Source organism: Adiantum capillus-veneris, chromosome 30, assembly GCF_014529385.1.
Source record: "Adiantum capillus-veneris isolate H3 chromosome 30, ASM1452938v2, whole genome shotgun sequence".
NCBI classification, from domain to species: Eukaryota; Viridiplantae; Streptophyta; class Polypodiopsida; order Polypodiales; family Pteridaceae; genus Adiantum; species Adiantum capillus-veneris.
The window spans coordinates 68,103,260-68,247,438 of record NC_140960.1 but is presented as its reverse complement, the minus strand read 5'-3'; the positions used below and the strand labels follow the sequence as shown (position 1 = coordinate 68,247,438).

Sequence of the window (144,179 nt, the reverse complement as noted above, 5' to 3'; positions counted from 1 at the left end):
CACAAACCGAGCTTTGAAGGAGTCCCACTAGATATTGTGCATCTCATGTGCAAAAATATGTTGCCTTTTATTAGTGTTGATAGGGAACAAGTGGCCTCGCAAAAGACACAAGAAGAGTTGACCAGATGCATGGCACTTGAGAAAACTATAGCAAGATATTTGTAGGTTGTCTTAGGTGTGACTAAGCAACCTATTCTACGAGCTATAATGTTAATGCCTACCAAGTTGTCGACTGTAGGGTTAAGTGCATTAATGATTGATGTATGCAATGCTTGTGGGGCACATGATGATGTCAATCATGTTGCATTGATGCTCTACACACATAGCTATCATGCTTTCTATTATGCCCGCTTATTTGCCAAAATGCAGGTGTCTTGTAGTAGACTGCACTACCATTATCTCTACCAAAGACCAAAAGCTGGTACAAAAGAAACCCTTTCCACAAGCATGTAGGGACTTTTGTGTTTCCACAACCAACTAATTTAAAGTGAGGGTGGGCATGATAGGGTCAAAGGAGCCCTTGCTGTAGAAGAGTCTTATCATACTCTAAGTGAGATTGTCCAAGCAAAGGAAAAATCATGAAAATAACAAGAAAACAATGATTAGATTTATGCTTCTATGGATAAGAATTGTGTGCATAGAGAAGAATCCCTATGGGTACCTTTCTCCCTTTTGGATCTTTGATTAACACAAGCCAAGTGTTGTTAGGCTGCAACGATAGGCCATGGTCACATGGTGGTCACAGAGGTGAGAGTATGATGGGTGGAGGAGAAAAAATTTAGACTGGACATCCACAAAGAGGCCATTAATACCACAATGCATGTACCAGTCAAGAGAGAAAATCCGTGCCTCATACCTCACGTGCATTCATTGTCACTCACATATGAGACATAGATTTGAGCTTCATGCATTGGTTTGAGGTCAAACACTTTTATTTGTGTGTTATGCATGCATTTAAAAATGGCAAAAAGTTGTTTTTGCATATATGTGAAGTTATGGTTTATGGTCGAGGTAAGTGTCAGAGCTGTTTTGCATCATGTTTATGTTAATACACTTATATCATATGATGTATGGAACCTCACAAATAGTTGTGAATGTCTCATGTGAATGTGTATGATTGCTTTCCACTTTTCTAGGTTAAAACTAGCTCTATGTGCTAAAAGAGTGAAGTGCAAATATGGTGCATCACTTATGCATGATTGGATATTGTCAAAATTGGATTTTGATATCATGTTTAGTTGCTGGTTGGACTTATTTTATGCATAAAAGGTTCATGTCCTAAGGGCCATGTATGTGTGATTAGTTTGATTGCAATAGATATGTCAAACTCCAAATGGGAGTTGGTTCAATATGGAATATGGTTTATGGTCAAGGGCTAAGATCCCTCATGGATTATGGTTGTAATTTTGATAATAGAAGCTTGAGTGGCTCTTGGATGTTTTTTTTAAGATATGGCTATGCTGCCAAAAATTTTGCAGCCATGTTATGTTCTAAAGTGGTTTTGCAGGATTGCTTGTGCATCACCTTGATTGGGTGGAGTGCGCACCATGCGATGTGATTGGATTATGATTTATGGTTTTGGATTGGATCATAAAGTGATTTTTATGGTTTATGGTTGGCGTGTAAGGGTAGAGACCCTCTACAATCTGACTGCTTGGAAAAGATTGTTTGTGCATATGGAAGATGCTCTCGTGATAGGACTCATGTGTTATGTTTCTCATGGTAGTGTCGCTACAAGACTAAGATCACCTACATCGCTTAGCCTTAGACAAAAGGGTGCAATGACCTGGGGCTTTGTTGGATCGGGGGTGTTACCTAGGTCTTCTTTTTTTAGGCTCATCAACACGGTTAGTGCGTCGGGGATTGAATGACCTACATGGCTAACGTGTTGGGGATCTTGCCTTGGCTTTGCCTAAACACCCAATGCTGGGCATCGAAGAGGCATGGTGCCTAAACTGGTATGGTTGGTGCTAATACTTACCACCTACTGGTATTTGGGATCCTTTCAGAGCTCGAGTTTATGGAGTGAGGCGAAGCGGCCTCAGCCTATGTCTAGCTTAGGTGGGCTGGAGGTGTTCTGGCTCCTACAAACGGAAGCGCGGAGTGCCCTACAAAACACTAAAACAACATACTACAACCATAAAATTGACAAATCTACATATCTGACGAATCCTGTGAGCATATAACCAAATCGTACATGAACAGAGAGAGATAGAGAGCGAGAGAGAGTAAGCAAGAATGTGCATGCGCACCTCCTAGAGCGGAGTGCTACGTCGGTATGGCAAGATAGGAGGGAGGAGAGGAGAGATGAATAATGCAAACACTGGGTGTAATCTCCCCCCGTGTGCAAGAGTGACCATTTCCCTCTTGCACGTATTTACTTTATAGATTTCTTAATGGTCAAATTGAGTACAAACTGGCCGACCGGTCATAAACGGCCAAAGCTCATAAGAAGCACTTGAATAATCAAATAGACATAAATTGTAATATTCTTTTGCATAATCCATTAGCTGCTAACTCTTTTTTCACATGTCAACTGCAATGTATAGATGATTATCAATTCTGCCTAAACACACTGATTTAAACCTTACAATGGAATTAGCTACGGGTAGGAAGCTTAAATCTTCTACTTTAGTGGATAACTTGAACTTTGTTTTGGATGGTCACAATGCTGATGCTCAATTCAGAGTCTTACTCATAGGTGTCTACGATAAAATCCTAGGAATGGATTGGCTTAAGGTCAATGATGCTCACATACATTGTAAAGATGCTCCATTGACTTTTGTAAATAACCAAAACTTTAGAGCTACAATCATTGGGAAATGGGGGAAACCTAAACTTAAACTAGTGAACTTTACCAAACTTATGAAGAGTTACAGCAAGAAGCTTTCATTCATATCACCCATTTAAAGGTAGCACTAGTCGCTAGGTGCCTCTGGATGCACTGCGGCTCATTGCCTAAACTCCATGCTAGGTCGAGTGCTGAGAACTCCTCCCCTATGCAAATGCTTCTGCAACTCTAATGTATATGAAAATTGTATAAAAGTGTAAAGTGTGTATTTTGTTCATAGACGGTGGGGAAGGGGTATCTCTCAACTTCTCCCCATAGACATGTTCTAATCTCTAACAACTTAGAGAGAGAGTTATAATTATATATGAGTTGGCATTAGTTCATGTAAACTCTTAGTGTCCATCATTTTTTGGAGTTGAATTTCATTGTGAAGTCACTACCATAACTTCCAGTTTTCAATGTTGCAGATTTAATATTCCCAAATGCTTATGCTCCTACATCATCATAAAGAGATTGTATGTCTCCTAGGTAAAAATTGAGATCCAAGTTGATCTCAATGATAGGTGCACACTTAAAAGTTGCACTACCATCCTTCTTATTCCTTATCGTTTCTCATAGGGCTTGTGGCCATGGCTCATTCACTTCAGTATTTGACATCATCATTTGTGATTTTGAATCATCTTCCCAGGGGATTCACGGCCTTTTTAGAATTTTAAAGTGTATTATGTCCTTGAAGTGAGGAGTAGGACTAAGGATAGTGGGAATGGGGAATCATGATGGGCTTAATCAGGTTCATGTAAAGTTTAAGGACTTTACTGTTGTTATTAGGCGTTAACTTATGTTGAAATCTAAATAAACATTATCTTTGGCTGGCAAGGCTCCCACATCTTTGTGTCATCCCGCTTCTTTATAGTTTGCCTTGTGAGCCAATGACGTGTGAGCATTGTCTAAGAGTCCCCTCTCACTCTCGCTTCCTCTCTATCAACATTTGTGGAACACGTGACACGAGCTCTATCAGATTTTCTCATCCCACATCTTCAAAGATTTCCTTTGTGAGTCTATGAGTGCTGAGCAGTGAGAACCTTAGAGCACATCACATCGTCTCTCTTGGATGACTCTAACCAAGAAGTATGAGAAACACAACAAGAGGTAACTTTGAGCTCAAGTGGTAGTGCTCACTACCACTGCATATTCGAAGTCCGAAGAATCCTCAGAACATTGAGATGAGCTCGTCATTTAAGTGCTCCAAAACCATGATCAATACATCTAAGGCCTCTCTCTCTCTCTCTCTCTCTCTCTCTCTCTCTCTCTCTCTTTGTGTGTGTGTGTGTGTGTGTGTGTTCCAAAGCCTAAAGATGAAGTTTAAACAAATGCACCCTTGAGGCTTGACCTTAGGCTTTTTTTTTTTAAAATTAACAAAGGTAGCATAATGCATTTCAATTTTTAGGTAGTAAGCCTTTGAAGTTCAAAGTTCTGAACTGTGAGCATTGCCGTAGGCGTGCACACACACACACACACACACACACACACACACACACACACACACACACACACACACACACACACACACACACACACACACAAAAGACTCACTAAATGTTGAAAATTAGCTGGTGAAGGGCTGAATCATTTGCTTAAAGTGCTAGGCAGGGCAAAGCGTTGGGTAAATGGAACCCTGGTTGCTCAGGAGATAGACACATAGACACACACACACACACACACACACACACACACACACACACACACACACACACACACACACACACACACACACACACACACACACACACACACACACACACACACACACACACACACACAGATCAAGTGCCCGTCAACATTGGCTGTACTAGTGAATCTGGTTCATGAGCACCGTGAGGCCCCATGCAATCCCTCCTTTGCTGCCACCGCGAGCCAGCTTAGTTCCTGAGTCTTTTATAGCAAAGCAAAGGAGCAAGTGCCAGTTTGTAAGGGTGCTGCTAGAGAACTAGGAAGGTGACAAAAAACCTGGTCTTTGCGCTATGCCTAGATCTTTGTTCCCCCAATTAGGTGTGCAACATCCAAGCTCATCAATAGGAGAGCGGAGATCCTGACTCACATAAGCCTATTAGGCACACATCCTAGAGAGAGACTCTGGAGTCCAGTGCCTTCAGATTGAATTTGAAAGCAATGAGTCTGTTGTGTCATGTTTTGTATAGTTACTTTTTCATTTATCTTGTTGAATTTTCATGCGATAGTCAGTTATCATTGTGTTATTGCCTAGGAGGAGTTCGACCTATTTTGGAGATACTTTGTGATCGTCTTTGTATAATTCTTTGTTGATTAATATTTATTCATAGTTGGATTGTATGCACTGATTGCCTTTGGCTGACATTTGACCGACTCAAATTGAGCTTCCCAATTGCTTCCTAAAAACCAAGAAGGATTCTTTGACTCATAAAAACTTTGAGTCAAATCTAATTGGGTCTCCCCGCTATGGGAAAATCCTTTTCCCCTACGGTCCCTGTGGTGGGAAAATCCTTTGCCCCTCATGCGGTTGGCATTGGCACTCTTTGCATCCCTCTGTTAGGATGTGCATCCTTTGTCTTGCCTTTGTTGCTAGCAATGGTCCAAGGCTTCCCATCTAACACCTTCTTGCCCACTGTGGACACCAAATGTTGGCCTTCCATGCCGCCATTGTGCCCATAGCCTGTTTCCATGCATGATGACTTGCCACAATGCTAGATTATGTCAGCATATTTCCCTTGCTCTTGAGCCACCCATGCTACTCTCATTCCATGCAACCAATTTTTATCACATGCGCACTTCACTTGCACTATGTGTACATGCTTCTGCTATATTCTAGCATGAGTCTTAGCTTAGGACTAAGCGTGGCACCTTTGTGAGCCTCTAGCAGGACGTGCAGGCTGGTCATAGCTGCATACCATCTCTTGCACAGGACATCATTTCATCATGTAGGTGTTTTTCCGCATGTGAACCACCTCTTAGTTTGGCTTAGTTAATAAGTCACTTTTCAGCCTATTATTTAAATGGTCGTGGGGCTGAATTAGACCCTGCTCAACCTAGCCTAAGTCTTCTATAAATGCAGCCCTATGGGCACTTAGAGAATCCAAAGAACCAAGGGATTGGCAGCACACCAAGCCGTGCCGCAATAGACAACAGAGCAACCTAGAGTTTTCTCAATAGGATAAGCCAGAATACCAGCGTTTTTGCATGACATGACCTCGTCATCGTCATCGAAAAGATTCATCAGTATCCCAGCGTCATCTTCATCGTTGACATAGATCCTATAGTACTCCTTCATCGTTGATGGCATTGAACCTCAATACCCAGTAGTACCCAACCTTAGAACCTCGGTATCCATCAGTACCCAGCATCCATATGACATGGACAACAAAACGACTTGAGTCAACATGGATAACACTCATGTGGGGTTGTAAAAGTACAACAATGGAGAATCAAATGCTCTACTATAAGTGTGATGAACTCTACAATGGAGAATCATGAAAGCAAAAAGGCTTGTATGTTTTTATATACATAGAAGGTAGAAATATACATGTAGAAACATGGATTGAAGCGAGGGAGATGTGATCAGATGAGAGAGCTACATAAAGAAATCCAACCAGAGTTCTAAGTGGGGGTTACAAAGTGAGAGATGTCATTTTAGGAGAACCTAGAGTTGTGAGAATGGTTGTTGAAATGCGTCGAATGCAACTATCTCAAGTGGCAAGTGTGTTGCCAAAAAGTATAATGGGTTGGGGGCTCCATACATGCACAAGTCTTGAGAGCTAAACAAGTTGTAGATTTCCATACTCAGTATGAGGGATTTGGGCTAACTTTGGAAGGAATAACACTGACATGGTGACAACCATTAAATAGCAGAGATTTTCTAAACATAGAGAAACTTTTGCAAGTGTTCGCTGAGGAATTCTCTAAAAGGGGAATCAAGCATAACACAGTGCCCCAAATCTTTTAAGAAAAAAAGAGAACAAAACGATGGAGGAAGCTTCACTTTGCTTCAATCAATACATCAAGAGATGTCTTGTTAGAGAGTTACCGAAAGACGATAGATTATCAGTTCTCTTTATTGAGGGCTTGAGCAAGGAAACTCTCAAAAAGGACTTAAACCTGAAAGAGTGCACCACATTTGAGAAAGTCACTAGAGAAGCCTTGTATCTAGTTGACAACTACAAGGTCTATTGAGAGGTATCAGAAGATGCAGACAATACTACCTTGCCTCTTCAACCAAGTCACAAGTGTATCCACAATGAAGCAGACTGTTCCGACTTTAAATGTACCAAATTTTGATCAAATGGTCGAGGAAGTGATCAAGAGAATGAACCAGGGCTTTTGACAAAATCCCAACCTATGACAACCACTACCAAAAGCAAATGTGTCATGAGTCTTGAAGTGGTGTGCTATCGAGCAAAAGTATACCAATCATGAGACAAACAAGTGTTTTTACAACAAAAATTACGTGAGGAAAAGGCCATATGGACCGTCGAGGGTGAAACCTTTTCCACCATCACTAAGGTACCAAATAGGCCAAAATAATGTAGCACAAGAGGAGATAAGCCTCAAATGGTGTTGGTCCAACAACCTTCTTTACCTCAAGACAATAGGGAAATTGTTAAATATAGGCAGCTTGTGGAAGCACTCACAAGTCAGAAGCAGATATTTCCACCAACTTTGTATTATGAAGAGACAGTAGAGACCTATGGTAAGGAACCTGAGGGTATTGTGAATGTTGAACAGGGTTAGCATTCCTACGTAGCTCAGCCCATAAAGAATCATTATACGGTAGACAAGAATATGCTCATGTTCATAATGAATCAAAATTACAAACATAGAGTATAACCTCCTAGAACAAGATAGCCAATGGGGCCATAACAAGCTACTCAACAAGAAGGTCCTTGCTATGAATGTGGAGGTAATCATTGGGTAAGAGTTTTTCTACACAAGGGTGAGTCCACAAAGATTTTTGGGTTCTGTGATGGTTGTGAGATAGATCATTTACTTCCAAACTAAAAGTCCTGAAAACAAAGGAAAAGCAACGATGAATTTCATTTGGTTTTGCCTTGGTCAAGTGGATCAAAGATTGAGCCAACAATTTTGATCAATGTGGTGACAAGAGCTCATGCTTAGGTAGTTGCAAGAAACATGGCGATCGAGGACAAGCAAAAACTACCAAATCAAATTGAGTTTGATAGTTTGATGTTAGGACTCAGAGAAAATCTTGGAAAGAAATAAGAGACAAAAAGAAATCTAACAGGCTAAAAGAAAAGACTTCCTTGGAGACAGAGCTACGACAAACAAGGGAGTAGCTTAAACATGAAAGAGAAAACAAAGAACGAGTCTAAGGAGTGGTATCTTTCAAAATACCTTTAATTGGTTTAGTCATAGTGGACAGAGTGCTAGAACCTTAAGAGGCTCAATTGCAAGCCTATGAGGTTAGACTAATAAGATTTTGGAACAAAGATGGTAGACATATTTGCATCCTACATTCGAAACACAGATATTGAAAATGTGAAAATGGCTTATAGAGACTTCTCAAGCTCTAATGCAACCAAAAGAACATCCACAGACAAGAAGTGTTGATACAAAAAAAGAATGAGAAAATTGAGCACAAGGGAAAAAAGTGATTGATCAAATAAAACATGGAGTTGGAACACCAAGGGTAATGGCAAATGCCACTAATCAGGCCAAGTCACAATGGATGATGACCATTCCGGAATCAGAATGGATGATGACCATTCTGGAATCAGAATAGCCATGACCACAAGCCTTTTGGGAGACAATTAGGAATCGCAAAGATGATAGTGCAACTTTTAAGTCCAGCTATCATAGCGATTAATATGGATCATGAGTTTTATCCTATAGATATACAATCTTTGTATGATTATGCAAGGACAAAAGTATTTGCAAAGAGCTTCCTTGAAACGTTGAAGACTTTACCGTCTTTTATAGGAGACCATGAAAAAAAATTAGAGGTCAAAATTGTGTCCTCTCAATGGAAGCCAATTCCAAAGATGATGGACAACAAGAGCCTTCACGAACTAATGTTGTCTCCTATACTATGTACAATAACTCTTTCAGGGCTTTTGCAAATTAGATCGCATTTATGGGGTGAAGTGGGCAAAAACTTGGAAAAGATGGGGCTAAACATCCCTCATCAAGAAATTCCTGTAGATGAACACATGGGTAAAACTCTAGAAAAAAAAACAAAGACAAAACCTATGCCTATAAACCAAGGTGGGTGATACTTTGAAGGAAGGGAAGGGAATAACATCTTGTCACTAGAGAACAAGGGAGTCAAAACCATTGCTATACTTGATAGCGGGGCTGGAATGGCCATTGCTACCAAAGAAATATGGAAAATTTGGGGGAGACCATGTCTCAAAGAAACACAAATGAAACTGCAACTCATAGATGGGTACGCATAAAGACTTATGGGTATGCTAGAACAAATCATAGTGTTCCCATGAGGAATTGAGTATGAGCATACCTTTGCCATAGTAGATTTTGGAAAGAGCAATGACTTTGACGTAATTTTGGGACGACCATTCACGTGTCAACTTAAGATGGTACAAGATTGGTGCTATGACCATATCTACTTGGGACACAAGGATGTTACAGCAAGGATCGGTGGTCAAGAACCATAATTATAGAGATGTCAGTTGAACTTTTGTAGAGGAATTTGACTCAACTATGGTCCACAAAAAGAAAACACCTACTTGGTTGCACAACAAAACATATATTTGGATGTGTGGAGCATTCGAATGTGAGAGCTTGATCAAAGAAGATTGCATTCTAGAGAGAGTAGTGAAGGATAAGGACTACTTTTGAGAGCCATTTCCAAAAGATTCATTTGAGCCTTTTGAATGGGACCAAATATTGAAAAATCTAGATGTATGCGTGAACAAAACAACCCCATACAAAGATGGTTTTGACATAGCACCCTTCCAAATGGTAAGTGTTATCTTGAATCAGGGTCGAAAACCAAGGACCTTGGGACTCAAAAAACGGTTGAGTGCAAATGCATAGTGGATGAGGTTTCCATCCAAGAGCTGAGCAACAAAAGCAACAAAGAATTCCAAGATTCACAAGATGATGCACTTGAAATTGATGTCAAGGACAAGCTATCGATTAGCCCTGAGGATGAAATGAAATGAAATCAAAAAGAGGTGATCTTCTATGATTTCCCCAACCAGAAGTCTAGAAGACAAGAGAGGTATCGAGAAAAATGAGTAAGGAAACAAAAAAAAGATACAAGGAAAACATGTCTCTTTTGAAGAGAAAAACAAAGTATTGATGCTCATAGCAGCAAATGACTGTGTCAGGGAAAAAATTAGCCAAACATTGCAAAACCAGCTTTAACAAAGACTAATCCAAAGAAAAAAGACAAGGAAAAATCCAAAGACACAACTGAAACATCATCAAGAATAACAAAAAATGAGGAAAATGTGAATACAAAAAACTGAAGAAAACCTTGGAAGAGGTTTGGATGACCAAAATGGAGAGTGAAGAGGAATCGGACGCCGATAAATTTGACACACGTCCACACTACAAAAAGTATGCAATATTGGATTGAAAGATCATAGTTTAGCGGCCAATGAGGGTATGTAAGGAAATGGGGACGTCCTATGATGGACCTAAAAATGCCAAGTGCATTGGTCTAGCTGAATCGAGAGAAGAACCAAAGCCGGCATATATTGCCATAGACCTCACCAAGGAGAAAGAGCAGCTATTGATAGCTAATCTCAATAGTATAGAGATGTGTTTGCATGGTCATACAAGGACCTTGAGAAAATGGATCCAAGCATTTGCCAACATAGAATACCCCTTAAGAGTAATGTAAAACCCCACAGACAATGTGCCTATACATACAATGAAACTTTTGCCAAAAAGATAAAAGAGGAGATAGACAAACTTAAGGAGGCGGAGTTTATCTATGAGATTGAACACATAGATTGGGTATCATTGATCGTGGTAGTACCCAAGAAGAATGGAAAATTGCAAGTTTGTGTAAATATTAAACAGGTAAACCCTACCACCATCTTAAACAGGTAAATCTGCCATCATCAGGGATAATTATCCCCTCTCGATTACTGATGGTAGATTTTTGGGATACAACTAGCTTTCCATAAATCCAGAGGATCAACATAAGATGGTGTTGCAATAGAATGGGGCATATTTTCTTATAGACTAATGCTATTTGTCTTTACCAATGCACCTACCACATTCCAAAGGAAAAAAAGTCATGCATTTAAAGAATATCTAAGATACTAGAAATCTACATGGATGACTTATGCATGCATTCTCTCCTCAGAAACAAACATATAGAACATCTAAAGAAGATCTTTGAGAATTAAAAACCTATCGCATTTGCTTAAACTCGGAAAAAGGTGTCTTCATGGTAAGATAGGGGATCATTTTAGGGCACATTCTGCCTAAGAATGGCATTTCCATTGATCTTCAAAAGATACAATTGATTGTATCTCTTCCAATACAACCAAAAGTTAGAGAGGTACAAGCCTCTATGGTCCATTATGATTCTACAAAAGATTCATCCATATGTATGTAATCATTACCAAACCTCTCTATGCTCTCATCACAAAATTTTAGTACACTGACAAATGTGAAGAAGCATTCCAGCAATTGAAGCAGAGATTGATTTTTGCTCGGATCCAAAAGCTCATGATTGGACTAGGATGTTTCATGTCCACGCCGATCCATCAGCATATGCTATCAGATGCATCCTAGAATAGCCTAGAGAGAACAACATGGATTCTTCCATATGTTACTCAAGCAGACAACTTAATAGTGCAAAGAAGAATTACATGACCACGAAAGAGAAGGGCTAATAATGGTCTATGTAGTGAAACCGATAGACACTACCTTATCGCAAACAATCTTGTGTTTTTTGTGGATCATGAAGCACTATATACTTGGTGAAAAAAACCTACAATACAACCATATTGTTTGATGGTTTATCATATTGCTTGAGTTTGAATTCATTGTAGTATTCAAAAAAGAGACTACACACTAGAGGGCTGACCATTTGTCTATATTGACTTGTGGAGCACTGACGGGAGTTTATGATGACCTACCAAACTCTTCTCTATTCAATATTGAGATGGTACCGAGATGGAGAAAACATGGCATACCTTTTCTCACCATTGGTTCACTACAGAATTGAGAGACAACCATTAGTCATTGAACATACATGAATACTTGTGCTAATAGTTGGAAGGCTACACAAGCAAGAAAATGACTGACTATTGAGGCTATGTCAAGAGCCCTTAGAAAAGAACTTGTACTTGAGCCAAGCTCACGTGAAAACTGTGTTCATGACTACATAAGCTCATGTGACATTTGTGCAAATCGGACACCTTTAGAACATACAACATTGTTTCGAGTAGCAGTTGCACCTAAATGGAGTTTGTACATTGTGGATTACTTGACCAAAGGTGGCTTACCAGTGGGGTTGAGTAAATCAAGGATGAAATATATTGAGGTCAAAGCAAAAAGGTATGTGCTGATTGAGAACTACCTCTACAAAGTGAGGAAAGGATAGCCAATTGCAAATGTGCACCACAAAAAATGAAAATATACCAATTCTTGAGCAAGCTCATGTTGGACAAGAAGGTGAACATTTTTTTGCATATAAAACTACAAATGCAATCCTTGTTGCAGGAATTTGGTGGCCAAACTTGTTCACGGATTCCAAATCATATGTGAAGGGTTGTGATGGATTTCAATACACCAAAGCACCTATGCACTGAGATGAAATGCCATTATGATCCATGATGGAAACAAGGGCTTTTGCCAATGTAGGGAATTGACTTTGTCGGCCCTATCGCACCTCCCACATATAGAATGCATGCTCAATATATCATTGTGGCCACCAACTATCTAACCATATGGGTTGAAGCCAAAGCTACACAAAAAAACAATGCAAAAACAACAGCACAATTCTTGTATGAGAATGTTTTGGGCTACCAATCAAAATAGTGAGCGGCAGAGGGACTCACTTCATAAACAAAATCATTGAATTCTTGTTGGAAAATTTCGTGGTAATGCATTGTAAATCCGCACCATATCACCCTCAAGCTAATGAATAAGCAAAGAGCACAAACAAGATTTTATGCATGGTGCTCACCAAAATAGTAAGTGAGTCAAGAGCGGACTGGAAACAAAAGTTACATTCATCTCTTTGGGCATATCGAGTTTCTTACAAGACACCAATTGGAACAAGGGAAATGGAATTCTTAATGCTATATTGCAAATGGAATTCTTGATTCCTACACTTTAGTAACCGAAAACTTAGAGTAGACAAGCCATGAACTGTTAGAAAGGATAAACGAGCTAGAAAAGTTAGATAAAATATGATTACAAGCTATCGTTTTCATTTATGCATAAAAATGGCTCATGAAGGAATTCCATGATCAATATGTAATCAGTAACGAGTTTAAAAAGGGTGACTACATATTAGTCTACACCTTAAAACAACACTCCAAAAAGTTAAAAAGGTGAGGTAATGACCTATTTGTGATTAATGATATATCATCCAATGGTGCCATAAAATTTGTGACATTAGAGGGAGAAGATATGACCAATTGGATTAATTAGTGACTGTAGATTAAAGAAATATCATCTACCACTAAACCTAAAAATGCTGGAAAAGATTCATAATGCAGCATAATGGAAGCAAATCGCTCAAGCTAATCAAACACAAGCTCAAGAGGAAGCGAAGTTGCAGATTTTAAATCACAAGGAATGAAAAAACAACATCCATTTTTAGTAACTTGCAACACCACCTCCTCCTAATGATGTGATTCAGGCATAGCCAAATTGGCTTGGAGGTATGGATGTGTGACATACCTGTGAAGATGTCATATATACAATTGATGACAAATCAAATAGAGCTCATAGCTACAAACAAAAAACGATGATTAGTTTAGAGTAAGAGAACGTGACAATCAACATTGACGGTCATCATTGCCCACAACAATTTCATGTAATGGTAGATATTGATCTTAATGAAACAATCATCCTACATGTCTCATAGATAGACATGTAGAAAGAAGTTCCAAATTGGCAAGAGGAAACCTTAAAATTTAACGTTAAGGACACCTCTTATGTCACTCCTTTGGCACAAACTAATCATATTTGGGATGTACATCTTATTATTACAAAACCGCAAAGCCAAACTTTAAACCTAAACCTGTTTGGCAATACAATGGACAACCAATTAGGCACATATGGGTGAAGAAATCCATCATGGCAGACAAACCAAAGCAGTTATGGTTACCCAAAGAAAACACTCCAAAAAAGTGCTATGTACCTCAAAGAAATAACCACCAGCAAAATCTCAAAACCCTCGAAGAAGTTATACTTGGAAGTGGCAGCCCAAACAACCAGCAAAACCGAACCAAAGCCAACCCAAGTATAAATGGATTCCAAATTTCAAATCACAAAACGAACCCCGAACTTCAAAAACAACTTGACAATGGAGATCAAAGCAACCGACGCGACAACCTGCTAATCTGTATCCACAACTAAAGTACAAGTGGGTACCCAAGAAAACACCAACCACAGACATCAAGACAAAGGTACTCACCAATACAACAGTCAAGAATAGAGCACGCCATCTTCAAAAGTTTTTATTTGAACCATGTAGTCTAGATGGAACCTCTCCTGCCAAAGACACTAAACAATTCGTTCAGTACTTGCATCTTGCATAGCATATTGTTATCCCTTGCATCTCCTTCATTAGCATAATAGGACCACATCCCATAGCCTTGAATTGGCACGTTGTTCGCGCCCGTGCATATTGCACAAAGCTTCATCCGTGGACGACTCAAAATGGGAAAGGAGGAGTAACAACAGCTGTAGCAACATATTGCAGGATCTTAAGCTGTAAGATGTTGAGAATTCATATGTATAGAGTATAAAGAGTGTTTTTAAGCTTAAATTGTTTCCTTTTAGTTGCTTTTTCTCAGGATTACCTCTCATCATGCATAATAATGAGCCATATTGACAATTTTTGACAAACATGATGCCAATGTATATATGAGTGTGTGGAACAATTTTGGCTAAATTTTGGCCAAATAATAATAATTTTCTCTAATTTTCTTTAGTTTTTAGGTAATAAGGATAAAAATTTAATAATGTGAGGAAGAAAAGTCGAAATCAAATTTTGAAAGCGAATGTTGGACCAACAAAGCAAGAGCTTCAAGCATGTCAAATTTGGAAGGAATTGGCACAAGTCAAATTTTTGGCCAACTTACAAAATCAAGGGAATTCAGCGATTGAGCATCCAAATGATGAGTCGTCTCAGCCGTAGGTGATATACCATGGGAAATCACAACGAGAAAGGTGTGTATGCACTTGGGACATTGGGTAGGTCCGGCACATATAGACAAATTAGGGCTCATTTCCATTTTCCAGAGAGAGAGAGAGAGAGAGAGAGAGAGAGAGAGAGAGAGAGAGAGAGAGAGAGAGAGAGAGAGATCTTTTGTGACTTGGAGCAAACATGTCGCATTTTTGCATGCCACAGTTATTCAAAGCCGCCACATACCACCAAATTTGACAAGTATGCTCTTGTACCACCCATGAACAATTGTATGTAGCTCACACTTCACAAAAAAACACCAAAATGCATGCACAATTCAAATCCAAATCTGATTGTTAGCAAACTCGTAGAGGCTGTTAGGGGGTCAAAAAAGGTCCAAACTCAAAAAGATTTTACCAAAGAGCTCCCCAAGTAGTACAGAATCTAACCATACCAGCCTAGATTGGAGGTGGAACATGAATCACGATCAATGTTTCTTCACCTCAAAATGCAAAAATATTTCACCCCTCAACAACATCTACACACTTTTGGAATTAGAGTTGCAAAATCCTTTCAAACATGGATCATGATCCATGTACCCTACTATGCTAGATTCATGCAAAAAATGACCAGCAGTTAGATCACAACATGGGGTAGTCACCCTGTAATTTTTGGCAAAAATAGAGTTCATTAGACCCAAAAATCCCAAAATTTTGGGATTTCAATCTACAGATGGTCATTTTAACCCATGCAAAGAAATACTAATCCAAACTCCAAAAGAGTGTGAACAATAGCGTATGGGACTTGTCAAGAATCTTCCCCTCAAGTTTGGTGCAAATTGGGTCCAAAACATGGATCACGATCCATGTACCTTAGGGGCAAAATTAGTAGAGTCAAAGTCCATAGTGTCTGTAGAATTGAAAATCATCAAGTGGTCAAGAAACCGGTGCAAGATTTGTTTCAATTCCAGGAGTTGTGCATTTTCAAAGTGTTAAGTGCAAAGTTAGGGTTTTCCCATAAGCAAGGGCTTAGAGCTGAACTTATGGTATGCTCAATGGTTCAAAAGAAGTCTATAAATGCTTGCCAATTGGGCAAATTTTGTAAGATATGGCAGAAGGGTCAAATAGCTCAGACCGAAGTGGAACCTCACAGGCACGGAGTCATCCAACCTCAAAGCATAAGATCAATCAGAATCAACACACACTAGCCACAAAGATCGATCAAACTTGACTCCAAGAAATTAATATGGCAAAAGTCAAAAAAATTGGGCCAGAGGATGAGAAATTGGGTAAACTTAGGAAAAATATATCCAATTGTGAAAAGATTCCACCAGTGTGCTATGATAGGCTATACGAACATGTATCCAAAGTTTCACCTCTAGATGTGATCAAACATGGATTGCGATCCTTGTACCTTTTTCACATTTCCAGGCCAGCAGAACCGAGCCATCAACTCCCAAATGCTCAACAAAGCCCTATCTTGAACTTTCAAGTCATTTGGACATCAAAACCCTTGTAAAAATGCCCAAATTATCTAAGTCTATGGAAAACTTCCAAATTTTGTCTTAGATCCCAAACTAGTGATCTAAATCCCAAAAGTTTTCAACCATAGCATCCCAACGAGATGCTAAATCAAATGGTGGAAAGAGACTTTCAAAATGTGTTCCAACAGGGATCACGATCCATGTACCTCTCGCCTTGATCTGATGTGAAACACTCTGACCTAGTGCCTATAGTTGTCCTAGACACACTTGTGAAATGGTAAAATTTGGAACTGTTTTGATCAAGTGACGCTCATTTTTTGTTTTATGGTCAACTTTGCATTATTTTGACTTTTCAACACTTTTTGAATCAGTTTCAGGGCCTAAACAATTGACTTTTTGATAGCAAAATGCCTCGCAAAAAACCTTAGAAAGAATGGAAAGTTGCACTCTATGAAGTCATGGACATTTCTTTTAAAGAGAAAGCCCATGTGACATATGAGGAGCTAGCTCAGATTCCGGCAAACATTTTCATTGGCAAATTTCAAGCAGCAGATGGAACAAAACTGAAGACAGGAATTATGGACATCATATTAGAAGAGAAGGGGCTAGATGCTTGCAACTAGATAGTTTTTTTTGTATTACCTCCATGGGGCACAAACTTCCAAAGGGCCCACAAGCTAATGAGCTCCATCAAATACAATGGAGAAGCTACCCTTACAAATAAGACAATAGTTAAAGTAAAATCATTGATGATCTAATCAACCAAGCCCTCCACTTACCAGCTGAAAGCCACGACCTCCTCCACAAGACAAAGGTGGTGGACAATGGAAAAGCTTTGTAAAGCAGCAGGTGCACAAGCTAACATACAAATATCTTATCTACTCCAAAACAAAGTTTCCCCTCAGGCTCATCTCTTAGCATCTAAAGGTCAAAAGCTACCAAGATACACAAAGACTAACCTCCATGTATTGGTGGTTATGGATATCAGCTGGGCAAAAAGGAGGATTATAAAATGTGACCTTGATAACTACATACTAGAGAGACTAGTCAAAGCAAACATGAAGGGAAGTGTACATGAACATAGGACCAGTGCTCACAAGGATTGCATACCAAGCCTTGGGTAGGATCGACAAGATTCTAGAAGCAAAGTCACAATTGAATCTCTTGCATAAAGCAAAGCATGCAACGAGGTTGGTGGGAAGCTCATCCACCACACCTACAAAGCGACAGACAAGGGGACAAATCTCAAATGTAAAGACACCAAACAGCGAGGGCACCGAATCTAATTTTGAGTTGGGTGGAGAGATTAGAACCAAGGATGATATCCCATCAAAGTACCAATCCACACAGAAGAAGAGGAAGACATCACAACCCCTCTACTTAGAAAAAGAACACAATCTGCTCATCAAACCCCAAAATCTGAAGTTCAGAGATCAATGGAAGAAGCCAAGATTCCAGGAGGAACGGTTGCCAAATCTAGTAGCCAAGAAGAAAGATGGACGAATCTAAACAAAGTCAATTACCCTTCGAAGATGATGAATATGACATTGATTGCAAGCTCAAGAAAATCAAGGAAGAAAGATGCCAGAAAGAGACCGTTGAAGTCAAATTGGTAGGGTCTTTTACACAAAAGATACATGATGTGTTGAAGACAAAGGCCGACCACGGAGAGGAGAAGGATTAAAAGAGAAATAAAATGACTGATCTAGAATCTCCATTGGACTCACCAAGAAGCTAGCAATCCATGCAAAAGGATTCTACAAAAGAAATGGCTACCACAATCGAGCAAGAGGAGAAAAAATTGAAGATGGAGCAGCATCTCTCACCCAAACAACCATCTCCTCCTTTTGTCGATAAAGTTCAGGACAAGGTAGGAGATCAAGAGTAAAAGAAAGACTCTGAAGTAGAGAACATATACTCCAAAACAATAATGCAGTGAGATGACGTCAAGCAAACCGATGAACAAAAGAGAAATGATCCACCAAACTAAGGTCAAGGCACTACAAAGAATCAAAGAAAACGCATGAAGCTACTGGTACTTCTCAGCAATGGATGACACCGGTGACACAAGAGATACCACCTCTCTCACAAACTGATGCAGAGATAACAAACAAGCTCCTCATGGAGTTTGACCTTAAGATCACCTCAAAACGATAAGGATGCAATATAGATGCCAGAGAACACTCTCTGAACCGTGAGAGCTGGATGTTAGGGATGCCAAGGTTGAAACCAATGCAAAAATCAAGAAGATTGAGCCGCTTTGATAGCAAGTTAACTACCTATAGGAGGATAAAGAGCACCTGCAAGCTACTCTAGCAAGAGAAAATCAAGATGTTGCCATCATATTTCAAGATCTAGAAAAACAAATAGAAGCTAACAACAAAATGCAAGTAGAGTACCAAGTTCTTAACGAAGCTATGGAAACAAAAAAGAAGAAATACTCAACCCTGTGTGACTCATATGGTGCAGTCGGGTGCACCCTCACCACCCTTTTAGCAAACCAAGATGTACATGCACCTGCATCTACTTCTTAAACACCCATCATTAATGCTTAGGACATTAAAGCATTAGAGAAGGAGTTGGAATAGGCTAACAATTGGTTTGATGGCAACCAGCACCCAATGAGAGGAAGAAATTAAAGAGATAAAGGAACAACTAGCCAAGGCACAAGCAGATATGACCATCCAGGAAAAGGTGCATACGAGAAAGCTGCAAGCCGAAGCTTTAGAAATGAGTGCTTTGCAGTCAAAGGCTATTGTGTCTGTCACACAGACACAATAGATGATAGAGTTTGAGAGTACATATCTACCACAGTGGACATCCCAAGCACATTATCTATCATAAAATCTAATATCTAGATTTACCCAAATGATTTTCTTATGTTAAACGGAACATTTAATATGGGAAAATAAAAGGGAAACAAGAGCTAGAACATAGATATGAGTTTTTAGGCCAAGCTCAAGACGGGGCCAAAAGGAGATGGTTTTATCTTAGCAAGGGCTCACAAGGAGTTGGTCTACTAAAGAACAATGTTTGCATAATGGAGCTTAAAAGACCTTAGGGTTAGCTTCATTAAAGACCTCCAATCGTTAGTGTAAAATTCCTTAGACCTTAGGTTAAGCTAGGTTCATATTTTAAGTATTAATAATTAAGGTGCTTGATAGCTAAGGTCCTTGGCCAAACTAGCACTGTGCTTGAGGTGTCCAAGTCCAAGTCAAAGCTGATCCCTACAAAGGAGAAGGCGAGGCTACAAGCTAGGGACATGAGAGAGAGAGAGAGAGAGAGAGAGAGAGAGAGAGAGAGAGAGAGAGAGAGAGAGAGAGAGAGAGAGAGAGAGAACCCATGCTAATGCTAAGCATGTACCTACTGACTAAGGTGCTTGAGAAGCTTCCCATGCTTGGAGGGTATGGTGCTTGAGGGGCTTGAGTCAAAGAAGTGCCTACAAAGGAGGGGTCGAGCCCCAAATCTAGGAGTATGTTTGACTTAACCTTTCACTCACCCAAAGGGCACCCCTTCCTCAAGAGGCACAAGGACACATGTCAAATTCTCCCTATGCTTAGCCATATGGGGTGCTTGAATCCTATTGGCTAAGCTAAAGAGGGATCCAATTAGCATTTAGTTATTTAACTAATTGTCTAAAGCATTTTCCAAGCCCTATCTCTCAAAGGGGAAAGGAGGACACTTGTCCAAATGCTATCATGGTTGCTTGATATGCACTATGCATGTGATTGGCTAGGATTGCAGGGGTCCAACCAAATGCAAGCATGAGCTACAAGGAGGGGTCAACCAAAGCAAGTTGGGGGTATACTCTCTCTCACACACACTCAAATGTTAATTCTCACTTGGCGAAAGTGCAAGAATTCCACCTCCTTCTCCAAGCTTGTTGAGAAGTTAAGAGCCTACACCAACACTCTTGGCTATGGAATGCAAATCCAACCAAGCATTGGAAAAAATATGAACCCTCTAGGGGCCCTTTGGGATTAAGGTTAATTAGAGGCCAGCCAATAGGAAGAGGGTGGTGGACACACTCTATACCCTCAAAAAAGTAGGGGGACAAGGTAGCCTTACACCTCTTAATGGCCTCTTACCTAGTGAGAAGGTAAGGGAGGTGGCTAGGGGAAAGGGAGGGGGGGGGGGGGAGACCACTTTGACCTTTTTTCCCCCACTTTTTGGCCCGGATTTAAAAATACACTAAAAATTTTAAATTTTCAAAAAATTTCAAATTTCAAGTTTTTCCTCCTTAAAAGGTCCCCTAACCTATTTCATGGTCAAAAAAGTATTTTTGACATCCAAAAGTAAAAAACGTGCACTAAAAAATTCCAAAAAATTACTTTTTTCTAAAAAAAATCAAAACATCATTTTCCACCCTCTAAAGTCTTTCCAAATCTATTCTATAGCTAAAAAGTGATTTTCTCTCTCTACAAACACTTTTCCAATCTCTCCATGGCTGCAACAACCACATACACCCCCTATAGTCCAGCATTATCTCTCTACTAGCTTTCTCCCATCTCCATTGTAGCACCAAGCAAGCTTCTCCCCCATCTCTTCCCCTTGCCGACCACATAGTTCCACACCAAGCTAGCTCCTCTCCCTTCTCTCACCTCTATGGCTGCAACAACCACATACACCCCCTATAGTCCAGCATTATCTCTCTACTAGCTTTCTCCCATCTCCATTGTAGCACCAAGCAAGCTTCTCCTCCATCTCTTCCCCTTGCCCACCACATAGTTCCACACCAAGCTAGCTCCTCTCCCTTCTCTCACCTCCATTACAACATGAAACAAGATACACCCCCTATAGTCCAGCATTATCTCTCTACTAGCTTTCTCCCATCTCCATTGTAGCACCAAGCAAGCTTCTCCCCCATCTCTTCCCCTTGCCTACCACATAGTTCCACACCAAGCTAGCTCCTCTCCCTTCTCTCACCTCCGTTACAGCATGAAACAAGATTCTACTCCTTCTACTTTCATTCACTCGCACTACATGGAAACCTCTACTCCCGAAGGTGGAAAAAGCATCAATTCACATGACTTGCATACCACAAGAAGAGGAGGTGTGAATAGTGCATGGGCATTGCAAGGATTCATCTCCAACATAAAGATAGAATGGTGAGAAAACTACCCTTGTAGCTTACATTCAGAGCTTAAGATCATCTCCATCTTTAAGTTTATCATGCTGGAGGGATTTAACCTCTTTATGTCTTTCAATGTTTAGGCTTCACACCCCATAACATTGGGTGGTGCTATTTTGTTGATGGCTTTGGTGCGCTATCTATAGTTTTGTAGCATGTGATTGAGTCTCACAATGTAAGTAAGTTGTGTTATCTATGGAGAGTCATCAAAGATTTTTCTTATAATTTATTCTTTGTATAGTTGTCATTAGATTATGAGAATGATATCATTTTGTACTTTATAACTTTGTGCTCACATAATCTGTTGTTTACTTACAGAGTCAACTTGTTTTGAGAGGACATGAGCAAGCAACCATGTACAGAGATGAAAATCACCCTATTTTTGTTCCGTGAGGAACCTTTCACTACCGTGTTAAAAGATTTTGATAAGAATAGTAGGATTTTTGTAGAATCTTGAACCAATAGGTACTATCTAGGAGCTCTTAGAAAAGCCATCCCTATAGTACTACTATCTTCCCTAGTGTCATAGACACACAAATACTCGTGTATATGAATCTCTAGCTGAGAAAGACAAATAATTGTAAGAGAAGCCTAACAGCAACAACATTGTCTCCGTTTGTAATTATTTTTATGAGGCTGGATTCCTCTATAAATGCAATATAAATATTTCTTTTTGTTAAATGGCATCGCACTGAGTGAGAGTATTTAATTTAGATTACTCGAGTTTCATACAGACTTGAGAAATATTGTTGATTTTTATGGATATTCTGATTTGCCTGTAAGATGTTTGAAGTTTCAAGTCTTAATCATTCCACCATGAAGAAATTTATGCAATATTTTGATTTCAATTTAATCACTATTGGTTATTCTTATTAAGTGGATCATACCCTTTGTCAAGATGTCCTCATTTGGGGATGTTGAATATATATCAATAGCAACATTTCAAAAGTTGAGAAAGCTAAATTCTTGCTTTCCAAAATGTTATTGTTTCCATACTATGCCTATGCCAAGCTTGACTTAGAGAAATGACAACTTGAGATGGAGGTGTAGATATATAGGGGTGACTTATTATTGATTTTTGTTTCATCATATATATTATAAAGCCTTTGAGTTTCCACCTTTTTGAGTAGTGTTGACAAGTTTTTGGTATCAAACCTTCTTAAATATCCCTATTCATTCGCTATTGGTAGCTATTTATTTGGTATTGCTAAAGATCATACCAATAGCTATCACCTTGTGAACTTAATTGTTGAATTGCGGATTTGATTTTTACTATGTAGCTCATTTGGATAGAGAAAGTGTAAACATAAATTATAGATACATGCATTGTTAATATAGAAGATATGTATCACTCGAACCTATGTAACTGCTAATCAAGAAACCTTTGGTTGGATACTATAACAATAGGGGTCACATGTGGTTTCAAACACCAAAGAAATGGCTTAACCAAAACATTCCCAAGAACACAAGGAAGTAAAAATTGACTCCTTGTTTGGTTGATGTCTACTGCTAAATGTTCTGAGTGCACAAAATTTGTGAGGCCTTTGACCTTGGGAGTTCACTAAAGTATATGTAACATAGCACATGTGTTCAACAGAAGGGAATTTATATTCTTGTAAAGTTACAGAAACATGTGTAGGTAAGGCCTATAAGGGCTACTTTCAATCCATTGTGGTGAACGCACATGATATAGGAAAATTTTACATAGTGAATACTCTAAACATCAAACACTACAACTCTATCTCATGGCCATACATGAAAACAAAGCCCTTATTTGTCATTTTGAAGCCCCAGAGACCCTTAACAAGAGGGACCACAACGGCGCGTAGAATGGCCATCCAGGGACAAATAGGGACCAAGATATTTCCAAGAACAGGGGATGGACACAACGTTGTAAAAAATGGTTGATAAGCATGATACAAGGTTTAGGTATCTGCCATTTGGGGGGGGGGGGGGTGCTATGAACACATTAAACTTCCCAGCTCTATCTCATGGCCATGCATTAAAAAAATATTTTACTTGTCATTTTAGGGCCCTAGGGACCCTCAACAAGAGGGGCCACAAGGGCGCGCAAATTTTGGATGGCCAGTTTGCGCGCCCTTGTGGCCCCTCTTGTTGAAGGTCCCTGGGGCCCTAAAATGACAAGTACAAGCTTTTTGTTAATGCATGGCATGATATAAGAATTGGCTATTTGCCATTGGGGGGGGGGGGGAGTTTGCTATGAATACATTAAATTGCCCAATTCTATCTCATGGCTATGCATTAAAAAAAACCTATACTTGTCATTTTAGGGCCCCAGGGACCCTCAACCTGAGGGGCCACAAGGGCGCGCAAATTGGCCATCCAAAAATTTTGGATGGCCAATTTGCGTGCCCTTTAGGCTGTTTTCAAAAGCTTCTAGTGTTCAATTGGCTCCGAATCTGTTTGGGCTTGTCTCACATAAATTTGTTTGTCTCGTTGCGCTCTTCAACCATCATGTGATGCAAAAAAATCATATCCTGCTCGGATTCTTCAAAAATCAATGTGCAAGTTGATAATTTTTTTTAAAATGATGTAAAACAGACATTTCTTACTTTTTCCTTAATCTACGGGCTCAAACGAGCATTAAAACCATGGAATCTGAAAATACGTAAAGAACCAATGTTTTTTATTGTGTTAAGGATTGTATTTCCTACATACAAAACTTTCTCAAAATCTCACCCTAACACCTTCAAAAGTGGCTTCCAAGGAGTGCCCTCGATCAAAAATTGAAATTGAAGGAAAACAATCAGAATGAACTCTTAGACTGTGTACAAACTTTAAAATAACCAAAATTTTCTTTTAAAAAAAGTTATTGCTAAAAATTTGAAAATAGACCACCCTTGGACTTCCCACAATGATAGAAATCAAAGGGTTCAAGGAGAGGTCTGGTGTCACAAGTGCATGGTAGGAATCTAATCGAGGTTTATTCCGTCAAGATCTCTTATACTTTATTATGTCTTCTCATGTACAATCTTACCAAACGAAAACAAACTTACACTTTAAATGACTATAAATTTTATTTAACTTATCAAACAATCTAAAATATGGTACACCTAGAGTGCTCTTACACATCAACAAACAAAAAAGTCCAAATTTCTTCTCATTAACTTTGATAAACATACATCTGTGAACAACTTCCAAGGAGTAGTGCGGTCATAGTTCTTACATCCATTCCATGACATGGTATGCTCATGGGGTGACCTATCACATAAAAATATCTTTGGTAGGAGTGCCCTCATGTTAGGAAAGGGTGTGTTGCTGCTGATGAAACGTTTTTGCATTGTCCTACTAGGGATCTCTCCATGTTAGCATAATGATTTTTGGTGTAGTGGGAGCCACATTGCCGCTGAGGAGAGCTTTGTGCCACCGTAAAAGCTTCATGTTATGCCAGTTCCTTGAGCCATTCTTGCAAACAACACCACTCAACTAACATAGCAAGAGGTCACTTTGTAACAAAAACATGTATGAATTCAACATTTGCAAGCTATATGATAAAGACACTTGTTAAGTATATGTTGTACAAATTTGCAAGTATTTCTATCTAATTGGGAATAAACAATCCTAAATATACATTAGGATGAGATTACCACCCCTAATAAGCATGGATTTGAAGCACCTACCTGCAAGATGTAACAAAGAAGACTGTTTTAGAGGAAAAGTGGTGACACTTGGCCTCTCTAACCTACAGCCTTTCACTATTTGTGCATAAAAGCAACCTTGGTGCCAAGCACTACAAAACAAGTAGAGGCAACACCTTAGACTTCAAAGTTTATGATAAGAAGAACACAATCAAAGTAAGAAGTATATTGTTACCTTGCATAAAAGGGGGTTTTATTCAAATATGTGATGGTATTGGCAAGATATTGAAGAACCATCAACATTCATCTCACCGATGGTACGACATTCCTGGGATGACCTCTGCTCACCCTCACGTGCGGCCTTTGGTGCAAACGTTGCGAACAAGCAAATATGTATGCATACGATTGATGTCCTTGAGCACCATGGTAGCTGTTGCGTGAGGAAGCAAAGGATGAAAAGAGAGAGGGGGGAGGGAGAGAGAGGAACATCGGAGGAGACACGGGGGTAGTGAGAGAGAGAGAGAGAGAGAGAGAGAGAGAGAGAGAGAGAGAGTGGAGAAGGAGGAGAGAAGGGGGCAGGGAGGGAGAGGGAGGAACATGGGAGGAGAGAAGGGGACAGTGGGGAGAGGGAGAGAGAGGGGAGGAGGAGGAGAGAAGGGGGCAGGGAGGGAGAGGAGAGGGAGAAAGGAGGGAGGAGGAAGAGAGAAGAAAGGTTTTTTTTTTTTGGAGTTTTTTTTTTTGAAAAATTGGACTTTTATTGCTTGTAAGTTTTAAAAAAAGTCAAAAAATACTTTTTTGATATGGATATATGTTGGGGGGGAGTTTTAAATCAAAAATAAGTAAAAATAACTTTTTTTTAAAAAAAGTCAAATTTTGGCTCTTAGTGATCCATGTTTTTGATGATGTGGCCACACCTCTTTACTCCCTTCACTTTCAAAAAGCTAGAGAGAGAAGGTGACCTCCTAGGTCCACATCCTACATGTGTCTAAAAAAAAGGCTAGAAAAGCCTACTCAAAACTAGCTTCTTGAATACCCTTGTCCCCTTAACCCTACACACCATTAGCCTTAATCCCTAAAAATTAGGATTCCTTACAAGGCCCATGCAAGGTTCATATTTCTCCTAATGAAGAGCCATGCTTCAAAGCTTAAGCTTTCCATCTTCTTCATCATCATTATTATGCTATTATGCTATGCTATACAACAAGAGTGATGATAAGTGAGGATCTATCTCTTTCTCGTATGTTACTTCTTCTTCCTCTTCCCTACCCTCATTCCCCGCTAGCTCTCTCCACCTTCGAAGGTGTTTGAGGCCTTGGGACTAAGGCTGGGGATGGTTAATGCTTTTACAAAAGTTATGTTATGCTTGTGATTCATGAAGATTTCCATCTTCATTTCATCACCTAGGTCTCAAGGAACCCAAAGATTGTATTGTATCAAGTCTCTTTTTATGGGAGAATCTATAATACAAAAGCCTATTGGAGGGGGGACTGGCTCCACATAAATCCGGTCCTCAACTGTTGTCAATTTCTCTAATTCTCTCTCTTGCAAAAGTATTGTTCATGCCAAATTAATCAAGTATAATGGTTATGTTGCTACCGCTAATTAAGTTCACCCTCTATGTTCTCAAAGTAGTCTAATAAAAATGCTCACTATAGTTCTCTTAATTCCGCTATTCTCAATGTTCATATGCCATTTTCATTACATTATCCCCGGGGAGATCTGCACGAGTTTGAAGAAGACATAGAGCGTAAAGATGCAAGAGATGAGCTCAAGAAATGGATTGAAGCCATGTCAGAAGGCTCACATAAGGAATACATGAAGTATGAGCTTAAAGTGCTAGAATCTGTCGCACTTCTCATGATCAAGCTAGATGAACTCCTCAAAAATTTCAATCATGAAGGCCCTCTCTGTCATGAATTAGGAAGCTTTGTCATGGAGAAAAAAAACACTAGAGACAAGAAGATTCTACTACTAAAGAGCAGTTGCAAAGGCTTGCACAAGGACGTGCACTAGCTAGGAAGGGGGGAGTGTTTGGTCAATGTAGCTGACAGGCACCCTCCTAGCCATCCACACCTTGCCCAAGCCACAAGTTTTGATGTAATTTATCCTATTTTTACAGAAAAAAGCCTTGGAGAAGAGTTTCTATGACTTTTGAGCCTAACGTTGTATATTCCTGGATGAATTCTTTTGTCACATGAGCCTAAAGCCTGGTAAGCGAGCCATTGATCATATGAAAAATCCCTAGATAAAAAGCTCAAAAACCTTTAGTCTGAAAAGACATTGTAACCTTATCTCAAGTTTTTGAGAGATTTTGTATATACGACTCTGAGCGGCTACTCACCAGCAACTTCTAATTGATTTTTCTCATGATCTAGTATTCAAAATTGATTTCGTAAGTTGCATTGTGTTCCTTGTCTCATGTTCTTTCATTTAAATATAATCATTCTTAGTTTTGTTTTGGTTTGCGACTATGTGTCTGTGAGCTATATTTGCACATTTGAGTGCCAAAATGATTGTTTTTTTACAATTTGACCATATAGGAGTGTTGCTAGACCCTAGAGCGACCTATCTAGACGTTTCTATTGCAGATTTCAAAAGTTAAACCATGATGGATTGGAATTTTGGTACCTTGCCGAATGACCTCCATACTTTGTAGATTAGTGCCCTTGGGCCTAATATAGCTTCCCCTATAGTTTGTTGCAATCCGAGTTCGTTTGGTCGACGAAATGGCTGATGACTTAGAGCATCGAGATAGGACATATGCAGGTTTCCAATTAGAGTGTGATGGTTTGTTTGTTGTGCTGATTGGTTAGCTTGCTAGGTTCACTTCTTGAGGTTAACACCCTCAAAGAGTCTCTGTTCCCCAGCCAAGTCACATCTCTCAGGATTGACATTATGTTAGTGCCACGTAGCTATGCTACATACATTTGATTACGGCGATCCACTAACAAGAGCTCTATTGTATGTATTGTCAAGCGGCTACAAAGCTCAGATTTGTAATCAACTTTTCTCATGATTGAGTAATCCTATTTCAATTCCAAAAATTGCATTGTGTTCCTTATCTCTTGCTCTTTCATTCAAGTGTAAGCATTTCAATTTCTATCGTGGTTTGTGACTTCACTTCTGTGAGCCTTATCTTCCGTTTTGAGCGTTTAAATCATAGTTTTCTAATTTCGATATTAGGACAATTTTATAAACTGTTTGAGTAGTTTTATTGTAGTTTTCAAATGATGGATCGTGATTTTGGTACCTTGTCTTCATGTTGTCACACTTTGTAGACATGTCCCCTTGGACCTAATATAGCTTCCCTTAAAGTTTTGTGGCTATCCGTATCCGTTTAGTCATAGAAATGCCGTGATGACCTAGAGCGATGAGATAGGACATAGACAAATTCTTCAGTTTGAGAGTTAGTGATTTGTTTGTCGCGTTTGATGTGTTTGCTTGTTAGGTTCACTTCTTGAGGATTGACACCCTCAAAGAGTCTCCGTGCTCCATTCGAGTCACTTCCCTGAGACATGAGTATGTTAATGCTAGATAGCTATGTTAGACGTCTCCCACGACGACACGCTAACAAATTCTTGCACACCCAAGATGCTTGTTTTCAAATCGTAGCCTCATTCGACAAAGATTTCTACGGGATCTTTGACTTGTAAATTATTGAATTTCTATGTTCAATTTCAACAAAAGTTCTTTTCAAAATTTTGTAGCAAGTTCATGTCTAGAATATCCAGAGTTCATGTTGCATTCATCTTGAAGAAAATTCTTGTTCAAAGAGGTTCCAAAGTTTCATAGTTATGTCTTTTGGAATACATCTTGCTTAGAAGAGTTATGGTTAAAGCTATTGGTTCTTGACTACATCAAATTCTTGAATGGAAAATTTCTTTGGAAAATGAGTTTTTATGAACCGTATTTGATATAAAAAAAGATCACCTCGAGTTGAAAAATATTTGCTAGTTGGAAATGCTTGCCTCCTCTTATTGGACCCAAGTAGTTTTATGCAATCTTGCTTGAGCTCTTACAATTGAATAAAAAATTTAATGTTCGCCTCGATGTAAGCCTTGGCCAATAACTTCAATACTCTAATCTTTTGGCAGTCTTTGCATCCTTGTTACAATCTGATTCTCTTCTTGTCAAAAAAGTGCTACTGTTGTGGAGTTACCATTGAAACCCATAACAATTCTTGAATGCCCTAGTTGCATACAAGATGTGAATCTCTCACATCATTAACTTCTTGTTGCCTAGAGAGAGAAACAATTAAGCTTGGCATGGAACCTTGTATGCAAAGATTCCGTTCTCTTTAGGAGTCTTTATGAGGATGAATATCTCGTAGGCTACGACGATTGGATCACTTGACTAGATAATCGAAATGCTTCATTTGTTCTACATACTTGGCTATGGAAGTAACATAGAAGTTCAAAGCTTGGTATCAAAGCCCTCTATAAGTCCCAAATGCAATCAACTTGAGTCCATATCTATTTTGTGCCTGTTTGTAAACTTGGTCACCCTGAGATAGCATAGGAGACTCCTTTGCAAACTACAAACAGTGTACGGGAAAAGTGTGCCTCAGCTTAGCCTTGAGCCGGTTGCAAAATCAAAGAAGCCGGTTGAGGGAAGGGCAAGAAGGAGAAAATTCCGCTTAAAATACATGGAAAACGGTGTAATTTTGCAAAAATACTGGCTAGTGTTGTAAAATTTCCGGTTTAGATTTGCCTTGGAGGGATTTTTGTATGTTTGTGAAAATGATTTTTCCCAAACATTGACTACAAACAAATGATTGTTACTGATAGTCCCCTCCAATTTTCAACAAATTGTGATGTTGCAATTTGGTAAGCATATTATTATTTGAATGGATGTCAATTCTTTACTTACTTTTAGTATCATTATTTTGTAGAGTTGGCAAGTTTTTCTTTATTTTTTGAGAAATCTATCTAGTAAAGTAATTTATGAATGATAGACTTGTCATGAGGTCAATTCATTATTTATTTAAAAAAAAGTGTTCTCTTGGTCTCTTTAAATTGATAATGAATGATATGATGATCATGATCTTTTGTTTTAAAAAACTCAAAGGTCAAAATTTGTTCTTAGAATCTTTGTCACTTTGAGCATGTCTTGATGTTCTCTTTTTTCTCAAACATCTAATTTTATATTCAGTTACTTTTTAGCTATTCTTCCCTCCTCAAAACTCTAATCACTTTAAATTCAGGTCTTGCTTCTTTTCGAGTTGACAACAAACTTTTGAGTTCTCTCTCTCTCTCCTTCTTCTTCTTTGTCATCTCTCTCTCTCTCTCTCTCTCACACACACACACACACAACACATCTTGAGTTCAAGACTCGTCGCATGGATCTTTGAGGACCCTTGGGATCATTTGTATTTTGTTAAGACATCTCTCTCTCTCTCTCTCTCTCTCTCTCTCTCTCTCTCTCTCTCTCTCTCGCATAACGGGTCTTGAGTTCAATTCTCCTCGTCGGCTAGATCTTTAAGGTCTCTTGGGATAGTTTCCTACAACGTTAGAACTCTCTTCTTCTTCACACACACACACACACACACACACATAGTTTCACGTGTGCATGCCTACACAATCCTCAAACTTTACCCTCTTTCATGTGAAAAAGGTATATTGAGCTAAATACTCAACCACCCTTGTGAATTTTCTCTCTTTTCATATATTTGATGCGACAAATCGTTAAACAACATTATCATCGGTCTCGCATGAGGCATTTTGTGCAAAGAAACACCGTGGCAAGCTGCATGTTATCAAAAAGAAGGTAGAAAAGCCAATATAGAGACACCTAATTAAAGAATGGTGATTTTTCGATCATGGGCTTGGGATCAATGGTCCCCAAGCACGGGTAGCCCCGTTATTAGATCTCGTGCATTGATCTAAAGATTGATAGTGGGATAAAAACTAATCTTAGGATCCCAAAAAAAAAAAAAAAAACTCGTAATTAGCATTTTTGGATTCATAATTCTGTCGCATTACATCCAAAAAAATTAAAGGCACGAGGGTATACTAGTTAGGGTGTCAGCCTTTCACCTTGGCATCGAGGGTTCAAATTTGGGGTGCAAGGGTGTGGGGCATTCCAAGATTAGTTTTCCAAACGATACCTTTCACTTGGGATCGTTCAACACCCCACGGCACATAAAGCTGAGAAGGGGAGAGGAATTTGCATGTTTAGTCATTCAGATTCATCATGAAAAAATGACTAGATAATACCAAGAATGCTTCCTACGAGAGGATGTAACTTCGAGGCTTTTTGAGAGATTAGAGACACTCAAGCCCCATTAGGTCTCTCCAATTTTATTTTATTTTTTTGACAAAACTCACAATTGTGAGTGATTGTATTAGAAAGAGAACAAAAAATTAGATCAATCTCAAGCCCAAGCCGAGCCTTGAGAGGCAGATATTACATCAGACTTTACAACCATAAAAACTTTGATCGAATGGCTTGTGCTGTCAAATCCAATCATCCGAGTCATGACTTTTTACTTATCTTAGAAAAATAAAAATTCTTTCAAAACATTTCAAATGCATAAGTGAACGGTAAATATAGAAAATGAGAAGTCATGGGAAATGAAAAGCCAAAAGACATTTCATGTGGATATAAAAGACATGGTCGAGTTCAGATCATATACATTTGTGTTTTCCTTTTCTTATTTTTTCCTTGGGTATTTTCTTAGTATCATTGCACTACATAAGCTTTTCTTAGTGTCCTTTTACTATTTATGTAGTGAATATTTTTGTTTCGAAGCCATTAAGAATACCTTTTAATTAGGAATACCAGCAATAGAACACTCGTTAGCAAATCACAAAAGGACACATAAGGAAGATTGCAAGCATTTTGCTTCTTAAATGGGAATGTATGTGTTTCCTCGTTGGGGCATGTCTCGCGATTGGACACCAAGACGATAATATCAAGAGCATGGCCAATAAACCATGCAAGCCACATTCCTTCAAGTAGGTGGGTCTAAAGAGCCAAACAAATTTTATCATTGGAAAATGTGGTGAGCTTGAGGAAAATGAACAAGGCATAGATGTCAAAATTGCAGGTTTTATTTAAGGTGAACACTATTCCATTAAATAATTGTGGTGAGAGTGAACATCACCTTTGGTTAACTGTAAGCTATCTTTTAGACTTTTCCATTAAAGTTTGATTGAATAATTTCAATGTCTCATGACCAAATTTAAAAGTGATGATGTAACACTATGGAAGTTTTGTATTGAGAAGCAACTCTCACTTGGTTGTCATGTGTGGGCCAAGATCTCTAACCAGGCATCCAAGGAAGTCTCAGAGTTGACCTCTTGCCCCCGAGAGTCACTAGTAAGAATAAGGAGACATCACCTGTGTGCACCAAATTCTCTTTATTTACCCCCATGTAGGGGACCATGAGTTGTAAAATGCATCTCACCTACACACTCACTGGGTATCAAGTGGCATCGTCATTGAGTACCGTAGGACCTACTGGGGGTTATACTTTTACACTGAGTTTAATAGGTTTTTATTGAATTAAAATGGTTCCTTTGTCAAAGATATCAAAATTTTTAAGCATATTGGATTGCTTGTGTGATGCTTGTGAATAGGCTTTTGAACTTTCAAAGGAAGCTTATTGCACATATGTGTTGTTACTATAACAACATGGAGTGGAAAGGTGTTAGAATCATCTAGTTTGTGCAAAATTTGTCAACAAAAGATGGAAGATATGATGGCAACGACTTCACATTTACATGCTTCTTAGAATGTCATTTTTGGCAAGACTTGCACGCCACCAAGACAATGAAAGAGCTACACATCAATAGATAAGGAACTAGGTTCACTAGGGTAAAGGAGCCAACCTAAAGACGGCTTAAATGCAAGAACCAATAACGAGAAATTCAAATTGAGCCCGACTCAGTTTCTCGCTCGAGTTCGCAAATGATGTCAAAAGAAAGCTCTGATCATAGTAGCAAAGGCCATCTCCATCATGAATTTCTAAGATTTGCATGATAAATTAAATCCCACCTAATGTTTGCCTTTGTTTTTTTAGCTTATTCCATTATTGACAGTTTTAGCCTAATGCAAGCCACTACTTGGGAGAGAGTAAGAGTAGCCAATGTTATAAAACACCTTCTGTAAAAGGGGAAGAGGAGATGGTGGTCATGATAATCAAGCAAGGCCACAGGCCGAAGATGGACCATTCGGCATTCACAGAGACACTTGATCACTTGCACTTTCTCTTTACCAAGGCCTCCTTCTTGGTTCTAATAGAGTAAGCCATAATGGTAAGCATGGGCATTGGTGCCCTCATCGACGAACATGATTTCTCTTCAAAATCCCCACGAGAGACATACAGATTAGAGGCTAAATACACTGCATTCTTTAGCTTAGTCCTCCTCTAGATTTTGAATTTATAGCTAAAATATCCAAATTTCGACCTTGAAAATTAAGATTCAAATAAATCCTAACCAAGAAATTTCATTTCCATCAACAGAGAAATTACACTACAAACCGGCCATGCTTTGTAGTGTAATACTCCGGTTGAAATGAAAAATCCTTGTCATAATTTCATTGAAGCTTAGTTTCCGAGGTTAAATATTTTTTTGGGCATTTTAGTTATAAATCTCCAACATGGATCCCGGTTGTCTCATTTGGTCAAGAAAATGGTTTTTTTCAACCATTGTTGACAAAATCGTAACAATCATTGGCTGAGAAAATCATGGAATAGTCACATTTAATATAATCCACTTCAAAAGGTACTTTTTTCTTTTCCCATGCCCTTAAAAGATTTTGTGATCATGTTTATTTGTGAAGGGTAGCCACCCTACTTTGAAACATTCCTCAGCTTCGTCTTCTTTTTCCACACTTCATGAAACTAAGAACAATAATAAGAATGTTTAGCGCTAGGCTCCAAGCGCTTGGATGATGAATATCTGAGGACAAAAGTTCGTATAGGTATAAGTGTAATCTTGAAAGCCATATGGGTTTTTAGGAATGAACAACTATTCCAAAAAAAAGAACAGAGTGCTACATGCAGAACTAGTGCTAAAAACTTACGGATGGCTAGTGTCAAGCAAGAGGAAGCGGCTTGCCGAGAAGAAGAAGATATGTCCTTGATGAAAGTATAGCGCAGCAACAACAAGAATTTTTGTAACATAGATTATGGGTACGTTTGGGGTCAATGGTCTCAAATCCCTCTTGGGGTTTTGCGTCCATTGAACTGACCTTCTTGTATATGTTGGATGACCCTATGCACCAGGGTTTGCATGTATTATTTGAGTTAATGCAAATCAAACTCAAATGAGCATTTCAACTCAAAAAACACGATAATAAGAATGTGGACGTGTATCAAGATCTTGCCACCCTCAAGGCACAAGTAGTACTTGAGTTTAATTGTAGTACTAGAGTTTAATTGTACATTCTTTTTTGAGTTAATATAATTGTTAGATTGAAAAAGAAAGAGGAAAATTTACCAAAACAACCCTAAAATTTAGATAAATTTGACAAGAGTAAGGAGGCTTTTAGGGTAGCCAACTTCAAAGGGATCGCCTTACACGTTGCCACAAATGCAACCATCTAATGGTTGTGTCCCGGATGATGAAGCCATTGCATTAACCACCAAGATGTTCTTTGAGGAGAGCCTAGAGAGGGGCCACTCTCGAGCTCCTAAAAATTTGGGTGGAGGACAACAGAAAGGGGATCACCCAAGGCCAAGGGATGCCAAGACCTTCCAACGGAGGCCTTCGTATTCTTGTGTATTCTAGGTTTAAGCTAGAATGAGAGTATTTTTCTCCACCAACTAGTTATTGGCAAAGTTTAAGTCCTCAATGCACTCAATAGGGAGCGCACTTATCGCGTATCATAGACATGTAACGGATTTTAATTCACTTTCCTCAACAATGAAACATGTTTTGGAATGTGTATTCTAGCGTTGACCATCTCCTTTCTTAGTATTTGCAATTTTGGAAGTGATGAAAGATGGTCAATAATTTCAATTTTTCAATATGATTTCTAAATGTATCTTCTTTGTCTGGTTGGCATTATAGTTTAATGTTTTGTAATTTTTTTTTACATTGTATCGTAGGATATGAGTTTTTGACATGTCACCTGAGCCATCTATTCACGTTAATATTATGTCTCAAGAGCTACAAATGGCATTGTCTTCACATTGTTTTGAGATTTGCACCTTATAGCTGGAGTAGAGGAGTACTCTCTCCCTGCAATGCCTGACAACCTTGAAACATCCATCAAGTCTGCTTGGGATACCCTTGAGGCCAACACCAATGACAAAGCAACATATGGAACCCAAGATAGGTGTTCTTCATTGGTCCCAAAAGAAGCTCATGCACATTGATATATGGTACCCTATTTATGACCAGAATCTCCTTACCCATCTTGGATTGGACCCATTCAATACTCTCGATAAGTCTTGCCTTGTGTTTCGGCGGTGTGAACTCAAGGTTACCTGCGGCATAATGGTACCACGACCTAAAAGTGTTGGACAATGTGTAGACAATAATCTCTTTTTCTCAACTGCATCCCACCTACTCGTGATGAGACACTCGAACTTGTACTCCCATTCGGATGATCAACCCTGAAAGAATATTCACCTAAATCCCACAATGAGGTAGGTCAATCATCTATACACAACCATTACTCAAGTTAGTCATGAAATAATAAGACTTTAAGTCAAAGGTTAGTGGTTAAAACCCGATAGAATATGCATGTGGCAGGTGGATCTCACTTGGGTGACAACTCCATGTGGATCCTTCTTCTGTCTCCATGCAATATTTACATTTATGTATTTGAGTGCGGCTTAATGCAAAGTTGTACTGTAAATTTTATGCATATGGTATATGAGTGGTTGGTATGATGGTTGAAGCTCGGGACACCTTTATGTGATGTAATTTGCCATCCTTATGCTCTGTTGATGCCCTCGCTCAGCTTGAGCAAGGCTCTGTCTGTAATTCTCTTTTGAGTTCTTATGTATTCTCACTCACTTTATGTGAGTATTGCCAAAAAAAAACATTTTATCCTTGTTTTTTTCTTTTATTTCGTTTTCTAACGTTGGGAAGAAGAAAAGAAGTTTGGGTGAAGCTCAAAAAATTCATAATTGATAATGAGCTTAATGCCTTTTTTTTTTTTTTTGCATTTGAAGCACAAATGAAATAGTGCTCCTATTTGGTATTGATCCTAGCCTTCACTTGCCTACTGCCATTGTTTACCATTGTTGTGAGCACCACTCAGCTCCTCTCATCAACTTCGTTTAAGGTTTTTCCACGCTAAGCTTCTTCTCTAGATGCACCTTGACATGCCACCCAAGAAATATAAATGGGCAATGACCCCATTGTTTCAATTGCTATGTCTTCGCGCTCCCAACTACCCGAGGAAGCTCTGCTACCATGCCTACCTCGTCAAGCCACACCCCACCAGCCATCACCTCTCTTGTTCCTTGCATTTAGAGTGTAGCTCTACCTCTATTTGGGGGGGGGGGGGGGGGGGGGGGGGGTCACTGTCTCTAAATCCTCTTGTCACGTCATCCATAGCATCAAGACCATGGAGCACAGATGGCATGTGCAAGTAGGGTGCCTAGTGCACATTGGTCGTGCAGAGCTAGGGGGTGGAGTTCAGGTTGGGGGTAGATGGCCCCACGGGAATTTAGGAGGTCTAGGACCACTATAAGGTGTGTAGCCCGCCACACCAAAGCCTTGGGTCTTGTCTGACCAAGCATGAATGGTCAAGGTCTAAGTGGTTGGATGGTCATTCATGAGTAGTGCTCTTATGCATCAAGCTCCTCATGGGAGAGCTTGTAAGAGAGGCGTACGACGCCTAAGTCTTTTGCACACATATCACCTCTGTATCACAAGTGTTCAAGGGGTGTTTAAACAACCCACTATCTATAGGTTTTTTTGCTTTTGAGAAACCTCTTAAGCAAAACAACTTTTTAAAATAAAAGTATCCCTTATGTATTGAATTTTTTACTTCAAAAAAAAAATCCCTTATGTATATTTTGTGTAAGTCTACAAATAAAAAAATAAAAGAATTTAACCCTTCTGTTAAACTCACATGCTATCTTAGATATTTTTCACCAGCCTACCCAGATTCACATTAGCAAACACTCATCCCAAATTGCTAATCTTGCACTTCATGCTAAAGCAATGGCTAGCAACCAATCACAAAACTTCTTGAGTGTTGCAAAAGCCTCTGAGATGAAGATATGGATGATATTCCAAGGGGTGATATATATACTGCATGGGAGGCGGTATTTGTGTACCGCAACACCGCAAATAGAACAATACAATGAAATAGAATAAACTTTGGACCATAGACATTCCAGATGTTATAATTTTTTATTTTCCAATATTTTTCTTTTTTGCAATCTGATGCTTCACATTACCTAGTTTTAGAGGGTTGCGTCCACACATGCACACCTGCATGTCGCAAGGGTTGAACCATAATGGGCATGCTTACAGCCTCTTGCTTCTACCGCTATGCCAACTCCCCTTAACTTCTTTTCCAATTCCTACTTTTGAGACCCTTCCAACTCCTAAGATGAATTCCATGTTCCATATGTTTGGAAATAATCTTTAATTTTTCCTTAATTGTTGGGACTGTGCGCTCCTTGCCACATTGTCGAAGCAAGGGACTTGCCTAACACTGTGTGCGAGCCACAGACGGCTCCAAGCACACAACTAGCTTAACTAGTAAGCTCAAAAGAGGGCAATGGTGTGTCACTCACCGCTCTATGCTCCTGCCGTGGAGGATTTCTCGCCGCGAAGAAGAAGGAGATGCCGCTACGTCGCGCTCAACCGCTTCACCGCCGTCGTGCCGCCGCAATGCTCGATCGCACTCTCTCTCTCTCTCTCTCTCTCTCTCTCACACATACACACACACACACACACACAAGGAGGTGAAGAAGAAGAAGATGGAGATGGAGATGGAGCAAGAGCACTCTTCTATTGCACAAATGAGAGAATGAGTGAATTTTAGGTTTAGTTGGCTTTTATATGAGCTCACCCCATTCACACTTGGGCGCCCATGCTTAGCCAACTAATCCCTTGAATGTCATAGTTAGAGTGCGCCTCTCATCGGCGATCACTCTTACCCTTTTCCTATTGGACCGACAAGCCCGGTACTTGACTCTACCAAATAAATAATACAATGTCCATCGTAGGTTACAACGTCCGTCTCGTAGGTGATAGGGTGTCCGTGAGCCGTGAGGGTTAACATGCCCCCCTTCCTGATATAGATTACGTCCTCGGAAGCTATTGAGTTGAAGCTCGTTGGTCGAGGTGGAAGAGCATTTGAGATGAATGTCCTTAGCCTTCATTAGTCACTGCAAAATCAAACAACATTGCACAGTAATTGCATTTTCATAAGCGATTAAAAAGCATATGCAATTTTAGGCAGACTATTGATTGGTAACAGAATTTTAAACAATTTGTCAGCAATAAGCATTAAATAGCAATGTAATCAAATGCATAAACAGATGTAAAGGTAAAAAATTAAACAAGTCTGGGGTCGCTAATTTAACGGTCGAAAGGCACTAGAGATCGACTATTAATACCATGAGTAAGGTTCTTAATTTTCTCTGGTTAATTAAGTTGTTTAATCGCGAGAGCCAAGTATTTCATGTTCGAGGGCTGACTAGAGGCTATACCTAGAGGACCTTGTAGTTAAGCTACGATAAAAGGAATTTCTCATGAAATCATCGCCTGACTGATTACCTTTTCTTTGACCCCCCAAAGTCTTTTCACAGTGATTCAATTTGATGTGTGTGCTTATTTTGTATGCCTTGGGTTTTTTGCTTTTCAAGGAAAAGCGCCCACACTGGGAACCTCTAGGGCTTTAGTACCATAGGCAATACATGTGAGTGAAGTACCAAATCAAGCTGAGATTTCTCTTCCAGCTTAAGATTTTACAGTGTGGCACTTTGATTTTTTGTTTGTTCATTTTCAGCATTTTAATTTTGTAACTTTGGGGGGTCATATAACACTGATACACCTCCCCAGGCTCATCACACTAGTAAACTCCCTTTATAATACTTAAGCTAAAGGTCAATAGGGTCAAGCCCACTAGAAAGCCCTAGTACATTTCACACAATGCTGCCTAAATCGGATTAAGAACCTAAGTAACCATTGATTATTAGGAAGGCATTCCCCATGGTATTAAGAGAAGATCTCTAACACCTAACTTGGTCAAACTAGCTTAGTCGGACTGCTTGATTTTTAAACCTAGACAAGTGATTATGACAAAAAATTACATTGAATTAAATGTTTGATACTAAGCAAATGCGGTGAATATTAGGCTACCAATCACAATTAAAGCAGACAATCATAGATGCAAAAAAGATAAGGGGCAATGCTAATGGACAAGAAACACCTGTTTGTGTCGATGGTCGCGCTTAATTTGAAGAGTGAGTCGAGATAAAGATTCCATGAAGGTCCAAATCCTATCAATAGCAACACGCTCCTGTATACACTAGGAAACAAAAGGAATACCTCCAGGAGGCACATTAGTGGGAAAAGATACCAACACTTATTGAACACAACAAAAAACATAAGGAACCCTAACCTAATTATTTGCACTCCCCCTAGAGAGTCAAGGGAATAGGATATTGTAGAGGTTGGGGGGAAACCCTAAGGCTAAACCCCTATCCTCGTCGTCGAGATAAACAAAGTCATCATCCATGAGACCATATGTGCCATCCGTGTAGTCCTGTAAATTTTCTTCTTCATCATAGGTGCCCATGTTTACTAAGAAGGTCACTAGACGCCTATAGTCATCTTGGTCAAAAGGGTAGGCTTGTGCAATGGGAGAAACGCTCTCTACTAAGTATGGATCAGACGTGGTCAAGAGACGTATCAGCCATTCTAACTCCTCAAAATTCCTCTCACATGCTAGCGTACCTATCAAATCCCATTCACATGCAAGCACTGGAAAGACCATGTGAAATATTTGTGAAAAGTAACGAGGGTACCTCTCACCCAAGGCAGGAGTGGATGATTCTAGCGTACTAGCCATATTTGTACACGCAAATAGATGATGGTTAGAGTGCAAATATTACAAGGGTCGTGTTCTTGTGCATAATTTGTTTTTATGATTTGTGTTATGGCTCTTGCTCTTTTACTTTTTTATCTTGTTTTTGTGAGTATAAGGTTTTATATATACATTCCCTAAGATTGGAGATTAAGAGGTCAGGGAGAAAGGTTGAGAGGGAAGCAAGTGAATAATGGATGTCCACAAACACTCCCCCCTTCCTTGGGTAGATCATATCATTTGAAATGATATCGTCACCCTTTGAAACTAGTTGTTCCAAGTTGTTATAGGTGAAGGATTTTGCCAGTAGTTTTCTATTACCTTAGGTGCCTCGTCGAGTTGCAAGGGTGGTAAGGTACTCTCCCAGGATCGAACTTGAAGTGGTTCATTAGGTGATTCTTGAACACTGGAAGGTGTGGATTCCTTTGTAGCTTCATGGAGGTCCACTATTGTAGGTGGAGGCTGTGTAGAAGCTTTTACCTCTATGGATGTATTACATGAGGAGCTAGAAGCTTCATGGAACTCCCCCCTTCCTGAGCTAGGTGGAATAAATTGGTTTTGCCTTGGAGCCCAAACTAGCTCTGGACTAGGTGTGTAGCATTCTGTGATCTTTCCCTTCCCACGGTCTGCCATTGGCTTTAGCGTTACACTGTTTGACTCATATGGTTTTGTTGTCGATAGGGAAGGACACATTTTACGTTTAGGTACCCAATTTGCTCATTTCCATCATAGTAGCCTTGGGCTTCTAATAGTCGTTTTGGAATCCATCGTGATTTGGTCTTGACCCTCCTAGAGCGCGCTCTTGGTTTTCCAGGGAAATTTTTTCTTGGAATGGATGGGAGGGTTGAGGTAGTTGGAAGTAAGGCCTTGGGGACCCATTGATATGTACTCTTAGGTCGTGCAGGTTGAGTACTTGCAATATTACTGCTTGTTGCAACTACAAGTGTTGAAGTGCTAGGTTCATGGGTAGCCGGCAAGGACGAGTTAACCACCTTGGCTTGTGAATGTTGGCTATCCTTCAACTTTGTTAGAGTTTGCAACGTAGGTGACTTTGCTTGAATGATAGGGATAAGAGTCGATGGTCGCGTCGTGACACTACCAGTATCCCAATCAATAGTGCATTTGGTTGCCAACATCCACGTGCGTCCCAGGTTTACGTTGCCTTCCATAGCTCCCGCGGGCATGACTAGAAACCTCTGCACTATGCTTCCATTGTCATAGACAACAGGGGTCTGAAGGACTCTAAGAATAGCAGTTTTCTTTTTATTAATGCCCTTGACTTGCATCGTACTCGGGGATAGGGTCGGTTTCCCTAATTGACACCAAACTCCATAGGATAACAAATTGTGTTTAGCTCCCGTATCTAATAAGGCATTGTATAGTACTTTCCCATAGGGGCTATTTAGCTCTATTGGGTATTGTAGGGGTGGCTCAGATTCTAATGAGTCGTCATCTGTGTCCTCGAAAAATCCTTGCGTGATTCCCAGATTAGCCTCTCGTTGGCGTCTAAGACGTTGTTGTCGTTCTCGAGCCTCAACTCTTGCTTGGATTTTTCTAAGCTCTGCTTGTTCCTTGGCACCCTTCTTTTGATGGATGGCTTGCAACTCTTCCTGGCTTGGAGGATCATAATATCTTTTGAATTTACTCCCATTGAGGAATCCAATGGTTTCAACTCCATCTAGAGTCTCCACACGAATGGTACCTTGCGGGGTAATTTCACACACTCGATATGGTCCCTTACCAGCGTATTTCAATTTCTTCTTTTCATTACGTACCTCGTACATAAGAACTTTATCACCAACCTTGATGTCTTTATCCTTTAAATGGCTATCAAACCACTTCTTTCTCCTATCCTTCTCCATTAGAGCATTTCGCACAACTAATTGCCTCTCTTCATCTAGCCTTTCCAGGATATATAATCGCTCCACTAAGGGGTTACCATCCCAACCTTCTTGAGAAGCTACTCGAAGACTAGGAATGACAAACTCCCATGGCATAACTGCTTCTTGGCCATACACCATCTTAAACGGTGTGCAATTAATAGCAACTTTATACGCAGTACGATAAGCCCATAAAGCTGATGTAAGCTTTAGGTCCCAATCAGTGCGATGAGCCTCAACTGTCTTTGTCAAAATGGAGATGAGAGTTTTGTTGGTACTCTCAGCTTGGCCATTTGCTTGGGGATAATAGGGTGTAGACTTGTGGTGAGATATCATGAAGTTTGATGTGAGTTCTTTTATTACTTCATTTATAAAATGAGTTCCATTGTCACTCACAAGTTCAAAGGGGCATCCAAAACGTGTGATAATGTTCTCAAAGAGGAACTTAGCTGTTGTTTTTGCATCCGCCTTTCATGTTGCTTTTGCTTCAGCCCATTTGGTTACATAGTCGGTAGCCACAATGATATATCGTGATTGCGTGTTACGTGCAGTTGGACTAATCGGTCCTACAAAGTCTAAGCCCCACTTTTCAAATGGTTGGGTTACCTTGATGAGATGTAGAGGCATCCTATCCCTTCTTTGTGGCTTCTTGAAGCGTTTGCATTCATCACATCCCTTTGCAAAAAGTGATGCATCCTTAAACAGAGTGGGCCACCAATAGCCTGACCGTAAGATCTTTCGGGCAGTCAACTTTCCTGAAAAGTGACCACCAGCTACGCCCATGTGTGCCTCTTGTAGAATATATAAATACTCATCCTCGCGGGCACAGCGTCTAAGAACATCATCTTTTCCTCTCTTATAGAGAGTTCCAACCAGTAAGCAATAGGGTTCGCATTCCTTGATTAATTTTCGAGCTATATCTTTTCGCAGCTCTTTGGGTGGAAAACCATTAACTAAGAAGTTAACAATCTTTTCACTCCATTCAGGCATTGTCTCAACAATGAACAAAGGAGTATCAGGCAATTCATCATCAACCCCCGTAGGAGCTTCGCCATTAGGGATACGAGATAAATGATCCGCCATGACATGTTTCCTCGCAGGCCTCACAACAACGGTGAAGTCAAACTCAAGAAGAATTAACAACCATCGTGTAATTCGACCCGTGGAACACGGCTTGTTTACCAAATATAGCAATGCTTGATGATCAACATAAAACAAAAACTTGGTAGCAAGAAGGTAATAGTGAAATTTCTTTACTGCGTAAATCATAGCTAGACCTTCGCGCTCTGTAGTAGTGTAGTTCATCTCGGCATCATTTAATTGGCGACTTGCAAAGCTAATAGGGTAGTCCAATTTATGTTCTCCTGGTTGAGTTAGAACACACCCAATAGCAAAATTTGATGCATCAATATGCACATGAAAAGGTACATTCCAATCAGGTGTTCGCAGGATAGGAGCACTTGTTAGGGCCTTCTTTAATAACTCATAAGATTGATGACATTCTTCCGTCCAGTGAAACTCGATAAGAAGCTTGTACAATGGACGCGCTATCTCGGCAAAGTTTAAAATAAACCTTCGATAATAACCAACATGGCCCATAAATCTTTGAACTCCTTTATAGTTCGTAGGTGGTGGCAAATCGGCAATGGCTTTAATCTTACTCTCATCTGTGGATATCCCGTTCTTGGACACTATATGCCCTAGAATGACTCCATGCTTAACCCAAAATTGGCATTTGAAAGGGTTCAATGAGATGCGATAAAATCTGCACCTTTCAAATATTTTTCGTAGATATAACAAATGCTTCTCCCAAGAAGAATAAACACAAAGGTCGTCTAGGAAAGCTTCACAAAACTCCCTTAGAAATTCTTTAAACGCAGTGTTTATTAATCGTTGGAATGTAGCAGGGGCATTTGTTAAGCCAAAAGCCATAACACGAAATGCAAACACTCCAAACTCTGTGATAAAAGCAGTTTTAGCTTGGTCCTCTAATGCAATTGTGATTTGATTGTAACCATAGTACCCATCTAAAAAGCTATAAGCTTCCTGGCCCGTAACTCTCTCAAGCACATGTTCTGAATATGGCAAGGGATAATGATCTCTCCTAGTAGCTGCATTAACTTTCTTGAGGTCCACGCACACTCTTAGTTTCCCATTCTTTTTGGGCACAATGACTATTGGAGAAACCCATTCTGAGTGCTCAATAGGGTATATGAATCCACATTGGATAAGTTTTTCAATCTCCTCTTGTACAATTTTGGCGTACTTAGGATTCATTGGATAGGGTCGTTGCTGGACGGGTTTAGCAATGTTGATCATGGGAATTGTATGTTGCACCACAGAAGGTGGAACGCCTTTCATGTCATGATATGTCCAAGCAAAGATATCCTTGTATTCCTTGAGGAGCTCCTTAAGTATAGCCTCTTCAGTTTCGGTAAGGTCTTGAGAAATAAAGACTGGTTTAGACTCCTCACCTGGTTCTGCTAATTCTATCTCTTTAACTACCGCTGGACCATCATAGACTCCACTACTTCCATTGGTAGGTATTCGTTGGGCTTTGGCATACACAACCTTTCGCTCCCCCGTGGTATAAGATTTAAAATGTTCAGGAGGCGTATGTAAGTCAGCAGGCTCTTGTCCTGACGGAGACCTTTCTTTTAGTTCTGCCTCCTTTTGTTGTTGTGCTAACTCTCGGTTTTGACGTCTTCTTATAGTTCAACTCAATTTCGGCTCTGTAACCTCCAATTGAGCGAGGTCAATGGGTCGTGGGCTGCACCACATGACACTCTGGAGATGTTCACCCCAATTGTCTACTAGCTTTCGATGAGCATCACATGCCCCTAGATAGCTAAGCCATTCTGCATTAGATCTTTCCTTGTTTATCCTAGCTCTCACATTTGCTCGATATCGTCGTCTCTTATATGACCTTTGTTTCTTGTTAAGGTTTTGATTTTGGTAAATGTTTGAACTCGACTCGCCTGATAGGTCTTCGCTTGTATCTTCTTCACTCTCATATAAATTACCATAGATGGTCGTACTAGGCCTTGAGTGTTCAGTTTCTATACTTGGTTCACTCGATGTTTCCTCAGGTTATGAATCCATTTCTCCCTGAGATTCCGTTTCTAATGTGTATTGGCCTGAAGCCTTTGAGGAATCATCGGTTTCACTCTCAGGTAGGTGTGCCTCTTTCTTATCATCGGATGTTACATGCGCTACACCTAACATGTTTACTGGTGCAATGTGTGGTATCTCTTCCCCATCTGGTGTTACCCAGGTTGTTCCTCTAGCTCCCCATGTATCTATAGTTGCCGCTAGGTGTACCCAATCGACATTGTCTGACTCAGCCATTCCAGGTAGGATATCCATATAAGGAGAGTTCTCCCCAATATCCGTGTCTTCGTTAACATGTAACAATACTGTAATGGAGCTGAGTGAATTGATGTGTCTGATCGATTATCAATGATGAATTTATTTCCTAGAGGATGCGTTCGACCACTTAAAAGATCAACTCGAATGATAGAGTCTTGGAACTGTAAGTAGACGTGGTTTTTGGACCAGTCATGCACCATTTTTGCTTTCCTCATGAATGGACGCCCTAAGAACATCTCAAATGACATAGGATGCTTGGAAAAATCCATAACAATGAAAGTCTGCCTTACCTTGTGTCCCAAGACCTTGATCCTGAGATCCTTTAGCATTCCAATAGGCGTAACAATAGATCCATTAGCCATTTTTACCACTACGCTTGTGGCTTTAAGGTGAGGTCTCCCCATAGACTCCCAACAACTCTTTGTCACCATGCTAACTCCCGCACCACCGTCAAGGACCCCCTTTACAATTAATCCTTTAGTAGTGATTGGTAGAGTAGCATTAGATTCATCACCTTCAAAGTATTGCCCCAACTTGTTAACGGGTATTTCAATTACAGATTCATGTCCCGCTAGGTCAGATGGTGGTGCTAAATGTTCCTCATCATTCATTACCGAGTCAGGTTTATTCATATGTGTAAATTGTGGTAATCCAGCCTGTAATTCTCCATTGAGGAAGGCTCGAAGAGCTGAGACTAGCTCAGGGTCTTTATATACTTTGGACATGATGGTGGTTCTAACTTCTGAAGACATGAAATCCATCAATTTGGCAACATTTAATGGCATCTTGTGGGATGTAGGACCCTGACAAGAGAATGGTGAAGATGGAATCTCCACTTCCTCAAGGGGGTCGGGCATTCCCTCACCAAACATTCTCTCTAGTAGGAAAGGTGTGTGTCCACTTTCAGATGTCCTACCCTCACTCTCTTCCCGAATGATACTGGGTATAGCTAACGGCCTGTAGTTCTTGTGAGGTTGAACTTGTGTGGGAAACACTGTGTCCGACATCTAGATATGTTTGGGTTCAGGTTCCAATGTTCGTTGAGTTTCTTCCACCAAACCCCTCAGTTGTTGGACTCGTTCAATTTCCACTGTTGGGTTTGGATAGGTTCCAATCTTTCTCTTGCAATCCTCATTTTTTGTCTCTCGTGGCTTATCTTGGGGGTTCACAAATGGGTGGTTTAACTTTGAATACTCTTTTGGTGTTCGTCGTAATTCCCTCTCGTGATCCTCCTCACTGGCTTTTTCCTTTGTAGTAACAGTTTTGGTCTCCGTGGTCTCTATCGAATCTGAGTCATCCTCAAGGTCATTCATATACACGGGATCCTCTCCTGTCCCTATGTTAGTCTTTGAACTAGGTTTTGAGCTAGAAGCATTAAGGGATTTCTTTCTTCGTGTTTTCTTCTTTCTCGCTCGGCCAATGGATGCAGCATCTCTCTCTTCGAGGATGTAATTTTGCTTTTGGAGTTGGTGGTGTCCCATCAACAATCTCTATTAAGTTCAATGGTTTGATTATCGATGCGTTTGGATTGTTAGGACACTGTGCGATCAAATGATCTATGCCACAACGATTACAAGTGAGTATTGGCATTGCCAATGCACTCCCTTGACTTGTTTGCATTAGTGCAGCATTCTTTTGCATTCTAATGGGGCACTCAGCTACTCGATGTGGTCCACCACATTCGTAGCACTGAAGAGGTGGTCTCCTGGCAAAACTATTAATGTTTTGGCCTCTTGCTACTAGCGCAGTAGCTTGATATACCGGTTTGATTTGTCCCCAATGGTCTTCCATATAGTACATGGGACACTCCTCAAGCATGTCGACTCCATAGGTGATACTAGAGTCTATGTTCTCTTCGCAATCTACGTAAGTACTAGATGACTCGCAACCTATTTGGTTCATACGTGTAACTCTTCGATGAGGGAGTTGCGGTCCTAGCACTGGAGGTGACAACGGTGTGGTTTGGACCACATTTTGGGTTCTAGGGACCATGTGCTGTAATGGCAACTGTTGCTCCATGGGTGGGGTAGGCATCAATGCAAGAACTCGAGGTGAGTCTGTCCAAGCTATAGGTGGTCTATTTTCCATGATGCGTTTAAGCATTAGGAAATCCTTCGCTTGATGGCCATACCTACCACACGCGTTACAAGTCCCGTTAAACTTTACTCTGAAAGTAGGGCATTCACTCGTAGTATGTGGGCCCAAGCAGATTGAGCACCATTGCTGCTCCCTTCTTGGATACATATGAGTGTTTTGTGGAGCACGATTACCCCTAAGGCTTTCTTGGATGGCCTTGGTGAGATATGCCAAAGTCATCTCAGATATCGTTTGCTCTTTCACGATTGGCTTTATCTTCATTGGCTCATGCCCTGACGCTTGCGAGCTACTAGACTTCGGCTTGGCAGACACTCTTTCTCTTGCAATCATTAAATTATCCTCCAATTGGATTGCATTCATGGTGACTGCTTCCCAAGTAATGATACCTCTAATGACTAGGCCATTATAGATACTTTCATGTCGTAGTCCCCTACTGAATCTATCGAGCAATTGGTTGTTGTTGAATCGCTCGTTTGGATTGCATCGAGAATTCAAATTCTTTAGGCGACTAATGAAGTCTCTCACGGATTCACCTTCTTCTCGTTGGGCTTTCTGGAGCTGAGAGGCTACACCCCAAAGTACTCCCTCTCGTATGTATTCTTTTAAGAACAGTCTCCTAAGAGTAGAGTAGATCGTTTTCTTATCTACTCTTAAGGTTCTATACCAATCTCCAGCCTTTCCGCTTAGGGTCAAACTCAAAGCCTTACACTTATGTAGCTCATTGTGCTCTTCCAAGGAATCGCACACATGTTGAAAGACTTCCGTATGCTTTCTAGCATCTCTGTCTCCACTGAATTTCTGTGTGAGCTTAGCTACTTGAATTGCCTTGCTCCTAGGCTCTCTATCAGGTGCACTACGCATGTTTTCCGCAATAGAGCGACCGATAGTTTGAGCAAATGCTGCCAAATCTCCTATTTGAGCAGGTATAATGGGTGTATGTGCTCCTGGAACCACATGTGAGATGGGAGCCGGCCTTGGCCTTGGCATACGCGTGGCTCTTGGGTCCCATATTTCGTATGGTGGTGTACCAGACGGTGGTCCAAAGTTTACAGCGTGGCCCTAGGCATAGGGGGTGCCTGATATGGCATGTTATTATTAAATGGCATGGCTCCACTTGTATAAGAGCTTGGATAATGCCATTGTGGATTGTAAGCTCTTGGAATAATCGGAGGTGTAGGAGCTACATGAGGCTGAGGTACGACAGGTGCACATGATTGATACATACATGTAGGTATAGTTGGGGGCATTGTGCTACTAGGCATCGGCGCAGTGTTAACAAATGAACTCCATGGTGTACTTCTTGTCATGCTCACCACTGGGATATGCATGGTAGCCGTAGTGTCATTAAGAGAAAGATGAGCTAGATCTGGGAAGGTAAAGCTGCCACTTGTGGGCTCAGATTGTACTGAGGCTCCTGGCGAAACAACATATGGAGGATCAATGGGGCTCACTGAGGGAGTCTCCATTTGTGATAGGGTTGGTTGGTTGGCCTTTCCCGTATCCAAGAATCTCATTAGGCCTGTTGAAGGCATGTTGATCCCTGTGTTCTGTCTTTCTAACTCGACAATCCTATGGAGGACATCACAGACTTTCTGTTGTTGCTCATCTATGCTAGTAGCACCCGATGTGGATTGTAGAACATCTAACCAACCCACATGATAGGTGTGTCCTGTGTACCGATCAATTAAAGTTTCTGCTTGTAGGTCATACTTCCAATTTTCGTTTAGGAATACCCCATCTAGGCCTGGCGTGCTGGAGGTTTCCCTCGAAGTGGAAGCATTATTGCTCCCCATCGCTTGCCCCTCCGTGACTGCTACCTTGGGAGCACTCGGTTGCTCGGCTGGCATGATTGTTGTCATAGGAGCCTTTGCTTTCAGGGCTCGACTTTATTCCAGCCTTCGTAGGTTCTCAATTTCCCTCTCCCTTGTTGCTTGCATATAGCGTTCGATCTCTTGTACTTCGACAAGACTCCTACCATCGGGTAGTAGAACCTCAGAGGGAGATAGTCCTAAAGGATTAGGAGGTGCAGTGGATGGAACATTCACATGCACACTCTCAAGAAGCATAGGGTCTATTTTAGGCATGAATGACGAATTTACTTCCCCACTCCCTTCATTTATTTCATTAACCGCATGTTCGGAGCGAGTAGCTCTACTAAGGGTCTCTTTTAAGCCGCTAAACACGCTGGACCCGGGCCATGGGCCCATGGCATGCATGTCTTGACTTGAACTATCAGGGTTTGGTGTAGGATACCCCTCCATGACTTCGTAGTCAGAGGAAGAATCACTAGACGTGATATGAGGATCTTGGGTCGCACTACCTTGAGTCCCGGCCGAAGGTCCAGAACCTAGGGTTGAGGAATAATGTGTGCTCGCGTAAATGGAGGCACTACCAATATGCTCGTGCTCTAACACTCGTCCAGAGCGTAGGTTCATATGACTTGGATCCCCTAGAAGTGTCAGTGAGTGCCCGTGAAGGCTGTTCACCTAGTAATTTTGGGTGTTTTGCAATCCAAGTCTTTTCTTATTTATTTATTTTTTGATTTTTTGGTCCTTTTTTCTGACCCAGCTATAGAATAGAACGTATGATAGCTCAAAACGAGCGTCTCGGTTAAAGGGACGTGTCGTGCTTTACAGCCCTCCATTTGGTCACTTTATGCCCTCGGAATCCCTAAAACCATCAATTTTTAGTAGGGAACTAGGCCCAAATTAGAAAGTCTAAAGGTGCAAGTGGGAAGAGAAGGGAGGAGAGTGGAAGACTTGCCCCACATGCTCTCATTCCCTCTTGAGGGGGTAGGGTATATATATAAGACTGAGTCTAGTATATATCAGAGGATTGAGGCCTGGGCCTGGGCCTGGGCTTGGGCTTGGGCTTAGGGAAATGATCCCGATCCCGATCAAAATTTTAGTGTAGCCCCCCAGTCACTCACGCTTAAATATTTTCGGTTTTTTTTTTTTTTTTTGAGGCGACGACTGCGCGCAGTTTAGGTGACCCTTTCTTGGCCACACACACTGTCAACACCTACCTAACCTCTCTGTCAACAGCTCACAACTCACAGACAGCTCACTACCTTATCTACTTACTAACGGTGCTGCTAGCCACTAACTAATCTACTAACTAATCTGTTAACCACTCTGCTAACTGCTTATTGACAGTGGGCTAATTGTCCACCTACTTCCTCTCTCACTACTTTACAGTGCAAAGACTGTGTGCAGGCAAACCTTGACAGAAAACTGTGTACAGACTGTGTGCAAACAAAAATTGCTAACTGTCTACCTACTTATTCATTCACTGAGAACAAGCTAACGACTACTAATTGTGCAAAGACTGTGTGCAAACAGAAAACACAACATTATGCAGAAATCACAGAACTTGCAGACAATACAGAAATTAACAACTTGCAGAAAAATAACTCATTCCTCTTCCTCTTCCTCTTCTTTCCTACTACAAACAACTCATAGGAGAAGCACAAGGTGCCTCTTGGGCTTAGTGCAGGGTGATTCCCCAGCAGCGGCGCCAAAAATGTGCGCTCCTTGCCACACTGTCGAAGCAAGGGACTTGCCTAACACTGTGTGCGAGCCACAGACGGCTCCAAGCACACAACTAGCTTAACTAGTAAGCTCAAAAGAGGGCAATGGTGTGTCACTCACCGCTCTATGCTCCTGCTGTGGAGGATTCCTCGCCGCGAAGAAGAAGGAGACGCCGCTACATCGCGCTCAACCACTTCACCGCCGTCATGCCGCCGCAATGCTCGATCTCTCTCTCTCTCTCTCTCTCTCTCTCTCTCTCTCACATACACACACACACACAAGGAGGTGAAGAAGAAGAAGATGGAGATGGAGATGGAGCAAGAGCACTCTTCTATTGCACAAATGAGAGAATGAGTGAATTTTAGGTTTAGTTGGCTTTTATATGAGCTCACCCCATTCACACTTGGGCGCCCATGCCTAACCAACTAATCCCTTGAATGTCCCAGATAGAGTGCGCCTCTCATCGGCGATCACTCTTACCCTTTTCCTATTGGACCGACAAGCCCGGTACTTGACTCTACCAAATAAATAATACAATGTTCACCGTAGGTTACAACGTCCGTCTCGTAGGTGATAGGGTGTCCGTGAGCCGTGAGGGTTAACAGGGACCTACTTGTGTGTTTTGATGATAAATTGTGTTACAAATTAGGCATGTGCATGCAACTCATTCACCGATGCCTCATCATATTTTTATGCATGTACATGCAATATGCACACATTGTGCCTCACTATGTTTATGCTCCAACCACATTAAAAATATTTTTCTAAAGAGAATTCACCATGAACCTTTATACTAAAAAAATTCAGTTAATAATGGGCATCATGCAATAGAAAATATGCTCCAAAACTTTTGCATATTATTTGAGGTTTATTTTTTGTTCAAAATTCACATAGCTTAGAGATTCATGTTATTTTCTATTCAAAGTTATAAATCATTTTCCCAAATCCGACTTTCTTAGAGATATTTATATTATTATGCTTTAATTGTTTTTGTTGGGTATAATTTTGTACAAGTTCTTCAAAAAAATTCTTCTTTTTTGAAATCCACATTCCATAAAGAATCACTTTATAGTTTCTTCCATTAACAAAAAACTTAAAAGAGATATCCAAAATTATTATGTTTTTTAACACTAGGTTGGTAATGGGACACTTATATGTCGTGGGACACTTTTGTGTCCTGTTAAGTTATCATTTTACTTGTATTATTTGAAGAGTTTCACTTTTAGTGTTATACATCCATAGAGTTGGCTTATAAAAAAAATTTTAAACTTGACTTTTTTTTTAAAAACCTAATTCCACCTTTAACCTTATTCCCTAAACTTTGTAAAACATGTTTGTTGTCTTTGGCCTTTTCTCAAAAAATTGTACCTACACTACATGAAAACTCATATTTCTTAATAGTTCTCACCGTGTTTTTATGCTTTTAAGAAGAATCAAATGGTTATTGTGAAAGTTATGACCTAAAAGCAAAAATTTCCTAATCCTGATATTTTTTTGTCAAATTTTACACTTTCATGATTTTTTTGGTGACTTTAATGAAGTCCAAAGCCAATTTGGATTATGCATGTGGATTTCATAACATGAAACTATTCTTCTTTGAGTTTGGGGGCACTCAATACCCCATATAGTGAACTATACAAGCATGGTTGAGTTTTTTAATTCAACAAGAATTAAAGTCATTCTACATTAACAATTTTGATCTTCATAGTATTGCTAATTTTAGGGGCCACATATTCAAATTTCATAGCTTATATCCATACCTAATCATGATCTCTAAATATACCTATATATTGAGCGTTCTCAGAGATTGAAAAATCAAAATGTGGAGCCTAGATTTTCATGTTTGTTGTTTTAGGAATTTTCAAAGTTTTGTATTTTATCCATAAGTAGTGGTATCTTAACTTCAAGCACAAGAAAGGATTTTTTTAAAAAGAATGGATCTTGTACGAGTTTGGAGGTTTGTTTCAAAACCCTGAAAGGACACTTTTGTGTCCTATTAACCTAGTGTTAAAATTTTTCGCTTGGAAGACTAGTACATCCACTTCAAATTTTTTTCCTATTTTAAAAAAAATCCACATTTCTTGGAGATTCACTTGATAGTTTCTTCCATTAAGAAAACTCACAGTGGAAGAGTTGACATTTTGTTGCTCAATTCAAAAAAGCTATTGCGTCTTGTTAGACTACAACGATGTAATTTAGTATGACACTCTTCTGTCTCATTAGAGTAGGTCCCAATGATTTGGGAAAAATAACAAATCATCTACAAACATATGGAAGGAGGAATCAACCTATTGAAGGGTCCTCAAATGTAGGAATTCGAAAAGATAGAATTGTAACGTTCGGAAAGTTGACTATGCAGAGTTTATTCTATTTCATTATTTTGTTCTATGTGTGGTTTTCTTCATACAGTAACAAGGTATGTTGTGCAGTACATACATCATCCATATCTTCATCCTAGAAACTCTGGCAACACTCCAAAATTTCCATGATTGGTTGATTTGTGTTAGCCACTACTTTTAGCATTCCACCAGGGTTTTTTTTTTACCATAAGTGCACGAGAATGTATCAAGAGAGAACAAAAAATTTACAAGTGTTATCCAGCAGAGTAGGTTTGGTTAGTTATGTTATCATTGTTTATACAAGCCCATGCCAAGGCTTCATCTACGAAAACGTAATTTAGTGTTTCACACATCAAAGTGCTCCCATGAAGTCCAGCAAGGCTTGAACCTTGGCCATTAGGAGAGTTGAATTTGTAATAAAAAAATACAATTATTCTTGAGGTACAAAAGTCTTGGGGAAAAAAAGGAAATTTTCATAGTGATTTCATGATTGTAGTTGCTCAAATATGCATATTGCTTGGTGGACTCTTGTGAACTTTGCCAAGGGTGGCCCAACTTATAGTCTCCAAAATCCACTTTAGGAAAGAAAAAAAGGTAGGTAGAGTCTTAGAAAGCCCAAGAGTCCCCCTACAAAAACATCACATGCTATCAAAAGCCCATGTGCTATAAAGCCTTAGAGTGAAAGCATCAACCACTTCTTGTGTCATAAAGCCTTACAATGAAAGCATCAACCACTTCTTCTTGTGCCATAGTGGCATCCTTTCAACATAGCTTTTTATGGCAAAATCTTACGAGCCCTTACCATCTTTTTCATGGACAGTGATAAACTTAAATATCTAGCACTTGGTATTTTGCATAATTATTTATTTGCGACTCACTTGCTTTAAATTTTTTGGCTTCTTACCCAATGCTCACAGGGTCAAAACACTAAATATTCTAAATAAAAATCTCATTGAATAACTTCAATTTGTGTGTGTCAATAATACCGTTTTGTTAAGCTTTATCTCGACTTTATCAATCAATCGATGTGTGTCCATGTTTCTCTCAAGCATAGGAGTCTTTAGTCCTTGTGTAGGTGCTAATCTTACCATCATACATACACCTACACTTTGGCTATTACCTTTTCCATACTACACAATGTTGAAACTCCTTAACCACTTGTTGATGATTCAGGGCACTTAGTTTCTATGCTTTAGTGGCTCCAAACCCTGATCTCTCCAAACATAACAATAATCTACTCCTAAGACTCTACTGTTGCTTCCTCATTTGCCAGAGTCGTGTTTTGACTATTTTTTATAGATGGTTAATGACAACTATTTTTTATAGTTGTGGTGGATAGCAGATGGTTCTCTAGTGTGAGGTTCTTGACATCCGCAGTTCGAGTCTTTCATTAGGGAAATTTTTAGTCTGTCTTGCAAAAGGCGTCCGTGAAGACTCTAATAGAAGGCATCTGCGAAGATTCCAGCAATTTCAATTAGAAACCTACCAATATGGGAGTAAATAGGAGGGCCATAGTCTTCGGATCAGTTAAAAGAGCTGAGGATACTTTGCGAAAGACAAAGGAACGTCAACGCTTGTGGCGACAAAACCACGCAAGCAAAATTGACATAATGGATACGCTGCTCTCATTGAGAGTCGAACTCAAGACCTCCCGCTTACTAAACGGGTGCTCTAACCAACTGAGCTATGAGAGCTGTGCTTGCAAGAGCTCACAAATAAATTTATATTATGTAACTTCTATTTTACGCTCAACAACTTTTAACTCTTTATTTTATCTGACTGCCTTTCGACATTGTTGCCATCAGAAGTTTTGAATTTAACTAGTTACAATGCGTGCACAGCTTATACTTATGGCTTCGCGCACAAATTACTCAATGGTACAAAAACAGCAGTCGTTCCAACTAACTTGGTGAATCGTCATTCCAGTCCAATAATGGTATTACCCCTTTGCATCGGATGCATTTTAGCCAACCAGGGGGCAGACTCTCACAGAAGTCATACACAATTTTCTGAGAGAACTGACTAAACACACACAAATCAGTGAAATCGAGAGGAGAAGCTAAAAAGAAGTAGAACTAATCTGCTCTATACCCATAACAAACTATGAACCGTGCAGTTGTTCCAAGCGGCAGTCAGGTTTAGCTGAGTCCACAGAAAGTTGCTTCCCTTTATTTATCTTAATTACCAGAATAATTCTGCTGAACCACCCTGGTTGCGTCAGAAAAAACAAATTTTCTTTTAGTCAGTAGTGGCCACTCGTGATTGTAGCTGCATGTGTTTAACTGCATAGCATTTAGGCTACATCTTGGCCGGGCGACCAACAGCCCATTTTATGATTAATGCCCAATTGATAGCATGAAGCCTGAAGTTGGAGCCTTTCTAGCCGAGTAGTTACCAATCACTAGCAGCTATACTTCAAGCTTGACATGTCGCAAGTATACGGACAACAAGCCCAAACCCTCTTCTCTATATACTTGGCACACTATTCCTCATATTAAGAAGAAGCTATCTACCAAAGGGATCCATTGGATATAGCTATCACAATCAGCTACACCTACATCTTCACACTCCAACATGAGATAATGAATGAGGCTTATAGGTTAAATCACCATGATTCCTCTTACCAAATTGTAGTCCATACTTGGTTAATCACTCTCTCTTTGTATACCTCCATGAGATAATGTATAGATTGAGACTATCTGTTTTGCATAATTAGTGCCTATATTCTTACAAAGGTCGCTTACATAGTGAGTCAATTCCTTCCCCACTAGCAATTAGTAAGCTGACTAATCAACATTAATGTACTGTTGTCAAATTAACTATGCCTTCTAAACGGGTATAAATGGAAAGCGCAAACACTTCATCCTAAAATCAAAAAAGGCCACATCACACAACTTTAGAAAGCGGTTTCGGCCATCAACTGCAATTGCAAAAGTATCACAAAATTACACTCATTCAAATAAAGAATGCAGCAAAAACAAGGCAAGAGCTCCAAAATTAAAGAAGGCGGGCCCCAAATATTGTTATATGCTTGATATTACAAAAGCTCTTTCATATAATCAACTCTACAATCACGAGTAAGAAGTGAGGTCTTTTGAGGGAGGGGGCTTTACGTGCCTGCCACCATGTATATTCTGTACCACCTATATGAAAATTCACCACCAGCCATCTCCTCATGGCCCTTCTTTGTACAAATTTCACCACCATTTGCTACCTTTGTATATCAAGAAAGTGATGTACCATTCGTAAACGCTGCCACCATCTTCGCCACAGTACTCCCCATGGCTTTGGTCCGTGATTGGACTACACTTGCTTCACTTAGTGTACTTTCTCTTTTGCTTTTGTCCCGAATCATTGTGGAATGTGCTCGCGCCCTTGTTAAAGACTGTGACTGCTGCGATATGCTGACGCTCGCACTCTTCACTAACTTCTTCACATATGATGTCTCCTTTTCAGCAGTTTCCTCGTCATCACCACAATCAAGTCTTTTTTTTGGCTTTAATGAATCCCCTGAATTGCCATAAATCACCTGAATTAATAGAGGGAAGGCAAAAATCCCAACAGGTGATAGGCCTTTAAATGAATGCAAATTAAGGTACATACAGCTTTCTAGTCCACATAATACTTCTGAAATTCAATTAAGGGAAAATTACCAAAATACCCCCCACAATTCAAAATTTTCCCAACACGCCCTCAAATTTGCCCAAAATGCCCCTTGCCAGTTTCGCAATCATCTCTAAGATCACTATTTTTGCCAACTCCTCAAAATAATTTGTAAAAGAGGATGATAGAACTAATGCCACTATTTTTCTTTACACACACTTCAAAAAGATCTCTATTATCAACAAGAATAAATTACATCAAAAAATGGAGCACTCAGCAATCCATCCATGTTATTTTGAGAATTTTTAAAATTTGGGGGGGAATTTTGGAATTTCCACAATATTTCAGTGTGTTTTAATAATTTCCCCTTCAAATAAATAGTGATTGCTCTGATTACCTTGCAGAGATTTGTCTGCTCCGGAAGGGGGCCGTCTTTCCGAGGTTCTATTAGGTGAGGACTGTTCCTCTTTAGGACTGCTCTTAACATGCTCCATGTGCGGTGCAGATATGCGCTCTCTGTTAAGCAGTTCAGCTGTGTCAATAGCAGTTTAAATTACGGTTACAAGATCTCTACCCATGGAAAGAGAGGGGCCTGTCAGAGAAGAACTTTACAGAAACCTAGGTAAGGATGCGGGCTTCCTCTCAATCGGAGACTTCACAAGTTCCTTGGACTGTTTCTGAAGATAATCGAATTGCCTTCTCAACTGATTGACACCACTGCCACCAAACCAAAGCATGAATATATAATAATAACCTTTTAATCAACTAAAGATGATGCAGACATATCCAAAGACCTCTTCACAGACCTCGGATATGTGTATCGAGACTGATCTTTTTCATTTAGGTGTTGCTTGAGCATCTCAGGGTGATACTCCAGGATCTGTAAAGGGTGAGGTGAGCCTGTTAAGAGAGCTGTTTTTATGAAAACCCTTTTTCTCATCAATAACCAACATTTGCATCTTTTACGAACAATGCATACCTCCCTGTAGATCAGCCCTCGCACATCATCCTTACTTAACTTCTTCCTTTCAAAGTCAAAATCCGTTTTGGACGCAGGAGGAGACGAAGGTTCCCTTTCCACCTTTGCCAAACCTTCAAAGTACGGGTCTGACAAAGCCTGTAAGACAGCCCGAAACTTCAACACAATTCCAGATTGGGCCATTCTAATTCTTTCAGCACTCAAATGTCTTTCTTCCCGGAGCTCAAGTCAAACATACAAGGCAAATGCTTCAAAAAACAAATAGAAGTGAACAATATGGGAAAAAAATATTACTGACAATAAGTATAATCTGAGAGATCGTGACAGAAGGTTACTGCACCCTAAAACGTCTTAAGATTACCTCTTCTGCTGTAGGACGATCCTTGGCATCAAAAGCAAGGAGTCTCTGCAAAATTCGTAGAGCTGATGGATCTACACTTGGAAACTTCTCCCGGAACCGAGCTGGCTGCTTTCTCCGCATGTTGCTCAGGTATCGCTTGGCTTTGTCATTGCGAATCTGAAGCACATTCCTACGATTAGTGCCATATACACACTTCCCAAAAAAAAAAACGCTTGGATAAAAAGATTACCAGTCTTTAAAGACAACCACTTCTTGACAAACAATAACAAAACAATAATGGTGATTTTGTCCTGTGACATTTTAAATTTTTAAGTTTTGTCCACATGTAGATGTTTCATCATTGGCCAAGTCACACACTTTGAGGCCAATGAGTTTTGAGATAAAAGATGCAACCAGCTAGTACCTTAATCCAGAAAAGTGCAGGGATTACCAAATAAAGATTGGACCATAAATCTTGCCTTCTGTACCACTTTCTCAATCGCAGTACCAGGTTAATCAATGTTAATTGCAGCATGACGTTTAGCCCTCGGGTGTGACAAGCTACAAGCAGCACAGAAAATTTGGGCACTTTCCAACTGTATTTCTCATCAGATGGCTACCACTACTGTCGTAACATGCAAATGAGAGGTGCCATGTGGAATTACAACATGCAAATAACACCCTAAATGCAAGCTTGCACCAGAAAAGTTAGAAGAGGAAAGATCACGAGAGGAGATCGCAGATAAAAAGCAGATCTGCCCTGCTTTCAGATCTTCTTTTTGGCCACGTTAGTCAAAGAGAGCAAGAGATGATGGGGTTGCTTTCTCGGGCACCAGATTACCCCACATGATTAGCGATACTTTTGTGAGAGCCTGTATAGGTTCCCATTGTAACAAAGCATTGCAAACCTTACAGTCTCAGTAAGACCTTGTAACACACCTCAAAAAAAGAAATACTGCAAAAGGGGTGATGCTCCAGATACCAGGGCCAAACAATGTTGCTTTATTCTCCTTGTAAGTCGTGGGCTTGCACATCCTTGCATGTGGTCACCCCTCACAAAAATGATTTGACAGTTTTGAATCCCCACTTTCGGAATACTACTATCATTGCGTACTCCTCCATGTCAAAAATGAATTGACAGATTTGAATCCCCACTTTCAGAATACTACTATCATTGCGTGCTCCTCAAAGTCACAATTGCAACCATGTTATCATTACTATTGTTATTAGTAGTCAAGTCACCAGGTGGAGGACACTATGCTTGAATTAGACGTGTCTCTTCACGTCTTTACGCAATTCCTCATCAAATCGTTGCAGCTCTACACTGAGAAGATCACACTATTCATCTATCGAGACGTCTGATAGCTTAAAGACATGTCTTTTCCTGATGGCATGTGTACAAAGCAAGGATGTGGCAGAATCTGGGCCCGGCAGAATAATGACATGGTTGTCTGATCATACGGACACAGATGTGGCAGGACTGTACGCTGTACGGACAAATTACTACTTCAGTTGTTTTTGGCTGTTGCTTTGTGGTTGCTTTTGGGCGCCAAAGTCAACTGCTTTCAGAAAACAGTCATCCCAAAAGCTCTGAAAGTCAATGCTTTCAATAACTCGCACCACCAGAATCTGTACACAGCCACATCATCACTGTCCTAGTCCCATGAAACGCGCCGGGGTCACGCGGCAGTTTGCATGACTTCACCCAATTCCTCAATGGTCATTTCATAGGTATGACTCACCTATGAGATGAAGGGGGGACTTGTTAGCATAGATTTCCCTAAAGCCATTTCTAATTGAATGGTTCTACTAGATAAGATAGACCTAAACCTTATCTAACCCTATTGGTCAGATATCTATGGGATTGCAAGTAAGAACTCAATATCCTCTTCACGAACAAAAGGGATGTCACAAACTGCTAAAGCGTCAAGCCCCTGAAAAACGGAGCCAACTTGCAGATCCCGGCCGAGGGGCCTAAACCTTAGAAGCAACAGAAGAAGTAGAAGCAACGATTAAAAGTTTTGCCAACTTGCAAAGTCTCGCCGAGTGGCCTATTTTTTAAAGAAGAGTTCCCACCAACTTATGGGACCCCGTTCGATGGGGCCCAGGGGACCTAAAGGCATTAAAATAAAGCGGGGTCACACACACACACACACACACACACACACACACACACACATTCAATCTCTTGCAATTAGCTGATAACATGGCGTTGATGTACGGACAGCCCAAAATTACCCTAGCCTGTTGACGTGTCACGACTGTACGGATTTCCGCGCTTTACATTGATGACATGGCAACTGTACGGATTTCCATGATCGTGCTGGCAGCTTTTGGCTATTGCTTTTGAGACCAGATGCTTTTTAAAGCTGATGCTTTTCATGTAAACTACTTTTGGGCCTAGGGCCTTTAAATAAGACCCATGGGCTCTCACTCTGGCAGTCCACTCGCACGAGATGCAAAGCAAAGCCATGGAGTCGTACCATGCTGAAGCAATATAAAGAAATACCGAAAGGGGCGCCAGCATTTGGGGCCAGTGCTCTCTTGGGGGTGGAACTCTGCCACTTCCTGTCTCGTGTGTTGTGCATCTCTTTCAGTTCAGTTGTTATTTGAAGTGCTTAAAGTTGTTCAGTTTGTTCTTTTCCGTTGGCACGTGGTGCCCGTCCCGTTAGAGGGAAAGCATTCCAAGAATCTAGAGGTGCTATTTAAGGTTTAGGAGCAATACATGTTGCCCAATTAGAACCCCTTAGCAAAGGGAAGGCTATATATTTACGAGAGATCCCTAATGGCCAAAGGGACAATTTCTCCATGGATCCTAGTCATTAGTTTGATTACATTAGTCAATTGCAAAGCCTATGCTATCAAGCGGGTCCGGCTTCCCACCTACTCCAATCTCGGTTGGCTCTTCCTCTCTTCCAATTCAATTGCACTCGTGCCACGTCACGAAGTGGTGACATACAACTTAAAAGTGTTGAAGTCGTCAACAAGACCTGACAAGGCAATAACGCAGAACAGCAACTCGACGAACAAATGAAAACAACAAACTTGAAATGAAAGAGGCACAAGAGACAAGACACAGTGGGGTTCTCCACTCACATGCACTGACCCCTAATGTAGGCGCCCCTTGGAGTACTTTTTATTAGCTTAGAGTTGTGTGTACAACTACCAGTGTGACCGCTCATAAACTGAGTCCAAAGATAACAAATTTAAAGGAGGGCCCCTTACTTTACAAGTTCCTAAACGCATTGAAATCAACTCTTTTTAAAACCTTGCGCCCCAAATGCTTTAAAAAGTCGGTGCCTAGAAAGTATCTTCCTCTCCTCTTTCCGTATTTGTGAGGATTAGTGGTGCTAATCCTATAATTAAGACTAAAACTTCATACTTAAGATCAAACTAAGACTCAAGAGACTGAATGTGGGTTTGATTGATTGAATGAATGCTTTAAAACTGAGTACAATAGGCTCCTTATATAGGAGACGAAGAGACACAAATGAAAAGACACGTGTCATGGTGAATAGACACGACTTTAGACATAAAGACACATCCTTTTCGCCGAAGAGCTGCAACCATTGGGCGAAGAGTCGGAACCGTAGGGCGAAGAAGTGCGACCAGTCGTCGAAGGAGTGTGGCTTTTGACGAAGAGGCATGTCTCTTGAGCGAAAGGTCGTGACCATCCAAGCATAGGGGTTCTCCTTGGCATGGCACTTCGCGTATCTGCAACTAGGAGTAGATGTAATACTACAACATAGTCACAATCATGACATTCCCTCCCATTTAAAATGAGAGCCCGTGTCAAAGAAATGACTTCTGATGTTGATAGAACTCTGGAAAAGCATTGAATCTTCGAAAATCTTCAATCTTTGAGTTATCTGAAACCTTTGTCTTGAACCTTTGCTTCTTGCGAAACCTTTTTGCTTTGACTGCTAAATCCCATGTCATTGCATTGTTCGAAGAATTTTTAGAGAAATCTGGCATAATCAGGTTGACTACAATGAAAGATTGATCTTCAAAATCCTTCATGCGATGTAAGATTGTAGTTCAAGATCTTCCAATAACTATGAAATATTTGGGGAAGAGGAAATATTTTCAAGGCTCGCTTCAGATGGGGTAACTTCAACTTTAGTAATCACTGGACAGGATTTGGCTTGAGATTGTAATCAATAATGAATCCCAAAATTTGTCACAACTCGATGACGTGGCTACCCAATACACACACAATCTCTGGCAAGGATGCAGAAATGCTGACGTGGCTGGCTGCGGAAAAGCTGGCTAGAAAGACACGTGGCAGACACTGTACGGACAGGCCCACTTTTTGTGGTGCATATCACGGACGTCCGTACAGCTGGCAGGAGCTTTTTGCGGCAGAATTTACGACAGCTAGGAAAAGCTACTGGCTACGCAATTTGTGAGAGAGAGAGAGAGAGAGACCTTCTTCGCTTTATTTTTAAAAGCTTTTGGGAACAGCTTTTGGGGCTTTGCTTTTAGCATTCCTTGAAAACCTTTATATTGGTAGTTTGAGCTCTCACTTCTCAGAGCATCTGGACGCAGAGTCTGAGAGTGAGTCCCCGCTACTCGCTTGTACTTTGAGTTGCAGATTAATACAAAAAGAAATACTGAAAGGGGCGCCAGTCTTTGGGGCCAATATCTCTAGGCACGGAACTCCGTCGGGCCAGCGTCGAATCAATCAATTGTGAACTGTGAACTGTTTTGAAGTGATTATTTGTGGTGTCGCAGTAGATTCTCGACTTGGAGTGTCCAAGTCTGTTACAATAGTATCAGAGTGCGGCCGATTTCTCTCCTACGGGAAATCCGATATTTTTTACGTGGCACTTATGGCTTCAGACAGAGATCAATCGACTTCCTCTGCATCCAGAGATGCGAGAAGAGATTACAACGAAGATTCACGCGAGGAGTATGGCCCGCCTCGGCCTACTCAGGCGGAGCTCGAAGAGATGGAAAGTCGACGATTGATCGGCGATGCAACAAAGATGATGCTTAATTTTGCGAAGGATCCAAAATTTGCAAAATATACGAGCAAGACTTCTTTCGATGAGGTGCACACACAGTGGCCGCAAACCACAGAGCCACCCCTCAAACCGGCTCTCAAAAAACCTCCTACTCCCATGATGTACGCAGAGCAAGAATTGGAAGAGGTGGTTGATGCACGAATTGCTCAGCTTTTTGACGCGCAGAACAAAGCTAAAAAGCACGACAAAAAGCAAAAGAAAGGCGCTGACTTCCCGGGTTATTCGGGTCGTCAGTCTACTTTTGAATCGGCAAGAAAGCAGAAGAAGCGTGTTCGATTTGAAGGAGTACCCAACACTCCTCCTCCTCCTCCTCCTCCTTCTCCTTCTCCTTCTCCTTCTCCTTCTTCTTCTTCTTCTTCTAGCTCTTCTGACTGACTCGAGTGAAGAAGACAGAAAAAGCAAAAAGCGAAGCAAAAAGAAAGGGCAAGAAAAAGACAAAGAAGCCTAAATCTCGCCCCATGGTTGACAATTCTATAGAGGACTCGTCTTCAGATAGTTCGGACTCTGATGAGAGAAGCTTTTATGCGAAGAAGAAGAATTTTTATAAAGCCAACCAGTATGACTTCCTGGAAGACAAAAGCAAGAAAGTCCGAAAGTTGAAGGAAGGTGGACAGTCAATTAAATTTGACACATTTTCTGGTTATAGAGATGCTTCGAAGGCTTAGTCTTTTATACAGCAGTTTGACATAGCTTTCTAAGGAGGGCGTTACTCAGAGCACTCTAAGATTCGAAGGGCTGCCTCCTACATTAAGGGGAATGCTAGAACTTGGTGGTCCACGATTCTCTTGAACAAGACAGCGCCAGTCAAATGGCTGAAATTCAAAAGGCTTTTTATTTCTTCTTGGCTGACTCGAGAATATGAACGCGACATACGAACTGCTTGGAACCATCTTCGGATGACCAAGAAGGATACAATGGACGCTTATTGCGAGAGATTCTAGAGCTCTTTTCTACCCGCCTCTTCATTTAGGAAGATCTCGTTCAAGGAACAGATTGAGCAGTTTACTTTGGGTCTTCCTACGGAGATCCGAGATCGCTGCTTAGAACAAAAGTCGGCTTCCATTTAGGAGTTGATGAGTCATGCGAAACGGGGTTTTGCCATTCACTCGGGCAGTTTGACCTACCCCACATATGAAATCATGATGCAAAGAGCCGAACAGACTTCGACAAATGAAAGTAGAAAGAGGAAGAGCAATCCGGAAAGGAAAGAAAAGGATGCACGACCCAAGCTCACTCCTCAAGAGAGGGCTCGCTACATCAAAGAGCAGAAGTGCTTTGGATGCAAGAAAACTGGGCATATCTCCACGAAGTGCCCTAAGAAGGCACAGAAAGAACAAAACGACAAGCATGACGAAAGGCCTGAGAGTTCGAGAGAAACTGAGGACCGTGGAAGAAAAGGCAAGATCAAAACAGGACTGGTTCCAGATTGCGTGGGTACTGATCCCAGCACGATGGACGAGAGTACAAGACTTTGCCGAACTTGGGGCAAAGTGAAAGACCAAGAAGCCCTGATCTTCTTTGATGGAGGAGCCAAGGCAAACTTCATTTAACTGAAATTGGCGGCGCGGCTCGAGATCACTCCCAATCCGATGGGACCACTAGCGGAGGCAATTCTAGAGGCACCTGGCAGGGACGTAGCCATTACACCTGTCATTGGCAAACTTTGGTTGCATTGTCAGGGGTATTTGGGGCATGAGGACTTCTACATAATGCCTTTGGAAGGTTGTGATGTTCGCTTGGGAATTCCCTGGTACCACAAGAACAACGCCATGGTCGACTATCGAACGAGGAAAGTAACTTTGAGCACAGAGAAGGGTAGAACCATTGTACTCGATGTAAAACTTAAGGGAGAGTCTGTCCCTATTGTATCAGCTTCGGCCATTTCCAAATTAATGAAATCCAGTCTGTTTGTTTACTCGATCTTTTTGAAAGAGTTGAGTGATGAGGATAGGACAAATATGTCTGAACTGGATGAAGAACGCCAAGATTTTCTACACGCTCATGCCAATTGCTTCTCACAGGGCCTACCAGGCGAGTTACCACCCGCTCGTCCTGCAGATCATACCATTGATCTAATACCTGGAAGCACACCACCGAACCGGTCACCTTACCATGTGAGCCGAGCCCAAAACGAAGAAATTATGAACCAAGTGAAAGACCTCTTGGAAAAGGGTCTTGTCCAACCTAGAACTTCACCGTATTGCTCTCCAATGTAGCTGGTTTTGAAGAAAGACGGATCTTGGAGAATGTGCATCGATTATAGAGCTCTCAACAAAATCACCATCAAGAACAGATTTCCGATTCCTCGAATCGATGATATACTTGACCGACTTCAAGGATCCTCGTGCTTTAGCAGGATCGACTTGAAAAGTGGATATCATCATATCCGAATCGCGTCGGGAGACGTCTGCAAGGCAGCCTTTCGGACGACTTTTGGGTTATTTGAGTTTTTGGTGATGCCTTTTGGCTTAACCAATGCTCCTGCGACATTTAACCGGATGATGGACAAGATTTTTCGAGAGTATAGACTATTTGTTGGCACTTTCTTTGACGACATCATTGTTTTCTCTAAGGATGAGGCAGAACACAAAGAACATCGGCTTCAAGTCTTTTAGGCATTACGAGATCACAAGTTGGTGATTAATGCGAAGAAAAGTGAATTTTTCCTATCAGAGATACACTTTTGGGGACACATTGTATCAGCAGCAGCAGGAGCGCAGATGGATCCGGCCAAGATAGAGACTATCCGAGACTGGCCCGATTTGAAGAATGTCCATGAAGTTAGAAGCTTCTTGGGATTGTGTTCGTACTACAGGTGGTTCATTAGAAAGTCTGTAGAGGTTGCTTCCCCTTTGCATATCTTGACACAAAAAGGAGTCCCTTTCTCGTGGGGACCCACAGAGGTGACTGCCTTTCAGACTTTGAAAGAGAAATTGACTATGGAACCAGTTTTGACTTTGCTAGACTTGCAGAAGTTATTTGAAGTATATTGTGATGCTTGTGGTCGTAGTCTGGGTGCGGTCTTAATGCAAGAAGGCCATGTCATTGCTTACAAGAGCCGATTGTTCTCAAGACCAAAATTGACAGCACAGATTTATGAGAAAGAGCTTTTGGCGGTTATTCATGCTCTTACTCAGTGGCGGCATTACCTAATCGGAGCGGATTTTACTGTCTTTACAAACCATCAGAGTTTACGCTACTTCTTGTCACAGAAGCAGCTATCGAAAAAGCAGATGTAGTGGGCGAACATCTTGTCACAGTTTCACTTCCAAATTGTCCATGTGAAGGGACAAAAGAATTTGGTGGCAGATGCTTTATCTCGGAAGCCGTTGGTTCTGGCTATTTCCGCGATCCATCATAGGAGCTTCGAGGATATGGTCGATCAGTATGCCACAGATACAGATTTTGCTGACATTTTCACACGGATACGGGATGGGAAGACAGTAACGGGATATTCCATTCGGGATGGCTACTTGATGAGGAAAACCATGTTGTGCGTTAAACAACCATTGAGGGAAAAGGTTATGACCGAATGCCACTGTCCACCTTTTACGGGTCACCGCGGCATTGCTACCACCTTGAAAGGGGTAGAGACATACTTCTTTTGGCCGAGACTCAAGAAGGATGTGGACGAGTTTGTGCGCAGTTGCTTGGTATGCCAGAAGGTCAAGTTTGACAGGCATAAAGCACAGGGATTGTTACAGCCTTTATACCCACCCGCCCCTGGGAAAGTATTGCAATGGATTTCATTTTTTATCTCCCGAGAACACAGAGTGGTCACGATGGTATCTGGATTGTTATTGACAGATTTAGCAAGCAGGCTCATTTCAGTCCAGTGAAGAAAACAGTCAAGCCGGATCACTTAGCGAGACTGTTTGTGGCCCAGATTTTCAAATTACATGGTATGCTTGAGACGATTGTCTTCGACAGAAACCCCAGATTCACGAGTTTGTTTTGGAAGGCAATTTCGGAGAACATTGGCACGCGGTTGCAGTTCCCGTCATCTTTCGACCCGCAGACTAACCGACAATCTGAGATTGCTAATTCAGCGGTTTTAGATTTATTGAAGTCTTATATCTCGGATCAGAAGACTCAATGGGAAAGTATCTACCTTTGGTGGAATTTGCCTACAATAACACGATACACTCTTCGACGGGGAAGGCGCCCTTTGAGATTATTGAAGGTGCTGCTAAGGTTTCACCCTTCCTAAGCATGAAAGATAAGATTTTTGAAGCCGATGAGTACACGTGCGACTTGGATACGGCTTTTACTAACGTCCGCGAGGCTTTGCAGAAATCTCAGGAAAGACAGAAAAAGGCAGCAGATCGCCATCGTCGCGATTTGAAATTGGAGGATGATGATTGGGTGCTCTTACGTTTTGAGAAGGCACGCCTCACAAAGAAAAAGGGAAAAGAAAGGCTTTTTCCAAAGTTTAGGATCAATAATGTCTCCTTCCGACTGATACTGCCTGACACTTGGAGGATTCACAATGCATTTCATGTGAGTCTCTTGAAACCTTTTAAAGGTGATGTGCCCGAAGATGGGGAGCCTGATGAGCAACCCAAAGTGGAAGAAAACGAGCAAATCCTTGTTCCTGAACAGATTTTGGCACATAAGGATGGAAAGAATAAGGGTAAAGTAAGAAGGCGGTTCTTGGTACTATCCTACATTGGATGCAAAGTGGATGGAGGAGGACCACCTAGCAAATACTCCTCAGATTGTGAAACTTTACCTAGAAAATTTTGGTTTAGCATAGTCTACTCCAAATGGAACCCCGAATTCAGCTTGGCTGGAGATATGGTGCAGTGGGTTTGCACAAGAGGGGAGTTACTGCGCTCCTTTGTCAACAGATGCCTCGATTTTTTAATACTAGAGTCACTGATGTCTCTTTGAGCTTCAGGGATATTGAGAGCTGGCAGTATTCTGTTGTATTACTTTATGAAACGGAATTCCAAATTATATGAGACTGATTTGTTCTTGACTTGTTTAAGTGCAGGAACTGATAGACGAAATGACTGCAGCATTTTGATATGAATGATCTCGATAGACATGGTTGCAATAGGGATTAGTCAATCGGACATCTATGAGGTCTTGAGTGGATCTAGATGCGGTTGCTAATTGCATTGCCGATACATCATGGTCTAAGATTCGAATGAATGTTGAATGTGATTGTCATGTGATGTCCTGTGATGTCAAGAGATGTCCTGTGATGTCAGGTGATGTGATTGTCGATTGGTACATGTGCTAGATGTGTGTTCCTAGTGCGTTGATACTAACAATCAATGTCTGGTAAGACAGTTTATGGCTTTTGTCTGTTTTGCAGGCATAATCGAGGGCGATTACAATGCTTTCAAGAGGGGGATATGTCACAACTCGGTGACGTGGCTGCCCAGTACACACACACTCTCTGGCAAGGATGCAGAAATGCTGACGTAGCTAGCTACCGGGAAAGCTAGCTAGAAAGACACGTGGCAGGCACTGTACGGACAGGCCCGCTTTTTGCGGCGCATATCACGGACGTCCGTACGGCTGGCACGCGCTTTCTGTGGCAAAATTTACGACAGCTGGGAAAAGCTACTGGCTACGCAATTTGTGAGAGAGAGAGACCTCTTTTGCTTTATTCCACGCAAGAGGATCGGAGAGAGAGAGAGAGAGAGAGAGAGAGAGAGAGAGAGACCTCCTTTGCTTTATTTTTAAAAGCTTTTGGGAACAGCTTTTGGGGCTTTGCTTTTAGCATCCCTTGTAAACCTTTATATTGGTAGTTTGGGCTCTCACTTATCAGAGCATCTGGACGCAGAGTCTGAGAGTGAGTCCCGGCTACTCGCTTGTACTTTAAGTTGCAGATACAAAAAGAAATACCGAAAGGGGCACCAGTCTTTGGAGCCAATATCTCTAGGCACGAAACTCTGTCGGGCCAGCATCGAATCAATTGTGAACTGTGAACTATTTTGAAGTGATTATTTGTGGTGTCGCGGTAGATTCTCGACTTGGAGTGTCCAAGTCTGTTACAAAATTCTTCAGAGTCATCTTCAAAAACTGCCACTGCATAACTTGCAATTGGCATATCATCATCCATCTAAGAATCAAAGAAAGCATGGTCGTCTTCAGACTCGAAATTTGCAACTATGTCCTTATCTTGTCTGGTAAAGAAGTATCACTTGGAAAAACTTCTTCATCGATAATAATTTATGCATCTGCATCGGAGATCATATTCATTTCATAATCCATAGTATCATGTTGTTTGACTTGTACGCGTGAGGCTTGAATTACTCGTTCCGCATGATAAAGCCCGTGTAAAATCGGTTCTCGTCCATCTTTGAACAAATTGATAGTATGTCCTTGAAAGCTAATGGCTGGATCATATTGAAATAACCAATGCTGACCAAGAATCATGTCGTAGTATGATAAAGACATGACTTCGAAATCCAGTTGATCTGCATAATTTTGAATAACGAACTGCAACAGTCGAACTGTCTCATCACAAGTTAAAATTGATCCATCTGCTGATTCCACATCATATAAGTGAGATATTTTCTGAGTTGGCAAGCCAAGCTGTTGAACTACTTGAGTGCTGACGAAATTATTAGAGCACCTGCCGTCCACCAAAATGTTGATGGAGCGACCATTGATAGTTCCAAGAAGGCTCAAAACTTGCTTTGAAAGAGGTTCCAAAACTAATGAACCACATTGAGCATGCTTCATAAGAATAGTTGTATCCTTTGAGACATGAATTGTATTGACCACTGGTTTTTCTTTATCTTGAGCAGAAGTTGGTTTTTCAGCATTCGATGATGTTTCCGGGTTGGAATTTCTTTTCAAATTAGATGGATTTAATCTCTTTGGACATTGATACCATGTATGGTCACCACCGCAAATTGTACATAATTATTCCTTCTTTGAAGTCGAAGAAGCATTTGATGAAGAGCCTTGCTGAGTATTGGAACGCCGATCTTGAGAAAAACCACGTCCTTTACTACGATCAAGTGGAACTATGAAGAAGATCTGCTTTGAGATTGCCGATCTTGAGAATAGAACCTTGAAGTTGAATACGGCTCCATTGCTTGTTGAATGAACTGAGACTGATGTTGCTGACTTTGGCTAGAGCTGTCTCTCCAATCGCAATGTGAAAAGCGAGCGCTGTTTGAAGATCTGGCACTGGGGAGAAAATTCCGTGTAGGGCGCTGATTATCGCCAAGACGCTCCACATAGGCAATTGTAGCATCTGTCACAAGACGGGCACCACATGCCAATAGAAGAGAACAGATTGAATAGATTTTTAGCACTTCAATAAAAACTAAGCTGAGAGAGAGAGAGAGAGAGCGAGACGACACGCGACAAGGAGTGGCACAATTCTACCCCAGAGAGTATTGGCCCCAAACCTTGGCGCCCCTTACAGTATTTCTTTATATTGCATCATCAAAGTACAAGCCAATACTCCAGACTCTGCACCTTCTCCCCGAAGCATGCCAGAGAATGAGCCCTTAGCACATATTTAAAGGCCCTTGGATGAAAAGCCTTCAAACTCAAAAGCTTCTGGTCCAAAAGCAATGCAAAAAAGCTGCCAACGTAAATCATGGACTTCCGTACAACTGCCACGTCAGCACTGTCAGTGCGTTTTGAGAAAATCTGCCACGTCAGCATTGTCAGCGCAAAAACCAGGTTGTTCGTACAGCTACCACGTCATCAGTTTTTGGCGCAAGTCTTTCTTTGTGTGTGTGGGGGTCCTACTTTATTTTATTCCTTTATGTCACTTGGTGCCCCATCGAACGGGGTCCCCATAAGTTGGTAGGACTTCTTCTTCTGTTACTTGTTCTTCTTAGGGTTTAGGCCCCTCGGCCGACATCTGCAAGTTGGCTCCATTCTTCAGGGCTTTGACACGTCAACAATTTGTGACATCTCCCCTTCTTGAAAGAAAGTAATCGTCCACGATTACAGCATATTTGCAAAACAACTCAGGTTAGCTCAAAAATTTTCGAGGGTCGTTCGGGACAATAAGGAGTTAGCTTCTCCTTTCTGCTCTTTTGATCAAGGAGTTAGCTTCTCCTTTTTGCTCTTTTGATCAAGGAGTTAGCTTCTCCTTTCGGCTGTTTTGATCAAGGAGTTAGCTTCTCCTTTCTGCTCTTTTGATCAAGGAGTTAGCTTCTCCTTTCGGCTGTTTTGATCAAGGAGTTAGCTTCTCCTTTCTACTCTTTTGATCAAGGAGTTAGCTTCTCCTTTCTCCAGATCGGAACTCTTGATATTCCGGCGTAGTAAAATTAGCCATCACACCCAGATTGTATTGATCTTCCACGGGTGTCTTGATGCACTTAAATAACATACCCAGGCAATCTCATCCAATTAGGAATATTCAATAGCTCTTTTTGTTCTTTTTGTTAAGGAGTTAGCTTCTCCTTTCGACTCTTTTGATCAAGGAGTTGGCTTCTCCTTTCGGCTCTTTTGATCAAGGAATTGGCTTCTCCTTTCGACCATATCGGAACTCTTGATATTCCGGCGTAGTAAAATTAGCCATCACACCTAGACCGCACTGATCTTCTACGGGTGTCTTGATGCACTAAAATTACATACCCAAGCAATCTCATCCAATTAGGAATATTCAGTGGTTGGCACATCACAATGCAACACAAATGCTCACATATGCATGTTACAAGACATAGAAACATAAAGTTGCCGATGAACACTCCTCCCACATAACCTAACAAGGTCCGGGCCGGGAGATATTCAACGACTCCCTCATCACTCCTCCCGCATAACCTAAAAAGGTCTGGGCCGGGAGATAGAGGCCTTTTACAACCAAACACCCCCCAGACCGCACCCTGCGTCGTTTGGAGGTGCTGAGAGTAACCAATGCTCAGACTTCTTAATACTCCTCCCGCATAACCATCCAGGTTCGGGTCGGGAGTCAAAACAACAATTATTTTACAAGCATACAACCAAACGCTCCCCATGCTCATTCGGAGGTTTTCTAGCATACAACGGAACGCTCCCCAGACATCGGCATGCGTCGTTCCGAGGTTCAATACTAAAACAGTATTTCTCACTTCTCCACACGGAAGTAAAATCACCAATCAATGAAACCAGTATTAAAACCAAAGTCAAACATTTCAAATCGGCACCAAAACAGGTTCAAAACAGATACCATCCATTTCAAACAAATTCCAACAGGATCACCAAACAAGTTCTCAAACAGATTTCAAACTTAGAAAGCAATCTCGACATCAATTGAGCTCGAAAAGTCGACTGACTTTCCATCCTGAAACTTGTACCAAAAATTAGGGTTAGGTTCATTCGATAAGGTCGTAGCCGAGCACAGCATGGTCCATCAGCTTTTGGTCAGACAGTGTCTTCTTTGGCGGCGATGGTAGTCCTAAGATAGCAATCGCACTAGACCTCCAAGGTCCTCTGCTCGTGAAGAGACATCTACTGAGAGATGTCAAGAAATTTCAAGTTATGATATGCTATAGGGTTTCCATGGCAAGCATTTCAGGATACCCCACTCTGTCAACACAATATGCGGAATTCTGTACAGGTCTGTCGCGTCATCAAGTCTTTACGCAAGGGATTTTGGTGTGTGTGTGGGTCCTAGTTTATTTTATGGTCTTTGGGCCACTTGGGCCCCCATCAAGAAGTTGGTAAAAACTTCTTCTCTTGCTTCTTCTTCTTCTTCTTCTTCCGGTGCTTCTCTTCTGCTGCTGCTGCTTCTTACGATTTAGGATCCTCGGCCAAGATCTGATACGAGTCACGGGACGCGCACCACGTGCCAACGGAAAAGAACATACCACTTCAAATAACAATTGAACTGAAAGAGATGCACGACACACGAAACGTGGAGCGGCGAAATTCCACCCCAACAGAACACTGGCCCCAACCTTGGCACCCCTTTTAGCATTTCTTTATATTGCTTCAACTCAATACAAGCCGGCACTCCATCCTCTACACCTTCTCGTAGAAGCATGCCAAAGAATGAGCCCTTGGCAGAGAGTGGCAGAGTTCCACCCTGAGAGAGCACTGGCCCCGAACCTTGGTGCTCCTTTCGGTATTTCTTTATATTGCTTGAGCTCGGTACATTGCCAGTACTCCATCCCCTGCACCTTCAAAGTTCACACTAAAGCGTGCCAAAGAATGATCTCATGGCACATATTTAAAGGCCCTTGGCCTATGAAAAGTGATTACATGAAAAGCTTCAAACTCAAAAGCAGCTGGCCAAAAGTAACCACGAGTTTTGCAGAAATCCGTACAGTTGCCATGTCAGCACTAACAACGCGTTTTACAAGAATCCATAAAGCTGCCACGTCAGCACTATCAGTGCAAAATATGGGACTTCCGTACATTCCTGCCACGTAATCAACAATTTACGCAAATCTGTGTGTTTTAGTGTGGGTCCTGCTGTATTTAATCTCTTTAGGTCCCCTTGGTCTTATCGAACAGGGTCGTGTAAGTTGGTGGGAACTCTTCTTTCAAAAATAGGCCACTCGGCAAGACTTTGCAAGTTGATGAATTTCTTCCATTACTGCTGCTTCTTCAATTAGGGTTTAGGCCCCTCCGCCAGGATCTACACGTTGGCTTTGTTCTTTAGTGGCTTGACATGATAGCAGTTTGTGACATCCCCCTTCTTGAAAGAAGGTAATCGTCCGCGATTATCGTATATTTGCAAAACAACTCAAGTTAGCTCAAAAATTTCCAAGGGACAATCAGTTTTCTCGTTCGAATTGGAGCTCTTGATATCCTGGTCGTTGGCTTCCCAGAAAAATCTCATCCAATAAGTAGTCTCATTCCAGATTGGAGCTCTTCATATCCTTAGTCGTTGGTTTCCCAAAAAAATTTCATCCAATAAGGAGTATTCAGTGGTTGGCACATCACAATGCAACACAAACGCTCACATATGCATGTTACAAGACATAGAAACACAAAGTCGTCGAAGGAACACTCCCCCCACAAATAACCATCCAGCTCCGAGCGCCATGAGCTATTCAACGACTCCCTCAACACTCCTCCCGCATAACCTAACAAGGTCCGGGCCGGGAGATATAGAGGCCTTTTATAACTAGACGCCCCCCAGACCGCAGCTTGCGTTGTTTGGAGGTTCAAGCATACAACCAAACGCTCCCTGGACATCTTGTTTGCGTCGTTCAGAGGTTTTCCAGCATACAACGAAACGCTTCCAAGACATTCCGTCTGCATCGTTTTAAAGTTCAGACAATACTAAACAACATTTTTGAGTACTCCACCCGCGAGTAAATTACCAACCATTGAAACCAATATTCAAACCATAGTCGAATAGTTCACCAAGATAGGTTTAAACCAGATACCATCCATTTCAAACAAATTCCAAACTGGATCACCAAACGAGTTCTCAAACAAAATTCAAACTTAAACAGCAATCTCGACATCAATCAGACTCGGAAAGACGATTGCTTTTCATCTTGAAACCTACACTACAATCAGGGTTAGGTTTCTTCCATAAGGTTGTAGCCGATTGTCACAAATTGATGACGTGGCAGAACGATACAGACCTGATGACATGGACAACTGTACGGAACCCCCGCATATTGTGCTCACATGTTGACGTGCCAACAGTACAAATTTCCGTGTTTTACGCTAACAGATGGTGACGTGGAAAGCTCTATGGATTTTCATAAATTACGCTCGCTGCTTTTAAGAGTCCCCGTGCTAGCTTTTGAGAGCAAATGCTTTTGCATTTACTGCTTTTTGGACTTTGCTTTTAGGCATCCCTTGTAGTGTTTATAAGAGCCCCTGGGGCCTCACTCTAAGAGCATTTGGACGCAAAAGTCTGAGAGCAGAGCCCTCGCAAGTTGTACCGAAATGATAAAGAAAGAAAGAAAGGGGTGTCAGACTTGGCAATGATTAATGATAAAGAAATAACGAAAGGGGTGTCAGACTTTGGGGCCAATACCTCTGGGCACGGAACTATGTCGGGCCGTGTCAACTCTAATTGTGAAGAGTGAAAAAGTTTGTGAAGGATTTTGAGTGATTCTCTCGTGTGTTGTGTCAGATTTTAGACTTGAGGTGTCTCTAGTCTGTTACACCGACCACAACATGGTCCATAAGCTCTTGAAATAGTCGAAACAAGACTTGGCAGACAGGGTTCCTGTGGCGGTGATGGTAGCCCCAAGACATAGCAATCACCCTGGACCTCCCAAGGTTATCAGTTTGAGAAGAGACACCTAGTGCGCCATGTCACAAAATTGCAAGTCGTAATCTGCTAGGGTTTCCGTGGCAAGCATTTCATGATACCCCACTCTGCCACAAGCTGCATTCCGAAGGAAGATGTCAAAAGGCATGTAACTTCTGGCAAAAAATTTCTTGAAAGCTTGCCAAGTCCTTGGGGTGTGCGGCTTGGTAGCTATAGACATCCACAACTGCATGACACTACTTTTGAGGAAAGCACTGGCTCAAACAAAAAATCTGATCTCTTGCAAGTGATCTTTATGGCTTATGTCCTGTAAGACAAAGCGATGAAGACGAGAGCGCTCGAGGGGCGATGAAGTAAGGGTGGGAGTGGCTGATAAGTATGGGGTCGCCACAAAAAGATTCTTTGAAAAACAAATTTCTGACAATTAGGAAGCGTCATCTTGCTCTATCTGCTCTTTAGTAGGACCAGTATGCTTTCAGAAAAAGCACACGCCTAAAGCTTTAATACCACTGTCACGAGGACGCGCACCACATGCCAACGGAAAAAAAACAGATTGAACAACTTTAAGAACTTCAAATAACAACTGAACTGAAAGAGATATACCTAGATGAATCCAGGATAAGCCCAGACTCACCCTTAAAGGAAAGTGCAAGGTATAGACCCATGGTAGTCACCCACAAGACAATATAACCATCAGCTCCATCATGCATAGTATTGACTAAATACCACGACATCCCCACTAACGTCGTCAGTGCCCAATAGTGGGTGTAGAACTAGGTACTAATATATGCTCCCAAACACAACACACACCACACACACACACACATGAGCATACATCAACACAAAGTTCAACACAATAGAGATGCCCGACACATGAGACAAGGAGTGGCCGAGTTCCACCCCGAGAGAGCACTAGTCTCAAACCTTGGCGCCCCTTTCAGTATTACTTTATATTGCTTGTGTAACAGACTTGGACACTCCAAGTCAAGAATCAACCGCGACAGCACCAAATAACCACTTCAAAACAAGTCACAGATCACAATAGATGTACACTGGCCAGGCGGAGTTCCGTGCCTAGAGATATTGGCCCCAAAGACTGGTGCCCCTTTCGGTATTTCTTTTTATATTAATCAAATCAAAGTACATGAGAGTGGCTAGGGTTTCACTCTCAGACTCTGCGTCCAGATGCTCTGAGAAGTAAGGCCCTCACCACTAATTTAAAGGTTACAAGGGATGCCCAAAAGCAGAGCCCCAAAAGCTTCAAATCAAAAGCAATTGCTCTCTCTCTCTCACAGAGAGTCAAAACTTGAAAGCAAAAGCATTCTCTCTCTCTTTCTCATATTGTAGAGAAAAAGCAAAATTTGTGTCGCTCATCATTTTCAAAAAAAAAGCCTCCGCGATTTTCGGAAATTAGGGTTTTTGGCAAAAATTAGGGTTTGCAAGAATTTTAGGGTTTTTGGCAAAAATTAGGGTTTCTGTTGTTCGTAGCCACGTCATCACTTTGTGACATACCCCCCTCTTGAAAGCATTGTAATCAACCGCGATTACGCCTGCAAAACCGACAAAAGCTATAAACCGTCTTAGCAGACACTGACTGTTAGTACCTACGTACTAGGAACACACATCTAGCACATGTACAAAATCGACAGTCACATCACATGACATCACAGGACATCACCAGACATCACAGGACATCACATGACATTCAACATTCATTCGGATCTTAGACCATGATTTATCGGCAATGTAGCTAGCAATTACATCTAGGTCCAATCGGGACCTCAACGATGTCCGATTGACTAACCCCTATTGCAACCATGTCTATTCGAGATCGATTAGACCAAAATGCTGCGGTCATTTCAATCAGGAATTCCATTTCAAAAAGTCATCTAGCAGAATACTGTCAGCTCTCAGTATCCCTGAAGCTCAAAGAGACATCAGTGACTTTAGTATCAAAATCGAGGAATCTGTTGACAAGGGAGCGGAGTGACTCCCCTCTTGTGCATCCCACTGCACCAGATCTCCAGCCAAGCTGAATTCTGGGTTCCGTTTGGAGTAGACTATGCTAAACCAAAACATCGAGGTAAAGTTTCACAATCCGAGGAGTATCTGCTAGGTCCTCCTCCTCCATCCACTTCGCATCAAATGCAAGAAAGTTCTTGAACTTAACCAAGAACCGCCTTCGGACTTTACCTTTCTTCGTATCGTTATGTGCCAAAATCTGTTCATGAACAAGATCTCCTCGTTTTCTTCCACTTCGGGTTGCTCATCAGGCTCCCCATCATCAGGCACATCACCCTTAACAAGTTTCAAGAGACTCACATGCAATGCATTGTGAATCCTCCAAGTATCTGGCAGTTTCAATCGGAAGGAGACACCATTTATCTTGTCAATGATCCGGAAAGGTCCGTAATATCGCATACTAAGCTTTGGAAAAAGCCTCTCCTTTCCCTTTTTCTTTCGTAGGCGTGCCTTCTCAAAACGTAAGAGCACCCAATCATCCTCCTTCAATTTCAAGTCGCGACGATGGCGATCCGCTGCCTTTTTCTGTCATTCTTGAGACTCCTGCAAAGTCTCGCGAACCTTGGCAAAAGCCATATCCAAATCTCGCGAATATTCATCCGCTTCAAATATCTAATCTTCGTGCTCAGAAAGGATAGAACCTTCGCAGCACTTTCAACAATCTCACATGGCGTCTTCCCCGTCGAAGAGTGTATCGTGTTATTGTAGGCAAATTCCACCAAAGGTAAGTTCTTTTTCCATTGAGTCTTCTGATCCGAGATACAAGACTTCAATAAATCTAAAATCACTGAATTGGCAATCTCAAATTGCCCGTCAGTCTGCAAGTGGAATGATGACAAGAACTGCAACTGCGTGTCAATGTTCTCCCAAATTGCCTTCCAAAACAAACTCATAAATCTGGGGTCTCTGTCGGAGACAATCGTCTCAGACGCGCCATGTAATCAGAAAATCATCGTGATCATTCTGTGTTGTCGAGAGATCAAAAATGAAATCCATTTCAATACTTTTCCAGGGGCGGGTGGCTATGGGTAAAGGCTTTAACAATCCCTGTGCCTTATGCCTGTCAAAATTGACCTTCTGGCATACTAAGCAACTGCGCACAAACTCTTCCACATCCTTTTTGAGTCTCGGCCCAAAGAAGTATCTCTCTACCCCCTTCATGGTGGTAGCAATGCCGCGGTGACTCGTAAAAGGTGGACAGTGGCATTCAGTCATAACCTTTTCTCTCAGCGGTTGTGTAAGGCACAACATAGTCTTTTTCATCAAGTAGCCTTCCCGAAGGGAGTATCCGGTTACTGTCTCCCCATCCCGTATCCGTGTGAAAATATCTGCGAAATCTATATCTGTGGCATACTGATCGACCATATCCTCGAAGCTCCTATGATGTATCGCGGAAATAGCCAGATCCAACGACTTCCGAGACAAAGCATGTGCCACCACATTCTTCTGTCCCTGCTCATGGACAATCTGGAAGTGAAACTGTGACAAGATGTTCGCCCACCGCATCTGCTTTTCCGAAAGCTGCTTCTGTGACAAGAAGTAGCGCAAACTCTGATGGTCTGTAAAGACAATAAAATCCGCTCCGAGTAGGTAGTGCCGCCACTGAGTAAGAGCATGGATCACTGCCAAAAGCTCTTTCTCATATATATGTGCTGTCATCTCCGGCCTAGAGAACAATCGGCTCTCGTAAGCAATGACATGGCCTTCTTGCATCAAGACCGCACCCAGACTACGACCACAAGCATCACAAAATACTTCAAATGATTTCTGCAAGTCCGGCAAAGTCAAATCTGGTCCTGTAGTCAATTTCTCTTTCAATGTCTGAAAGGCAGTCACCTCTGTGGGTCCCCACGAGAAAGGTACTCCTTTCTGTGTCAAGATATGCAAAGAGGAGGCAACCTCTGCAAACTTTCGTATGAACCGCCTGTAGTACGAACACAATCCCAAGAAGCTTCTAACTTCATGGACATTCCTCAAATCGGGCCAATCACGGATAGTCTCTATCTTAGCCAGGTCCATTTGCACTCCTGCTGCTGACACACTGTGTCCCAAAAAGTGTATCTCTGGTAGGAAAAATTCACTTTTCTTTGCATTAATCACTAACTTGTGATCTCGTAATGCCTGAAAGACTTGAAGCAGATGATCTCTGTGTTCTGCCTCATTCTTGGAGAAAACAATGATGTCGTCAAAGAAAGTGCCAACAAATAGCCTGTACTCTCAAAAAATCATGTCCATCATCCGATTAAATGTCGCAGGAGCATTGGTTAAGCCAAAAGGCATCACCAAAAACTCAAATAACCCAAAAGTCGTCCGAAAAGCTGTCTTGTAGACATCTCTTGGCGCTATCCTGATCTGATGATATCCACTCTTCAAGTCAATCCTGCTAAAGCACGAGGATCCATGTAACCTGTCGAGTATATCATCGATCCTAGGAGTCGGAAATCTGTTCTTGATGGTGATTTCGTTGAGAGAGCTATAATGGATGCACATTCTCCAAGATCCGTCTTTCTTCAAAACCAACAACACTGGAGAGCAATACGGTGAAGTACTAGGCTGGACAAGACCCTTTTCCAAGAGGTCTTTCACTGGGTTCATAATCTTTTCATTCTCTACTCGGCTAACGCGGTAAGGTGGCCGATTCGGTGGCATGCTTCCACGTGTCAAATCAATGGTTTGATCTTCAGGCCCTCTAAAAAGCAATCGGCATGAGTGTGGAGAAAAATCTTGGCGTTCTTTTGATCAGGTCAAAACATATTCAACCTTTATCCATCGTTCAGTTCTCTCCCAAAAGAATGAGTAAGAAACTGAAGTTCATCAAGTACAATCTCTAAGCCCTTCATTTATCAAAGTCGCTTTCTCTGCCCAGTAGTCAACCACGGCATAGTTCTTGTGGTACCAAGGGATCCTGAGTAGAACGTCACTCGCGTGCCCTGAACACCCCTGTCATTGCAAACGAAGTTTGCAATGCTCGATGTAATGGCAACATCCCATCCGGGTGCCAGTCGAACTACCTCCGTCTGTGGCGTCAGTCTGTCAGGCGTAATTCCAAATCGAGTCGTCAAGTCCAAGTGAAAAGAATTTGGCCTTGGCTCCTTCAAAAGAGCTTCCTGATCCTTCACTTTGCCCCAAAAAGCGGCAAAGTTTGTACCTTCATTCATTTGATTCGGTGCAAGTCCCATGCCATGTGGTACCAGTTCTGCTTTTCTATCTGCCTTTTCTGCCACGTTCCTCAGCTGCTCTCGAACTCTTAGGCCTGTCGTCGTCTTTATCATTCTGTTCTTTCTGTGCCTTTTTGGAACACTTCGCGGACATATGTCCATGTTCCCCGCACCCAAAGCACTTTCCCTCTCTGATGAAGAGAGCTCTCTCCTCAGGAGTAAGCTTGGGTCATGCATCCTTTTTCTCTGGGTTGCTCTTTTTCTTTCTACTTTCATTCCCAGAAGTCTGTTCGGCTCGTTGTGTCATGGCCTCATCTGTGGGGTAGGTCAAACTGCCAGAGTGAATGGCAAAGCCCCGTTTCGCATGACTCATCAACTCCTGAATAGAAGCTGACTTCTGTTCCAAGCAATGATATCGGATCTTTGTAGGTAGACCCAAGGTAAACCGCTCAATCTGTTCTCTGAATGAGATCTTCTTGAATGAAGAGGCGGGTAGAAAAGAGCTCCAGAATCTTTCACAATAAGCATTGATTGTATCTTTCTTGGTCATCCGAAGATGGTTCCAAGCAGCTCGTATATCTCGTTCATATTCTTGCATCAACCAAGAAGAAATAAAAAGCTTCTTAAATTTCAGCCATTTAACTAGAGCAGTCTTGTTTAAAAGAAGCGTGGACCACCAAGTAGGAGCATTCCTCTTAAAGCAAGAGGCAGCTCTCCGAATCTTGGAGTGCTCTGAATAGCGTCCTCCCCCGAAAGCGATGTCAAACTGCTGTTTAAAAGACAAAGCCTTCGAAGCATCTGAGTATCCTAAAAAAGGATCAAACTTGATCGAGTGGCCACCTTCCTTAAACTCTCGGACTTTCTTGCTTTTATCTTCGAGAAAGTCATACTGGTTAGCTTTGTAAAAATTCTTCTTGTTCGCATAAAACTTTCCGTCATCAGAATCTGAGCTGTCTGTAGACGAGTCCTCAGTAGAACTGTCAGTCTCTGGGCGAGATGTAGCCTTCTTTGCCTTTTTCTTGCCCTTTCCGAAGCTTTGTGTCTTACTTCGCTTTTTGCTCTTTCCGTCTTCTTCGCTCGAGTCTGAAGAGCTAGAAGAACTGTCAGAAGAAGAAGAAGAACTGAATAAGCCTTCAAACTTGATACGCTTCTTCTGTTTCTTTGGCTTGCCAAAAGTTGACTAACGACCCAAATAACCTGGAAAGTCAATGCCTTTCTTCTGCTTTTTGCCGTGCTTTTTGGCTTTCTTTTGCGCGTCAAAAAGCTGAGCAATCCATGCATCAACCACGTTCTCCAGTTCCTTCTCTGTATATTTTCTTAGAGGCAGAAGGTTTCTTGAGAGCAGGTTTCCGGAGTGGTGTTGTGGTTCTCTGCCACTCCGTCTGTACCTCTTCCAAAGAGGTCTGGTTCATATATTTTGCCATCTTTGGGTCCTTGGCAAAATTGAGCATCATCTTTGTTGCATCGCCGATCAACTGGCGACGCTCCATCTCTCGCCGCTCCGCCTAAGTAGGCCAAGGCGGGCCATACTCTCTGCTGGAATCTTCGTTGTGATCCCTGTCCGCATCTCCATATGCAGAGGGAGTCGATTGATCCTTGCATGAAGCCATAGGTGCCGCGGAAAAAAAATTTGGGGATCGGATATCCCGTAGAAGAGAAATCGGCAGTGCTCTGATACCACTGTAACAGACTTGGACACTCCAATTCAAGAATCAACCGCGACAGCACCAAATAACCAATTCAAAACAAGTCACAGATCACAATAGATGTACACTGGCCCGGCGGAGTTCCGTGCCTAGAGATATTGGCCCCAAAGACTGGGGCCCCTTTCGGTATTTCCTTTTATATTAATCAAATCAAAGTACAAGAGAGTGGCTAGGGTTTCACTCTCAGACTCTGCGTCCAGATGCTCTGAGAAGTGAGGCCCTCACCACTAATTTAAAGGTTACAAGGGATGCCCAAAAGCAGAGCCCCAAAAGCTTCAAATCAAAAGCAATTGCTCTCTCTCTCTCAAAGAGAGTCAAAACTTGAAAGCAAAAGCATTCTCTCTCTCTTTCTCATATTGTAGATAAAAAGCAAAATTTGCGTCACTCATCATTTTCAAAAAGAAAAAATTTAATAGCCTGCGCGATTTCCGGAAATTAGGGTTTTTCGCAAAATTTAGGGTTTGCAAGAATTTTAGGGTTTCTGACAGAAATTAGGGTTTCTGTTGTCATTAGCCACGTCATCACTTTGTGACAGGTTGAACTCGGTACATCGCCAGTACTCCATCCTCTCCACCTTCACACTGAAGTGTCCCAGAGAATGAGCCCATGGCACATATTTAAAGGCCCTTGGCCTATGAAAAGCAATTACATGAAAAGCTTAAAACTCAAAAGCATCAGGGCAAAAGCAACCACACGTTTTGCGAAAATCCGTATAGTTGTCACATCAACACTGTTGACGCGTTTTACAAGAATCGGTACAACTGCCATGTCAACACTGTCGACGAGAAAACCAGGACTTTCGTACAACATCATCAGCAATTTACACAAATTTGTGTTTCGGTGTGAATCTTGCTGTATTTAATCTCTTTAGGTCGCCCGGGCCTGTCACGAGAACATGGCAGTTATTAACCATGTCACAAAGATGTGGCAACTGCTAACTTCGGTTGTTGGTTTCTTTCCAATGGGGTTTATTTTATTTTGTTTGAGACCCTCTTTTTGAAGTAGCAAACGGTCGGACATTGTATGGCCAATGTGAACGGTAGATTCACCCGCAGACAGGAAGTGGTCGGCACTGGAATTCGTATGGTAAGAGGATGTCTAGGCTCAGAGCAAGATCATATAGGTCCCCCCGTCGCACTGAGCAAGTTGGTGGATACTAGGAAGTGAACTCAATAAAGACATAAAGTCAAGGTGGGATCACCAACAAAAAGCATCCGATAGTTGGGCCACATTGCACTTTTGAATGCGGTCCCAATGAGGATAGATGGTCAGAAGACCAGTGGGAGCCCAACGGAAGCATCTCCTAAAATTTAGGGAACTGCTATTTTGGGCCGTGAAATGTGTTCGCGTCATTACCTCCGGTATGACTAGGGGAACATTTTACAACTCTGCCGCGAAGTCAACTGGGCAACCGGTCAGGATATTTTTAAGCGGCGAACCCGAAACGGGAAAATGCTTGTAAATGCGCCAAGTGGCACATTTCTGTGCACTTTCCAATGCAAGGAAGAAAGGGCGCTGAATTTTAAGCTGGGAGAGGCACTTCTTGCAAACTGTCACAGGTTAAGAGCTATGGAGTGCTTCCTTTCCCTCTTATGTACAGTGCGGTGCCAGGAGTGATGCCCTGCACGCTACGCACTGCCCTCTCTCTCCCGCCCCACTAGTGGGCTTTTCATTTGACCAATGTACAGTTATGTGGGTTCATGCGCGATTGCCGAGGCAAGAGCCTCTTGCACAAGTACTAGATTAGCTAGCGGCTAATCCCCCGCAGGTACAGGTGAATTCGGAGAGGTTTCACACCAGAAATCTCGTCCGATTCAAAGGGCAAGTGGCCCTGCAGGTGCGGGAGCTCGAGGTCTTGCTACAGATGCGACCGGCACGCGAAACGGAGCCCAAAACAGGGAATTACAGCCTGCTGTGTATTTTTGCAGGTTTAGGGTTTCGGCCGTAAACGGACCCTAATACCCCAAGGAGGTTCGGAGACACAAGGGGACCGCTGTACAGGTGAACTGGCGCATTTTCGGGGCAGAAAACAGAGAATTCAGCGTGCTGCAGATTCTTGCCAGGTTTTGCAAAGTGTCCGTATGCGTCGGGAAAGTCACCTATTGTGTGGGGATACTGACTGTGAAGCGTCCTAGTACAATTATGCTGCCGAAATCGGGCCAGAACAGGTGTTTCCTAGCCTAGATTGTGCGGGGCAGCTTGTGGGAGATCACAGGTTTTATTCCCTTTGATAAAGAATAAAGAAATACCGAAAGGGGTGCCAATTTTGGGGCCTACAGGTTGTCGGTGTCTGCTCGGAGCATTCTAGCTTCCGAGCCGTGTGTGTGATTAAGTGTTAATTCCCGTTACAAGTAACCTTTGCAAAGTGATCTGTGTGTGTGTCTAAAGTAAAGAATTTCGGGTGAAAGCCAACGCCTACCGCCTTTGCAAAGTACTCTGTGTGTGTGTCTAAAGTGTTAATTCCCGTTACAAGTCACCTTTGCAAAGTGCTCTGTGTGTCTGTCTAAAGTAAAGAATTTCGGGTGAAAGCCAACGCCTACCGCCCTACGGGCCGGTTTCATGGTTCCGTTGCCAGGATATCAATCACTTTTTCCTTAAAGAGTGAGCCTGGATTGTTTTGGGATAAAGACACAGAGTGCAGGAACGCGGGGATTACACTATGGCCGACAAGGGGAAGGGAATTATGGAAGAGGGTTCCTCTTCAAAGGACAGGCAGGAGATTCCTATGGTTTTTGAGATTGGCGAGAGCTCACAGCCACGTCAATCTGTACCTCCTGTCAACGTGAATGTCCCTCCAGTGGTACAGGGCTTTATGACTGGGCAACTTGAGGATGATGCGTTCAAGACTCAGCTAGTTGCCGCGGTGAATGTCTTTTCACAGCTGGTGCAGAATCCGAGGTTTATGGAATTCTTGCAAGCGCCACCAGTGCAACAGCAAAATAGGCAACCTACGCCGCGTACGGAGCTTGTTGATGCTCAAGCCCAGGTACTTCATGTGGCGCAGGAGGAAAGGGAACACTCACATGTTGCGGAGTCGGGGGCTCCAAAGCAGGTTCCTCCCGTGCTTGAACAGGTGGCTAGAACGCCTATTCCACAGGTTATGCCAGTTCAGCCCGCCACCTTTCAGAGCAAGCATGCTGTCTTGAATGGACAGGGAGCTGGATACCAGGCTATGCACTCAGTTTTTCCACCACCCACGGTACATCCTGGGTATTTCGGGGGTGGATCAGTGTTCCAAAGTATGGCTGGTTATGCGCCTGGAAGTCAGCCGTACATGCCAAGAACAATGTTCAGGGGTATGCAAGGCATCATGCCAAACCCCATGTATGGTAGTATCGGCATGCAGCAAGGTTTCCACTGCAACCAGGGCCAGTTTGGGGTGCCACAAGGTCATTTTGGCATGGCTGTTTTTCTGGACAGCAGTCAGATATTGCACCTCTGACACAATGTGAATGGCCAAGACGTGCCGATCATGCCTACTACAGTGCCCATGTTGCAGACCATCCCGTATGACAACTTGGGGGCACTAGAGAAGCCGAAGGCTTACAAAGAAGATGGTGCAGCAGTAAAGTTCAGTACCTTCAGTGGTTTCGAGGATAAGACAAAGGCACTCACTTTCCTCCAGCAGTTTGATACAGCTTATGCGGGAGGGAATTTTACAGAGGCCTCGAAGGTCAGGAAAGCTACCACTTTCTTAAAGGACAATGCGCTTACATGGTGGACAACATTGTTAATGCAAGGACAGGCACCCACCACTTGGGTTTACTTCAAGCAAATGTTTGCATCTGCTTGGCTGTCAAATGAATTTGAAGCCGACGTCATGACAGATTGGCACCAGCTTACTTCAGCTTCGTGCAAGAGCTTGCTGGAGTACAATAGGAGGTTTTGTAAAGCGTTACTCTCAGTGACCTCCTACAGATTTGTGCCACTGACAGAGCAGATAGAGAAGTATTGTTGTGGGCTGCCTAAAGGGCTTCGCGATTACTGTACAAAGAACAAGTGGCTACCCTTACTCAGCTCATGGAAGTTGCGAACACTGGTCTTGCCTTGTTGAAAGGAAAGGACAGTGGATTTTCGAGCAGTGACAAAGGAGGGCAGCAAAAGAAAAATTCAGTGAAGAAACAGCAGCAAAAGAAACAAAGGAGGGCTCCTGATGTGTCACAGGGGTCAGAAAAGGCCACCAAAGACAAGGATTCAGCTGGGACTTCTGGAGCGCAGGCAAAGAAACAGAAAAGGAAGCCTTTTGTGCGCAAGTCGCTCGAGGAAAAGAAGATCCTAATGACTAAGAACAAATGCTTTATATGCGAGCAGCCTGGTCACTTTTCTATCAATTGTCCACAAAGGAAAAGGCCAGCTGACTCAGAGGATAAAGAAGACCAGAAAGGCAAGAAGCCAAAACCCACGGCAGGTTTAGTGCCAGACATGGTGGGTGACAGGCCCAGCATAGATGCCAGTGAGTTATGCAGGGCATGTGGTAAAGTTAGGGATCAGACGGCACTCATCTTCTTTGATCCAGGTGCCAAAGCCAACTTTATCTCACCAGAGTTAGCTATGAAGCTGGGCATCAGAGCTGAAGAGATGGGATACACAGCAGAGGCAGGGTTGGCATGTCCTGGCCACTTTGAGTGTGTTACTCCCATCATTGGAAAGCTGCGTCTGCATATTCAGTCGTATGTGGACACAGAAGAGTTTTGCATCATGCCGCTGGAAGGTTGTGACGCCTTGTTGAGGATCCCATGGATGTTCCGAGTGCATGGAGTCTTGGATGCCTCCAACAAAAAGATCACTGTAAAGCATAGGGGCAAAACTCACATCTTGGATGTAAAGCTTAAAGGAGAGTCAGTCCCTATTGTATTTGCTTCTGCTATCACTTCTGTAATAAAGAATCATCTTTCTGTGTACTTGATTTTTGCACGTGATGTCTCAGATAGTGATCAGTCAAATTTATCTGTGTTAGATAAAGAAAGGTCAGCATTTTTGCAAAAGTTTAGTGACTGTTTTTCTAATTCATTATCGTCGCAATTGCCGCAAGAGAGACCTGAGGACCATCGGATAGATTTGGTGCCAAGGTGTAGCCACCAAATAGACCTCCCTACAGGGTTAGTGCGGCGCAGCAGAAAGAGATTATGGGCCACGTTGAGGAGGTATTAGAGAAGGGGCTGATTCAGCCTAGTTCTTCACCCTTTTGCTCCCCATTGCTCCTAGTGCATAAGAAGGATGGCTCATGGCGCATGTGTATTGATTACCGTGCGTTGAATAAGAATACCATCAAGAATAGGTTCCCTATTCCTAGAATTGATGATATTCTCGATCGTTTAGAGGATGCTGCAATTTTCAGCAGGATAGACCTTAAGAGTGTGTTGCTAATTGGACTATTTTCTTATTTTTAATGATTAATCTCTTTTTTAGGATATTTTATTGTGTGCACTAAGAACTGTTAAAAGATTGTAGCTACAGGAACTGCCATCAAGAACGGACAACTCTAATGTGTCACTTGATGGGTGACGATAAACATCGCGAAGGAGTTTCCGTAAGTTCGGTGAAAAGGGCCGGGTTACGAGTGAGATGCGTCACATGATGGGTGACGGGTGCATCAGTAAGGGAGCATCCCGTAGGCTAAGGAGGAAATCCGAACTGAGTAAGAAAATACGCGTAAAAATGCAAGCACAAGAATAAAGATGGGTTCAATGAAGCTTTTTACGAAAAGCAGGAACAATCGCGGGAAGGCAGACGCTTTCTCGCGAGGAATCTATGTTTGCATTGCATTCGTGCATGTGGTTGCATCCAGAGACGCCTGGGAAGTGTTGTTAAATGCATTGGTTTTAACTTATAAGGTTTTATTGAGTTTTTGGGCAGGTTCAGACCAATTTTAAAATATGCCGGCCGTCCACTTAATAAGTGGGCAGCCACTTAGAAGATAAAGCAACAAAACCAGCCAGCGAATTCTCTCTCCCTATTTTGGGTAGAACAGCGCAAAAAAAAAAAAAAAAAACGGCCGCGATCTCTACGCGAGCAGTTATTTGTGTCGTGGCCAGGGAGCTATAAAAGCACCACATGCCCTCACTCACGGGAGGTACCAACGTCAGCAAGAGAAGACTCTGTCGCAAGAGATTGCGAGACTACGAAGCACGGAAGTCGCTTTTCCCACGCAAGAGCGACAGGTATCTATTGTGGATTCGCCATACGAATTGTTGTCGCGTGTTTGTGTGGTTTGTTTTGCAGGAATCTCCTGTCTTACAGGAAGGCCCTTCACGGGAAGTACGGCTTCACGCCTAAGTCGCTTACGGGAAAGTACGGCTTTGTGTCTAAGTCCCTTACGGGAAGGAATGGCCTTGTGCCCAAGCCCTTTACGGAAAAGCACGACCTTCGGGTCTAAGATTACAAAACGGAGGGGTTTCCTCGGGTTCTCGTGCTTGTATACGAATTCTCCCTGAATAAAAGAATACTCTTAACGGGGGGGGGGGACCAGCCCATCTTCTGGTCCCCAATACTGTGTCGATCTTCTCCCTTCTCTCATGTTTGCAAAGTATTATAATTTTCAGATTTTCTAAGTGCTCGTGTACGCTCCCGTTTTGTGACAGTGGTATCAGAGCATGGTCTCCTCTCTTTCTCTGTAAAGGAGGACGACTCTGGGAAGATACGGGAAGAAGCCATGACAAGCCAAGAGAGAAGCAAGCAGGCGGAAACCTAAGTCCTGCAAGAAAAGCTCGCAGAGTTGGAAATTTTTTTTTCTCTCTGCAAGAAGGCGACACAAGACTTGGGATTCTCTGAGAAGGCGACAAGAGCATGATGCTCAAGAAACTAGAGAATCTGAGAAGCAGAATGCTCAAGATACTTCAGAACCCAGAAATATCCATGAACATCAATCGAGAACCATAGCCAAGAAATCCCGTCATTTCGGGAAGGATATGAAGGAGGTTTCTAGACCTAGGAACACTCCGGTCAAGTTTGATACTTGTGACGGAAGAGAAGATGTTCCGAAAGCTACCGCTTTAATTCGACAGTTTGAAGTTGCCTTTGCAAATGGCAATTTCTCAGAAGCGTCGAAGGTGAGGCATGTGACTAAAGACCTCAAGGGGGATTGTAAGTACTTGGTGGTATACCAAAGCTCTGCAAGGAACTTACAACAAGACTTGGATTCAATTCAAGGCTGAATTTTTTGACAAATTTTTTTTCTCTATGCTTTGAAGAAGGCATCCAAGAAGATTGGGATCGGTTTGCCCAATAGGAACACGAGTGAGTCAAAGCAAGTAGTGGTTCACTCTTGCCAAGGTAGCTCCATTCTTGATCCTCTCTGAGGAAGGAAAGATGAACAAATTTAACGAAGGACTTTTGCCCGAATTTGTAAACCCATCTGCAAGATACTTTGCAGCAGATGGTGGAGTCAGCAATAAAAGCTGAAAGTGTACACCTTGATGTACATAGAATACAATCCCCGCAGTGGGACGAGAACCATTGAACCCAGAAACAACGAATTTTTGTTACCTCTCCTCGAAGGATACGTTGCTATCCAGAGAAAGTTTGAAGTAAGGGAATTCAATCTAACTCCTCAAACTTCAAGTGAGAGGGCAGGTCTAATCAAAGTTACGTCTTTGAGGAAGTTAAAAAGCGCGTTTTCTTTTTCGCACGAGGATTGCATAAGTCTAGCCAAGACTGATCACTCTTGAGTGCTTATGAGAGTAGGGTTGAGTCAAAACATTGTTTTATACGATGAACTGATTTGCTTAACCGTCCGGAAGGCCCATGATTGATCTGGTATCCGATAGTTCTCCAACAAATTGCCTGCTAGTGCGGGTAGGAAATTATGAAGGAACCATTCTGAGCCAAGGTGGTACCAAACGTACGGTACGTGGCGTATATGTACGTACTGTACGTTGTTCCGTACAGGAAAAAAATTTATGTACGTAAAAATACGTACTCTTGGTAAAAAACCGCAAAATACTCATTTTCTAGGACTTCTCCAATATAAATCAAGAGAGAAGCCAACAACTTATAGAGACATTCAAAGACATGTTTTACAAGACAACCACATACTGTGTAACTACTGCAAGAGACTTAAAAGTTAAGACGACATTGATAATTGAACAAGAACATCAAGGCTCAAGAGTCAAATGAGATCTGAAATAACAATGAACACACTAATGTTGAAAACATCAAATGACAAAGTACCATAGGTGATAGCCTACAAGGCCCACGCCATAACAAAAGGCTCATCAGCCATCATAACTGAAACCATCCTACTCAAAAAGTCTATCTATATAGTAGTAGATACTAGAAAGCACTAAATAGCTAGCTCAAAGCTAGCACATCATCCATGTGATGGCCCCATCATCAAAAATCATCATCAGATGCAAATGAAGACTCTATTGAAGAGACCAAGTCCCCATCCGTCAAGACATTGCCCTCTTCGTCGTACTCTGGCTCTGCCATCACGGACATCTGTGCCACATGTAGATCATCCTCTACTGCCTCTGTCGAAGCCTCAATGAGACGAACAGCCTCGTTTGCCCGTTTCCGAGAAGAACGAACAGGTAGCTTCCCTTTACGAATGCTCTCTCTTCGAGCACTATCTGGGTCTGGATCATGCTCACGTAGAGGAATAGCCAAAGCTCGTGCGCGTGACCTCGTCACACGCCGATCAACACTCTCCAACTCCCTGTGAAGCAGTCGAATAATCTCCTCCTGCTCATTTCTGATTTGCGCCTCCATCTCCTCTATAGCAGCAGGATCTGCCACCATCTTCACCTTAGTTGGGTCCGCCTATTGAAAAATGAAAACAAAGGAAATATTATTTAGTATGTACTAAGTACTCAATGGCCGAGTGTATCATGATTCATGACTCAATCATTCATGTGAAAATTAATAGTAGACCTACTTGGGTGTTCCCAAAGCGTGGTAGGCTCGCACAAGCCTCATATTTGCTCGGCAATAGACTAACTTCTCTAGTTGAGAAGTGCTGAGACGATTGCGGATCTTTGTATGTATCAAGGAATAAGCGCTCCAGTTGCGCTCGCATGCACCAGCCGAGCAATCCTACAACAATGAGCATTGAGATTTAATATATGGCAATAGTAAGTACTAAGTACATTGTGCAAAAACTGTAAGTCTCAAGATTCTCAATTACCTGTGAAAGTACTCGTAAAGCCAGATGTGTAAGCGTTGGAAGACCTTGTCTCCCATAATTCTGCCACCATGTAAGAGGGAACTTGGTAGCCTCTGGCCTCAACACCACAGCTCTAGCAAAGGATGGTCCTAGATTGTTCATGAAGCTGATCATCTCTGCATCAATCTCCAGCTGATCGTCCATGTGGTACATCATATTGATGTAATCATCCTTGAGCTTTAAGAGAGTCCTCTCATGGAAAAGCTCTGGCGTCTTGTAGAAAGGATGAAGCAATGCAGCCATCCCGTGAATGGGACGACTCATGAAAGTCCATCTCCTTTCTACAATGGCCATGATGTCATCTCGGCTGAAATTTTCAGCAATAAAACAAAGTTGACTTGGCAAATTCAAATGACAACAAGTCTACTAGAAGATTTCAAAAGACAAGTACTTACCAGGTCTGTGTCAGAGACACGCACTCTGTAAGGTGTCTCTTCATCTCCATGAAGAGATGATAGACTAGGCCCAATGTAGAGCCCTCCATGTCTGTGACTCAAAGAAGCACATACACTGGCTGCAATGCCACTGTCAAACTCTGAACCTGTGTCCAAAAGGACTCATCGAGCACCCGTCGCTATATGTATTTAGTGGGCTCTGTCTGCGAGTGATGCATCAATCTCCACTTCGGGTCCACGACTGTCTGGAGAAGTGGATCCCTCAATTTGAAGAGTCTCTGTAGCACTAAATACATATAAGCAAATCTGGTCTTTGAGGGTCGCACAATATCAAGTGTACTGTGGCTCCTGAAGATAGCTAAAGCTTGATGTTTCTTGCGGAAAAAGGTGGTCATCTTAGTGGCATCTGTAACAATAGGACAGTACTTGCATTGGCAACGTCGAGTGTCGGAACCCGCTTGGCCTGGAGTGTTGATAATGCGGATGACATTGGTATGCTCCTTCCAGTACGGGTTGCATGGCTTAGGCATGATGAATCTGTCGCAAACAATAAGACACACGCAACACGAGTGAGACAAAGAGACAAAGAGACAGAGAGGGTGAAACCGGCCCGTAGGGCAGTAGGCGTTGGCTTTCACCCGAAATTCTTTACTTTATACACACACACGGAGCACTTTGCAAAGAAGACCTGTAACGGAAGTTAACACTTAAACACACACACGGCTCGGAAGCTAGAATGCTCCGAGCAGACGCCGACAACCTGTAGGCCCCAAAATTGGCGCCCCTTTCGGTATTTCTTTATTCTTTAGGAGGGTAAATTACAAGGTAAGGTCCTGGGAATCCTTCACGTGTATCCACCTAGATACCATTTGATTTGGCCAAATTTCGGCAACATAACAGCCCCAAAACTTGCGCAAAACCAATTCCCCTGCTGGAACTCGCTTGCACTGTCGTATACCCTCTGATTCCTGTCCAAAAACAGTAAATTCAGCACGCTGTATTTACTGGTTTTTGCCCTGTTTTCAGCCCCAAACAGTCCCCTAACTGTCCTTTGCCAGTGGGGCACGATTCCCAATGATCCTGGCGTCCGTACGGCTGAAAAACAGTGAATTTACAGCGCATACACAGCGCTGATTTTGCACCTGTACGGTGAGGTTATGACCCTCACCAATGCCTGCTTTGGAGTAGCAGTTAGCTACCCCTGTTCCTGCTCAAGGAGGCTCTTGCCTCAGCACAAAAGCATGAACCCACACAACTGTACATCAATCAAATGAGTAGCCCTCTTGTGGGGCATCACATAACTGCACGTAGGGGAGAGAGAGAGCAGTGTGTAGTGTGCAGGGCATCACTCCTAGCACCACACTGTACATGAGAGGGAAAGAAAGCACTCCATAGCTCTTAACCTGTGACAAAAGCTGAAATGAGGCCTCTCCCAGCATAAAAATCAGCGCCCATTTTTCTGCAAGAGGAAAGTTCACCAAAATGTGACACTTGGCGCATTTTCAAGCATTTTCCCGTTTCGGGTTCGCCGCTTAAAAATATCCCAACCGACGCGTCAGTTGACTTCGCGGCAGAGTTATAAAATGTTCCCCTAGTCATACCGGAGGTAATGACGCGAACACATTTCACGGCCCAAAATAGCAGTTCCCTAAATTTTAGGAGATGCTTCCGTTGGGCTCCCACTGGTCTTCTGACCATCTATCCTCATTGGGACCGCATCCAAAAATGCAATGTGGCCCAACTGTCATATACTTTTTGTTGGTAGTCCCACCTTGACTTTACGCCTTAATTGAGTTCACTTCCTAGTATCCACCAACTTGCTAAGTGCGACGGGGGGACCTATATGATCTTGCTCTGAGCCTAGACATCCTCTTACCATACGAATTCCAGTGCCGACCACTTCCCATCTGCGGGTGAATCTACCGTTCACATTGGCCATACAATGTCAGACCGTTTGCTACTTCAAAAAGAGGGTCTCAAAACAAATAAAATAAACCCCATTGGAAAGAAACCAACAACCAAGGTTAGCAGTTGCCACATCTCTGTGACATGGTTAATAATTGTCACGTCCTCGTGACAGAGGGGGAGCCCCGGAGCCTGCAATAAGAACTTGGAGAAGAGAGAAAGAGAGAGAGAGAGAGAGAGAGAGAGAGAGAGAGAGAGAGAGACTTTACCTACACAATGACACTTTGTTTCTCTGCAGAGATAATTGACTGCGTTACTGGTTTTCTGCAACCCAATGCAAGCGCCTAAAAAATAAGGCCAAAAAACTGGTCGCCTGGGCCTAGCGAAACCCTCATGCTGGAAAGGGGGCAGAATTTTTTTATAAAAAAAACCAGCACCGTACGGATCGATCCGTACGGTACGGATCCGTACAGATCACCCGTACGGTACGGAAAGGATCCGGACGTACGTGTTGATCCTACCTTGTTCTGAGCTTTCAAGCAAAGAACAACTTTTATCAAGCTTAAGTACCTTACAAACCAACACTCCCTACCCGGTAAGGGAAGACCAATCTTTGCAAAGAAGAGATGCTGCTGCAGATTTCAGCCGTAAAGAAGACGTTGCCAGTGATGCCCATGGCTGCCCCCAGTGTACCAGATGTCATCAAGACCCAGTGCGCGAGTTCCCTCGCGAAGAAGTGCCTACGGAGTGTGTTTTCATCGCAACAAGCTGCTGTTTTTCTCTGTTTTCAGCCCATAAACGTTGCAGACGGGGCTGATTTACGAGAAGGAACCCGAGAACACACCTCTTTTGTGTGTAGGATTGGAAGAGAGGATTTTCTATGCAGAGATCTCTTCCGGGGAATTGCTTTTTCGAGAACCGAGTTGCGTTACGAGCGTCGTGACTTTGAAGGTACGATTTTTATGGTATGATATCTAAGTATTTGATTGCAGGTGTACTTCCTCTTCGTGAGGGAGTAGGAGCAGAGGAAGGCATGAGCCTCTGTAGGATAAAAGTGCTCTGAGGAACTAGAGCCAGATCAGCCCAAGGGTTTTGTACCCAAGTTCGGGAAGCAGATCCACGGATTGAAGAGAGGTAGACTCTGCAGGAACAGGACTCTGGAAACAGAGTCGGAAAAGCGTTGCACGGATGCCATGCCCTGAGTAGGACGGCAGAAAGGAAGGAACCATTCCGAGATTCCAAGCAAAGAAAAGCTTTCATTAAGCTTGAATACTCTTTAAGCCCACACCCCCTACCCGGTCAGGGAGGACATGGTAGTGCTTTTCGCACAAATGAATGAACACTCTCTTTATGAGAGAAGGAACAAGCGATGACTACGGCCTGTGCTCGAGGAATCCAAGGATTGAAATCCTAGTTATTTAATGAGCGGGTTTTGCTCTAAGATCGAGCCAAGGGATCGTCAAGTTGAGCGTCTTCGCTCTAAGGATCTTACGAAGGGAAGGTAATTCCCCAGGTTCACCAAAACTCTAACACAGCTTAAGAATTATGTACACCTTTGGGTACATGGATAACACACGAAGATGCAGACCTATGCCAAGGAACTGAACAAGAGTTTGTTATACTCTCTTGAGCGCCTTTTTGTGCGCAAGGATACTCCGAGACGAGAATCTCTATTTGAGATGTGTTCGGTAGAAGGAATTTGAGTTTCTCTACGGAGAAGAGGTTTTCTGATGGTCGTTGATCATTGAGTACGCTATGTGCTTTTACCATTACAGTAGCAACTTTTGGTTGCGGTATATGTTTCTCCATGAGCAGGTCAAGTAGCATTTACACGCTGCTGGAATAAATTCGAACTATTTTGTTCGTAAGAATATAATTCACCAGCCGTTTTAAAAATGGTAAGAATTACCTTAACCACATATGGGAGAACATCATTGAGATCTAAAGCGTGTTCGCCCTTAAGTAGGCCGAGTTTGAACTTATGTTCACAGAATGATATGGCTAGAATTTTATCTGCCTAAGATTTTGCGAGGAGTCCTAGATGCTTGCAAGGATGGCCTCTGCAGGGAAGAGACGCTAATGGGCGTCAGGAAAACACTGCTGGTGATAATAACTTGCAGGAGGAAAAGATTAGAAGGAAGTGCCGCCATGCACAAGGAATCTTCGGACTGGAACCATTCGCTTACGTTGAGCGTCGGCCCGAAACAAGAACCTTCTTTAAGGTGATCGCAAATTGTGAAAGAAAGACATCGAGCTTAATGCTCTATGACTTGAGCATTCCCTATGTGGGAGGACACCAGAGGTTTAATACCCTCTAGACTAACAACGCAGGATTATGCGCAAAGACAGATACCTAGATTGATTTCTAGGAGGATTATTCTTTTCGGATTCAGAAGGTGGAATTGAGTTAACAGACTCTGGAATGAGGAAACTTCCGATCTGTTGGAAAGACGCGACTGACGAGTTCTTACATGGCTCGTAAGTTTGATAATTGGTGAAAGATATCCTCGAGGTACTAGAGGAAGGACATGAACCGGTAAGGTAAGTATTGAATTATTGAATTTTTGAATTTCTGTTTAAATTAATTTTAAAGTTCTCTTTTGAGAAAGAACTAGCTCAACTCACCATTGAGCAAGATTTGGAATCTTTCCGGTTTCCCCCCGGCAGTTCAGTTGGACCTCTATAATTGAGGACAACTGTTTATAAGTGAGAGGGATGTTGCTAAACTGGCTTTATTTGACAAGAAAATAATTCTAAATGAATTATTGGATTTATAAGTGAGAGGGTTTTCTCGCTTGGAACAACACGAAAAATAATTCTAAATGAATTATTGGAATTTTAAGTGAGAGGGTTTTTCTCACTGGAGACATCAGAGTACAGAGTATTCCTAGTGCGTCGTTCAAAGTAATGACGAAAGCACTGAGAACGGGAATATCTGTAAGGCCACCAGGAACGGGTACTTCTGATGCGTCACATCAGATGGGTGACAGGGAGCATCGGAAAGAAGTATCCGACCATCCGGGAGCGGACATCTCTGATGCGTCATAGGATGGGTGACATAGAGCATCGTGAAGGAGATTGTACCGTAAGTTCGGTAGGAAAGGACTAAGTGATGGGTATTCCTGATGCGTCACAAGGTGGGTAACGGGTGCATCGGAAAGGGAATATCCATAGTCGGGAGGAAATTCCGAACTGTGTTAGAATTGTGCACAAGGAAAAGCAAGCACAGAAGGAATCTTGACTTAACAGTCGGACAATTAGTCTTACTCAAGTTTGAGAAGGCAAGACTTAAGAAACAAGCGTCTCATAAGGGGAAGGTGGTAAAACTTTCTACCCGTTATTATGGGCCGTTTAAGATCACTGAGCAAGTAAATGATGTCACGTTCCGATTAGCGCTACCGCCTAATTGGAAGATCCATAATGCTTTCCATGTCAATTTACTCCGGCCGTATGTGGGACCGCCTCAAAGCCAGCCTAGTGCTGAGGAACCTCCTGAGGTTGAGGAAACGGAAGAAATACTCCAACCGGAGCAGCTAGTAAGTCATCAGGAGCGGTCTCTCAAATCCGGAAAGATAACACGGAAGTATTTGGTTAAGTTTAAGAACTATTCGAATCTAGATGCTCAGTGGATGACGCAGGAGGAATTAGCAGCTTATCCCGAGATACTGGAGGCATATGTCCAAGCACTACAGTTGAGGTCAATTGTTTAGAAGCCAGAGGGATGTTGCTAATTAGACTATTTTCTTATTTTTAATGATTAATCTCTCTTTTAGGATATTTTATTGTGTGCACTAAGAACTGTTAAAAGATTGTAGCTACAGGAACTGCCATCAAGAACGGACAACTCTGATGTGTCATTTGATGGGTGACGGTAAACATCGCGAAGGAGTTTCCGTAAGTTCGGTGAAAAGGGTCGGGTTACGAGTGCCCCTCATGCATCACATGATGGGTGACGGGTGCATCAGTAAGGGGGCATCTCGTAGGCTAAGGAGGAAATCCGAACTGAGTAAGAAAATACGCGTAAAAACGCAAGCACAAGAATAAAGATGGGTTCAATGAAGCTTTTTACGAAAAGCAGGAACAATCGCGGGAAGGCAGACGCTTTCGCGAGAGGAATCTATGTTTGCATTGCATTCGTGCATGTGGTTGCATCCAGGGACGCCTGGGAAGTGTTGTTAAATGCATTGGTTTTAACTTATAAGGTTTTATTGAGTTTTTGGGCAGGTTCAAACCAATTTTAAAATATGCTGGCCGCCCACTTAATAAGTGGGCAGCCACTTAGAAGATAAAGCAACAAAACCAGCCAGCGAATTCTCTCTCCCTATTTCAGGTAAAACAGCGCAAAAAAAAAAAAAAACGGCCGCGATCTCTACGCGAGCAATTATTTGTGCCGTGGCCAAGGAGCTATAAAAGCACCACATGCCCTCACTCACGGGAGGTACCAACGTCAGCAAGAGAAGACTCTGTCGCAAGAGATTGCGAGACTACGAAGCACGGAAGTCGCTTTTTCCGCGCAAGAGCGACAGGTATCTATTGTGGATTCGCCATACAAATTGTTGTCGCGTGTTTGTGTGGTTTGTTTTGCAGGAATCTTCCGTCTTACGGGAAGGCCCTTCACGGGAAGTACGGCTTCACGCCTAAGTCCCTTACGGGAACGTACGGCTTCACGCCTAAGTCCCTTACGGGAAAGTACGGCTTTGTGCCTAAGTCCCTTACGGGAAGGAACGGCCTTGTGCCCAAGCCCTTTACGGGAAAGCACGACCTTCGGGTCTAAGATTACAAAACGGAGGGGTTTCCTCGGGTTCTCGTGCTTGTATACGAATTCTCCCTGAATAAAAGAATACTCTTAACGGGGGGGGACCAGCCCATCTTCTGGTCCCCAATACTATGTCGATCTTCTCCCTTCTCTCATGTTTGCAAAGTATTATAATTTTCAGATTTTCTAAGTGCTCGTGTACGCTCCCGTTTTGTGACAGAGTGGGTACCATCAGATTCGTATAAGGCCACAGGATGTGCACAAGACTGCGTTTAGAACGACATTTGGTCTTTATGAGTTTCTAGTGATGCCGTTTGGACTAACAAATGCTCCTGCCACGTTCAACAGAATGATGGACCGGATTTTCCGCTCGCATCAACAGTTTGTTGGAACGTTCTTCGATGACATGATAGTGTATTCGAAGAATAAAGAGGAGCATAGGCGTCACTTGACCATTGTGTTCGAAGAGCTGCGCAGTCTCACAGGTTACTTGTCAATGTGAATTCTTCCTCGAAGAGATCCACTTTCTGGGCCACATAGTCTCAAAGGATGGTGTTAGAATGGATCCCACAAAGGTCGAAGCTATCAAGACATGGCCAGACTTGAAGACTGTGCATGATGTCAAAAGCTTCTTGGGATTGTGTTCCTACTATAGAAGGTTTATCAGAAATTTTGCAGAGATAGCATCGCCTCTTCACGCTTTGCAAAAGAAAGAGGTCACTTTCAGATGGACCCAAAAAGAGATTTCAGCTTTTAGTCTCTTAAAGGAAAAGTTGACTTCAGATCCAGTTATTGTTTTGCCAGATCTCAGGAAGTCATTTGTGGTCCAGTGTGACGCATGTGGCAGTAGTATCGGAGCAGTGCTAATGCAAGATGGACGGGTAGTAGCTTATGAAAGCCGAATTTTGCAAGGGCCAGAGAGGACTATGCAAGTCTATGAGAAAGAGCTCTTGGCCGTGATTCATGCGCTTTCTAGCTGGAAGCACTACCTCTTAGGTGCTGATTTTGTTGTCCAAACAGATCACCAGACCTTGCGATACTTCTTGACACAGTCAAAGTTATCCGAAAAGCATATGCGATGGGCAAACATTCTTTCCATGTTCCGCTTCCAGATTATGCATGTGGATGGCAAGAAGAATGTTGTGGCTGATGCGTTATCAAGAAAGCCACAAATTTCAGCTGTGTCAATTCCTTATCATCATGAGCTAGATGACATGAAGGAACGGTATACTGCTGATGAAGATTTTGCAAGGATCTTTGAACAGTTACAAGAGGGGCAACATCACGAGCACTACCTCCTCAGAGATGGTTTTATGATGATGCATGGCAGACTTTGTGTCACTAGGCCACTGCGACATAAGGTCATGGAAGAGAGTCATGTCCCACCGTATGCAGAGCATCGTGGCATTGATGCGACAGTTAAAGCGGTAGAGACATTCTTCTATTGGCCTACCTTGAGGAGAGATGTGGATGCTTTTGTGCGAGCATGCATAGTTTGCCAAAAGTTCAAATTTGACAAGCAAAATGCACCAGGGTTGTTACAACCACTGCCAATTCTAGATAAGCCATGGGAAAGCATTGCTATGGACTTTATCTTTGATCTTCCAAGGACGCCAACAGGGAATGATGGTATATGGACCATTATTTGCAAGTTCACCAAGCAGGCCCATTTTATCCTTGTCAGGAAGAAGATAAAATCTGATCAGATGGCACGCTTATTCATGTACAATGTGTTTAAGTACCATGGTATGCCACAATCGATTATCAGTGATCGTGATCCTCGCATGACCAGTTTGTTCTGGAGAGGATTGTTTGAGAACATGGGCACTACGCTCAAATTCTCGTCTTCGTTTCATCCACAAACTGATAGACAATCAGAAGAGGCTAATTCTAATGTCTTAGATCTGCTGAAATGCTATGTGTCAGATAATAAGGGCAAGTGGGAACAGTATTTGCCTATGCTTGAGTATGCGTACAATAATACGGTGCATTCGTCTACTGGCAAAGCACCTTTTGAGATTGTTGAAGGCGGCAAAAAGGTTCCTCCCATTTTGCATACAAAGGACAAGATCTTTGAGGCAGATCGATATGTTGAGAACATGGATGAGATGTATAAGAAGATTAAAGTTGCCCTGGAGAAGACTCAAGCAAAGCAGAAAAAGGCTGCTGATCGTCACCGTCGTGAATTGCTACTATCACCTGGTGATTGGGTTCTGTTAAGGTTCGAAAAGGCAAGGTTAAAGAAGATGAAGGGCAAGGAATGGCTGTTTCCTAAGCTCAGCATGCGTTACTATGGGCCTTTTCAAGTGCTTGACAAGATCAGCGATGTGGCTTACAGGTTGAAATTGCCTGATGCATGGAACATTCATAATGCGTTTCACGTGAGTCTTCTAAGACCCTTCGTGGGTGATGTGCCAGAAGATATGCCAGATGAGGATCAGCCAGAAGTTGAAGAACTTGATGAGATCCTGGTACCTGAGCAAGTTTTGGCACATAAGGACAGAAAAGTTAAAGGACAAGTTGCAAGACGCTATTTGGTGAAGTTCAAGAACTATCCGCCTATGGATGCAAAGTGGATGGAAGAGCATGAACTGTCAGACTCACCAAATGTATTGCAGCTTTACCTTGAAGCCTTTGGGTTACAGCCTACTTATGCCCCAACCCAACGTGTGCAAAGGAGGGGTAATGATAGAGCTAGTACATCAAATGTACATATGAATTCGGTATAATAGATGGAAATGACAAAAGTATGAAGGCCTCATTAAGTCATTTGTATCTATGTATGTTACGACCTTTCTTGCGGATACATGCGATGATAAAAGAGTGTTAATAGCACAAGATCATCAGTGGAGTGTATTTATGGTATGCGATCGAGGACGTTTGCGATTTCAAGAGGAGGGTATGTCACGAGGACGTGGCAGTTATTAACCGTGTCACAAAGATGTGGCAACTGCTAACCTTGGTTGTTGGTTTCTTTCCAATGGGGTTTATTTTATTTTGTTTGAGACCCTCTTTTTGAAGTAGCAAACGGTCGGACATTGTATGGCCAATGTGAACGGTAGATTCACCCGCAGACAGGAAGTGGTCGGCACTGGAATTCATATGGTAAGAGGATGTCTAGGCTCAGAGCAAGATCATATAGGTCCCCCCGTCGCACTGAGCAAGTTGGTGGATACTAGGAAGTGAACTCAATAAAGGCATAAAGTCAAGGTGGGATCACCAACAAAAAGTATCCGATAGTTGGGCCACATTGCACTTTTGAATGCGGTCCCAATGAGGATAGATGGTTAGAAGACCAGTGGGAGCCCAACGGAAGCATCTCCTAAAATTTAGGGAACTGCTATTTTGGGCCGTGAAATGTGTTCGCATCATTACCTCCGGGATGACTAGGGGAACATTTTACAACTCTGCCGCGAAGTCAACTGGGCAACCGGTCAGGATATTTTTAAGCGGCGAACCCGAAACGGGAAAATGCTTGTAAATGCGCCAAGTGGCACATTTCTGTGCACTTTCCAATGCAAGGAAGAAAGGGCGCTGAATTTTAAGCTGGGAGAGGCTCTTCTTGCAAACTGTCGCAGGTTAAGAGCTATGGAGTGCTTCCTTTCCCTCTTATGTACAGTGCGGTGCCAAGAGTGATGCCCTGCACGCTACGCACTGCCCTCTCTCCCCCCTACGAGCAGTATGTTATGCCCCATTAGTGGGCTTTTCATTTGACCAATGTACAGTTATGTGGGTTCATGCGCGATTGCCGAGGCAAGAGCCTCTTGCACAAGTACTGGATTAGCTAACGGCTAATCCCCCGCAGGTACAAGTGAATTCGGAGAGGTTTCACGCCAGAAATCTCGTCCGATTCAAATGGCAAGTAGCCCTGCAGGTGCAGGAGCTCGAGGTCTTTCTACAGATGCGACCGGCACGCGAAACGGAGCCCAAAACAGGGAATTACAGCCTGCTGTGTATTTTTGCAGGTTTAGGGTTTCGGCCCTAAACGGACCCTAATACCCCCAGGAGGTTCAGAGACGCAAGGGGACCGCTGTACAAGTGAACTGGCGCATTTTCGGGGCAGAAAACAGAGAATTCAGCGTGCTGCAGATTCTTGCCAGGTTTTGCAAAGTGTCCGTATGCGTCGAGAAAGTCACCTATTGTGTGGGGATACTGACTGTGAAGCGTCCTAGTACAGTTATGCTGCCGAAATCGCGCCAGAACAGGTGTTTCTTAGCCTAGATTGTGCGGGGCAGCTTGTGGGAGATCACAGGTTTTATTCCCTTTGATAAAGAATAACGAAATACCGAAAGGGGCGCCAATTTTGGGGCCTACAGGTTGTCGGTGTCTGCTCGGAGCATTCTAGCTTCCGAGCCGTGTGTGTGATTAAGTGTTAATTCCCGTTACAGGTCACCTTTGCAAAGTGATGTGTGTGTGTGTCTAAAGTAAAGAATTTCGGGTGAAAGCCAACGCCTACCGCCCTACGGGCCGGGTTCATGGCCCCAGCGGACAATGTCCCGTAAGTTGGTGGGAACTCTCTTTAAAAATAGACCACTTGACAAGACTTTGCAAGTTGGTAAACTTCTTTCGTTGTTGCTTCTTCTTCTTTTACTTCTTCAATTAGGGTTTAGGCCCCTCGGCCGGGATCTACAGGTTGCCTCCGTTCTTTAGTGGCTTGGCATGTAAATAAGGGTTCGCACTTTGCCCCACGCTCTGCAAAGTTCAGTACTTTCATCCATCTGATCAGGGGTGGTCCCCACAGAATCTGGTACCAGTCGTGCTTTCGCCTTTACATTTCTTCCACGCTCTTCAACTACTCTAGAACTCTCTAACTTGTCTTTTGGTCAAGAGCTCTATCCGGCTCTTTCTATGAGTGTAGCTTCCGCTTTTCTGCACTCGCCTGTCCTTTCAGCTTTCCTCCCGACCCAAAAGGAGAATCAACAGCCTCTCGCCATCGAGAGTGAATCTCATCAATCGCATAAATCTTCAGGTGTGTCTCAAATCTCGAGTCTCTGGAGTACTTCATCAATCATTTCACACACGTTCAACCTGCAGTTGACATTTGAACTCCAATCTGGCAAACTTCCCTACCAAAAATTTGCCCAATTCTCTTCAATTTCCGCTCTAGATTTTAACTTTTCTTTGCCTGCCCACTGAGAGGTGTTATCTTTGTTAGATTCTCCGTGACAACCCATCTGTACTCTTGGATTCTTTAATGGCTTATGCCCTTTAAAATAGAGCGATGAAGAGGGGAGTGTGCCCGAAGGGTGGGAGCATAATGCAGATTTAGAGGTATCTTGTGTGAACCAATCGATTGAGCAATCCTCTCTTAACTTTTAAGTCTTGTGATGGTGAATCCCTACTAGAAGAAGAGGTATGGTTTGATTGTGCATCTGACTTGATTGAAGAACAAGTTCTTGAGAATGACTTACAGAAGCTCTGGAAACATTAGGGGAGGTGTATCGAAGTAATTGACCGATGTAGGGGGTGAGGCAACCTTGCCTTGATGGGCATGTAGAGGTGCATTGTATGGTTCCAAAGTTAGTGTATGGCCGTGGAGAGGTGGCTCCGGCAATTGACTTTGTGGAGACTGGTATAGGTGTAGTCTATGAGAGTGAGGCTACATACAAAGAGAAAGGTGCTATACACCTTGCAAGTGATAGAAGTATCAGTTTTTGTCTTCCTTGTCCAGTGATGTGGTGATTATGGAAGTGGCTAACAAGTCCGGGTCGGGACACGAAGATTCTTTCACATACAGATCAAATCTCAATTGTTCTGTCATGCTCTCCTCGAGAATCTGTGCGCGTTGCAAAAGGGATCGAATCCTACGTAGAAGACAAGGTAGTTAGGTAGGTAGTGTTCAATACAAATTCGGTACATTAGGTACGTAGTACAGAATGGATTGAGTTTTTAGATACATAAAAATTCAATCTTTTTTTCACAAAACCTAAAACTGAGAGTACTTCATACATTTATTTATTCATTCACCAAGACTTCAAATAAAGACTAGAGTCCACAACTCTAACCGAACAAAGAGAATGAAAAGCTGATCAATGTCTACAGCCAAACAGTGTCACATGTCTAATGCATGGTCTAAGAGCATTAAAAAAAACATAATGATAATCCAAGACCGAAGTATGAAGTCCTAAATCTAATAAATACTGCAAACCACACACTACGATTTATTTATGTTTTTCTTTAAAGAAAATCCGTACGGATCCCTATCTGTACGTACGGATACGTACTGTACAGTTGTACTGTACAGATCCTATCCGTACAACGTTGTACGGATACAACCTTGGTAGAAGAAGAATCTTTCTGAGCTCTAATACCACTGTAACAGGCTTGGACACTCCACGTGAGAAATCAATAGCAACATACGAACAGAAACTTCAAAATCACTGAACTTTAATAGAGAGAGAGAGAAAGAGTCGACACGGCATGACGACATCCGAACCTAAAAACATTGGCCCCAAAGTTTGGCGCCCCTTTCGATATTTCTTATCATTACTCATTGCAAAGTACAAGTCCCGAGGGACCTCTACTCTCATACTCTCCGTCCATATGCTCTCCAATGTGAGACCCAAAAGCTCTTTTATTTTTACAAGGGAAGCCCCAAAAGCAAAACATGAAAAGCTTCAAGTTTCAAAAGCATCTAGTATCTCCAGCTAGTGCCAAAAGCTACCACTAAAAATAGCACCGCAATTTGCGAGCGTCAGTACAATCTGCCACGTCAGCAGCCAACGTGATTTACGACCATCCCTACAGCCTGCCACATCAGCAATCCCCACCCAAATCTTTCTTTTAAGTCTTAGTGTCACAAATTGCTGACGTGTCAAGCCACTGAAGAACGGAGCCGACTTGAAGATCCCGGCCGACGGGCCTAAACACTAGAAGCAACAAAAGAAGTTGAAGTTCTCACCAACTTACAAATCCTCGCCAAGTGGGTCTATTTTTAAAGGGACCCCGTCGATCGGGCCCAAGTGACATAAAGGCATTAAAATAAAGCAAGGCCACACACACGCGGAGAGGTTGATGATCTGGCAAACTGTGCAGATCTCCGCAATCTGCACTGGACTGCTGACGTGGCAAACTGTACCGATTTACGCTGGCTGATTTTCAGCGCCAACTTTTGGACCAGTTCCTTTTGAGTTTCAAGATTTTCATGTAAAGTGCTTGTCAAGGTCAAGGGCCTTTAAATAAGTGCAGAGGGCTCAGTCTCTGGAGGCTTCAGTGAAAAGGTGCAGAGCGCGAGTACCGACATTGTACTGAGTTCAAGTAATATAAAGAAATACCGAAAGGGACGCCAAGGTTTGGGGCCAATAGTCTTTGGGGTGGAATTCCGCCACTCTGTTGCTAATTGGACTATTTCCTTATTTTTAATGATTAAATCTCTTTTTTTAGGATATATTATGTGCACTAAGAACTGTTAAAAGATTGTAGCTACAGGAACTGCCATCAAGAACGAACAAACTCTAATGTGTCATTTGATGGGTGACGGTAAACATCGCGAAGGAGTTTCCGTAAGTTCGGTGGAAAAGGGCCGAGTTACGAGTGCCCCTGATGAGTCACATGATGGGTGACGGGTGCATCAGTAAGGGGGCATTCCGTAGGCTAAGGAGGAAATCCGAACTGAGTAAGAAAATACGCATAAGAACGCAAGCACAAGAATAAAGATGGGTTCAATGAAGCTTTTTACGAAAAGCAGGAACAGTCGCGGGAGGACAGATGTTTTCCCGCGAGGAGTCAGTGTCTGCATTGCATCTGTGTCGTGCCTTGCACCCGGGGACGCCTGGAATGTGTCCGTGTAGCATTGTTTTCACTAACTGAGTGAGTTTTTAAAGTTTGCACAAGTTCACACTTTATTTTATTAAAGTGGCCGGTCACTTTTAAGTGACCAGGCTTTTATTAATAAAATAAAGCAAGCAAGGCCCTTTAAAAAAAAGCCACGCTAAAACCGACGCAGGGGGGGCTGAATTGCGATCTCTCTCTCTCCTCTCTCTAGGAGCGCCAAGCTTTGCTTTTGGACCCCTATTCCTGCCGGGTGTCAGACCCTATAAAAGGGTAGCCAGCGTTTGAGTTTGCAGGAGCCAGAAGCAGCAGGAAGTGCAAGCGCTGGGATTCTGGATCGGAGACTGGCGACGGAATTTGCAAGTGCTCGCGTGACGACTGAGTACGGAGGTTGATTCTCCGAGCAAGAAGCGACAGGTATAACGTGTTGATACGCATTGAGAATTGCTGCTTTGTGTGGTTTGTTTTGCAGGAATCTCCCGTCTCACGGGAAGGCCCTTCACGGGAAGTACGGCTTCACGCCTTAGTCCCTTACGGGAAAGTACGGCTTCGCGCCTAAGTCCCTCACGGGAAGGAACAGCCTTGTGCCCAAGCCCTTTACGGGAAAGCACGACCTTCGGGTCTAAGACTACATAACGGAGGGGTTTCCTCGGGTTCTCGTGCTTGTATAAGAATTCTCCCTAAATAAAAGAATACTCTTAACGGGGGGGACCAGCCCATCTTCTGGTCCCCAATCCTGTGTCGATCTTCTCCCTTCTCTCATGTTTTCAAAGAATTATAATTTTCAGATTTTCTAAGTGCTCGTGTACGCTCCCGTATTGTGACACACTCCGTGTCGCATGTGCTCTCTTTCTCTCTCTTTCAGTTCAGTTGTTATTGAAGTGTTAACAGTCTGTTCTTTTCTATTGGCACGTGGTGCCTGTCTTGTGACACTTAGTGTCCTCTAGACCCCATTGAACGGGACCCCATAAGTTGGGACAACTTATGACATTTTATCAGTCAACATGCCACGTCATCATTGTGACAATAATCAACTTGCTGGAGAACTTGAAGCTGAGCAAGCCACCAGGCAAACTCAAAAAGTTGTACCTCTCATTGGTGCTCTTCCGATCGCCATCCAAGAATACCATGGCAAGGATACCTCTCATTGGTGCTCTTCGGTCGCCATCCAAGGATACCATGGTAAGGCAAACTTTCAAATCATGCAGTTGGACAATTGTGATGCTCTTTTGGGCATGCCTTAACACGACAGGAACGATGCGATTGTCAGGATCCAGAACCGCACCATCACTTTGCAGCAGAACTGCAAGCCAGTCATCCTTACAGTTTGACTGACAGAAACTATGTAAGTGAATGTTGAACTTTGCTCAAGATGAGTGCTCCAAACTGTGCTCAAGGGTTCCTTTTACTTACGCAAGGGAGAGCCTTCCGTTCCTTTAGTGAGAGAGTGCAATGGACACAAACAAAATGGTGAACACTGTGAATGAAGGTGCTGAGACTGAGAGATAGAGAGAGAAGAATACGACACCAGAATGTTGTCAAACCCTCTTCCGAAGGCCCCACTCTCTATGGCGAGAGCGGTCTACTATTGATTGCACAAATCTCTACAATGCTTTGGACTTGCCGACGATGAGGACAACGACGAGACGGGCTGAAATCTGAAAACGCTAAGGGCTGAAAGCGGCAAATCTTTATTTGTTGAATTCTGACTCTATGTCGGTGACGATGTCGATGGCGACGATGCGATGACGACGCGCTGAAAATGCAGATGCTGAAATCAGCGTTTTCCAGGCTGAATCTGCAAACTTCGCGGGATTTGTGTAACAGACTTGGACACTCCAAGTCAAGAATCAACCGCGACAGCACCAAATAACCACTTCAAAACAATTCACAGATCACAATAGATTTGCACTGGCCCGGCGGAGTTCCGTGCCTAGAGATATTGGCCCCAAAGACTGGCGCCCCTTTCGGTATTTCTTTTTATATTAATCAATCATCAAAGTACAAGAGAGCGGTTAGAGTTTCACTCTCAGACTCTGCGTCCAGATGCTCTGAGAAGTGAGGCCCTCACCACTAATTTAAAGGTTACAAGGGATGCCCAAAAGCAGAGCCCCAAAAGCTTTTAAAATCAAAAGCATCAATTCTCTCTCTCTCTTAGAGAGTCTTTTCTCTTTTTTTTATAAAAAAAAAGCAAAAGCAAAATTCGCGTCGCTCATCATTTTCCAAAAAAAAAATAATAATAATAATAATAATCCGCCTCCGCGATTTCCAAAATTTAGGGTTTTTGGCAAAAATTAGGGTTTGCAAGAATTTTAGGGTTTTTGGCAGAAATTAGGGTTTCTGTTGTCCGCCACGTCATCACTTTGTGACATACCCCCCTCTTGAAAGCATTGTAATCGACCGCGATTACGCCTGCAAAACCGACAAAAGCCATAAACCGTCTTAGCAGACACTGACTGTTAGTACCTACGTACTAGGAACACACATCTAGCACATGTACAAAATCGACAGTCACATCACACGACATCACAGGACATCACCAGACATCACAGGACATCACATGACATTCAACATTCATTCGGATCTTAGACCATGATTTATCGGCAATGTAGCTAGCAATCACATCTAGGTCCAATCGGGACCTCAACGATGTCCGATTGACTAACCCCTATTGCAACCATGTCTATTCGAGATCAATCAGACCAAAATGCTGCAGTCATTTCGGCATCAGTTCCTGCACTCACAAGAAGTCAAGAACAAATCAGTATCATAATCAGGAATTCCATTTTATAAAGTCATCCAGCAGAATACTGTCAGCTCTCAGTATCCCTGAAGCTCAAAGAGACATCAGTGACTTTAGTATCAAAATCAAGGCATCTGTTGACAAAGGAGTGGAGTGACTCCCCTCTTGTGCATCCCACTACACCAGATCTCCGGCCAAGCTGAATTCTGGGTTCCGTTTGGAGTAGACTATGCTAAACCAAAACATCGAGGTAAAGTTTCACAATCCGAGGAGTATCTGCTAGGTCCTCCTCCTCCATCCACTTCACATCAAATGCAGGAAAGTTCTTGAACTTAACCAAGAACCGCCTTCGGACTTTACCTTTCTTCGTATCATTATGTGCCAAAATCTGTTCAGGAACAAGGATCTCCTCGTTTTCTTTCACTTTGGGTTGCTCATCAGGCACATCACCCTTAGCAGGTTTCAAGAGACTCACATGCAATGCATTGTGAATCCTCCAAGTATCTGGCAGTTTCAATAGGAAGGAGACATCATTTATCTTGTCAGTAATCTGGAAAGGTCCGTAGCATCACATACTAAGCTTTGGAAAAAGCCTCTCCTTTCCCTGTTTCTTTCTTAGGCGTGCCTTCTCAAAAGTAAGAGCACCCAATCATCCTCCTTAAGTTTCCAGTCGCGACGATGGCGATCCGCTGCCTTTTTCTGTCGTTCTTGAGACTTCTGTAAAGTCTCGCGAACCTTGGCAAAAGCCGTATCCAAATCTCGCGAATATTCATCCGCTTCAAATTTCTAATCTTTCGTGCTCAGGAAGGATGGAACCTTCGCAGCAGTTTCAACAATCTCTCATGGCGTCTTCCCCGTCGAAGAGTGTATCGTGTTATTGTAGGCAAATTCCATCAAAGGTAAGTTCTTTTCCCATTGAGTCTTCTGATGCGAGATACAAGACTTCAATAAATCTAAAATCACTGAATTGGCAATCTCAGATTGCCCGTCAGTCTGCAAGTGGAACGATGACGAGAACTGCAACCGCGTGCCAATGTTCTCCCAAATTGCCTTCCAAAACAAACTCATAAATCTGGGGTCTCTGTCGGAGACAATCGTCTCAGGCGTGCCATGTAATCGGAAAATCATCGTGATCATTCTGTATTCTCGAGAGATCAAAAAAATGAAATCCATTTCAATATTTTCTGAGGGGCGGGTGGGTATGGGTAAAGGCTATAACAATCCCTGTGCCTTATGCCTGTCAAACTTGACCTTCTGGCATACCAAGCAACTGCGCACAAACTCTTCCACAACCTTCTTCAGTCTCCGCCAAAAGAAATCTCTCTCTACCCCTTTCATGGTGGTAGCAATGCCCCGGTGACCCGTAAAAGGTGGACAGTGGCAATCAGTCATAACCTTTTCCCTCAACGGCTGTGCAACGCACAACATAGTCTTTTTCATCAAGTAGCCTTCCCGAAGGGAGTATCCAGCTACTGTATCCCCATCCCGTATCTGTGTGAAAATATCTGCAAAATCTGTATCTGTGGCACACTGATCGACCATATCCTCGAAGCTCCTATGATGTATCGCGGAAATAGCCAGAACCAACGGTTTTCGAGACAAAGCATCTGCCACCACATTCTTCTGTCCCTGCACATGGACAATCTGGAAGTGGAACTGTGACAAGATGTTCACCCACCGCATCTGCTTTTCCGAAAGCTGCTTCTGTGACAAGAAGTAGCGCAAACTCTGATGGTCTGTAAAGACAGTAAAATCCGCTCCGAGTAGGTAATGCCGCCACTGAGTAAGAGCGTGGATAGATCTGTGCTGTCATCTCCGGCCTAGAGAACAAACGGCTCTCGTAAGCTACGACATGGCCTTCTTGCATCAAGACCGCACCCAGACTACGACCACAAGCATCACAAAATACTTCAAATGACTTCTGCAAGTCAGGCAAAGTCAAAATAGGTCCCGTAGTCAATTTCTCTTTCAACATCTGAAAGGCAGTCACCTCTGTGGGTCCCCACAAAAAAGGTACTCCTTTCTGTGTCAAGGTATGCAAAGGGGAAGCAACCTCTGCAAACTTTCGTATGAACCGCCTATAGGACAAACACAGTCCCAAGAAGCTTCTAACTTCATGGACATTCCTCAAATCGGGCCAATCACAGATAGTCTCTATCTTGGCCGGGTTCATTTGCACTCCTGCTGTTGACACAATGTGTCCCAAAAAGTGTATCTCTGGTAGGAAAAATTCACTTTTGTTAGCATTATCATAATGTGTGATCTCGTAATGCATGAAAGACTTGAAGCAGATGATCTCTGTGTTCTGCCTCATTCTTCGAGAAAACAATGATGTCGTCAAAGAAAGTGCCAACAAATAGCCTGTACTCTCGAAAAATCCTATCCATCATCCGGTTAAATGTCGCAGGAGCATTGGTTAAGCCAAAAGGCATCACCAAAAACTCAAATAACCCAAAAGTCGTCCAAAAAGCTGTCTTGTAGACATCTCCTGGTGCTATCCTGATCTGATGATATCCACTCTTCAAGTCAATCCTGCTAAAGCACGAGGATCCCTGTAACCTGTCGAGTATATCATCGATCCTAGGAATCGGAAATCTGTTCTTGATGGTGATTTCGTTGAGAGTGCTATAATCGATGCACATTCTCCAAGATCCGTCTTTCTTCAAAACCAACAACACTGGAGAGCAATACGGTGAAGTACTAGGCTGGACAAGACCCTTTTCCAAGAGGTCTTTCACTCGGTTCATAATCTTTTCATTCTGTACTCGGCTCACGCGATAAGGTGGCCGATTCGGTGGCGTACTTCCAGATATCAGATCAATGGTATGATCTTCAGGCCCTCTCAAAAGCAATCGGCATGAGCGTGGAGAAAAAAATCTTGGCGTTCTTTTCTTCAGGTCAAAACATATTCAACTTTTATCCATCGTTCAGTTCTCCCAAAAGAATGAGTAAGAAAACTGAAGTTCATCAAGTACAATCTCTAAGCCCTTCATTTATCAAAGTCGCTTTCTCGGCCCGGTAGTCAACCACGGCATAGTTCTTGTGGTACCAAGGGATCCCGAGTAGAACGTCACTCACATGCCCTGAACACCCTTGTCATTGCAAACGAAGTTTGCCAATGCTCGGTGTAATGGCAACATCCCATCCGGGTGCCAGTCGAACTACCTCCGCCTGTGGCGTCAGTCTGTCGGGCGTAGTTCCAAATCGAGCCGCCAATTCCAAGTGAAAAGAAGTTGGCCTTAGCTCCTTCAAAAGAGCTTCCTAATCCTTCACTTTGCCCCAAAAAAAAGCGGCAAAGTTTGTACTTTCATTCATTTGATTCGGTGCAAGTCCCACGCCATGTGGTACCAGTTCTACTTTTCTATCTGCCTTTTTTGCCACATTCCTCAGCTGCTCTCAAACTCTTAGGCCTGTCGTCGTCTTTATCATTCTGTTCTTTCTGTGCCTTATCAGGGCACTCTGCGGAGATATGTTCATGTTCCCCGCATCCAAAGCACTTCTCCTCTCTGATGAAGCGAGCTCTCTCCTCAGGAGTAAGCTTGGGTCGTGCATCCTTTTTTTTCTCTGAGTTGCTCTTTTTCATTCTACTTTCATTCCCAGAAGTCTGTTCGACTCGTTGTGTCATGGCCTCATCTGTGCGGTAGGTAAGACTGCCAGAGTGAATGGCAAAGCCCCGCTTCGCATGACTCATCAACTCCTGAATAGAAGCTGACTTCTGTTCCAAGCAGTGATTTCGGATCTCTGTAGGTAGACCCAAGGTAAACCGCTCAATCTGTTCTCTGAACGAGATCTTCTTGAATGAAGAGGCGGGTAGAAAAGAGCTCCAGAATCTTTCACAATAAGAATTCACTGTATCGCTCTTGGTCATCCGGAGATGGTTCCAAGCAGCTCGTATATCTCGCTCAAACTCTTGAGTCAATCAAGAAGAAATAAAAAGCCTCTTGAATTTCAGCCATGTAACTGGCACAGTCTTGCTTAATAGAAGCGTGGACCACCAAGTATGAGCATTCCCCTTAAAGTAAGAGGCAGCTCTCCGAATCTTGGAGTGCTCTGAATAGCGTCATCCCGCCAAAGCGATGTCAAAGACACAGCCTTCGAAGCATCTGAGTCTCCTGAAAAGTATCAAACTTGATCGAGTGGCCACCTTCCTTAAACTCTCGGACTTTCTTGCTTTTATCTTCGAGAAAGTCATACTGGTTGGCTTTGTAAAAATTCTTCTTGTTCGCATAAAACTTTCCGTCATCGGAATCTGAGCTGTCTGTAGACGAGTCCTCAGTAGAACTGTCAGTCTCTGGGCGAGATGTAGCCTTCTTTGCCTTTTTCTTGCCCTTTCCGAAGCTTTGTGTCTTGCTTCGCTTTTTGCTTTTTCTGTCTTCTTCGCTCTAATCCGAGGAGCTAGAAGAACTGTCAGAAGAAGAAGAAGAAGAAGAACTGGGTACTCCTTCAAATCGAACACGCTTCTTCCGTTTCTTTGCCTTGTCAAATGTCAACCGACGACCCAAATATCCCGGGAAGTCAATGCCTTTCTTCTGCTTTTTGCCGTGCTTTTTGGCTTTCTTTTGCGTGTCAAAAAGCTGAGCAATCCGTGCATCAACCACGTTCTCCAGTTCCTTCTCCGTATATTTCTTGGAGGCAGAAGGTTTCTTGAGAGCGGGTTTCGGGAGTGGTGTTGTGGTTCTCTGCCACTCCATCTGTACCTCTTCCAAAGAGGTCTGGTTCATATATTTTGCCATCTTCGGGTCCTTGGCAAAATTAAGCATCATCTTTGTTGCATCGCCGATCAACTGGCGACGCTCTATCTCTCGCCGCTCCGCCTAAGTAGGCCAAGGCGGGCCATACTCTCTGCCTGAATCTTCGTTGTGATCCCAGCCCGCATCTCCAGATGCAGAGGGAGTCGACTGATCATTGCCTGAAGCCATAGGTGCCGCGGAAAAAAAAAATTCGGGGATCGGATTTCCCGTAGAAGAGAAATCGGCCGTGCTCTGATACCACTGTAACAGACTTGGACACTCCAAGTCAAGAATCAACCGCGACAGCACCAAATAACCACTTCAAAACAATTCACAGATCACAATAGATTTGCACTGGCCCGGCGGAGTTCCGTGCCTAGAGATATTGGCCCCAAAGACTGGCGCCCCTTTCGGTATTTCTTTTTATATTAATCAATCATCAAAGTACAAGAGAGCAGTTAGGGTTTCACTCTCAGACTCTGCGTCCAGATGCTCTGAGAAGTGAGGCCCTCACCACTAATTTAAAGGTTACAAGGGATGCCCAAAAGCAGAGCCCCAAAAGCTTTTAAAATCAAAAGCATCAATTCTCTCTCTCTTAGAGAGTCTTCTCTTTTTTTTATAAACAAAAAAGCAAAAGCAAAATTCGCGTCGCTCATCATTTTCCAAAAAATAATAATAATAATAATAATCCACCTCCGCGATTTCCGGAATTTAGGGTTTCTGGCAAAAATTAGGGTTTGCAAGAATTTTAGGGTTTCTGGCAGAAATTAGGGTTTTTGCTGTCCGCCACGTCATCACTTTGTGACAATTTGACCATGCGGTGAGGATCTGCTGCGGGAAGGTGAGATCTGCGAGGTTCGGGGCTTCTTTTGCGGAGTCTAAATGCTGAAAACTGAAAACGCTGGTGCTACGGCTGATTCTGTCGCGATGAAATTGCAAAACGCCGAGGCTGATCTGCAAACCAAAAACGCTAGGGCTGAAAACTGGTCTTGCGGTGGAAATCTGCTGACGCTAAGGAATCTGTTGTGTTGCTGTGTGAATCTGCTAACGCTGGGGATAATCTGCTGCGTCTTGTTGTCGCCGGGCTGATCTGCTATACAAAAACGCCAGGCTTCTCTCTTGCTGAGAAACGCTAGCTCTGCATCTGCAAAACGCTAGGACTTCTGTCTTGGGGGGTCTTGCTGAGAAGTTGCCTGATGAACACCCGGTTCCTGCTGCCTCTTCTGCCAGAAAGTGCTAGCGCTAGGTTTTCTTATATATTGCTTTAGTCATTTTGCCCTACCCAGCTCCCAACAAAAGTCACTTAAAAATAATAAGTGAAAAATGTCAAAAATAGGGAAAATAGGTCTATGCACTGTAAAAATGCTCTTGATGGGTTCGGATGGAAATCTGATGATCATGCTGTGTGCAACCAAAGGATATGCATCTAATCTATGTGTTTGGACATGCACGGTCTGCAAACAGACTCACAAAAGTGCCAGACCACTTCCTAAGCTAGGCTAGCTGAACTGAATTGAACCCTTGTCATGAAGTAGCTTGTCCATGTACACATAGGGTTAGATGTGCACGTGACATCCCCTCCTTTTCAAAGTGAGGTAGTGATACTGAACTGTATGGCGTCGAGGGAGATCCCCAACAGGGTCTGAAATCCTGGGAAGGACTCTTCGCCGGCCCACTTTGATGCGTGGGTCAAGCGATACTTGAACTTCATAAAGGTCTGCAACGCTTGCTTCTTTGGGCCGCGCCGAAAGCAACACAAAGTCTTCTAAGGCTCCTTCCATGCTTCAACGTCATCTATAGTCATGCGTCTACCTTCTTCAAGAATCTCCGAGGCTGAAAATTCTTGAAACCACTTCCAACACAAAAACATGAACATACCTATTCCATGTAAAGTGACTGGAAAAGCTCTATTCCTTCGAAAAAACTGTGCATGCAATGTAGATGAACATAGAGATGGAGTGCCAAACCGTTCATCAAACACACGCAAACCATGGGGTCGAATCTGGACTTTTTGATCTAAATCAATCAATTGTGGCAAATCACAATGGAAATGCTGATGCTTCATGCTCAATCTTTCTTGTGCTCTTTCGAAAACTGTGTCATGCCAAGGAAGAGACATGGAACGTGACTTCCTTGAATGCAAACATTTCATCTTTTCATGAATAATCCGCATAAATTCGTGCTCATTCATGAGTGCATCGTGCTCAACGTACAATATGGCATGCTTGTGAAAAGGGATCACATAAGGACGATGACTAAAATACAGGAAAGCATCACGAATGAAACACTCAAACAATGCGTACCGTCTAATCACTCGAACACATAATACTTCCTGTGAAGGTTCTTGGGACCTAGGCTCGAGAGCCAAGATCGGTTCTTTCTGAGGGGTTCTTTGGACCTAGGCTCGAGAGCCAAGATCGGTTCTTCTTGAGGGGGTTCTTTGGACCTCGACTCGAGAGCCAAGATCGGTTCTTCGTGATTGATCGAATCTGCAACGAGGTTAGCTTCGCTAGAAAAAGCATCAACTAAACCATCATCCTTGTGAACAATCACATGATCTTCCTGCAAATCATCATGCTTGTGAGAAATCACATCTTGATCATCATGCTTGTCATTGTCGTACAATTCCTCATGCTTATCCTTATCATCCAAATCATCATGCTCATCATTATCATTCAAATCATCATGCTTATCATCATGCAAATCCTGTGTGTAATGCTTGGGAGAAGAAGAGACTAAGAGAGTCTCCTTTTCTCGAATCTCTTGCATCTGCCTGAACTTGAGAAAAGAGTCGCAACATTTCTTGCATTCTTGCTTTGTTCTCGCGATCAAATTTTGCTTGTCTTTCTTTATTCTCGCGATCAAATTATGCTTCTCTTTCTTTGTTCTCGCGATCCAACTTTGCTTCTCGTGCTTTGGCTTCCAAGCGTGCTTGCTCGTGCTCACGCTCTATGGCTGTCATTCGTTCTTCGTGTTCACGCTCTATTTCTGCTTTTCTTTCTGCAGCCTCCAAGCGTGCTTGCTCGCGCTCACGCTCAAAGTCGGCCACTCTTTCTGTTTTTTTTGCTTCGCATTATAACTTCCTTTCCATAAACAACTGCTTCAACTCCTCCATAAGAGTTAGTGCAATCCTTGGCGTAGATGGGGAAGGGGGAGGGTCTGAAGAGCCTCCTAGTGGGGAAAATTCTTCTTCGCCTCTCTCATGCTCATCACCTCCAAGCGAAGTATCCATTCCGCTTCGAGTGATGACCATCGACTGAAGTCGTGGGTTCTTGTGGGTTCTTGTGGTCTTGGGTTCTTAAGTTCACGAGGAACTTGGGTTCTTGGGGGTCTTGGTCCTTAGGGTTCTTAAGTTCTTGAGGTTCTTGCGGGTCTTGAGGTGCTTGAGGTTCTTGGGTTCTTGAGGTTCTTCTTTCGCTTGCAATCTGTGTTAGAGAAGAATCTTCTCTTCACTCGAGTTCTGCTCTTTCCCGCGGACGCACCCCTTGGCAGCCTTGCGCTCACACCAAGGTTGCTTTTTCCCACCTCACATCGATTGGCCGGCCGCTAAGTGCACGGTCTGCTCACAATGAGTGAAAAGAGAAACAAGAGGAGGCTCTACAAGCCCTTCTTTCTTTGGTTTCCTGTCACTCTTCAAAAACACGATCAGGAATCGACACGCCCAAGAGGACTTGGGTTACGTGCGACCGCAACAAGCAAAAAAAATTGTGGTTCTTGTGGTTCTTTCCTTGAGTGATACAGAACACTGTCAAAGCTCTAATATCAATGTAAGGTTCAGCGGAAGTGAATGTTGAACTTTGCTCAAGATGAGTGCTCCGAACTGTGCTCAAGGGTTCCTTTTACTTACGCAAGGGAGAGCCTTCCGTTCCTTTAGTGAGAGAGTGCAATGGACACAAACAAAGTGGTGAACACGGTGAATGAAGGTGCTGAGATTGAGAGATAGAGAGAGAAGAATACGACACCAGAATGTTGTCAAACCCTCTTCCGAAGGCCCCACTCTCTATGGCGAGAGCGGTCTACTATTGATTGCACAAATCTCTACAATGCTTTGGACTTGCTGACGATGTCGACGATGATGAGGAGGACGACGACGAGACGGGCTTAAATCTGAAAACGCTAAGGGCTGAAATTTGCAAATCTTTATCTACTAAATTCTGACTTATGTCGGTGACGATGTCGATGGTGACGATACGACAACAACGCGCTGAAAACGCAGATGCTAAAATCAGCGTTTTCCGGACTGAATCTGCAAACTTCGCGGGATTTGACCATGCGGCGAGGATCTGTTGCGGGAAGGTGAGATCTGCGAGGTTCGAGGCTTCTTCTGCGGAGTCTAAATGCTTAAAACTGAAAAAACACTGGTGCTACTGCTGATTCTCTCGCGATGAAATTGCAAAACGCCGAGGCTAATCTGCAAACCAAAAACGCTAGGGCTGAAAACTCTAGGGAATCTGCTGTGTTGCTGTGTGATTCTGCTAACGCTAGGGATGATCTGTTGCGTCTTGTTGTCGTCGGGCTGATCAGCTGTGCGAAAACGCCAGGCTTCTCTCTTGCTGAAAAACGCTAGCTCTGCATCTGCAAAACGCTAGGTCTTCTGTCTTGAGGGGTCTTGCTGAGAAGTTGCCTGATGAACACCCGGTTCCTGCTGCCTCTTCTGCCAGAAAGTACTAGCGCTAGGTTTTCTTATATATTACTTTAGTCATTTTGCCCTACCCAGTTCCCAACAAAAGTCGCTTAAAAATAATAAGTGAAAAATGTCAAAAATAGGGAAAATAGATCTATGCATTGTAAAAATGCTCCCGATAGGTTCTAATGAAAATCTGATGATCATGTTGTGTGCAACCAAAGGATATGCATCTAATCTAAGTGTATGGACATGCACGGTCTGCGAACAGACTCACAAAAGTGCCAGACCACTTCCTAAGCTAGGCTAACTGAACTGAACTGAACCCTTGTCAGGAAGTAGCTTGTCCACGTACACATAGGGTTAGATGTGCACGTGACAAACTAACCCCGAATTATTTTAAGATGAATTGTATTAAGATACTGCTTGAATTTTGTTTGACAAAACTGTTTTGAAATACAGATGATCTGTTTTGAACTTGTTTTTGGTCCCGATTTGAGAATACTTGGTTTTTTATTGTCTTCTAAATATCTTCGACTCAAGCTTTCTTGGCGGAGTGTTCACGTTAGATGTGGAACCTCTGAACGACGTAGACCGTGGTCTGGGGAGCATTTATTGTAAGTTGAAAACTTATGAACGACGCGGGCCGGTGGTCTGGGGAGCCTCTAGTTGTATTTGGAGCCTCCAAGCAACCCAAGTTGCCGTTTGGGGAGCGTTTGGTTGTATTAGTCCTCTAAGCACATGGCCCGCACCTTCTTAGGCTTTGCGGGGAGGACCTGATGCAAGATCATCAGAGGATTTCAGAAAAGAAAGAGAAAAATTATGAAAGAGCTTCTCACTCAGCCTAGTACACCACCTTATTGTCGCCAGTGCTGTTGGTTTTGAAGAAAGATGGATCTTGGAAAATGTGCATTGATTATAAAGCTCTCAATAAAATCACCATCCAGATCAAATTCCCTATCCCAAGAATCGATGATATACTCGATAGACTTCAGGGGTCTACTTGCTTTTAGAATCTACTGCTTTTCATGTAGCTGCTTTTGGATGACCAAGGGCCCTTAAATATGTCATTGAAGCAATATAAAGAAATATTGAAAGGGGTTTTACTTTGATTTACCAATAACAGCATCTGAAACAATGGTATTTGCACTATCATTGATAAATTTAGCAAGCATACACATTTTATGTGAGTATAGAAGAATATCAATGCACATAAGATCACATGATCATTCATGCATGATGTATTTTGACTACAAGGAATGCCATCGTCTACAGCAGTAATAGAGATCCTTGCATGAGGAATTATGTAGTGGTAGCTCATTGATCAATTTCCCAACAATTGAACTAGGGTAATACTAGAAACTAACCCCTGAAATGAATTCTGTGGAGGGAGTTCCCAGCAAGTCGGTTATTAAATCCAACTGATGAACAACATTCTTCCCCGGAAAAAGAGGCTTTCCTGTCAGCAGCTCCGCAAAAATGCATCCAATGCTCCATATGTCCATTGCAGTAGTGTACTGCAAATAAAAACAAGTAATCGGTCAGTCTGCAAAACCATTCATCTCTGCTGATTACAGAAAAAAGTCATTTTTGTCCTACCTCAAGATCAAAACGCAATCATTCAAATGAAATATACACTTTTCTTAACCCTGTTCTACACCTACAAGGCATAAACGACCTAAAAGGCAGACAGCATGTAGGTACTGATGTCAAGAAACATCTTAAACAGAGGTTATTGAAGCTATAAAGTGACGACCTAACAACCCATAGTTACCATCCATCATAAAAACATGTGTTGTCCAGCTCTTAAAAGAAACCCAATGGTGGACATCTCTTGTATACAATATCCAGCGGTGGACTTTTCACGTCAACAATATCCATCAAGACAATTCTCTTGGCAAGGACTAGCAGCTAGCCCTACATTTTCATTCTAATAATACACACACACACGCGCGCGCGCACCTGCAATGATCTTATGCGGCATGTATGATTAGGAGTATTCCAATACATATCAAGATTCTACCTTTGCATAGAAAGAACCACAAAGTTCTGGAGCACGATACCACCTTGTTGCAACATAGTCCTGATATCAAAGTTAAATTTCAAAACCTTAATAGAAGTTTGAGCAGCAAATACATCATGAAACCAGACAAATGCTTACTGTCCAAAAAATGGCAGAAGACGAGCCAGTCAATGTGACTCGAGCTAATCCAAAATCACATAATTTGAGCTTGCAATCAGAATTAGCCAAAACATTCTTTGGCTTCAAATCGCGATGAAATATGTTAGCTGCAAAGCATAGTTCAATAAGAGCAGTGGCATTGTGTTCAAACCAATCCAGACATGTTTCACTCAAAAAACTAAGTTGAGACTTGTTTGATTAGAACACGAGTATACATGAAATGTGTTTGCATGCAATGGAGACATATGCTTGTTGGTAAAAGTTGTGTCAACTAAATCAATGAAGGGTTGACTGCATAACTCAATAAGACAAGACTATATGCAAACTGCTTCTAAACTTTGCCTATAACTTGCTAGTGTATGTGTGTGCGTCTTCACGCTTTGCCTTTAGGCCTTTAGCTTTTGTGTGTGTGTGTGTGTGTGTGTGTGTGTGTGTGTGTGTGTGCGCGCGCGTGCACACACATCTAGAGAGAGAGAGAGAGAGAGAGAGAGAGAGAGAGAGAGACCAAATATAGAAAAGATGGAGTACCTGAATGAATAAATTTCAGGGCACGCAGAAGCTGGTACAAAAAGAACTGGAAATGCTCTTGTGTGAGGTCATCATTAGCTTTGATGACCTGGTAAAGGTCAGCTTCCATTAACTCAAAAACGACATAAATGTCTTTGAAATCACGCGGAGAAGGGGGTAGCAGAATGTGCTTAATTTGAACAATGTCAGGATGTCGCAGGAATCGCAGGATTTTGATCTCTCTGAGTATTCGAATAGCATCAGAAACATGCTCGAATACGTCATTTATCTTCTTAATGGCAACTTTCTCTCCACTGTATGTATCAATTGCTGAGCACACAAGCCCGTAGCTGCCCTTTCCAATGACTTCCAGGACTTGGTAGCGTTTCGCTTCACCATATTCAGTAAAGAAATCCTTAACCATCATAATCTTTATTCCATAAAAGCTTGCAGGCCAGTTGATGCAGATTACTATGATCTATGCTATTTGGAAGGTATGAAGTACCCGTGTTTTTCGATAATGCTCAAGTCATCCCAGGCCTCCAGCTCAACTCATCGACAAGCACATTGCACAAATCCACAAATTCAAGCCTGCAAAGCCCCCATTGTGCATGCAAGTGAAGGTGAATCTCTCCTGCAAATTCTTGATCTGCTCAAAAGTTTTCAAATTCCACAAACTCTTCTCTTCTTCAGACTGATAGACACCCACAGATGATTCTGCTGAATGCCCTTCCCTGCTTTGACTAAAAGCTCGCTTTCGGATCTGCCTTGCTAAGCAAAGGCGAGCTTTTGTTGAGCACAAATCTGGAAATTTCTGCTAAGCCAAGCCTACCTAGTCCACACGCAAGTATGTATACTGCGTATAATGTTTGTGGAGCTTCTGCAAGGCCAAATCCGTGTTTTCTTGCTGAGGCTGATTGAAACCCAAATCCGTATATTGCATACAAGGACCGCAAAGGTGCGCTTTCCTGCTGGTGAAAGTAGAGAAAAGGAAAGGGGTGGGGTCTGTGCTGTGTGTGTGTGTGTGTGTGTGTGTGTGTGTGTGTGTGTGTGTGTGTCCGTTCAAGCTCAACAGTAGAATTGATGAGAGGTCAAGGCTGGCACGCCACATGCGTGGCCGTGGCACAGCTGAAGGAGGCTCTGTAGGAAGGGCTTCGGTTTCATCAAGCCTCACGGGTGAACATGATGTTAAGTGGAGGGGCATAGCTGCCCCCACCTTGGACCTCCACACAGAGACACACAGTTAATGCAATCTCACTTTTATACGAAAAACCATTCTTTTGCCTCCTTCCCCTCCGGTCTTGCAGGCAGTAGGACCATTCTTTTGCCTCCTTCCCCTCCGGTCTTGCAGGCAGTAGGACCATTCTTTTTATAAAGACCATTTTTTTGCCGAGGCCTGTTCAAAGTCTCCCTCTTCTCCAGGCCTCGTCACTATATGCCATATGGCACACGGTGAGTATGTAGGGTGGGCAGAGGGGCTGGGGATCACAAGGCTAGATGCAATGGTGAACTAGAGTCTAGGAGTGAACCAGGCCTCTAATGTGTGGCCCCAAAATGGTGGGTGAATTGGGGGTGAACTTGGCCTCAAAAGGGGTGCCCAACAGGGGGGCTTTGATGGAGATATTCAACCAATGATTGGTAGTGAACTAGGGGTGATCTAGGGGAGGCACGAGGAGGGGATGAGCCAGCCTAGGGAAATTATGGGCTTTGGAGAGCCATAGCCTTTACTAGGGGTATATAAGGCATTTGGGGGGGCTTCAGTTGAGCGTGCAGAGAGGAGAATTCAAAACTAGTGAGCTATTAATGGTGAAGTGGGGGGGATCACAAGGGGAACTATGAGTAAACTAGGTTTTCTCTAGCTATGTGGATAGAGTGAGATCGGCAACATGCAATCTCTTGAAGGTCGGGAAAGCAAAGACGTTATCTCGGATTTGGACTTGGATAGTGCTGCAACTAGTACCAAGACAAGTGACACTTGATCCATTTGTGTATGCTTCTCCTAAATTATATGCCTTCGATATGCTTTGATGAAGAATTTGACACAAGATGCTATGTCAATGACCTTGGAAGCTCTTAAGCCTTGTGATGTTAAAGGTGTACTAAACCTAGGAAGATGGAGGAAAATGAAGGACAACTTGTGTGAGGAGCACTCTAAAGATGGCTCATGGTTTCTTTGTTTGAATTCACCAATCCCAAAGCTAAAGATCTCTTATCTCGAGGATTGGGCATGCATTGTGCAAGAATTCCATACAAAGGGATATGAAACAAATCATTTGGTCATAGATGATATCGTCAAAAGGATCTAGTCAGTGGTGTGTGGACATGAGACGACATGGAATCCTTGGTAAGTATGTGGAGGACCTTCTAAGTACTTGTGAATGTAAACTATCTTGTGTTGGAGCCTCTATGTATACAAGAAGGGTAGTTGATTTGCAACAAGTAGAAGAAAACTCTATTACAAAACCTTGACCGGTTACTTCAGGTTGATACATGCAAATCTTCAACACAAAGCACTTTGAGCCAATCAAAAATTGAAGTCGACAAAATTTTATTGCTCTTTTGACAAAAACTCCTATTTTGCTTGCAAAATCCACAAACCAAGTCCAAATTCAATTTTGAAAAGACCACTATGATCTTTGTGACTAGCTCTAGCTATGATACAAGTCTGGTCTCAGTCTGTGACAAAGGAACATGGATCGCGATCCATGTACCTTTATGTCAGATGTTGGTGAAACTTGGTACACAACTTCCCCTTGGTCTACTAATCCTAGCTATATGCTTTTTGTATGATTTGGACCAGTTTACCTCATCCAAAAGTCAAACCCTAGGTCTAATAGGCGATTTTTGGCCTCGAAATGGTTTTGCCCACCTTTGACCTACTTTTTGAACATTTTTAACTATCTTGCTTTTGGAAGTTTTATTTAAAATGTTCTCTACTACAGGTTGGTATGGTCTCTATCCAAAAAATAAAAAAAGGTGCATGGATCTTGTTCCATGTTTTAACAAATCTGGAGCCCAGATTTGGCTTGATGATTACTTGTAGTGTCAATAGTCCACTCCCAAAACTTATTTGGATTTGAACAACTCTTTGCCAAACTAAAGCAAAATTTTGTGTCTGCTTTGCGGTTTTTGACTAGCTCTTGGTGTTATGCTATTTTGATCAATGATTAAAAAAAATGCATGGATTGAAAGCATTTTGACGTGAAACTTGTCGTGCTTGTTCTCTATGCCCTGTAGAGGTGAATCAATTCCCAACCTTTTCCCAAATTTTTATCAACTTCCCAAGGTTTTGCAGGTTTTATCCAATTTCTTGATTTTGAGTGTGTGCTTGGTGTCACTTTCGCTCCAAAGTTGTTGATCGTGCTGCTAGGGAGCACTTTTGACCCTGTGTATTAGTTTTTGTTCAAGCTGTCTCTGAGGTATATGGATCACGATCCATGTTCCTCCACCAAACAGGATGAAACTTTCTAGTTTGCTTCTTGTGAGTTTTAACAATCCCCTTTTGCATCAAATTTTAGAGTTATGGTCTCTTTTGCCAATGGTTTTTGACAGTTTGTACTCTAAACTTTCAGCCCAATTTGATGATAGTGGTTGTTACTTACCCTATTTCTAGGTAAAGAATCGAATCTACAAACAAAAATAGACAAAACAATGACCTTTGAAGGTGAAACGGATAATGGAACAGTACTTTCAAAGCATCGAGAAAGATGTAGAATGAAATGATTCTTGTATCTCACTCACAATTCCCTATGCCTATCAAGAGTAGATCTAGCAAGTCCCCGTGACTTCTAGCCTCTCCGACTGTAGCTACTTGATTGCTAAGGTGTAAACAGAATGGATAACATGGAAAAGAAGGCTACTACTACTACGACCAGGTCAATCCCCAGTAATAGCGCCAATGTTAGCAGGTCGACGTAGTGGGTCGACGTGATCACATGTTTGTAGCATAACTATCTGGCACTAACATAATGTCAATACTTAGGTGAGTGACTTGGATGAGGCATGGAGACTCTTTTGAGGGTTTCAACCTCAAGAAGTGAACCTATGGAATTGAGCTATCATCAGCACTAGCAAATTTATCACTCTCTACTCTGGAAAATATGCATATGTTTTGTCTCACCGCTCTAGATCATCACGCCATTTCGTCGACCAAATGAACTCGAAATGCAACGAAACTTTAGGAGGAGCTATAATATGCCTAGGGGTACTATCCTACAAATTTTGGAGGTCATCATACAAGGAACAAAAATTATGATCCATCATGGTCTAAGTCCTGAAACTTGTAGCAGAACTATCCAAAAAGGTCACCCTATGGTCTAACACCACTCTCCTATGGTCAAATGTCAAAAAACAACCATTTTTGCACTAACAATTACACAATTAGCTCATAGACAGATAGTCACGAGCCACAAAAAAATTGAGAATGATTACTCTTAAATGAAAGAACAAGAGACAAGGAATACAATGCACTTTTCGGAATTGAATGTTGATTACCAGATATTGAGAAAAACTGATTACAAGATGTTGCTAAGAGTTGCAGCTCTCAGTCATACGTACAGAGTTCTTCCAAAACTTTTGATAATTGTGCGCTTCTATCACATGTTCGACAACTGGGGACTTGCCGAACACTGTGTGCGAGCCATGCATAGGTGCAAGCACACAACTAGACTATCCTAGTAAGCTCAAAGGGGGGACAATGTTGTGTCACTGTGTGCGAGCCATGCATAGGTGCAAGCACACAACTAGACTATCCTAGTAAGCTCAAAGGGGGGACAATGTTGTGTCACTCACCACTCAATGCTTGCCGTCATGAAGGATTCCGTGCCGAGAAGAAGAGGGAGCCGTCACCACTACGCTCAACTGCCTTGACACAGCCGATGCTCCCGCAATGCTCTCTCTCTCTCTCTCTCTCTCTCTCTCTCTCTCTCTCTCTCTCTCATACACACACACACACACACACACACACACTCATGAGCACACGATGGAGAAGAAGGTAGAGGTAGAGCAATAGCACTTCTTTAGCATGCCCTCAAGAATGAGGATTTTAGGTCAAAATGGACCTTTTATATGAATGTGACCCATTCACTCATGGGCACCCACAATGGCCCGTCATAGCAAAAATAATGTAAAAATGAGATAAGTGGTGCGCCTCTCATCGGCGATCACCTACGCACCTATAGGACCGACAAGCCCGGTCCATGACTCAAATAAAGTGATAAAGCGTTCGTCAAAGATGATAGGGTGTTCATATGTGGTTAACATGTCCCCCTTCCTAATGTAGATTCCATCCTCGGAAGCTAGTGAGGTGAAGCCCGTTCATTGAGGTGGAAGAGAATCTCAAATTGAATGTCTTTAGCTTTCTTCAAACACTAGAAAATCAACAAAAAATGGCACAGTAATTGCATTCTTATAGAGCATATATAATTAAAAAGCATATGCAGTGAATAGGCACATAGATTGATTGGTAACAAAATGTTAAACAATTTAAACATTAAACTGTAATATAATCGAACGCATAATCACTTATAAGGGTCAAAAAATAAACAAGTATAGGGTCGCTAATTTAACGGTCGAGAGGCACTAGAGGTCAACTATTAATACCATGAGCAAGCTTCTCAATTCTCTCTGGTCAAGTAAGTTGTTTAATCGCAGAGCAAAGTATTTCATGTCCAAGGGTTGACTGAGGCTATACCTAGAAGACCTTCTAGTTAAGCTACAATAAAAGAAATTGCATATGCAATCATCGCCTAAATTATTTTCTTTGTTTGACTCCCCAAAGTGTTTTCCACATTGATTCAATTTTTGACATGTGTGCTTATTTTGTATGCCTTAGGCTTTTTGCTTTTCAAAGAAAAGCGCCTACACTGGAAACCTCTAGGGCTCTAGCACAATAGGCAATACATGTGAGTGAAGTACCAAATCAAGCTGGGATTTCTCTTCCAGCTTAAGATTTTACATTTTTGGCACTTTTGTTTGTTTGTTTTTCACTGCCTTTCAATTCTGTAACTTTGAGGGGTCACATTGACATTGTTACCCTCCCCAGGATCATCACAATAGTAAACTCCCTTTATAATACTTAAGTTAAAGGTCAAGAGGGATTAAACCCACTAGAAAACACTAGTACATTGCACACAATGCTTCATAATATCAAATTAAGAACCTACAATAACCATTGACAATTAAGAAGGCATTTTCCATGGTATTAAGAGAAGATCTCTAATGTCTATCTTGGTCAAACTAGCTTAGTCAGACTTCTTGATTCATAAACCTAGACAAGGGACTATGACATAAAAATGTAGTGAATCTAATGTTTAATACTAAACAAATGTGTTGAATATTGTGCTACCAATCACAGTTAAAGTAGACAAATATGGATGCTAAAAAAATCTCCTCTACCATGCTAATTACTAAGCTAAGCTATGCTAATAAGAGTGATTATGTGAGGAGATGTATATCTTTCTCGTAAGAATACTCCTTCTTCCTCTCAATCTACTCTCATACCCCGCTAGCTCTCACCATCTTCGAAGGTGTGTGAGGTCTTGGGTATGAGACCATGAGGGAATTGATGTTGTGTTTAATAAGTGTTGTGCTTAGTGCTTGAAGTTTCCATCTTCGTAGCACTAGCTAGTATTTAAGGAACACAAAGAATTGTATTGTAAAATGTCTCTCTTGATGGGAGAAACCATAATACAAAGCCTTTTGGAGGGGGGACCGGCTCCATGCAAATTCGGTCCTCAACTGTTGTCAATTGCTTAATTTCTCTCTCTTTTGAAGTATTGTTCATGCTATCTAACTAGGTGTTATGCTTTTTGTTGCTCTCTCCACCCAAGCACTCTTGTTATTCTCATTAGGAATCTATTATAATGAAATGCTCACTATCTTCATGCTATTCTCCGCTACACACAAGTTACTAGGCCATTAAATGTTACAATATTCTATACATAGGCGGGTAGCCCTAAGTAAACCCCTATCCTTGTCATCTTCAAGAAAAATAAAGTCATCATCAGTGAGACCATCCGTGCCATCCGTGCAATCATGTAAATCTTCCTCATCATTAGATACACATATGTTCACTAAGAATGTCACTAGGCATGTATAGACATCTTGCTCAAAAGGGTAAGCTTGTGCAATCGGAGAGATGTTCTCTACTAAGTAGGGATCAATTGTGGTGGTCAAGAGACGTATCAACCATCTAATTCCTCAAAAATTTTCTTACACGCTAGTGTATCTACCAAATCCCATTCACAGGCAAGCACCGGGTAGACTAGGTGAAACACTTGTGAAAGTAAAGAGGGTACCTCTCACTCAAGATAGGAGTGGATGACTCTAGCGTACTAGCCATATCTGTACACATAGGTAGATTTTGGTTAGTGTAAAAATATTATAAGGGTCATGTCAAAAGGTGGTGTCCTTGTGCATAATGTTTTATTATGACTTTTGGGTCATGTACTAGAATTTGTAGGTTTCAAGGCTTTTTTTTGGTGGCTCTTGCTCTTTTACTTTTTTATTTTTGTTTTTTTGAGTATAGGGCTATATATATACATTCCCTAAGATTGGGAGATTGAGAGGTGAGGGAGGAAGATGAAGAGGGGAGCAATTGAATAATGGATGTCAGCAAACACTCCCGCTTCCTTGGGCAGATCATACCTTTTGGAACGATGTCGTCACCTTTTGAACCAATTGTTCCAAGTTGTAATGGGTGAAGACTTTGATCAATAAATTTTCACCATCCTAAGCATTTCATCTAGTTGCAAGGGTGGTAAGGTACTCTCCCATGATTTTACTTGAAACGTTGTTTTAGGTGATGAACTTACAATGGGAGGCTCTATTCTTTCCTTGTTTTTTTGTACATTTTTGGTGGTAGGTGGAAGTTGTGAAGAAGTTTGTGTTTCTGTAGAAGAACTACATGAAGAGAAATAAGCTTCATTTGTTTTTTCTATTTTTGACCCGAATGATACAAGTCGTTCTCGCTTGGGTACCCAAACTAGCTTCGGATCAGGTGTATAGTAATATGTGATCTTTTCCTTCCCCCGGTCTTCAATTGGCTTTATCGTTACTAGATTTGACTCACATGGGTCTATAGGTGACAAATAAGAACAAATTTACGTTTAGGCACTCAAATTTGATCATTCCCTTCATAATAGCCTTGGGCTTCCAATAGTCATTTAGGAATCCAACGCAACGTTTTCTTACATTTCTTGGAGCAAGTGGGGCGTCTCTTACAAAGCTTTTGTTTTTTAGCGTCAAAATGGTCGCTAAAGAAGCTTTAGGGACCCATTTGTATGTTTTCTTTGTTATATTACGACAAGTCTTGTGTGTCTCATGATTTTTTTCAGCTCTAGAGAGTTGGGCTATAGGTACAGATGGTTCAACCTCTTGGACATGCATTGTTTTCGGTTGTATTCCCTCAGGAGGTGATATCTCAGGGACTACCTCTTGAGTGGTAGGGCTAAGAGTTGGTTTCTGTGTTGTGACCCTCCCAGTCCCCCGATCAATAGTGCATTTGGTCGCTAACATCCACTTGCGTCCTATGTTTATATTGCCTTCCATAGTTCCAGCAGGCATGACCAAAAATTCTTGAGCTACGACCCCGTTGTCATAACTGACAGAAGTGTGCCAGGTTCCAAAAACAATAGTTTTTTTCTTGTTGATACCCTTGACTTGGATGGCACTCTCAGATAGAGATGGCTTTCTAACTGACACCACACTCCATATGATAGCAAATTATATTTAGCACCCGTGTCCAATAAGGCATTATATAACACTTTTCCATAGGTGTTATTTAACTCAATAGGGTATCGTAGAGGTGTGTCAAAGTCCAACCAATCATCCTCTATTTCAACTTGAAATGCATGTGTAACTCCAAGGTTGGCCTCTTGTTGGCGTCTAATACATTGATGTCGCTCCTTAGCCTTAGCTTGAGCTTGTATCTTTTTCAATTCTGCTTGTGCCTTGGCTGCCCTCTTGGCTTAAAGAATCATAGTATCTTTAAAATCTACTTCCATCGAGGAATCCAATGGTTTCAACTCCATCAAGAGTTTCCACACAAATGGTACCTTGTGGGGTGATTTTGCATACTCAGTATGGTCCTTTTCCTACATATTTCAACTTTATCTTCTTGTTACGCACTCCATATATAAGGACTTTATCCCTAATCTTGATATCCTTGTTCTTTAAATGATGGTCAAACCATTTTTTTCTCCTATCTTTCTCCATAAGTGCATTTTGCACAGTCAATTGTCTTTCTTCATCTAACTGCTCAAGGATATATAAACACTTAACTAAAGGATTACCATCCCAGCCTTCTTGTGAAGCTACCCGCAAACTAGAAATTACAAACTCCCATGGCATAACTGCTTCTTGGCCATATACCATCTTGAATGGTGTACAATTAATAGCCACTCTGTAAGCAGTACGATAAGCCCATAAAGCTGATGTCAGCTTCAAATCCCAATATGTGCGATGAGCTTTCATTGTTTGGGTCAAGAGAGAAATTAAAGTCTTGTTAGTGCTCTCAGCTTGGCCATTTTCTTGTGGATAATAAGGTATAGACTCATGGTGGGCTATCATGAAGTTTGTCGTGAGTTCCTTTATCACCCCATTTATAAAATGAGTACCATTATCACTCACAATCTCAAGGGGACAACCAAATCGTGTAATAATGTTCTCAAAGAGAAACTTAGCAGTTGACCTTGCATTAGCCTTGCGTGTCGCCTTGGCTTCCACCCACTTTGTCACATAGTCAATGGCAACAATAATATATCGAGATTGAGTGTTACGAGCTGCCGGATTAATCGGGCCTACAAAGTCTAAGCTCCATTTTTCAAACAGTTGAGTCACTTCAATAGGATGTAAGGACATCTTATCCTTTTGTTGTGTGATCTTGTACATTGGAATTCATCACACCCTTTTGCAAAAAGTGATGCATCCTTGAATAAGGTAGGATACCAATAGCCTGATTGCAACACCTTTCTAGTAGTTAGTTCCCCTGAAAAATGTCCTCCGGCTATACCCATGTGGGCTTCTTGCAGTATGTATAAATACTCATCCTCACGAGCACAGCGTTTAAGAATATCGTCGTTCCTTAGCTTGTAGAGAGTTCCTGCAATTAGAGAATAAGGTTCACATTCCTTTAATAGTTTTTGAGCTATATCCTTACGAAGCTCTTTGGGTGAAAAACCATTAACTAAAAATTTCACAATCTTCTCACTCCATTCAGGCATGGTCTTGACTAGGAACAAAGAAGTATCGAGCAGTTTATCATCGATTTCATTAGGTGCTTCACCATTGGGTATGCGAGACAAATGATCCGCCGTGACATGTCTTTTACAGGGTCTCACCACACTAATAAAATCAAACTCAAGAAGAGTTAATAACCATCGTGTAATTCTTCCCGTGGAACAAGGTTTATTTACTTGATACAACAACGCTTGATGATCTAAATAGAAAACAAACTTGCTACAAGAAGGTAGTAGCAAAATTCTTTTTCTGCGTAAATTGTAGCTAAACCTTCCCGCTCTATAGTGGTGTAGTTCCTCTCATCATCATTTAATTGACGACTTGCAAAGCTAACGGGATAGTCCAATTTATGTTCTCCTAGTTGAGCTAGAACACATCCAATAGCAAAGTTTGATGCATCAATTTGCACATGGAAAATTACATTCCAATCGGACACTCGTAGGATGGGAGCACTTGTCAAGGCCTTTTTTAATAACTCATAAGCATTGTCACACTCCGCGGTCCAATGGAACTCGATAAGAAGTTCGTACAATGGGCGAGCTATCTCGGCAAAGTTTAAAATAAACCACTGGTAATAACCAACATGGCCCATGAACCTTTGAACTCCTTTATAGTTTGTAGGTGGTGGTAAATTGCAAATGGCTTTAATTTTTCTCTCATCTGTGGAAATCCCATTTTTGGACACTATATGCCCTAAAATGACTCCAAGTTTAACCCAAAATTGACATTTGAAAGGGTTTAATGAGATGCGATACAATTTGCACTTTTCAAGCACTTTTTGTAAACATGATATATGTTTTTTCTAAGAAGAATAAACACAAAGGTCATCCAAGAAAGATTCGCAAAACTCCCTTAAATATTCCCTAAAAGTAGTGTTTATTAAGATTTGGAAGGTAGCAAGGGCATTGGTTAAGCCAAAAGCCATAACATGAAATGCGAACACTCCAAATTTGGTTATTAAAACAGTTTTAGCTTGGTCCTCTAGTGCAATTGTGATTTGATTGTAACCAGAGTATCTATCCAAAAAGCTATAAGCTTTCTTTCCTGTAACTCTTTCAAGTACATGTTCTGAATATTGGCAAGGGGTAATGGTCTCTCCTAGTGGCGGCATTAACCTTCTTGAGATCCACGCACACTCTGAGTTTCCCATTCTTTTTTGGCACAATAACTATTGGAGACATCCATTCTGAGTGCTCAATAGGGTATATGAATCCGCATTTGACAAGCTTTTCAATCTCTTCTTGAACAATCTTTGCATACTTAGGATTCATTGGGTATGGACTTGTTTAGCCATGCTATTCATTGGAATTGTGTGTTGCAGCACGGAAGGTGGAACACCTTTCATATCATGATATGTCCAAGAGCATATATCCTTGAATTACTTGAGAATCTCCTTAAGTACATATTCCTCAGTCTCTGTCAGATCTTGGGCAATGAAAACCTGTTTGGACTTCTCGCTTGGGTTTGCTAAATCTATTTCCTTAACTATCACTTGACCATCATATACTCCATTACTTTTATCGATAGGTGTTCTCTGAGCCTTTGTATACACAACCTTACGCTCCTCCGTAGTGTAGGATTTGAAATGCTAAGGTGCAGGATGTAAATTTGTGGGGTCTTGTTGTTTTATGGATTGTAATTTCTCTTCCACTTCCTTATTTTGTTGAGCTAGCTCTTGGTTGTATCGTCTCCTTACAGTATGGCTCAACTTTGGCTTCTTTGTAGCTTCTAGCTATGCGATGTCAATGGGTTGTGGGCTGCACCACATGACGCTTTGAAGGTATTTACCCCAATTATCTACCAACTTCAGATGAGCATCACATGTCCCCATATAACTGAGCCATTCTACGGAAGATTTCTTTTCATTTATCCTAGCACGCATATTTGCTCGATATCGTCGCCTCTTATATTGCTTACTCCTCTTGTTTAATTTTTTATTATGACCGATCTCTAGTGCAGAACCGCTAGATGAATAGCTACTTGTGTCTTCTCCTCTCCAGGATAGATTGTCATCTAGGGTACCACTGGTCCTTGAATGGTTTGTCCCAACATCTGCACCAAGATTTAACTCAGATTCTTCGTCCTCAAATTTAATTTCAATCGATGATTCTGACTGCGAGTCGTGTGGCCTATAGTCTTTTGAGACGCTATTGGTTCCAATGTCAGTCAAGCCTTTATCTGGTAGGTCATCAAAAGCTATATGCATTGCTCCTATCATATTTAAAGGTACGAGTTGTGACATTTCATCCCCCTCAAGTGTTACCCAGATCATCCCCCTATTTCCCCAAGTGCTTATGGTTGTTGCTAGGTGGACCCAATCCACATTGTCAGACTCAGTCATCCCAGGTAGAACATACATATAAGGGGAACCTTCCCCAACATCAGTGTCCTTTTACACGTGTAACAATACTGCAATGGGATCGAGTGAATTGTGGTGTCAAATCTATGATCAATTATAAATTTGTTTCCTAGAGGATGTGCCCGACCAGTTACAAGATCAACACGAATGACAAATTCTTGGAACTGCAAGTAGACACGGTTTTAAAACCAGTCATGCACCATTTTTGCTTCCCTCATGAAAGGACGTCCTAAGATCATCTCAGATGACATAGCGTGCTTGGAAAAATCCATAGCAATGAAGGTATGCCTTATTTTGTGTCCAAGGACCTTGATCTTGAGATCTTCTAGCATCCCAATAGGTCTAACAATAGTCCCATTGGCCATCTTTACCAGTATGTTTGTAGTCCCAAGGTGAGGTCTTCCCATTGATTTCCATCAATTTTTAGTTACAATGCTAACCCCATCACCACCATCAAGGATTCCCTTCATAGTTAATCCCTTGGTAGTGATTAGTATGGTTGTATTGGATTCATCACCTTCAAATTATTTCCCCAACTTGTTAAAAAGTATTTCAACAATAGAGTTCTCATCTAGGTTGGGTTGTGGATCTAAGTGTTCCTCCTCTATTGGCACCTTCCTAGCTCCATCCATCTGTGAAAATTGTGGTAGCCCGACTTTCAGTTCTCAATTGAGGACAGCTCGAAGAGCTAAGAATAGCTCGGGGTCGCAATATAGTTTAGACATGATGGTGGTTCTAACTTCTGAAGCCATGAAATCCATCAATTTAGCAATATTTAACGGTAATTTTTGGGCTTCAATCCCAATGACTTAAAATCACTTTCTAGGTATGGCTAGTGGTCTATGGTCTTTGTGAGGTTGATTTCACGTAGGGAACATTGTGTCTGTAATCTGGATCTGCCTAGGTACTGGTTCTAAATCCCTTTGGGTCTCTTCTACCAAACTCATAAATTGCTTGACTCGCTCGATCTCCTCTATAGGGTTTGGGTAAGTTCCTATCTTCTTCTCGGGTTCCTTGGGTCCTTGCCATTGTGGCTCATGATGATCTTCCTTGTTTATTTCTTTCCTAGTGACCGTTTTAGTCTCCATAATCTCATTCAAATCATAATCCTCTTCAGCGTCGTTCATATACACGGGGTCGTCACTAGTCCCTATGTTGGTCTTTAAACTGGGGTCTGACTTCGTTGCTTTTTGCAATCTCTTCCTTCGTGTTTTCTTCTTCTTCTGAGATTGGGCAATTGACGTCGTGTCTCTTTCTTCAAAAATATAATTTTGGTTTTGGAGCATCGATCGTGTGAGTACATTTATTGGTACCACAGGTATACTTTGTGATGGCTCCTCAAATAAGTTCAGTGGCGTGATCTTTGGCACGTTTGGATTATTAGGACATTGGGCAATCAAATGATCTATGCCACATCGATTACACATGAGTATCGGCATTGTAGTTGTACTTGCTTGATTGGTTTGCATTAGTGTGGCATTATTTTGTAGTCTAATAGGACACTCGGCTACACGATGTGGACCCCCCCACTCGTAGCAATGAAGAGGTAGTCTCTTGGCAGTGAAATTGATATTTTGGCCTCTTGCCACAAGAGCAGCTACTTGATAGACATGTTTGACTTGTCCCCAATAGTCCTCCATGTAGTATTGTGGACTTTATTCATATGCATGAATTCCATAGGCAACATTAGGGTCTAACTCGTCATCGCAATCCACACAAGAAATAGATGACTCACAACCACTTGATTCACAGAAGCGATTCTCGGATGTGGGGGTTCCGGTCCTAGCACTGGAAGTGGTAATGGTGTTGTTTGAACAACATTTTGGGCCCTAGGGACCATGTGTTGTGGCAGTTGTTCAAGAGGTGGAGCCAGCATCAATGCATGCATTCGAGGTGTGTCTCTCCATGTTAAGGTGGTCTATTGTTCATCGCACATTTAAATTCTATGCAATCCTTGGCTTGATGACCATACCTCCCACATGCATTGCAATTCCCATTAAATTTTACTCTAAACGTAGGGCATTCACTGGTAGTATGTGGACTGAAGCAAATTGAGCACCATTGTTGCTCCCTTCTTGGATACATATCATTGTTTTGTGAGCATGATTGTCTCTAAGACTTTCTTGAATGGCCTTGCCTTGGTGAGATCTGCTAAAGTCATCTCATATATCTTTGGCTCTTTAGCAATAGGCTTTATGGTCATTGGCTCATGCCTGGATGCTTGGGAGCTAGTAGATTTAGGCTCAACAGACACTCTTTCTCCTTGAATCATTAAATTGTCCTCCAATTGGATTGCATTGGTGGTGATTGCTTCCCAAGTGGTGATACCTCTAATGACTAGTCCATTGTAGATATCCTCATGTTGTAGTCCCCTAATGAATCTATCGAGCAACTGCTTATTATTGAAGTGCTCATTTGGATTACAACGAGTTTTGAATTCAAGCGACTAATAAAGTCTCTCACGGACTCTCCTTTCTCTCCTTAGGCTTTTTGGAGCTGAGAGGCTTCACCCCAAAGGTTTTCTCTTCCACCCTTAGTCCTATACCAATCCCCAGCCTTCCCACTCAAGGTTAGGCTTAAATCGTTACTTTTATGCAGCTCATTGTGTTCTCCTGGGGAATTGCATATTTGTTCAAATACTTCGATATGCTTTCTCACATCCCCGTCTCCACTAAGTTTTTGTTTGAGCTTGGCTATTTGTACTGCCTTACTTTTAGGCTCTCTATGTAACATATAATGCACTAGTAACGTGTGTGTAGCAGAACATGATAAAATAGTGAACATTTCATTAAGAATAAGTTCCTAATGAGAATATAGAGAGCACTTAATTTGAGAAAGCAACATAGCAATTTACACCTAGCTAGTTTGGCATAGACAATACTTGAAAAGAGAGAGGAATAGAACAATTGACAACAATTGAGGACCGGATTTACATGGAGACGGTCCCCCCTCCAAAAAGGCTTTGTATTATAACTTCTCCCATCAAAGGAGACTTTTGTACATTACAATCTTTGTGTTTCTTGACAAAACTCGTTGGTGCAATGAAGATGGAAGCTTCATACACCAAATTATGCTTGAAAAACACACCTAGTGTCCCTAGCCTCAGTCCCAAGACCTCACACACCTTCAAAAATGGTGAGAGCTAGCAGGGAATGAGGAAAGATTGAGAGGAAGAAGATGTATCTTACGAGAAAGAAGTATTCTCCTCACATAACCACTCTAATAGCATAGCTTAGCTTAGTAATTAGCATGTAGAGGAGATGAGCATGCCATTGAAGCTTGGCTCTTGGTTGGATTTGCATTCCATAGCCAAGAGTTGTTGGTGTACGCATCTACTTCTCAATGCTTGGAGAAGGAGATGGAGTTCTTGCTCAAAACATGAGTTGTGTGTGTGTGTGTGTGTGTGTGTGTGTGTGTGTGTGTGGCAAAATGGGTTAGATTAAATGCCAACTCTCTCTCTACTTGGTCGACCCACTTTTGCTCTTGCTGGCATCCCATTGGTTCCTGCAAGGCTTAGCCAATAGCAAATAAGAAGCATAATCATGATAGCCTTGTGACATGTGTCCCTCTTTCCCCTTTTTTGAGAGCTTTAGGTAATTAAATTATTCATTTAAACTCTCATTGGACCTTTTAGTCTTTTGGCCAATAGGAATCAAGTAAGCCATTGGGCTGTTGGATGCTCATTGGACCCCTTGATAGACTGTCCAATAGTCTTCTAGGGAGCTTAATTTCTATCGATTCTTTTATCAAGAATTTTTAAATTGATTAGACTAATTTTACTCTAGCCTATATCTCATTGGTCCACCTCTATGGCCATCCAATAGGATTTGAGGGGAAATTGGGGGCAACTAACCTAGGAGCCTGCCATGTGTCCATTCTTCCCTTTGGGGAGAGCTTGTGAGTGTGTGTGTGTGTGTGTGTGTGTGTGTGTGTGTGTGTGTTTCTCTCTTATCCCCTATCATTAGGGCTCGTTCCCTCCTTCCTAGGGATGTGGGAAGACTTTTTAGTCTTCCCATAACCGTCCAATTTTTCCCCACCTTTGGCCATTGGACTTTTTGATTAGTTTTTGGAACTTTAGCCTATGGAAGTCTTAATGGAGCTGAACCTTAGGTCTTTTAAGCCCCATTGAAGCATTGCTCTTTTGCAGATTGTCCCCCTTTGGATCCCTGGAGAGACCGGTCTGGCAGCCTTACCAAATATTCTAGCTTTTACTCCCCTAGTACTTCCCCATATTAAATGATCAGTTTAACATGAGAAAATCATTTGGGAGAATTAGATATTAGTTTTTATGACACTTGATGAGGCGTGTTACGCATATTTTCAGCAATAGATCGATCGATAGCTTTAGCAAATGTTGCCAAGTCACCCAAGCGAGCAGGTATAGTGGGGATAGGCGCTCTCAGAATTGCATGTGGAATGGAGGTTGGCATCGGGTTAGGCATGCGAGTGGTCCTTGGGTTATAAGTTTGGTACGATGGTGTGCCATGTGGTGGCCCAAAGTTCATATGTGTGGCCCTAGGCATAGCAAATGTGGGATGTGACATGCTAATGCTAGCTGGTATGGTCCCATTGAGATAATGGCTTGGATGTTGTGGTCGTGGAGCATAAGTTGTTGAACAATGGGAGGGGTAGGAGCTACATGAGCATGAGGGACCCATAGGTGCATATGATTGATACACACTTGTAGGTACTGTTATAGGCATTGGGCCACCATGTAGTGATGCTTTACTAATAAATGAAGTCCATGGCGTGCTTTTTGTCATGCCCATCACTGGGGTAGGCATGGTAGCCGTGGTGTCATCAAGAGAAAGATGAACCAAACTTGGAAAGGTAAAGCTATCGTTTGTGGGCTCAGATTACATTGAGACCCCTGGCAAAACAACATATGGAGGATCCATCGGGCTTACTGAGGAAGTCTCCATTTGTGATAAAGTTGGCTACTTAGCCTTCCCTGTATCCAAGAATCTCATGAGACCCGTTGAAGGCATGTGGATTCCTTTGTTCTGCCTCTCCAACTCAATAACCCTATGGATGGCATCACAAACTCTTTGTTGTTGCTCCTCTACGCTAGTAGCACCCGATGTGGATTGTAGGACATCTAACCAACCCACGTGATAGGTGCGACATGTGTATAGGTGTGTTAAAGTCTCCATTTGTAGTTTATACTCCCTATTTTTGTTTAGAAATTCTCTATTTAGGATTGAAGTTCTAGGGGTGTCCATTCAATTAGATGCAATGTGGCTCTCTATGGTTTGACCCTTAGTGGTCGCTAATTCAAGAGCGCTTGATTGCTCGACTAGCATGGATGTTGACATAGGGGCCTTCGCCTTTAGCTCTCTCTGTTGCTCTTCCTTGCGTAAGCTTTCAATTTTCTTTTCCCTAGCTACAAGGATATATCGCTCAACCTCTTGCACTTCGGCAAGGCTTCTACCATCATGTTATATAACATAGGAGGGGAATAGCTCTAAAGAGTCAGGGAGTGCAGTGAATGGAGTATTCACATGAACACTCTCCCAGGAGAATGAGGTCTACATTAGTCATGAATGGTGAATTTACTTCCCCACCTCCATCATTTACATCACTAGCCCCATGTTCGGAGCGAGTGGCTCTACTAAAAGTCTCTTTCAAGCGGCTAAGCACGCTCGGCCCGGACTATGGGCCCATGGCATGCATGTCTAGGCTTGAACTATTGGGATTGGGTGTCGGATAACCTTCCATGATGTCGTAGTCAGAGGAAGAGTCACTAGATGCAATATGTGGGTCCTGAGTGATACTACCTTGGGTTCCTGCTGAGGGCCTAGAGCCTAATGAGGAGGAATAATGGGTGCCCGCGTAAACGGAGACACTCTCTATATGCTCGTCCTCTAGCACACGACCAGAGCGTAGGTGCATGTGACCTCAATACCCTAGAAGTGTTGGTGAGTGCCCGTGAAGACTGCTCACTTAGGTTTTTGGGTGTTTTGCAACCCAAATTTACTCTCAAATTTTTGTGTTTTTGGTCCTTTTATTTAAAACCAAGCCACGGAATATGGCGTGTGATAGCTCAAAACGAGCATCTTGGTTAGAGGGACGTGCCGTTCTTTACATCCCCCGATTCATTTACTTATGGCCCTCATAATCATAAAAAATATATTTTTCTAGTCGAAAAGAAAGCTAAAATTAGTAAGTCCAAGGGTATAAGTGTGAAGGGAAGGGTGGAGGACTTGAAGGACTTGTCCCACATGCCCTCCCTTCACCTTGAGGAGGTAGTCTATATATATAGTAGTGTCTATACTATATCATAAGACTGAGGACTGAGGCCTGGGCCTGAGCTTAGGTGATCCCGATCCCTTCCTTTTAATACAAGCAAATTTCTTTTTTCCTTTTGTTTTTGAAATTTCTTTTTTATCTCAAATTTTTTGAGTGTTTTTTTCAATAAAAAACTTTTTCAAAAAAACTTTATGTGGATAAGGTTGTGCTACGTGGGTGTTGAGCTCACGCGCACAGAGCCCGCCTAACGTGCGCAACTGCACCTTTGAACTACAACACACTGCACACTAACAACACTAAGACTGCACATTGCACACTAACTAACATTGCACAACACTGTCCTCTGCAAAAAAACTGCACATTGTAGAGCTACTAACACTAACAAACATCCTAAAACCTGCACATTGCAGAGCTACTAACACTAACATACATGCTAAAACCTGTACATAACAGAGCTTAACAGAGCTAACAAAACTTGCTAAAACATGCACATTATTGAGCTTATCAGATCTAACGAAACCTGCATAAAGTTGCACCTTGCAGCATCAACAAATCTAATCACAACTCAAAAAAGATAAAAAATGATAGAAGTGAATGGCTTCATGAGGCAGCACTGAGTGCTCCTCGAGTATTGGTGCAAGGAAATCCCCGGCAACAATGCCAAAAATGTGTGCTTCTATCGTACGTGCCGGAGGCTGGGCGCTCGAACACTGTGTGCGAGCCACAAATGGCTGCAAGCACACAACTAGACTATCCTAGTAAGCTCAAAGGAGGGCAATGGTGTGTCACTCACCGCTCAATGCTTGCCATCGTGAAGGATTTTGTGCCATGAAGAAGAGGGAGCCGCTACCGCCACACTCAACTGCCTCATCGTTGTCGTTGTTGACGCAATGCTCGATCACACTCTCTCTCTCTCTCTCTCTCTCTCTCTCTCTCATACACACACACACACACACATACACACGTGAGCACTCAATGGAGAAGAACGTAGAGGTAGAGCAAGAGCACTTCTTAAGCATGCCCTTAAGAATGAGGATTTTAGGTCAAAATGGACCTTTTATATGAATTTGACCCATTCACACATGGGCGCCCACAGTGGCTGGTCATAGAAAAAATAATGTAAAATGAAATAAGTGGTGCGCCTCTCATTGGAGATCACCTTACACACCTATAGGACCGACAAGCCCATCCTTGACTCAAATAAAGTGATAAGGCATCCGTCAAAGGTGATAGGGTGTGCGTAAGTGGTTAACAATAATGTTACAAAAAAGGTTATGTTCAAACTAAAAATTTGAACCTTATACCTATGGCTTCTCATTTGGCCAATGGCCAGCTTACAAGACTTTTTAGTTCAGGACAAAAGATTACAACTCGAGTGTACATAAGTGATGCTCAATAATTGTGACTCCTCCCGTTTACAAAGCTTTTTCAAAAAAATAGTGTGAGTACATCAAAATCATGGGCTTTGTGGTACTGTAGCTGAGTAGAAAGACGCACGTTAGGTTATTTCACCAACACATGCTAATGATTCCAATGATGCATAATTGTGCTTACCTTATCATGTCGTACACTAATCATATGCGGACACATGTAGATCTACCAAGATTACCATGCTTCAATCAAATCACACATCAAAGACCATCAATAGAGAGTAAGAGAAGCATAGTGAAAGAAAATTAAGAACATTGTTTAATATTAATCAAGTCACATGAGCATGAAGAAACTCAAGGACTCCATAGCCATACACCACACGAGCTCTCATAAGGTTAATAGATATCAACTCTTATGCTCATCTCTTCTAGCATGATTGATATGCATTGGAGAAGCTCAACTTTTCCATCTTGATTATAAGCTTGAGAACAACAACTCTTAGCACAAATTTTATTAAGACTTGAATCTTTGGGACAAATGCTTTGTCTATTTTGAGGCTCAATAGCCCAACTCTGGCTATGCTAAAGAGTTTTTTTGCACCATGGCGACTTGGCATTTTATATTTTGTGCTTATAAGAGAAAAAGGTACAAGTAAGCTTGAATCCTCAAAGAGTGGATTATTGAAGGAACAAGTTGGAAATGAAGGTTTCTTTCGCCTTATCTATTTAATCTGCAACTGTTATAGTTGTATTGTCCTTGTTTGACTGTGAAGACTCCATTGTCCATTTGATTCTCTAAAAATGCATGTTTAAAGGAGCCTTTGATGTTGTTGTTGGAGGCCTTTCTTCATTGTCTCCATTTGAATTTTAGCAAGGATCATTGGAAGAAATTGGAATCCAAATCCTCTTATTACCTTTGTAGAAACTTCTCTAGCAAGATCTCTCTTTGAGCACTTGATACCTTCATGTAGCTCTTTTGTAATTGCAATTGTCCTTTGTAAAATCCATGTGTAAGAAGAAGATCCTTTGGAAACCACCTTTGTTTTGTATATTCTTGGGGATAGAGTAGGCTTTAGCAGTATTCGGTGTCACTTGCTTGTATTGCCTCCTCCTGGGTTTAGAATATTGTTGATGTTGAAACTTGTTTGGGATTCTTTCTTGGGAGGGTCTTGATTTCACTTCATTGAGCTCAATTTGGGTACCCATACCTCTTTTCTACCTTTGTACTACTTCTATTCTTCCAAGCTATATTGTGAAGCTATCCATCCCATGTGCTTGTCTTTTTTTTGTTGATCTTCCATCTTCAATCTACACTTATAATAGACTACTTGGGGCAAACACTTTCTTGACTTGTTTCTACTTTAATGATCATGACGAAAGAATACTTGGGTTGGTACACTTTTGTTTTTTTTATTTCTTCCATTGAGTTTTTTTTTTTTGGGTCAGCCAATGATCAAGATATGGGGAAACTTGAATTTCTTGAGGGAAATGATCCACCAGGGTTCCTCATTGTAGAGGCATATACTGTCACATCTTCCATAATTGTAGTTGAAAGGTCCACTCTAGATTTTTCTTGGCTCAAAACTATAATTTTTTTTGGCAGTTCCTATGACACTTGAAATTTTAAATTTGGTATCAGTGATACTTGCAACAATTGCTTACTACCACTTCAAATGTATAGTAATAGCATTGTTTCTCCTTTGTAGCTCTTGTGTTGGTCTACCCACTAATGACCAAGGATGATATTTGTAGCCATTTCCTTTGAAAGAATCACTTGAATATTGTTTTTACTTTTCATGGTTCTGGATGTTTAGAGGTACAGTGAACATTTCTTCTTGACTTGCACCCTTACCTATGATTGTTTTGATGTCCCTCTCATATTGAGTAATCTCAAGTAATCTTTGAATTATGTGCAAAACCATTTGCACTTTTCTTCTTTAACCAATAAAGTGATACATCAAATATTTGCTCCATTTGCACTATTGAGGGCTCTATAAATCCTTGTTGTGGTACTATTAAGGACACCCTTTCTGTTGAGATTTCATCATGATCTAGATGGGCCTCTAGGGAAGGTGGTTCAAGAATTTGTGTTCCACTAGGACTTATATCCATTGAATAATTTGGCAATGATCGAAATACCTTCTTACTTCCATTCTAAAGCTCCACTTGTGTCCTGGTTGATTCAATTTTCTTAGGCATGTTTTGGTGGTCTACGTCTTGGTTTTTGCAATTTCAATCTTCTTAACCTCTTGTCTTGATGGTACTTCCTTCTCAACAGATTGTGGTTGCTACCTTTTGTGTGTTGACAACACTTGCTTTTACCTAATTTTCTTCAAGATTATCTAGAGTTCTATTAGGTGGAGTAGAAAAATCTACAATAAGATCTACCTTTGTATTGGTTTTTGGACACGTGCTTTACTCAAGGGCCTTTTATTCTCTTCTATCAATGATGATTTTAGTGCTCTTCAATCATGGTTGTCTTTGTAGAGTGCATCTCTTGTAAACATTGTATCTCTAAAACTATCTAGGCTAGTGGTGTTCCCTAACATGTTGTTGTACATTCCTTATTGTCATCGAGCTTTTAGGATTTGAGAATCTATCCAAATGGAGATATAAATTATTTACCAAAATTT

General features: G+C 42.2%; 2 protein-coding genes and 1 non-coding gene across 4 annotated transcripts; all 3 read right to left on the bottom strand.

Annotated features, from left to right (window-relative positions):
* Positions 1-55,188: 55,188 nt before the first annotated feature.
* TRNAT-AGU (transfer RNA threonine (anticodon AGU)) lies at positions 55,189-55,262 on the bottom strand. The gene has a single exon. It is a non-coding gene; the product is annotated as a tRNA-Thr (tRNA).
* Positions 55,263-56,541: 1,279 nt separating this feature from the next.
* LOC147418140 (mitogen-activated protein kinase 9-like) lies at positions 56,542-122,664 on the bottom strand. Of its 2 annotated transcripts, none has more exons than XM_086507386.1 (10): positions 121,351-122,664; positions 120,802-120,929; positions 120,664-120,723; positions 120,008-120,157; positions 58,512-58,667; positions 58,151-58,288; positions 57,978-58,051; positions 57,784-57,888; positions 57,569-57,687; positions 56,542-57,078 (listed from the first exon to the last, which is right to left on the bottom strand). In XM_086507386.1, exons 1-10 carry the CDS (start codon positions 121,754-121,756, stop codon positions 56,792-56,794), a joined length of 1,623 nt encoding a protein of 540 aa, XP_086363512.1. In that variant the 5' UTR covers positions 121,757-122,664; the 3' UTR covers positions 56,542-56,791. The 2 variants fall into 2 exon arrangements, with proteins under 2 accessions (XP_086363512.1, XP_086363513.1); XM_086507387.1 differs by having other exon boundaries at positions 57,790-57,888; positions 121,351-122,663.
* Positions 90,468-92,616, bottom strand: LOC147418141 (uncharacterized). The gene is made up of 2 exons (XM_086507339.1): positions 91,430-92,616; positions 90,468-91,314 (listed from the first exon to the last, which is right to left on the bottom strand). The coding sequence occupies exons 1-2, from the start codon at positions 91,601-91,603 to the stop codon at positions 90,886-90,888; spliced, it is 603 nt and encodes a 200-aa protein (XP_086363465.1). The 5' UTR covers positions 91,604-92,616; the 3' UTR covers positions 90,468-90,885.
* Positions 122,665-144,179: the final 21,515 nt, after the last annotated feature.

Excerpts from the sequence above, each read along its gene's own strand:
- LOC147418141 (XM_086507339.1), bottom strand. The coding sequence starts at position 91,603 with ATGCTCATTGTTGTAGGATTGCTCGGCTGGTGCATGCGAGCGCAACTG. Across the intron at positions 91,315-91,429 it reads CACGCTTTGGGAACACCCAA|GCGGACCCAACTAAGGTGAA; the intron begins GTAGGTCTACTA and ends ATTTTTCAATAG.
- LOC147418140 (XM_086507386.1), bottom strand. The coding sequence starts at position 121,756 with ATGATGGTTAAGGATTTCTTTACTGAATATGGTGAAGCGAAACGCTAC. Across the intron at positions 58,052-58,150 it reads GAGGGCTGATCTACAGGGAG|ATCCTGGAGTATCACCCTGA; the intron begins GTATGCATTGTT and ends CACCCTTTACAG. Across the intron at positions 57,889-57,977 it reads TCTCGATACACATATCCGAG|TGGTGTCAATCAGTTGAGAA; the intron begins GTCTGTGAAGAG and ends GTTTGGTGGCAG.